Source organism: Cryptomeria japonica, chromosome 6 (assembly GCF_030272615.1).
Source record: "Cryptomeria japonica chromosome 6, Sugi_1.0, whole genome shotgun sequence".
Classification (NCBI taxonomy): Eukaryota; Viridiplantae; Streptophyta; class Pinopsida; order Cupressales; family Cupressaceae; genus Cryptomeria; species Cryptomeria japonica.
This window is the reverse complement of record NC_081410.1, coordinates 340,361,632-340,505,810: the sequence shown is the minus strand read 5'-3', so window position 1 is coordinate 340,505,810 and position 144,179 is coordinate 340,361,632. Positions and strand designations below refer to the sequence as shown.

Sequence of the window (144,179 nt, the reverse complement as noted above, 5' to 3'; positions counted from 1 at the left end):
TGAAAATGTGGGAGTTGAAAGTGAAAATGTCATAATTGACAATGAGGGTGAAAATTTGGGTGTTGACATTGAAGGTAAAAATTTGGGAACCGACATTAGAGGTGAAAATTTGGGAAATTTTGACATTGAAGGTGGAATTGTTCAACCAAGTGAACAATATGTAACACTGAATTACATGAGAAATGAAGACCCTCTCATGGACAAAAGAAAAATTCCAAATTCAAGACCTTCAAGAACCCCAAAATGGTTACTTGAAATTGATGAGAACATTATTGACAATCTTGAAGGCAAGAGGTCAACATGAAGCCTTCGGTTGTGGGCTATACAACTTTTCAACCAATATTCTAGAAATAAGATATTGACTGAGCAATGCCAACTATTTGTTCAATTGCTAAAGATGCATAAGATGAGACCATTTATAGCCAAATTGAAGATTCATATGATCAAAGAAGATGGAGAAAAATTCTATTATTGTCAAAAATCTTTTTAATTCTCTCAATTCTATTGGAAAGAATAGCAAGGAAAAAGATAAGAGAGCTACTCAAAGAGTGATTACAACCTCCTTAGTTAGCCATCAATTGAGGAAGGCTCATTTTATGAGACAAACTTGTGTTGATTTGAACATAAACCATAAAACTTTGGATAGAACACTTGCAAGAAGAGAAAGACTCAATGATCCCCTTCAACATGATACATGGGCTTTTGGTCGGAGGCTTCCACATGTTGATAAAAAGTTGACCGACAATGTGAAGGAGGAAATTCAACAATTTTGGCACTCTAATTCTAGAGTATCACCCAATGTAAAGGATGTTTTGAAGTTAAGAATCAGAAACCGAGACTGCACACCACATCCCAAACATTCTTGGAATCAAGCCAAACAATGTTGTACAATATTTTTTGTGAAACACATCCAACTTTGCAAATATCGCACAGGGCCTTTGAATCTTTGAAGACATTTTATTGTGTAACTTTTAAGATTCGTAATACTTGTTGTTGCAAATACCATGTGGAGTTTTCAATGTACCATGAGATTTTATGCTATATTTATTCTACAATGCATACTAATGATATGTTGTAGGAGCGCGGTGTAATGCAATTTCCGAGATCATCAAGAGACATGCTAGATTTATTTTTTATGTCCTAGAGATAATGGATGATTTTTTTATAGAAATGATTGTTTGAATGAGAAGTGCTCACAATGTGGTGGGTTTTCAAAGTTTATTTCATGAGGGCAGCAAACATGAGTTTGGAAAGAATATTGTTGAGAAAAAAAGATATGAGACAGTGAAATATACTTTGAAAAGTGGAGGTGAAGGTTCTAGATGTGAGTTGGTCTCTAGAGAATTTAGTGTTGCTGATTTTATTTTGGATTTTAAGGAAAATATATTCTACAAGTATGCAAGACACACCCATAGGTCTCAGTAGTTGGATCAATAATTCATGATGTGTAAGAACTCTTTCCCGATTGACACTATTATATCGGTGGTCAATTTTACAAAAAATTATACATTACGACTACAAAATGAGGTACATTCTCAATATTTCAATTGAATTCAGATTTCTATTTTGTACACATAACATATAGAAATTCCCCTGATAGTAGAGAAGAGAACCGGAAGATAATAAGGGAGTATCATTTTTATGTGAGCGATGATAGATCTCGCTCCTCCGAATATGTGCAACATTGTTTTGGGAATTTTTTTGAGTTCTTGCAAGAGAAAGGTATTGCAATAGACCGACTTCTCATATGGTCAGATAAATACATGGGTCAATTCAAGAATGCTCATATGTTTTATTGGTTGAGTAGAATGCATGTAGAGAGGCGTGTACCTCATATTTGGATTTTTTTTGAAACAGGGCATGGGAAGGGGGAGCATCATGGAGCAGGTGCATGTTTGAAGAGAGCTCTAGTAAAGGAGAAATTGAGAATTTTAGGTGCAAAATTCTTTGATGCATGCTCAAAAGTTGATTGGTGTAGTACAACAATGTCACAGGGAGGGACTCTTGATTCAATAGTGTGCAAATTCTTTTGGTTGGTTGAGGAGGGTATAGTGGGCGATAGATTGGATTGTCAAACAATTAAAGATTCTTCAAAGATGCATTCATTTCACAACTCAGATTCATGTACATGGACCATTTGGACAAGAGAATTAGCTTGTTTTGGTCAGAGTTGTGTTAAGTGTGATTGGGGTTAGTGCAGGTCAAGTGAGTGGGTTGATACGTGGGCTCCACAATATCTAACTCCTTTATCTCAAATAATATCCATGTCAAATGATGACATGGAAAGTTCAGTTGAGTATGACCATCTTTCAAATCTTCTACAACCAAGACATGTTTTTGCAGTGGTCACACTGCAAGGGAATGAAGAGAGATCAGACTATTTGTTGGCATGGTGTGTACAGGGAAAGAAAAAGCTAACACAACCACTGACAGAGGATGATGGGTTCACGTATCCTATAGGTTCAGTTGTTGCAAGAACTTGATTATGAACATACATGATTAGAAAGAATGCCATACCTTCATTTGAAGACTATGAGAGACACAAAACCATTCTCATGTATTTGCAACTTATTATAGATACAAATATCAAGTTGTTGAAGCATCAAGCAAGATCGAGGACAAAAGAACTATGAACAATAACTAGTGCTGATCATGAAGCAATACTAGATACTCTTAAGCTAAGATATGACCCTTCTATCACACTTGAGTAGCAGGTCTTTATTATCTCCTATTTTTTTATCATGCATTTCATCTCAAATAATGATCAGAAATCCTTTATGTACAAGTTTTTACATGTATATTAAGGATTCTTAAAAATGTAGGTACTTTTTGATGAACAATACCATTGCATCACAATTTTTGCATCAACATAGTGGGTACACTCGATATAATTATAATCTTACCTCTTCGTTTATTATCATGGTTTTTATTTCAAACAATGATCATAAAACCTTTATGTTCATGTTTTTTAATATGTAGATTAACAATTCTTTAAAATCCAGGTCTTTTTGATGATATACAATACTAATGCATTGACATAGGGTACACTTGATATAATTCAAAGGAAGGTATCTTCACGGTATACAATCCCACCTCTCCATTTATTATCATGCATTTCATTTCAAATGATGATCATAAAACATTTATGTTCATAGTTTTTATGTGTAGATTAACAATTCTTAAACAAAATAGGAGAGGAAGAATAGTGATGGCGCTTAGGGTAGGGTTTCAGGTGATGCTTATGCAGATCCTAGTACGTCCCTTTGGGTTCATAGGGTATTGGATCAAGATCCCCTAGATTTGCTAACACTAAGGAAAACCAGGGAGATGTGGAGATTGAAGATGGTGGGGACCCATCTTCAGGTTTTTAGGTGGACCCAGAGGACGAGCATCCATAGAGGGTTTCCTCTATGGATGTTTCTCATGATATGTCTTCATCACAGGTTTCTCAAGTATTCCAACCTATCACGGGGACCATAGAATGTTCCTTTATAGCTAGTGCCACAAATAATCATTGGGTAGCTTTATTTGGGGTAATACCAACTAGAAATTCTTCCTTTCCCCCTATCTCTATCACTTGTGATAAGGTTAGCGATAAGCTTGCCCTTTCTATTCTTGACCAGGTGATTGACAACAACATTTCTATCATGGTGCTCACCCTTGTTGGAAAGTTCTCCAGGCCTAGACCAAACATTAACTCAGTGAGGATTTTTGTTAGTTAGAGGTGGAAGATCAAAGGGCAAGTTGAGGTGTCGACTCTCCCTTGGGTTTTTTTCTCCTTTGCATTCTCCTGCGCTAAGGATATTTTGATTATTCTCTATGGTGGCCCTTGGATTATAGGGAGGTCTTCCTTAACCCTTAAGAAGTGGAGTTTGAATATGGACTTGTCTGATGCCTTTTTTGAAACTATTCCTATTTGGGTCAATTTTTTGGGGCTTCCTCTGGAATATTGGCATGAAGATATTTTCAAGGGAATTGCTAGAGTGTTTGGGGAACTCCTATCCATTGATCAAATGACGACAACTAGGAAAAGAATGGTCTATGCCAAGATTTGTGTGGGGGTGTCTAGATCTAAGGACCTCCCTTCGCTAGTTGAACGGGTGTCGAAGTTGGGAATGTTAGTTCAAACCATTGAGTTTGAATTGTTACCTTTCGTTTGTTTCTTATGCAAAAAGGCAGGCCACTGGGCAAAGAAATGCCCTCAAAATACTAAGAAAGATTCCAACATAGGACCTATTGTATGGAAACCCAAACATGTGGACACAAAAGATCAGAACAAGAAGGAAGATATTGTACACCAGAAAGGGCCTGATGGGAGTCACAAAATTAATAAGGAAAATAATGTTCGACCAAGCCAGAACAATGAAGTGAAAGAAATGGATTAGGAGGAAGACAATAAAGAGAGTATCCATGAAGATAAAAACCTTGAGGTTAAGGATATGAATCAGGACATTATTCCTAAGGAGGCCCCTATTCAGGATGAAGAAGAGATAGCTAAGAGGAATGTGGTGGCTGTAAATGAAGAAGAAAAGGAATTGGTAGATGAATTGGAGGATGGAGAACTTTCACCCTCTAACCACCGTAGATTCAAGGATATAGAAGAATGTACCTTCAAAGACCAAAAATCTTCTCTGGTTCTTGGGTCATCAGTTGGTAATCTTGGGTTCAATGATTTGAAGAAGATCCTTGAGGATGACTCTTCTTCACAACACACTATTTGTGCCTTCCCTAACTTCGACTAGAATGTTGTTATTTCGGACACCTTGCAGTCCCTGAAGGTTGATGATTCAACAGGTTTGGAGGGAATTGAATTTGATGAAGAAATGGGCTATACTAAGGTAGTGTAAAAGAAAAAGAAGTCACGACAAAAACCTGGAGTTACTACTTGCAATAGAGTAAAGGCAGACTGTGGGCCACCTCGAAGTGCAAGGAGAAAATCTAACAGGTGGCAAAGAGAGCAAGAGTGCATGCAAAACATAGCAGATGGATCACAAAAAATGATCCATGATAGTCTGTTTAATTTTCCTAGTAAGAAATTAAGATCCTTGCTTGTAATATTAGAGGTCTTAACAGTAGTCATACATAGAAAATAATTTGTAATATTGCTAGGGATCATAGACCAGATATTTTATTTATTCAAGAAACTAAAATGTCGAAAGATAAAGTGGAGAAAATTAAGTTTTCTAAATTTTGTGAATCTCAAGGAAGCAGCTCTAATGGGGCCTCTAGGGGGGTTGTTACTCTCTAGGATACTTAGTTCATTCAAGGCACTCCTATCTATCATGATGGTAACCCTATGGCTACTCTATTTAAACATTCAAGGGATGGGTTCTCATGGATCCTATTCAATGTGTATGCTCCCAATAATAAAGTCCGTAGGAGGAAATTTTGGTTAAAGCTCTCTTCTTTTTGAAGCCGTTATTTCAACATTCTTTGGTTGGTGATGGGGAATTTTAATACCCTTCTTATGAAATTTGAGAAATTAGGGGGATCCCAGATACAAAATGATAGCAAACATGACTTAGTTGGCTTCATCAATAGCCAGGGTCTCATTGATTTGGACTTATCTAGAGTTTCCTTCACTAGGTCTGATCTTCGTGTTGGAGCTGAGCTGATTCAAGTTAGACTTGATCAGGCCTTGATTTTAGTTGAGTGGATGTAGCATTATGTTTTTTCTTTGTATTCCATGGTTAGAATTGGATCAGACCACTTTCCTATATGTTTGATGGCTGAGCCTAAGAATGGCCCACAAAGGAGGTTTCCTTATAGATTTGAGAAAATGTGGCTTTCCCACCCTAACCTTTTTAATAGCGTGAAATACTGGTGGAATGTTCAAGTGGATGGCTCTACTATGTTTTGAGCTTCTAAAAAGTGAAGGCATGTTAAGGAGAAGGTTAAAAAGTGGAATATAGAAGTCTTTGGGGACATCTTCATTTAGAAATCTTCACTTCAGGAAGAGTTGAACCTAATCCAGGATAAATTCCAAAATGAAGGTTATTTGAATGAAAATTTTACAAAGTAAAGTGAGGTTTTGTCCAAATACCACAAAATTATAGCCCGGTAAGAGACCTTTTGGAGGTAGAGATCTAGATCCTTATGGCTTAAGGATGGTGATAAAAATACCAGATTTTTCCACATCTCTACCCTTAAACACAAGCTGCAAATAGAATTGGCCACCTTGTGAAGAATGGGAGAAGAATAGATAATGAGGATGAAATAAATGGAGGTGTTGTTGAGTTCTTTGTTGATCTTCTGAAGAAAGATACTTTATTAGACTTGGAGACTCAATATATGTTGGTTGATATCATACCTAAAGTCCTATTTGATAACCAAAATCATAATTTGTCTGCCATTCCTTCAAAGGAGGAAATTAGGTGTGTTGTCTTTTATTTTGATGGAATTAAAGCTCCTAGCTCTGATAACTTTCCTATGTTCTTCTTTCAGCACTTTTGGGAAGTTGTGGAGAAAGATGTGTCCAATGCTGTGAAAGAGTTTTTTGGAGCTAGATCCCTGCTGAAGGAACTAAATGCAACTTCTATTGTCCTCATCCCTAAGAAGTAGGGGGTTGATTCTCTGGATGGTTTTAGGCCTATCAGCTTATGCAATTCTTTCTACAAAATTATCTCCAAGGTCCTTATGTCGAGGATGCTGAAGATTCTTCCTGTTCTGATTTCTCCTCAACAAAATGGCTTTGTGCCAGGGAGACAGATTCTTGACTCTATCATCACTGTTCATGAAAATATCCATTCACTTTTGGAGGCGAAGTCTCAAGGCTTTCTGATGAAATTAGACATTGCTAAGGTTTATGATAGGGTGGATTTGTGCTTCTTAAAAAAAGTTCTTCATGCTTTTGGTTTCTCTGGTAAGGTCATTAGTCTGATTTGGTAGCTTATATCCACCACTTCAACTATAGTTGTTGTCAATGGATCACTCTCTCATTTCTTTAGAGATTTGAGGGGTCTAAGGCAGGGTGATCCTATATCACCTATTTTTTTCACTATAATGACATAAAGTTTGGGAAGATTCATTCATAAAAAAGTTGGTGGAAGGATCTCTGAAGGGCCTCAAGGTGTCCTCCACCAATTTGATTTTCTCTCATCAACAATTTGCTGATGATACCATTTTAATTGGAAGCTCCTTTGTTGGGGAATCCATAGTCATTAGATCGATTCTCTTCCTTTATCAAAAAGGCTTTTGGATAGATGGTTAATAGAACCAAGAGTTTTATCTACTTCATTAATACTCCTAAGCAACGTCAAATAAAGATTGCTAACTTTCTTGGTTGCCTCATAGGTAAGATCCCCTCTACTGGTATCTCTTTGGGATCTAAACCTTCTGATTCCTTTTGGCTCTCTTTAATTGATCAATTTAATAGGAAGTTGGGTGGGTGGAAAGGCACCCTTTTGAGTCAGGCTGGTAAAATTCAGTTTCTAAAAGCTACACTTCAGAACCTCCCAGTGTATGCCCTTAGTTTGTTCAAGATTCCCTCTAAATTTGCTGAAATTATTTATAAAATTCAGAAAAGATTCCTTTGGTCTAGGGTTGAGGAAAAGAAAAGAATCCCTCTGGTTTCCTGGGAGAATGTCTGAAAGCCAAGGAGATATGGTGGATTGGGAATGAGAAGCATTAAAACTTTTAACAATGCTCTTTTGGCTAAACAAGTTTGGAGATCTCATGATTGTAGAAGGGAATGGAACACCTTATGGCATAATAAATACCTCTCTAATGTTCACACTATGCAATATTTTTTGAGTTCTTCTTATATCCCCACTGGGTCTCATCTTTGGAACAATATCCTCAAGGCTAGGGAAGTGACTAGCTGGGGAATGGCAGAAGAATCTGGTTTTGGAATGATTGCTGGATTGAGAATCACTCGCTTCCTCCTGATCCTACATTTGGATCTTTAAGGGATCTTTGTGTGGCATATTTTGGCTGACTATTGGAAGGAGGGTAAGTGGGAAAATCTTTCTATTATTAATCCTCCTTTTACTCACTTGCAACTTTCCCTAAATTCGTTTGGTCTGGAGGATGGTGTGGAAGATGAGCTTAATTGGAAATTCACTCCTAATGAGAAGTTTTCTGTTTCTTCTATGGATTGATGTAAGGAGCCCCATGTCTCTTGGTGTTCTAAGGTGTGGATCAAGGACCTCTCTCCTAAGGTCAATATGATTTTTTGGCTCCTCTTTCTTAATAAAATCTTAACAATGGACAATCTTGTTAAGAGAGGCTTTTCTATCCCATATAGATGCTACTTGTGTATGAGGGATGTTGAATCTATTGATCATCCATTTTTACACTGCTCTTACACTTCTAAGATTTGGGGTCTCGTATTTTAGAAATGGGGTCTTTGCTGGACTCTCCCAGGGGCCATAAAGTAGTTCATTCACCAATGGACCCTGCCCTCAAGAAATCCTCTCTTGAAGAAGCTATGGTCCTTTGTGTTTCCTCACATGACGTGGGGTTTATGGAAAGAACATAATAATCGTATCTTCGAGAATATCCATCTCCCTCCTGACATTGTTTTCAAGAAAATTTCTAGAGCCATCTCTGATAATCTCTCGACTGTTAGCTCCAATATTCTTTTTCAAAGTGGAATCCTTAAAGAGTATGAAGAAAACGATGTCAATGATTGGGATTTTGGTCATCTTCTTCATTTGGTCAAACCTAAGGTCAATTCTAGGGACAACATTAGTTGGAACTTTCCACCCCAAGGATGGGTGAAAATCAATTTTGATGGTGTGGCTAGGGGGAACCCTAGTCAAGCAGGCCGTGGAGGGGTGATACAGGATCACTATGGAAACTTCATTTCTTCTATTGCTCTCCCTCTTGGAAAAAAGACTAATAATGTTGCAGAAGCTATAGGAGCCTATTACAACCTTAAGCTTGTTTAGGTCAAGGGGGACTCAAGGAATATTATCAACTACCTAAAGGGAAAATCTTCTTTGGCTTGGAATGTCACTAATACATTTGGCCTCAAATTCTGGTAGAGGTTTCTGATGAACAAGGCATTTTGTGATCAAATTTGATTTTTTTTTTTTTAAATGCTCGATAATGTCAAAATGCCGATGTCATTTTTTGATGAAGCCCATGTTAGTCAGAATTCCAATGACCACAGACATTATTAAAAAAAATGAAGTGCAAGTTCGTTTGAAAACCATGCATGACAGATTGAATTAACTCTCAACTTCCTCTGCCTTTGCCAATTCCTTTGTTTCTTTTGCCTCTTCCTCTGCCTCTGCCTCTTCCTCTGCCTCTACCTCTACAAATTGGGTTATCTAGCAGGTGATATCGAAGGATTGAGTAGCTAGTTTGGAGGGTATCAAACTATTGGAGATGGCAAAATTCTTGTAGATTTTTGCATGCTTGTAAATTCCTATGGACTTGCAGGTTGTGTGTTTGATTCATGTAAAGTTGGTTGCATACAAGTTCATTTCAGAGTGTGTGTCTCATAAGTTTGGGCTTGTCATCCTACCGATATGTACTCATTTATCTATTTTTCTTTACTTTCCTAATGTTGTAGTTCCTAGTTATTGAAAAGTCTTCCAATTATTGATTATGCTAGATAAAGGCTAAAAGTATTGTATACAAATTAAAAAATAAGTAAACCCTATTTACTATACCAAAATCAGGATATAAGAAACAGTGATGTCCACATATTTATTTAAGTGGTGTTACAAAATAGACTTCAACTTCCAAGTTTTGTCAAATCCATAGAAAAATCTTTTAAAATCAAATAAGGTGATAAGCATTTGAATCTTCCATAGTTCAATTTGGTACTAATTGTAGAGTGTGTTAGGATTCAATCTAACAGTTGGAAATTTTTCTTGAATGCCCCCTTGTGCATATAGCCTTATTTTGCCCATCATATATAACAGATTTGAGAAATCTTTAAATGGATCTCCCTCAGTTAAATTTGTCTTGGTGTTGTTCCTCTTCATTCCACCTACTATTATCATATGTTGAAAGTTGCAAAAGCCCAAAAAATTTCTCTGTGCAGGAAGGTTTTGGTCATTTTTCTCACTTTTTGTTATCTATTGGACTTATTCTAATTGTCTAATATCTAGTTCCAACTATCAGTCCTACATGGAAGTTGTTGGCTCCCAAAACCACAGATTGGAAATCAAAGAGTTTTTCCACTTCTCTTGATGAGTTCTGAATCAGTCTTGGCCAACAAAGGGGAATGATCGTTAGATCAAATTCTCCTGCACTTCAGGCTTCACTAAACCAAGGTAGGTGAACCTATATCTAAAACATAAAACTATACGTTAAAGACTTTTCTATAGCGAATTTAATAAAATAAGTGACTTCGAGATGACAATTGTTCCGAAACCCAATCTTATTATCTAAAAACTATATTTGCTTGCTTGTAAATGAATGTTTATAAAGTAGTGATTGTATGAACTAGAAATGTCATTCCTTAATGAAACTGCTTTGGAAATACCTTATTCAAATATATAAAATCAATAAAAGACCAGTGTCTTTATTCCTTTCTAGTTTCATATCATTTCAAATGAAAAATCCTACGTTTAACCTTAGAGACAGTTTTAATAACTTGTTAATGAAACAAGACCATCATCTCAAAGGCTTCCATATGAATTTCAATTAAAATGTGACATGCAGTTAGTCTTACTGAATTTAAATTTACTTTGAAAGACCAATAAGACAATTCCAAGTTTGCCAACCAATCCTTCAAACTGATATTCAAATTGACAATCAATCTTAATTACAACAACATAAGATTGCACAAAGAAACAACCTATGTAAATAGATTTATCCAAGGAACTGATCAATCCATTGAAAATATAGATACCATCATGAATGAGAAACACTTGAATCTTTATATTAAAAACAAAATACTTAAACCAGTTGACTTTAGTGTATATCCTCCATCAACTTGGTACTTCCAGACAATGAGTTCATAAGAAAATGCATAGAAACCCTACAATTTTTCATCTCTTAGTCAATAAAATAGAGGTTGTGTCAGCCCTCACACTCTACATTTACCTTTTCAACTTTTTATTTTCCAGTTTCACTTCCTCACATTTCTTTTTCCATTGAGACCCATCATGGATTTATGGCACAGGTTGTCCTCCTCCTTTGAGAAATCCTTCATATAGTCCCTTGTACTGATCTATTTCTTTGATCACTTTTACCAATTGTGCTTTATTAAATTTTGAAATATCAATACCCATATCAACAGTAACAATGGGATCTACTTCACCAACTTCCAATTTTATCATGTGACCAAAGGATTTATCCACATCAATGATTTTTGGCCTCTTATTTGGAGGGTAAAGAGCCCATAAAAGAAAAGCCTCTTCATTCTGGTCAAATCTAGAGTCGGCATACACATCATTTGCCCCCTGAATATCCAATTTAAAATCCTTCTTCTCAAAATGTAACATGCTATCAAAAATAAATGACACACTCATGTCCCATCCTAGAAAGATGATGATATCTGCTTCACTAAGAAGTTGTCTTCCCCTTTGAGGGGTTATAGTGGTCAATTCTAAACTGATTACTTCCTTTAGTTTCCCCAATAATTCTAATTATTTTTCTTGGATTACATTTGGGATAGTCTCTTAGTTTTTTCCCTTCGAAATTATATACAAAGGATTTAAATTATTTTGACTTAATAAAAACATCATCAGACACAAAGGTAAAATAATCATCATATCTTGCATCACTATGGATGTTCAACCTAGCAACAATTTGTTGTTGCAAGTCTGGCTCTTCTGATGTGTCTAGTACTTGATGCCTAGATACCACCTCAACTTCTTCGAACTCGCCTTCACTCTCTTCTTCTTCAGTTTCCATTTATTGCAATCTCTTTTTCTTTTCTTCCAATTTCTTGTTTAATTTATCAATGGCCGTCTGGGTCTCTTCCTCCTCCATGTTTCTAAATATGTCCTCTACTTCCAAGTAAACATGAATATAATCTCCCAGATTTTGACTTTTCTTGCAATTGTGAATATATCCCTCAAGGTCATAATTGATCCTAGCAGCATATTTGAACAAATTGTATTCTTCAATCAGTTTCCTATCAATGGATTCATAAGCCTTTGTTGATACAATGGTAAAATCCCCAAAACTAAGAGTCCTAGGAAAGAAAGTATGCTTATGCATACCTCCAAAATGTTTGGCATTTGAAACACTTAATTGTCTCACAATCTCTAGATAAGCAATTATGTCTGATACAAGTTTTGGCAGCAAATATGGGTTCCTTTGAAACAATAAATCCTGAAGCAAGTAAAATCCTTGTGAACAAACCAATCACCCTAGTTGTGATTGACAATACCTCTTTCATCAAAAACAATAGATCTAAGAAATCTTTTAACTTCAGTGGAAATATATCCTTCACACAGGACACCATACATCTAGCATAATGGCTTTACTATTAACTCTTCAAACTTGATGTAGTTTGATTTCACATATCGTGAATCCCAAAATGATGTCCACATCTATACTAGTTGTTCTTTATGTGCTCTGTACATTGTGTTCAATTTTAAATTCATTGGCCACATACCCCTAAATATTCCATAAAATCAAATCAAATGCATTAACAACGAGTAAAACTTGAAAGTGGGCTCCCTATTATCTTCGAGGTTCAAGAAACCTTCATGTAATTTTTCTACAACATAAGTAGCATAATCAAAGGGTCTTGGCTCATACATCTATACATTTTCCACTAACACTAGCGGCCCAATATTAGCTACATCAGGGACCTCTATACCTCCAACCTGTCCGCATGACATATAGGTGTATTGTAAGTAGTGTCTAAAAATTGTCCATGTTGAATGGGGGAACATCCTCTTCAGTTAGAATTCCCTTCTCAACCCCATGGAAATATAAGTTCCACCCTTTATCAGTAGTATCCATTTTAACAAATCCCTCCTCTAGTTCTTCAAACGACAAGGGTACATCAGGGTTAGGGTCTAAGCTAAAAACTTCATCTATGGTGCCATGGATAAATCTGATAAACACTTCGTCATTTGGAAACTGAATGCATCTCTTCATAGAATTGTAATTTTTGATCAAGAATTCCATCAATCTAATATTTACGAAAAAATTTGTAACAACTAGTTTACCTAACCTGGTTATCCACGGGTTACAAATTGGCACTTCTCTGTCCTTTCTCAGAAAATGAAACAGGAAGAGTTCATAACCTCTCACCTTTGTCCACACATCTCCAACCCCTTCAAACCTATCCTCAAGCTAGTTTTTTCTGGGAAAATGTTGTTTCAACCTCCTTGATTTTGGGCCTAGGGACTACAATTGATCAATGATATCTTGAAAGTTTTTCGTGCAGGAGGGACTTCCGCTGTTTTGGATTTTTTTAGACATGGATTTAGAGCCCTTAGCACTCCTCTTTCTTCCTGATGAACTTGCAACCTCCATGATACATGATGAATTGTGAGCAATAATTCTCACCTTGTGTGTTTTTTACTAAGACGCAACTTGCATTTGGTTCTTAATTTGCCTCGTGTGAGCCATCAATGTACTCAATTGCACACATTAAATACAGGCTGCTTTGGTTTCAATTTTGAACTATATCTGTAATGGCTCATCAGTATATGCTTTCCTAACGAATTACTCCCTTGGCGCCATCGGCAATATTTCATTCCTTAAGTTGCTTTTTTTCTATCAGTGTGTGTCTTCCCGAGCCCTCCATCGGGTATCAACATAACCTTGAACAACCTTTGCCGATAGTTACTTTTTCCCCGATGAATCTTCTGCTCTATTGTTTCCATTGGGCATCGGGATAGCTTGAAATGTTACACCTCGATCTCTTTAAGTTGTACCAATGACTAAGGCTTATCTTCCTATCAGTGTAAGTCTTACCAATATCCTTATCGACTATCGACAAGACAACAATTTGCATGTTCCGATAGCGAAAGTCACGTCGATGATACTTTAGTAATGATTCGGTTGGTGTATATCCTCCTGAGGTCTCTATCAGGTATCAGGATAACTCCTATCCCTTTTTAGCGATAGTTAATCACTTCCCGATGACCTTTGGCTTTGCTAGGGTTCTTTCTTCGGGGTAGACTACATAGATGGTTTGATTTGCTTATAAAATGTGCTCCCCTTAATGAAATACACATGTTTATGATTTTTACATATAAACTGAACAAAACCTCACACAAGCTCAACCTCTGAGATATCACATAGATCTTTTCCTATTTGGCTAAATTTTTCAAAGCAAAAGACTTATCTTTACTCAGTGCCACCCCCAATTGCCCGGCAGATGGTTGACTCACTAGAGACATATCACATATGGATGGGAATTGATGTTGTAGGATTACTCCTACACATAAAATTTCAGTAGTAACTATTCTCATGATAAACATACTTGTTTAAAACAATAAGCAAATAGTATCTCAATAGCATAAATAACTTGAAAAATTATGTACTAATAGAAGCTTTGCTAAGTATATTGGGTTTTTTTTCTCTTCATCTACTTTTATTTCCTCCTTTTGTGGGTTTTTAACAAACAACTGGAATTTTGTCTCTTTTTCCCAATATTCCATTCTCTTCTACATCATTGCATTTTCATGCACTCCAAACTTTTCTTTCATTCTCTAACTTTACTTGCTTATGTTACCATTTGATCCATTTTGCATGGTTCCAGGCTTTCGGGGTTCATCCTTCCCTTTCTCATCCCAACCTTTGGTCTTTCTTTGCTCCCAATTTTTGCAAGCCTTTTCTCCTCTTCAATTTTCCCTTTTGTGGAATTTTGAAGGTCATTCAAACTTCTTCCCATCCTTATCTATCTTGCGACCTCCCATCCTTCTCTGTAGCCCTGCAATCTTCAAAAATTTCTACTTTGCAGACTTGTGGAGTTCTAATGGACTTCTTCCATTTCTCTTCCACTTCTAGACATCCATAATTAGAGACATTCATACTCTCTTGTTGATTAAAGAAAATGGAGAACTAAATAGTACTAAGATTAAGAATCTACATACTCATCATGAGTAATGAGAAATAAACAAGATTGTCAAGCTTGAAATCAATGTGTAAGGCTAACTGAGCCATTTTGTCAAAAGTTGTCAAATAGTCCTATTTAGGTCCTGATTGTTCAAATAATGTAAATATGCCCATGGAAGGGTAATAAAGGTTTAATATGTTATTTTGATTCCATTCTAAGGTGTTCAAAGTATCTAAGTAATGTTTAGTGGTCATTCATGTCAAAAGGCAAAAGTTGTCAAGGTGTCACTAAAACGTTGTAATGCAACAATGCATAAAATGTTGTCAAACTATATATTTTGGTCTTAGGGGAAATTGGAATAGTTATAGAACCATGAGAGGCTATAAAATCCATAATTTATTCAGATTAAGTATGTGTGATAGAGTTGGAGGAATGTCTTGTAAGGCTAAATCAAATAAAGCCTCTGACTGTCACTTATTTTGTAGGGTTGTGACAGTTATAGGGTTGTATATCAGTTTGAAAGTAAAAATTCCATGTAATTGTTTTTTGGATAAATAGAAAGGAAGTGTATTTCTATAAAGTATGTATTGGAAAATGTTTTGGATGAAGATTCAATGAGAAAATTGATATTTTGTTCAATACTTTTAACTGTTATTTTTGACAGTCATGATTATTTGCTGCTTTATTTGTTTTTCCTAATAAGATTTGGATTGAATCTAGCCCCTAATAACCTATTTGAGGTTGTATAATGAAGAGTTATCTTTAATTCAAGACAGGTTTGAAGGTCATCCATGGATTATAAATAAATTTCTAATGGTTTTTGTCAAAACTGTCATAAAATCCTTGTTGACAGGGTTGCAACAAAAGAATTGATTATAACTCTTAATGTAATTGCTCAAGTTTCTTCATATTTTGGAATATAATAGTCAATTCAATTCTCTTTCATATGAAGTTGGTTTCATTTTGAATTCTTTGTAAATTCATCATTCCTAAGTTGATTATATTAGATGACACAATAAAAAGGTTTCTCTTTTTTTAAAACTCAAATATTTTTCATCAACTTGCCAAAATCAAGCTTCTTTTTCATCAATATGGAAGATGATGATCATGAGCTAGTACTCGCGTAGCTGATCATGATGATGAAGATGACCTTGATGTTTTTCATGATGTCCCTCTACTTGAGAAGGCATCAGAGGCCCTTTATGAAGGCTCGTAGGCAACTCTTCTCTCCGCTGCATTGTTGTTGATGAACTAGAAGGTTATGAATGGTTTATCCAACATAACAATCTCACGTATGTTAAGGTATGTCATATATTTCATTATAGTTAATAAAGGGAAAATCATGTACCATTAATATTCTTTATATTAACAATTTAATATTCTATAAATTGATAGGTGATTTTTTGTTACCACCATCAAATATTCTACCTCGCTTATACCGAGAATTGACTTCCATTCTGAAAGATATTGGAATGGAGTATCAAGCAATAGATGCTTGTTTCAATGATCATATTATATATCATAAACAACATGAATTTGCAACAGAATACCCTGAATGTCATATTAGTAGATATCAAACATATCAAATAACAAAAAAGGTGCCTCGCAAGGTTCTTCGTTACATTCCCATTATTCCACATATGCAACGATTATTCAAGTGCACTAGCTTGGCACAATTTATGGATTACCATGCACATAATAGAAGTCAAGATGACATTATTCAAATGCCTGTGGATGGTTAAGCATTTATGGACATAGAGGAAAAGTGGCCACACTTTAAAGAAGACCCTCATAATTTCAAGCTTTCATTGGCATCGGATGGTGTCAATCCATTTGGAGAGATGAGACCTGTTTACTTGGTGTGGCTACTTTTTGTTATCAACAATAACATTCCTCCATGGATGTCAATAAAGAGGGGGTACATAATGTTGGTGATGATTGTTCCAGGTATTTTATCATTTAATAGTCATCTACATTTAATTAAAAATATTGTAGTAAAATGGTCATAATAATTATGTAATGTTTTTGTTCATTCAACTAGGTAAGTACCAAGTTAAAGATATGAATGTATATATTGAGCCTCTTATCGACAAGTTGCTGGAGTTATGGAATGGTATCACTATGTATGATGTCTCTAGACCAATAAGACAAAGACAATTTCAATTCCATGTAATGCTTGTATGGATAATACATGATGCCCCAGGGCTAACACATTTTTGTGGTATGTTACAATGTTCAAGTTGTGCATTATAATTATAATTATAAAAATTAACATATTTAATCCAATTATACACTATCTTGTAGGTCTTCAAACAAAGGGAAAATTTGCATGTCCAGTTTGTGGTCTAAAGATGAAATCTCGTCATTCAAAAAGTTTAGGAAAGAAGGTGTTTGATGAATATAGACACTTCCTCCATAGAAATCATAAGTATCGAAATACTGAAAAACATCTTTTCAATGGGAAAGAAGAGACAACATCAAAGCCACGAGGAATGACACCTTGCCTATGGAAGTTGGAATATAATATAATTAATCGTCAAGGTAATGTCATTCCATCTAATGGTTTACGTTTGGAATTTGTATTTTTCTATTGTGTTTTGTTTATTGATGATGTAATTGATGATAATGAAGGTCATCAAGGCATTAATGACCACCTTCCAAAGGGACTAAAAAGTTATCCAAGATAATTTAGTAGGTTTCCCTACTATGAGTAGCTACAAATTGTGCATTTGTTTGATACAATGCATATTGGAAAGAATATAACAAAGAAATTATAGAAAATATTGGAGGGAAGTCGTGACAAAGAAAATATTGTCAAAATTTGTAGTGACATTCAAGAATCAAATCATGCAATGAAAAATGTCATTCAATCTAGAAATGGAGACCAGATTAATATAAGTGCCCTTCCTTGGTTATTAACGGACCAACAAAGCAATGTTATAAAAGAAGTCTTACGAAAAATTTGATTTCCCATAGGATTTGTTGTGAACATAAACAATCTCATATCAAAGAAAAGTGAATTTGTGCCAGGGATGAAAACATATGATTGGCATGCCTTCATTAAGGTAATTCAGGTTCTTGTGTATTTACTAATTATTTGTATACTACGCATGTACTTTTCTTTTTATTATGTTAGAAAACAATGAAAAGATCATTTGATAATTGTTGTAGTATGTTCTACCTCTATCTCTCCCAGAAAACTTTGACAATAATGTCAAGCAAGTCATATATGATCTTGGAAAATACATGAGGTAAGTAGTGATCTTTATTCAATTTGTTGTATAGATAATATATTTGTGATTTGTTTTACTTGTTATGTAATATATTGTATATTATTTTGTAAAGTCTCATTTATATATTTTTGCATCTTGAATCTCTTATAGGTGGTTGTCATCTAAAGAAATCCATAAAGAAGATATAAAATATTGGAAGAGAAAAATTCCTCATTTAATGTGTGAAATGCAAAAGTGTCTACCTTCAACTTTTTTCAATGCACAAGAACACTACCTCATACACCAAGTTGAGGAGATTGAATTGTGTGGACCTGTACACACTAGGTCAACGTGGATTGTTGAGAGGCACTTAAAATTTTTGAAGGCTTTGGTTCGACAAAGAGCACATCTAGAGGGTTCTATGGTGGAGGGATATATGATATACTAGACTATGGTGTACATTGTTGAATATCTTCCTAAGTTTGCAGTAGAGATCCACGTAGATCGTATTTGGGATCCCAACCCCATTAAAAAATTCAAAGGGGAGTACTTGATGGGGAAAGGTAGATTGAGAAAAGTGAGAGGTAATTATAAGATGTTATTGTCGTTAATTAATTCTTAATCTTCTAAATAAATTGATTGTAAGTCATCTATTAATTAGTTGTACAGCTGGTCGGGAGTGGGATGAGCTAAATTTGTATATTACAAACAATCTTGATTGGATGATGGTGTGGATTGAACGATGTCAACATTATGGTCACACATTAACATGGGAAGGTGTGGCTTCATTGGTTAAAGAAGCTCATCGTAATGGAGATTCCAATGTTACGCAAAGGGAAATTGATTTAGCATATGGTTTAAGAGATAAACATGTACGTATAATTTTATTAATCACCCGTATGTTTATCAACTCACGATGCAATAATTTTAACATATTAGACATATTGTAGGTCAAACACCACAAGGCTATGTGCTACAATGGTCATAAATTTTGCATCAAAAAGTTGGATGACACGAAGAAAACTTGCGATTCTGGGATAACTGTAGTCTTTGAGGTGACCAATATTTCATCTAGAAATGGCATACATACTCAAGAGTCTCAATATTGATAGTATGGCATTTTGGATGATATACTTGAGTGTGATTTTAATTCCTTCAAATTAGTTTTGTTTGTCGTCAAATGGTATAGGCTACGACTGAATAAAAATGATCCTAATAGAACTGTTATTGAACATGAAAATGGATTTACAAAGGTTAATACAAGGTCATTTGAGCTAGTTGGGGATGATCCCTATGTTCTTCCAAGCCAATGTGAGAAGGTATTTTACTCAGAAGTTCCACATAAACCGAGTTGGTCATTTGTTGTTAGACATGATCCAAGAGGAAGGCAGATAAAGTATAATGAGATAGAAGAAGAAGATACCAAAGAAGTAGAAGATGATATAGATGATGATGCTCCTATGGCTGCTGCTGATGATGATGGTGGTGATGGTGATGGTGGCGGTGATGATGGCGATGATGAAGACGATGACGATGATGATGATGATGACGATGACGAGGATGATGATGATGATGATGACGATGACGACGACGACGACGACGATGACGATGATGATGATGATGATGATGATGATGATGATGATGATGATGATGATGATGATGATGATGATGATGGTGATGATGATGAGTTGGATGAAGAAGACGATCAATGACATGAATGAAATGTATGACATTTTTTGAACTTTGTGTTTATTTATGGAATTTGGATTTTATATTAGCTATGTGATGGATGATGATTTAAAATACATATGTGATGGATTAGATGTTTATGATGATACATTTGACATTTTTTGAACTTTGTGTTTATTTATGGAATGTGGACTATCTATTAGCTATGTGATGGATGATGATTTATGATACATATGTGATAGATTACATATTTATGATAATACATATGTGATGCCTATTATGCTAAATTATATATATGATGATACATATGTGATTCTTATGATGCTCATGATACATATGTATTTATTGTTTATCAAATTACAAATGTAATGCTTATGATGCTCAATTGTTGGTTCTAATTTCATGTATATATTTTGTGTGATGCTGCCACCCTTAGTGTAAACAGGTAATTGACTATAGACATCGTCAACCCTTTAGTTGAGGATCCTTCATAGTCTACATAAAGTAAAGGTAAGGAATAAAGAATTATACAATGATTTGTTAGGATTCCCAAAGATACTGAGAGGGGGGGTGAATCAGTATCTAACCAATTAATGGATTTTCTGAACTTATTAAATGAATTACATTCCAAAATAGTGTACCGGTAAACCAAAAATAATGCAGTAAATAAGATTAGTAAACACAACATAGAAAGAACACCATAACACAATATTTTTAATGAGGAAACCCGGTGTGGGAAAAACCTCAGTGGGATTTGCGACCCATAATATTCTCTCACTAGCCAATAAGTGAATATTACTGATACAATAGGGGCCTACACATGCAGGAAGGCCAACTGCCTAAAGCTCACTACTTAAATACAAAAAGGGAAGTCTCACTGACTTACAAAAGTGGATTATATAAATCCAATGTCATGTACTGCTTCGGATCAACATCTGCCATGCTAGGCTCAGTACCAGTTTAAGCTCTTGCAATAATCATAAACCTTATTCCACAATCTGCCTTAATATTCACACATAATATCCTTCTCTTCATATTCCTACTTCAAATGTTCTATAAGATCTCATACTTATATATGAGCCTTATTACAATTCGCCTTGTCGGCTTACAAAAAGATTTTACAAATAAATACAAAATACAATAAACAAAATCTTGTCGGCCAAGGTGCTGATGAACATCTTTGTCGGTGCCGGTGTCGGTGTCGGTGTCTGTGCTTGTGGTGGTGTCTATCGGTGCCATAGGATTGTAAGGTTGCCATAAATGAAAATACCTTCAATCACCTACAATTTCTCATTGGAGTTTGCATTTTCCAACAATATCCCCCTTTGGCATTGATGGCAACACTCATGAGAAAAAGCCAAAATGTGTATCCAAAAATGTTGTCCAAAACTATCTTACCAAAATTGTCAAAACGGTGTGCTCCCTCTGAGCAGATGATCTCTTCTGTCATACATTTTTCTTATCCTTATTTCTTTTTCTCATCCTCTACTACTCCCCCTTTGGCATCAATGACAAAGGTTGTCATTCAATGTCAATTGAGTGTAGTTCCTATCTAGATCCTTGTAACCGGTTGGTTACGATCTGATATAAATTTGCTAAGGCAATATTCAGACTGTTGTAGAATCTCTCACTATCTTTTAGTGTTGTTTCAATCCTTTGGATTGTACCGGTGAGAAGGTGCATTTTCTCTTCCGGTGTCTTAAGTCCTAGAACAAGAGCCTCAGAAATCTCTTTTCTCAAAGAGATGAGGATATCCAGTTTGGGACCTAGTCTACACTTCAGTTCCTTTGCCTTAAATTTTAGCCTTTCCTTATATTTTTCAATTTTTTCTATTTTCTCTTCAAATCCTGCAATTTCCTATTCTACTACCGATATTGAATCCGATGAACCTATTAAGTTGTCAGCAATATCATTGATTTCCTTTTGAGCTATGTTGATCTCTTTATCTATATCTTCTATCAAAATGTTTGTTTTACATGTATCTTTGTACAATTTCTTGAAGTCCAAAATTGTCTTGCCTAGTACCGGTAATAATGTATCCATATGTTCCTTATTCTTCTTGATTGTCTCCTCAGAGAATTTTTCCTTCTCTTTATTCATTTTCTCTCTGAAAGTCTCCTCATTGATTTGATCAATTGTTAGAAGATTGCAGGTTATGTGTTTAGACAATGTGTCTAATTTGCCTAAAGAATATTTATTCTCTATGTTACACTTGGGTGCAATCATCTTCAAAATTGGTATGGTGTCATCAATAGCCTTATATGCTAGTGCATTACAATATGTTATTTTCTTAATTGAATATAGCAATGCCTCTGTCACATTAGATGGTCTAAATTCAGTCATGGAGGTTTTGGATGACTATCCAACTACCTTCACAATTTGTAATCTGCCAGTAGTAGTAATAACATTACTTTCCTCTTTCTCTAGAGGGTCAGTTTGTGTTTGCATTTCAGCTACCAAAGGTTTGGGTTTATTAGTTGTAGTCGATGGCACTGTTTGTGAATGATCCTGTTGCTCTACCTGTTTCTCTATACTCTCTATTGATGGTTTCTCTGAAGGTGCCTCTGATGATTTTTCAGTGGTATCCACTATCGGTTTTCCTGTTTGTGACTCTATGTTTTTTACAGGTTTTTCTGTGCTTACTTCTAAAATGTCTACAACCGGTATCTCAACAGATTTTTCATTGTTATCAGTTGATGGTTGCTTAGTAGATACATCATTATGTACATCGGTGCTATCTGCTTTTCCTGTATTTGTTGTCTGTTCAATTTGTTGCTCACTCCCAATTTCAATGTCTCCAACTATATCTTCAACATTTGTCTCAAATGTTGTGTCTTCTACCGATGGCTCAGTTGCCACATCTCTTTTCTCACTTGATTCCTTATCAACCATAATGTTGACTTCCTGTGTGTCGATATTCATTATATATAACACCCCAAAATCAGGATTTGTGTCCTAATGTGTTGTCTCCATACTCTCTGTTACCGGTGGAGTATCAGAAGGAGGTGGGGTAAGTTGTCTATTATCTTTATGCTCAAAGGTCCACCTACTTTACCTTTCCCCTTATCCTTATCCTTTTGATAAACTTTAAAATTCTTTGGTCTCTTAAGTTCTTCTTGTTTCTCCTTTTCAACAAAGAATATATCCCATTTGTCTGCAGTTTCTTCTAAAATCTCATTAACTCTTCCTGCCATTAGTGCTACATGTCGGTGACCGGTTGAAAATACTATCCAGTTAGCCTCACTTATTAATTCATCTATCTCTTACGTTGAGTTCACTGGGTGAACTGCAAGTAGTTTTTCTATCTTGATCTTTTTATCCAATTCAACAATTGCTACCCTTCTTGCTTCTAACCTTATATACAAGTCATTGGGTATATCATCTACAACTTCCATAAAAAATTTCTTGTAGATATCAAGGTGTACGATAACACTATTTTCTATACTTTCTTTTTCATAATTTGAAAGTGTGTTATACAACTTGCTGATATTTGACAATTTGCCATGTTTAGTTATCTCATTCAAAAGTTTGTCCAAAGGAGGGATAACTTGTTTTTCTTTCCTTTTCTTTGGTGTCAACTTCTTTGCCAGAGGCCTAACTCCCTGTTGTTTCTATCTTGTTCTCTTAGGTGTAGGGGCGGGTACCGGTGATGTTTTCCTTTTCCTTACTACCCTTTTAAATTTTGCTAGTATTTCACTGTCAGAGGAGGTAGCAACCGGTGAAAGATGTGTTTCCGTTTGCAGTCCTTTCAAGTCACTCTCCTTAATACCAATTTTATTCAATACATCTTCCTTGATTGCTTTTGCCTGCCTTGTTCCTTTTCTAACTATCTGTTCAGTTTTCTTTATTCTTTTCTGAGATTGAATTTTGCTTTCAATTGTTTTAGCATTACCAAATATTTCTTCCGTTGTTTCTTTAGGGGCTTCTAGAATTTCTTTTGCATAAGTTTCAATTATGTTCTCATCTGCCTCATATCCTATTTCTGTAACCCAAATAGTCCTCAGAACCACTGCCTCCATCCAAATTTCATCTTTCTTTATCACAAAGCATATCTCCTTTTGATATTTATCTACTATAGATTGAGATAGCCTTTCTCCGATTTTCATTCTAGCCTTCAGTGTTTGAAAATGTTGATTGATGTTCTTTTCTCTATCATCTCCCATGTTGTTCAGTGTGTCCAAAAGTTATTTTCCTACCGGTATGTCAAAACCAAAATCTTTTCTACCAATACTGGGTACTTCTTTGGTTATATACAACATTAAACATACAAGTAAGTTGCCAAATCTGAAAGTTCCTTTCTTGTCACCTTTGATTTTCTTTAGGTTGTCTATTAGTTCATCCTTCAACCATTCACATATGTCAATTTTTGCATTGTTGTTTACCAAGTCATAAGCACTTTTGATACATAAGATAGAAACAAATTTTAATCTGTTGGCATGTGTAACTTTGTATCCAAGAATAATGCTAATGAACCTTACATTGGTATCCTTTACATCATTTACTCTCAAGGATCTCTTGTCAAAGGTTGCACCAGTTAGGGTCATTATAGTGTCATTTGGAACCCTTTTTGTCTTTTCAGGCCTGCTACTGGTGGAAGGTAAGCCTATCACTGCCCTAATTGCCTCTTTGGTTATCTTATGAATTGAATCCAACCAAAAGAACTCCCCATGAACTCTTCTTAACACAATCCTTATAACATCCTTTGGAAAATTAGGAATACTAAGAATATCCACAAAATCTAGGGTTTCAACTATCTTATGTTCTGGTTTAACATTTCCATTTTCATCACATATAACAGTCTTGTACATGTTCTTAATTTCATCATCTCCTAGTTCTTCTATATGACAATGTATGTAGATTTTAGGATCCTCAACATAAGCAACTCCTTTAGGTATTTTTGAGAATGCTCCTACGATATCATCTTTCTTCGTAATTTCGGGAATAATCTTAAATACAGGTCTAGGGCACTTAACAACTTTAATTACAGTAGGGTTTGCAATGAATTTAGGTGTAGAGGAGGAAGCCATTGTTATAAATACCTTAATCTGCCTTTAGGTATGAGTGCTTGAATGATTTGCTTCACTTCTCGCTATGGATGCCTTCGCTTAGGATTTTTGCAACCTTACAATCTCCTGCCGATGGAGTGATACTCTATTCTACCAGTGAAGGAATAGCTTCATTAACATTCATATCTGACTTTCTGATCCATTGTTTTGAAAATTCTTGTTTTACTTCTTCAACCTTTTCTTTACCTTTCAAACTGGGTCCTTTGTTATTTGCCGGTGATGCCTTACTTCTACAAAATTATGCAATATGTCCAATCTTGTTACAAGCATAACAAGTCACATTTTTTTTCTAAATAGCTTTTTCATATCCTATGCCGGTATGTGTTCTGCATTGATTAGATAGGTGTCCAAATTTTCCACAAACATAACATCTTACATTCATTCTACAATTTTCTGAGTTATGACCAACTTTGTTGCATTTAGAACATTGACCAGAGGGTGCATTGGTGTTCAATACTAGTTTAAGCTCTTGCAATAATCATAAACCTTATTCCACAATCTGCCTTAATATTCGCACATAATATCCTTCTCTTCACATTCCTACTTCAAATGTTCTATAAGATCTCATACTTATATATGAGACTTATTACAATTCGCCTTGTCGGCTTACAAAAAGATTTTACCAATAAATACAAATACAATAAACAAAATCTTGTCAGCCAGGGTGCTGGTGAACATCTTTGCTGCTGCCGGTGCTGGTGTCTGTGCCTGTGCCGATGTCTGCCGGTGCCATAGGATTGTAAGGTTGCCATCAATGACAATACCTTCAATCACCTACAATTTCTCATTGGAGTGTGCATTTTCCAACATGATTATGATGATTGCATATTGTTCATGTTGTGTACTATGTAATTTTTAGTATACGTATCATGTAATTTTTAGCTAACATAAGATAATTGAATTACATATGCAGGAACCTGAACCCCTTTGACGAGGATCCTGCATAGTCTCATGGATCGACAGGTATAAGTAAATACACCCTATAGAAATAGTTTATTTTAAAACAATTACTAGGAAAAAAAACTTCCTCACTTCTTCAAACCTCGACATTAGTAGCAAATCTAATACAATTATCAACACTTGAGGACCCAATTGGACTTATTTAATTTTTAATCTCAATGTCAACTTTAGGGCCGACTTCTTCATCAACATTACCCTCATTTGCAAAATATCTCTCTCATTACCAACTAACTCTCTCATTTGATGGAGTGCAGGTACCACCAAATTGGTATTTGTCATATGTGTCTTCCTCGAATGAGGGAAATGTAGGAATAGGCAACAAAAGTGAGACATGTAGTAGGTCTAAAATAGGGAGATCAACTAGAGGTCAAAAGATTAGAAGAAAATTCAATAAATGCATGGAATTTTTCCTTGCTCAAGGGGGGTCATGTTCTTATGATGATGAGACCAAAGGCAACATCGAGGTGGCCTTGAGGTACAAACATCTAGAGAAACAATGGGTACCCATTGAACTTCCTCCAATAAACACCAATTTTTGTGTTAATGAGAGGATATATCACATAACACCTTCGTAATTACATGGTTTAGGCCTATTTTCCATGGACGATATAAAGGTTTGTTACAACAAAGTTGCTGAATTGATGGAGTATGTGGGACCTTGTTACAATTACAAAAATTGGATGTAGATTGTTCAATATAAAAAAAGTATGTGTAGGTATGCACTGTCAGCAAATTATATACAACAAAAAGAAAAATGATCAAAGTAAATGAGTGGTTGTATGCATTGATGAAAGGCCAAAAGAAACAGGGAATATTGCAGGTTTAATAATAGTATGTGACCTGGGTCAACTAATAACCAACCCAATTGCATATTTGAGGCACGCGAGGGAAATCATGTATTCGTATGTGCGATAAAATCAATAAGTGCAGGGGAAGAGCTGATAATTGATTACAATTTGAATCATATAGATACAAAAAAAGTTACTAACATGGGGGTGGTACATACTATATACCATTTAAACCAAACTCCAATTAATGACTCCAATATAGCATCTTATTATTAAGTTTTTTTGCTAAGTCTATTGGTTTCATTTCGCTAACGTGTTTATATTTTTTCTTTGTCACAGGCTGACCTGGATCCATCACAAAGCACAGACAGGGATGTAGGTCCCGACATTTCTACCGAGCAGGTAAACCTCATTGTAATTGTACAAATTAGATAGAAGCAAACTGTTTCATTATCATGTTATTTTCTTGAGTGTTTTGGAGTAAATTTGATAGTGTTAATAATATTCTTGCCATAGATGGATGTTCAGGGAAAGGGAAAGGGAAACAAACCTCCCTTACATCAACACCTCAGCACAGTATTAAGCGATGAGGACTACGCAATTTCCACAAACCTTATATAAGTGATAAGAATTTCTATCACAAAAATTAATAAATAGATTGTTGCTTTGGTATGCACGACCCCTCAGACTGGTGAGATAAATGATAAGATGAATCAATTGATTCAAGCAACAGAAAGCATGCGAGTAAGCAGTAATGAAAGCTTTAATTATAACAAAAGTTCAATAATGGTTTATATTTTATACTCTTTTATGTCACTAACTAAAATATGTACATGTTGTTTTTATAGAATTTCATGTGTCATCATCAACTTGGTGGACATGATCAGGGTATTGCAAGTAGTGCAGGTGATGACCATGTTCTATACATTAAACTACTCCTTTGGACTTGTGAACTTGCTTTTTTAATGCTAGTGCTATTTACACAGGCCTTTCCCTATCTATACTATTTCTCTCTCTTTAGAATGAATAATAATAAGTTTTGTGTGTATATATGATTGTAATAATAGTTTATTAAACTATTAATAAAGTATTTAGGTGCACAATTAGAAGTTCTCATTTGATCTGATCTAATCACTTGTATTTTTATTTACTATTATTAAATTATATTTCAAAGTAGGGACATTAAAAAGACCAATAAGATAGTGTGAATTTTGATAACATGAGATAGCACATTGAAGAAATGTAAATAAATAGATTCCATGGACTATCTTTTGTAAGGACTATACTAGTTTATCACTTACACTACCCTCTTGTCACAAATTTCCATACCTTTGGCCTGCATCAAAACCTACCTTCCTTATTCTCCTTCACACTATTGTATCATTAAGATTAGCATCAAACACTTAATAATGGTTAATATTTCTTTACAACTCTTAATAAAGCTTGATCCTTGTTTACAATTCTTGCAGTTTTCATATATTTGATGTATTATTCTTCAGGTGTTGTGAATGTTCCTATGGAAAGGCCGCCTCATTCAAGGTTATCCCCATCTGTATTGTCGACTACAATGTCAGCAATAGGCAACATGCATACATCCTATACTACTCATCATGTTGACCCACTCACTGTTGGTAGATCCCTCTTTCTCTCTCTCTTTTGTTATGTGTTTATTTCTGTTGAAGTGTTCTTTCTTGGGGGCATTTCATAGTGGATTCATTTTTTGCAGTAGGATATGCACATGAGGATGTGCCAGAGGCAAATACTAGTGATAACATGCCATTATTTCCTGGATCTTCCTGTATATCTAGTACAGGAATGTTACAAACCACATTGGTGGTGAGGGATGAAGAATTGATTCCCTTGAATATACAGAAGGTTCCAAGTACTTCAAATTATTATTATATATAATGTAATTGTAATTTACTTACTGATCACTTGTTTTGGACTAATTATCCCTTTTTTTCGCAGGAAATGATATTTTTTATAAAAATCTTAATGACATTGCATTGCAGATGTTTGGGCCCACCATACATAAAAGGTGGAACATCATATGTGAACTAACCCTAATCCACTATTTTTATTTCACATCATTTCTAGAATAGCTTTTTTTTGATCCATTTCTTGAACTATATTAAAGGTAGCTTCAATTCATTTCTAAATCTAATAGGTTTGTTTTTTCTTAAAAGGTGGAATGACCAAGAAAACAGGTTAAAAGATGAACTCACAAACCGTATGGTTGAGTTGTTTGGAAATGACACATTCGAAAAAACCAAGCTCCTTGGAAAAGATGGCACATATCTAAAGTATGTGAGGGACCAGTAAAGGACACATTTAGAGAAGAATGCAAAGTACGAGCATCCCCCATGATTCTAGAGAGGGAGTGGAAGGACCTGATTTTGGATGCGAAGGAGAGAATTCAAAGGAAAAAAGGAAATACACCACTAGATGCCAGGAGAAGGTATGTGATACTATTAAGAATGTAATTATGTACTAATTACTCTTTATATTTATATAATCTAACATATTTCAAACTTTTCATAGACTGAGTGACACGTCAAAGGCAACCAAGGAAAGACAAAAAAAGAATGGGCAACACAAACTCGACTCTAATGATTATATGAAACTTGTCGCATGAATTGTAAGAATCAGTAAATGAAATATCACATCAAAATATTTATAAATTGTAAACAATTTTTTTTTTATCAAACAATACAAGCAAAATTCATGATACTAAGCAAAAATGTAGGGCTCTGAATTCAATAGAGCACCCACAGAAGATGACAAGAGAATTGCCTACCAGAAAGGCTATACAACCGTGGCTGAATGGCTACAAGAATTGAGTGGGCAAACATGAGATTCTGGTGCATCCGTCACACAAGTAAATAAGCTATATGAAAATAATTTCAAATTGAATAACTTATCAATAATCTATTTGATGTTAAGTTCCAACATAAAGTGAATTTATTTGTTTTAATCAAGCAAGCAATTATAACAATGCGCATGACATTGGAATGCAGCCTAATAATTGTGGAACACAACCTCCATATGAAGTTCCAGATGTGCATCCTAGTAGTGGAGGTATTCATTTTCTATTCAAATTTTTTTATGTAATTATTAATACAAATAAATATCTTAAATTGTAATTGTGTAGAAATTATTGTAACCATTTTTGTTAATATTTTAGAGCACGTAGTCGGTGGTGACCAAGTGGAGCATGATTCGGGTAGACAACATCAGGAACGTGATGTTCCCCAGTCAGGTAAAGAGGACCACTGTTATTCCTTTAAACATATTTAATTGCAATTGGTATATTGATTAATGCAACCTTTCGTATTTCAACTCCAGAGGATCTAGAGGGTGTTCAGCATGTTGAGGTTGAGGCTAGACAAAATTATTTTGAAGATGATGTGGCCCCATTAGGTAAAGAGCGCCACGATTATGTTATTTAAATTAATGAAATACTTGTAACAAAAATAAAAAATGATTTGAATTTAACCCCTTTCTTGGTTATTGCAGAGGACCCCCGTTTGCATCGGTGTCCTCGTCCTCAGAAGAGGACTAGGCATACATCGAGATCATGAGCATAGGGCAGAACAACTAAAGAGGGGGGAAATGATGAAGAAAATGATGCTCCACTTAGACTTTTCATAGCTTAAAAAAATTTTAAAAAAAATGATTGTAATCTACATTATTTGATAATGATTGATTTTTATGTCTTAATGAATGTAATTATGGGCTAATGAATGTTCATGAATGATATGTGTTAATTAATATTGATGAATGTTGCATGTTAATGAGTGTTAATGAATGTTATGTGTTATTGAACATTATGTGATAATGAATGAATGTTATATCTTATTAATGGATGAAACAATGAATGAATGTTAGAATTTTAATGGGGGATTTAAGTGATATTAGGGAGGGGGGAGGGGCCAAATGAGCTTCCACCTTCACATGGTTGGCCCTGTTAAGTAGAGAATATTAAACTATTCTTGAAACCAAGCAAAGCTCAATAAGATAACACACTTTTCAATATTTCATTATGTTGCACAATTAATCTTATTGAATAATTTATATTGAATCTTAATTGCAGGGTCCAACAAAGCCAACACGAACAACAACACCACAAGTAAGTGGTTTGTTTTTTAAGTTGTTTTTTTCATGATAATCTGGGAAGGTTCATCTGCAGTGTTATGTATAACTGTAAAGGTGAGAAATTTATATTTTTTGTGTTCTGACATTTATTTTTTGTTCTAGGTGGATGACTTGGAAGAGGTCAATGATTACTATCAAAACAAGGGTCGCTTTGATGAACTCATATTCGTGTTTGTGATGAGCAGCAACACTAGAAGGAACTTACATATTTATATATTCAAGATGATGAATATGATAATGCTACCACTACTACCATGAACCATTCTCCAAATGCATTGGATCATATGCAATTCAAAGATGTTGTAGTTAAAGTGGCCAATGTTGAATTGTACTACAAAGCTATACACTTTTATTTGCAAAAACACCCAGATCTTATTAATGACCTCTTGAATGTCCTTGCCCTTAGGGTAGACCACACACGAGTGGTTGACATCATGTGTACGGTATGACTCTAAACTTTTATTCTGTTACTATTTTTAGGATTATCAAGATGTCTTTCACTTGGGTATTAAGTTTTTCTAGATGTTCTCTTTAGCAGCTATTTGGTTTGAAAAAATTTCATGAGTATCTTTTGTTCTATTGTATTTGTTATCCACACTGGACATCTTCATCTTGTGAAGCCGTACATGGTTGCAGTACAGAGAAACAATGTAGTAGTTGTTAATGAGACTTTGAATGAAATTTATGTAGAAGAGGAATACTATGATAGGATTTGAGAATCTATAGATATGCATGATAACTTTGATCAAATAGTGCTTTTTGAGAGAGTGAGAGGATCTTCTCTATTGGTTCTTTCATTTAAGTTAAAGTGATATATAATTTAGCTTTTGAATAGTTTTCTAATGATCTTCAATTTCAATTAGGTTGAGAAACATGAACTTCTTGAATTTCAGTTAAAGGCTTTTCTATAGTGATTTTTCAAAAAACCAGTGACCCTTCGAGGAGGCAAATGATTCTTGAATTCTGTTTGGTTATATTTATTGCTTGCTGAAAATTATGAAATGCTTACTTATAAATGTTTATGATGTTGGCATATGCATAATCCAATGAGACATTGTATGTGATTGAAGGTTTTGTCATTGATGGCAACCTTGCAATCTTATGGCACCGGCAAAGGCATTATACCGGCATTAGCAGATCACACTCTACAGCAGCACTCAGGACACCGGCACTGACATGGAAGAAAGGAAGTATATCGGCACAGAGGCCGATAGGATTTTGTTATATTATATTTTGTTTATTATTATAAAAATGTGTAAGCCGACTTGGCAAATTGTAAAATGACTCTTATATATAAAAGATATCATTGTAGACATTTAAAATAGGAGATGTAAGTAGTAAGGAAAAATATTAGGTAGACCTATTATGTGATATATAGGTTAAGGGGTTTATGTAAGCAGCAGAGTAGCAACCGGTACTGAATTTGGCATTGAAGATGCTATTGTAAAGCAGTACAAGATATTGGATTTGTATAATCCTCATTGTAAGTCAATGAGACTTCCCATTGAGCAGTGAGCTCTAGGTAGTTGGCCTTCCTACATGTGCAGGCCCCTATTGTAAGTAATATTCTCTTATTGGCCAGTGAGTGAATATTGCGGGTCACAAATCCCACTGAGGTTTTTCCCACACCGGGTTTCCTCATTAAAATCTTGTGTTATGGTGCTCTTTTCATGTGGATGTTCTTGATTTTGTTTATTGCATTATTTCTTGCATACCGGTACACTGTTATATTATGTTTTGCATATTTTAAGTTAAGAAATTTTATATACCAGTCAGATACTGATTCATCCCCCCCTCTTAGTATCTATGGGATTCCTAACAATTGGTATCAGAGCCTAGTCCTCCATTTTCAAAAGCCTAACAGCTTGAGGGAGATCTTGACACCGGTAAAGATGGAAAATCTGATGAAGCAATTGGAAGGAGCTCTTTCAGACTATGATACAGAGAAATTGAAAAATATCAAACTAGAAGATGATTTAAGGGCAGCTCAGGATATCATTCAGGCACTTCAAGAAAATTTTACTGTTGCAAGAAATAAGAGAAGAGAACTTTGCAAAAAAATTACAAAATGAGAATGATGAAAAGGAATCACTTAATGATATGATAAGCAAGTTGAAACAAGAGAACATAACAACAAAGAATGAGATGCAGGATATGACTATGAGATTTTGCAAAGAGATTGAGGATAGGAAGAAGAATGAAGAAGAATTGACCAGAAGACTAAGTGATGCAGCAAATCAGAACACAAGACTTAGCTATGAAAATGACATGTTGAAGACAGATTTGATGCATACTTAGAATGACTCAAATGAACTGATGAGACAAAAAGAAGTCTTAGAAAGAGAACTAGAAACTACAAATCAACATAAAGAAAAATTCAAGAAAAGCTCAAAGGAACTTGGCGCCTTGCTGAAGAATAAAAAATCTAAAGGTGACACTTTTGGAATTGGCTTTGAAGCTGGTGAAAGCTCCGGTACTGCAAATACTCAGGATCATAGCAAACCAGTAAGACAACCTAATGCTTATAAATTTAATGGAATATGCTTTAACTGTAATAAGTATGGTCATAGAGCAAATGAATGTAGATCTAGAAATTATCAGAATATCAACACACCCACCGGTCAATGTTCTAAATGTAACAAAATAGGTCACAACTTTGAAAACTGCAGAATGAATGTGAGATGTTATGTTTTTGGAAGATTTGGACATTTATCTAATCAATGTAGAACACAAACTGGCATAGGTTATGGGAAAGCTATTCAGAAGAATAATGTAACTTGTTATGCATGTAACAAGATTGGGCATATTGCTAAATTCTGTAGAAGTAAAGGAACACCGGTAGACAACAAAAGTTCTAGCTTGGAAGGTAAAGAAAAAGTTGAAGAGGTTAAGCAAGAATTCTCTAAACAATGGATTAGAAAAGTTGATCTAAATATTGGGAATACTCCTCCACCGGTAGAACAAACCAATGCTTCACTGACAGAACAGAGTAATGCTTCACCAGAAGGACAGAGCAGTGCTCCACTAGTAGGAAGTTCTTCATCTAATTGAAGAAAGTTTCCTTAAGGTTTGGCAAACTAATGATGCATATGCTATTATTCCCTCGGTTAGAGATAAGAAGTTGAAAATTACTTATTACTGGCAAACAATGTTAAGTGAATACTTAACTGGCATGCAATTAATGTGGTAGATGGCGAAAAGACACTATAAAATCAAGGTTTTGGCTCGATTTCATTTCACTGAGATTTCAAACTTACGAAGAGCGCGAAGATTTCGAGCAAGAAGCAAAAACACTCCAAGCAATCATCCATCCTAAAGGCAGTAAAAGGTATTTAATCATGGCATCCACCTCTGCAATTGAATATATAGCAAACCCTACTATTGTTGAAGTGATAAAAAGACCTAGTCCTGTATCTCAGTTAGTTCCTGAGGTAGCAAAGAAAGATGATACCTTAGGTGCTTTTTCTCAAATTCCTAAGGGAGTTGTTTATGCTGAAGACCCCAAAATGTACATCCATTGCAACATTGAGGAACTAGGAGATGAACAAATTAAGAATATGTTTAAAACTATGATATGTGATAAAACTGTAAATGTAAAAGATGAACACAAGATCATTGAGACCCTAGGATTTACAAAGATCCTTAGCATTCCTGAATTTCCCAAGGATGTGATTAGGATAGTCTTAAGCAGGGTACATGGTGAGTTTTTCTAGTTAGATGCAGTCCACAAAATCACCAAGGAAGCTGTGAAAGCTGTCACAGGGTTACCAACCACCGGTAAAAGACCAGATAAAACCAAGAAGGTATCCAATGACCTAGTTACAAACCTAACTAGTGCAACATTAGACAAGATGTTGCTAAGAGTTAATGATGTAACAAACATTAATGCGAGATTTATCAACATGATATTAGGGTATAAAGCTACTCATGCAAATAGACTCAATTCAGTTTCAAGTTTATGCATTAAGAGTGCTTATGATATGGTCATAGATAATGCAAAAATTGATGTATGTGAGTGGTTAAAAGATGAATTAATTGACAACCTTGGAAAGATTAAAAAGGACAAGAAAGGAAATTTCAGGTTTGGAAATCTGTTAGTATGTCTAATGCTACATATAACAAAATAGGTTCCCGGTATAGGCTACAAAGAACTTGGATATGATATACCAGTAGGCATACAGTTAACAGAACTATTCAATAACATGGGAGAAAACAAGGAAAACAATATTCATGACTTTTTTCAAGCTTTAAAAGCCAAAATGAAGAAAAGAATCAGGTTATCACAAAAGATTTTTGATAAATACAAAGATGAAATATGCTTTGTAATCAAGAAAGATGAAATCTAGATGGAAGCAGTCATCCCTGGGACAGTTTGGGTAACCAAGATGGGCTATGAAACAGATGATCACATAGTTGAAACATATGCTAAAGCACTTCTGGAAGCCCCTAGAGAACCTAAGGAAGAAGTATTTGGTAGTGCAAAAACCATTGAAAGCCAAATACAATCAAAGAAAAGAGTGAAAAAGGTTGAGGCAATTGTAAGGAAAGGTTCCAAACAAGTAAAAGCCATCAAAGAAGATGTATTGAAGAAAGCTGGTATAACAGAGGATGAGTTAGCAGCTACACAACCTAAAACTCACCTATCACCGATAGGTACTTCTTCAGAGGGTGACATGCTTGCAACTTTCAAAAGAGTTGTAAGGAAAAGAGATCCCTCACTGGCAACCACACCCTCACCTAGGAGGACAAGGCAAAAACAACAAGTAGTGAGATCTCCAGTAAGAAAGGCTACACCAAAGAAGAAACTAACACCCAAGAAGAAGAAGAGGACAAACAAAGACTTGGCCCCTCTTGATATACTACTGAATGAAATCACAGAGGAAGGTAAATTGAAGAATATAGAGAAAATATATGACACTCTAACAATTGATGAAAAAGAGCAAGTTGAAAATAGTGTTATATTACATATGGATATGTACAAGAAGTTTTTGATGGAAGTAGTCAATGAAATTACAGATGAGCTATTTAAAAGACTAGAAGAAAGAAGACAAGGAGTAATAGAACTAGATAAGAAAATAAAGATTGAAAAGCTACTTGTTTTATATCCGGTAAACTCACCCAAAGAAATTGATGACCTAATTGCTCAAGCCAACCGGTCAATATTTTCTACTGCACATTGACACATTGCTTTAATGGTTGGAAGAATTAATGAGGTGACTGAGGAGACAGAAAATGGATGGGACATATTCCTAGTTGAGAAAGAAAAACAAGAAGAGTACAGGAACCCCAAACCCATAAAAGTTTATCAGAAAGATAGAGACAAGGGTAAAGGTAAAGTTGGTGGACCACCTAGTATGAAGGTTAGAGACAACTTACCCCCACGTCCTTTAATTACTCCATTGGTAAAAACAACAACTACAGAAGATCAACCGGTAGCTGAGAGTATGGATGTAGAGGATGATAATCCTAATCCTGAAGTTTTATATACTATGGATATTGATACTCAAAAGATCAACATAGTGGTAGACAAAGATACAACTGATAAGACTGATATGGCTAGTGAGCCTCCGATAGCTGAGGAAACTGATAACACACAGGAGAAATTGACAGAAGACAAAGAGCAAAAGGATCTGGAATAGGATCAATAGCAATAGGAACATGTACATAAGGAAATAGTACCACCGGCAACTAGTGAAGTAGAAAAACCATTGCTTAAAGAAATGCAGACACAAACAGACCTACCAGAGGTCAATACAAGCTTGGTTACTTCCACTGGAACTCAGATTGTTGATTCATCATCAGGCTACAAATAAACTAATGTGACTGAGGTACTATTAGACTCAATCAAGAAAATAACTTACTGCAGCTCACAAGCTTACAAATCAATTGATGATACCATACCAATTTTGAAGGTAATTGCTCCCAACTGTAATATAGACAATAAAGATTCTTTAGGACAACTTGATACACTGTGTAAATATATCTTAGAAAACATTGAGAAAATAAAAGAAGAGTCATTGAAGGATAAAGTAGAAGTTGAAAAACATAAATTCTTTGATGAGCAAATAAAGAAGTGTAACAGATATTTTGACACACTTCTACCGGAATTATGTAATTTATTGAAAGAGTACAAAATCTGTACAAAGATACCTGTAAAACAAACTTTTTGACTATAGATATAGACAAGAAGATGAGCAAGGTACATGATGAGATCAATAAACTTGTAGATAGTTTTGTCAACTCACCTGATACACTATCAATTTTTGAGGAAAAGATAACAAATTTTGAAGAAGAATTACTTAAATTGGAAAGAGAGAAAGAAAGAATAGTGAATAAGGCAAAACATTTGAGATTAAAACTAAGTCCAAGATTGGACCATCTAGCATCACTACGGAAGGAAGTATCTGAGGCACTAATATAGGGAAAGAAAACACCGACAGAGCATTTGCAGCATCTCACCGGTACAGTGAAGAGAACAGAGACAACAATAAAGGATAGCAAGAAGTTTATGGATAGTATAAACATGATTTTGGGAGATCTTTTTCAAATTGTAACCACCCAGTTACAAGGTTGAAACTACAAACTCTACTGACATCTTGACAACCTTTGTCATTGATGCCAAAGGGGGAGTAGTGGGATGATAAAATTCAAATCATAGGAATCATATGCTCAAGGAGAGCTCACACATTTTTGGTAACATTTTTGGACTTCACATTTTTTGGATCATTTTTGAAATTTCTCATGAGTGTTGCCATCAATGCCAAAGGGGGAGATTGTTGGCATATGCACACTCCAATGAGACATTGTATGTGATTGAAGGTTTTTTCATTGATGGAAACCTTGCAATCTTATGGCACCGGCAAAGGAATTATACTGGCATCAACAAATCACACTCTACACCAGCACTCAGGACACCGACACTGACACAGAAGAAATGAAGTATACCGGCACAGAGGCCGACAGGATTTTGTTATATTATATTTTGTTTATTATTATAAAAATGTGTAAGCCGACTTGGCAAATTGTAAAATGACTCTTATATATAAAAGAGATCATTGTAGACATTTAAAATAGGAGATGTAAGTAGTAAGGAAAAATATTAGGCAGACCTATTATGCGAAATATAGGTTAAGGGGTTTATGTAAGCAGCAGAGTAGAAACCGGTACTGAATCTGGCATTGAAGATGCTATTGTAAAGCAGTACAAGATATTGGATTTGTATAATCCTCATTGTAAGTCAGTGAGACTTCCCATTGAGAAGTGAGCTCTAGGCAGTTGGCCTTCCTGCATGTGCAGGCCCCTATTGTAAGTAATATTCTCTTATTGGCCAGTGAGTGAATATTGTGGGTCACAAATCCCACCGAGGTTTTTCCCACACTGGGTTTCCTTGTTAAAATCTTGTGTTATGGTGTGCTTTTCATGTGGATGTTCTTGATTTTGTTTATTGCATTATTTCTTGCATACCAGTACATTGTTATATTATGTTCTGCATGTTTTAAGTTAAGAAATTCTATATACCAGTCAGATACTGATTCACCCCCCCCCTCTTAGTATTTGTGGGATTCCTAACATATGAAGTTGTGCCTGTATAAATTAAAAGTATGATTTATTGATGAAGATTGCTTCTAAAAATACCTGATTTAATTATATCGGATCAACAACAGATCAATGCCTTCATACTATTTCAAATTGAAAGATCCTATGTATAACCATGGAGATAGTTTTAATAACTTGTTTTACCATCACATCAAAAGTATATATATGGATTGTAACTAAAATATACAATGCAGTTAGTCTTATTGAATTTTAACTTTGCTCTGAAAGACCAATAAGACAATTTGAAACTTGCCAACCAACCTTTCAAACTGATGCTCAAATTGGAAATTAGTCTCAATCACAATAGCATAAGATAGCACATTGATGCAATCTAATAAAATAGATTTATCACATGTAACTAATCAATCAATTGAAAATCATATACCATTCAGAATGAAGAACACTTAAAATTTATATTGAAAATAGATAAACAAACCAGTTGATTTCAATATGTATCATCCATCAACTTTGATATTTCCAGAAAATAAACTGCATAAATGTTGTATAAAATTGTCTTGATAAGATCATAAAACTTGAGGTATCTCCCCCACTTATTCTAAAAGATCCTCCATTTATAGATGAGGATTTAGTTTGAAAGTGAAAGGGCATACCCTTTTGAATTAAAACTAAAACTAACTAAAAACTAACTTCCTACAAACCATCTTTACAATATGAACATATTATAAAAACATATAAAAACATGACTCTGGGCTCCAACTTAGACATCAGGTCTGGTCTCCCAACATCTTGCCGCACTTCTAGATATGCTCCAAGTACTTCTCTGACTTATATGTGTCTACACCATGGATGATATCCTTGACAATGACTTCTAGTGTGAAAAAGATTTCCATCTGTTTCATAGTCTCTTTCAATTCAATTCCATCAATTTGGGCAATATCAAGGGTGACATTGAGAAGACTACGGTATTATGAGATCCATACATCTTTATCCTTTATCTCACCCTTATGATCAATTAACTCTGGGAAACCATGTTGAACAGTGTCTTTGCATTCATCATATACAAATTGTAATTCTTCATCAAATTTATTGTGTTTATCCAACAACCTCTTTATTTTTTCAATTTCTTATGTTTCCACTTTGGCCATTGTTTTATCATGCAACCTTGTTCCCAATCTGTTTGAAATTTTATTGTGTGAAACTGCATTGTCCATGTTCTTTTGAAATATTGTCCAGAATTCTTTCAGAAAGCCTTGTAAAACCTCAAATCTTTTAGTTAGTAATACACCAGCAGTATCTGCCCTCACACTTTGCATATGTTTTAATATCCTTTTATTTTCTTGCTACAACTCCTCACATTTTTTCTTCTATTGAGAGTTATTTGAAATAAGAACCATTGGCACCTATTGCCCACTTCTCCTTAGCATTTATTCATACAATGCCTTGTACTAGTTCCTCTCCTTCACTACTCTGACCATCTGTGCTTTATTGAATTTTGAAATATCTACTCCGATATCAGTAGAAACAATTGTATCAATTTCACCAACTTTTAGTTTCATGAAATGGCCAAAGGCCTTGTCAACATCAATGATCTTTGGTCTCTTGCTAGGAGGGTACAGAGCCCATAACCTCAAAGATTCCTCATCCCGATCAAATCTTGAACCAATAAATACATCATTTACACCTTGTATATCCAATTTGAATTCCTTGTTTTCTGAATGCAATAAATTGTTAAAGATAAACAAGCATTGAGGTCCCAAATGGGAAACAAAATCACATCAGCCTTTGTAAGTAATTGCCTCCCCTTTTGAGGGGTCATTGTGGTTATCTCTGCATCAATTTCCTCTTTTAATTTCTTTAACAACTCAGCCTCATTATCAGGCATTATGTTGGGAATAGAGTCCCTCAATTTCTTCCTTTTAAATTATACAAGAATGATTTAAATTCTTTGGAATGAATAAAAACATCATTAGCAACAAAAGTAGAAAAATCCTCTAACTAAGAGTTAGCATGAACTTCTAATATTGTCTCTATTTGTCCCTGCATTTTTGGCTCTTCTTCCTTCTTTGGTACTTGCCATCTAGAGACATCTGCATTCTCATTAGATTCACTTTCTGCCTCCTCCTCCTCGGTTTCAATTTCTTGGAGTCTCTGTCTCTTTTTTGCTAGTTCATTATTCAGTTGATCAATGACCTCTTTGGCCTCTGCATCCTCCATGTTCCTAAAGATATCTTCAGCCTCAATATTGACATGCAAATAACCTCCCAAGTTCTAACTCTTCTTGCAAGACTGAATGTATCCTTTAGGGTCATAGGTTTTCCTGGCATAATGCTCAAACAAATTGTATTCTTCTATCAACTTCTTATCAATTATTTCATAAGATTTGGTTGACACTATGGTGAAATCACCAAAAATTGGTGTCCAAAGTAGGAAGGCTTGCTTACGCATATCTACAAAATGTTTAACATTGGAAACACTCAATTGCCTCACAATCTCTAGATAAGCTATTATGTCTGGTACTAGTTTTTGCAGCATGTAGGGGCTCCCCTCAAATCCATATACTCTAAAACATATAAAATCCTTATTCACAAACCAGTCCCCCCAGTTATGATCAACAATGTGTTTTTCATCACAATCCTTGGGTCTTAGGAACCTCTTGATCTCATTAGAGATAGACCCTTCACATGAAATCCCATACATTTGGTACAATGGCATCATAATAAGTTATTGAAACTTAATATAGTTGGACCTCATATATCAAGAATCCCAAAGAGATTTCCACAATTGGAAAAGATGCTCCTCACCTTCCTTGTTCTTGGTATTTAATTATAGGACCTCAGGCCAAAAACCCTTTATATATCCATAAAATAACACTAGATGCATCAATAGAGAACAAAATTTGAATTTGGGATGAGTATCATCCCTAAGGTTTAAAAAACCTTCGTACAACCTCTCCACCAGATATGCTGCATAGTCAAAAGGACTAGGTTCATACATTTGTATATCAGAGGCTAACACCAGTGGCCTAGTGCTTGCCAAATCAGGAACCTCCACCCCTCCTACTTACCAACATGACATATATGTGTAATGCAAGTAGTGTCTCAACAAATCAATGTTGAATGATGGCCCGTCTTCCTCTGTTAATTTTCCTACCTGCCTCTTGTGAATGGGAAATTTCCTCCAACTCCCCAAAGGATAAGGGCTTATCAGGACTGGGGTCTAAATTGAAAACCTCGTTTATGGTACCCACATAAAATCTAATAAATGCTTCCCCATTTAGGAGCTGAATGCACCTCTTCACCAAATTATAATTCCTCACCAAAACCTCTAGCAATCTTAAATTACAAAAACATTGGGGACTTTTAGCTTACCTAAATTTGTCATCCAAGGATTGCAGAGATACATCTCCTTGCTCCTCCTCAGATAGTGGAACATAGATAGTTCATGTCCCCTTACCTTGGTCCATACATCTCCGACCTCTTTCTACTCGTCTTCTAATTGGTCTCTCCCCAATAGGTGCTACTTTGACCTTCTGGATTTTAGGCCTGGTGCCTACATTTCATCTATCAGGTCTTGGTTTAACCTCTTGACTAGAGGCACCTCTTCAGTTTTTCCTTTCTTCACCTTAGATTTAGGGCTCTTGGCTGCCCTCTTCTTTCCTATTGAACTTGAAGCTTCCATTTCTGCAATTACAATCCTCTGCTCTATTTTTCAAGCACAAGGTGTTCTATCTGTGTATTCTACTTTCACCAATGCACTATTTAGACAAGGCAATTTCTAGTTCTATCGTATTCTTTTGCAATAATGAACTTCTCATAAAATTTTCCTCGTGTGAACCATAGATGCATCTACTACAAGTATTAAATAGAAGATTTTTAAAAAATTTGGTTTTTAATTCTAATATGACAATGGCTCATCGACATATGTCTCCCCGATGAATATTTCCCTTTTGGCACTCTCTGAATAACCCTTTATTTGCTTTGACATCCTAATTTATCTTATCAGGATACCCTAAGTCGATGACTCCTTTTCCTCCTCATCGGTATATCTCAAATGGATTGTCTCATCAGGCAACGGATGAGCTCATTTAGTGTTATTGTGATAGGCATTGTTTCCCCAGTGGGCTTCACCATTGGCATAGCTCTTCCCGATGCAACCAGCTTCATCGCCATGAGTCTTCCCGATAGTGTCTTCACTCCATTCCTTTATTGGGTATTGGGGTAATCCAAAATGAAATGTACCGATAAGAAAAGTCTTCCCAATAGAGTATGTTCCATCGGTATATGTTTCACCGATGATTTCTTTGGGCATCGGGGTGGCTCAAAGTAGCACATACCGATTGCTTTGGTTATACCGATGCAATCGACTTCATTGCGAGGAGTCTTCCCGATAGTATCTTTTCTCTACTCAATCAGTCCTCTCCTTCATCAGGTATCAGGGTAATCTGAAATGAAACATACCAATAAGCAAAGTCTTCCCAATAGAGTATGTTCCATCGGTATATATTTCACCGATGATTTCTTCAGGCTTTAGGGTGGCTCAAAGTAACACATACCAATCGATTTGGTTATACCGATGGACTCTTATTTTCTCCACTCTTATTGGTATAAGTCTTACTGATACCCTCATCGACTATCAGCAAGACAATTCTCCACTGCTACTGCTAGTGTTTACTATGTCGATGGGTCATATCAGTATAGTTTTTGCTGATGCATCAAGTCTCCTCAACTTTTCTCCTTGATCGGTATAACTTTTGTCGATGAGTACAACTCTGGCTTGCTACACACTCTCATCAATATATGATATCCCGATGCAAAATTGGTCTTTGTTAGTTTAAGTTCCCTCATCGGTATAACTTATACCAATAATGTGAAATTTCAATCAGTTTCAACTCCTTCTTTAAGATACAAAAATTGGTAATGGATTTAATACAATCTGAACAAAACACTCTATTCTACATGGGAGCTTTACCCTTTCTGGTAATTACTTGTGCACTTTGATCAATCCCAAGAACCTATTTGCCAGGCCTCCTCACCTCAAAAGGAAACCTAGAGTGCTTCATCTCGTCTTAATGCCACCCTCAATATTCCCACCTGATGGTTTTATCTCTAGAGAGAAGTCACAAATGGATGGAGATTGTCACTACAAGATTGCACCTACACATAAAACCCAGCATGAACTATTCTTATGAAAAAAGTGCTCAATATATAAAAGGAAATTATAGAAAAATAGCATTTTTAAGAGCATAATTAATTTGAAAAATTATGTGCTAACATGTTGCACTGTCTAAAAAAGATAATCTTTACAAGGATGCAATGGAAACTAGTTCTCAATCGGCTGATCGTGAACTTGCAGAGGAATTGCTAGTGTATTTTGTGGAATAGGTATACAATTGGTAAAACATATAGTTGGTTGTTCTCTCTCATAGGCTAAAGTATATTTTAATTCTCATTTTGGATTGGGGCATTGAAATGGGGCTTACTTTTGCATTTGGAACTGCAGGGCAAGAAAGAATGCTTTGCTTCATGCTTGTTCATATGCTATGACTTGATCGGACCATATGTGGCTTTGGAACTTGCATGGATGAATAATATGATTGACTTTGTGTTTCCATTCCTACTTCAATTTCTTGATATACTTTGATGATTCTGTGAATATTTTAAGTTTCTCTTTAATAAATATTTTAAATCTTCTGCATAATTAAATAGCTAATATTCAAAAAAATTATTTTTCAAAGTTCTTTCAAGAATACATGACAAAAGTTGATGAGCTTGTTAAGGATAAGTTAGAGGTTCTCCAAGAAGATAAATCCAAGGAGAAAGAAGAGAAATATCTTGTTGCTCAATAGGTATGCATTTTTCTTAATTAAGCCTTGAGGAGTACTTATTCTACACTACTGACGGTTTTTAAAAATTCAAATAAATATGTGCCTATTTTGTTTACTGAATATGTATGCTCAGCTTCTTCCCCTTGCTTTGCCAGCACCTCCAATAGCATTTTAAGAGCATAATTAAGGAAATTATAGAAAAATTATGTGCTAACATATTGCATTGTCTAAAAAGAATAATCTTTACAAGGATGCAATGGAAACTAGTTCTCAATCAGGTGATCATGAACTTGCAGAGGAATTGCTAGCGTATTTTGTGGAATAGGTATATAGTTGGTAAAACATATAGTTGGTTTTTCTCTCTCACAAGATAAAGTATATTTTGAATTTTCACTTTGGATTGGGGCATTGAAATGGGGCTTACTTTTAAAATTTGGAACTGTAGGGCAAGAAAGAATGCTTTGCTTCATGCTTGTTCATATGCTATGACTTGATCAGACCAGATGTGGCTTTGGAACTTGCCTAGATGAATAATATGATTGACTTTGTGTTTCCATACCTACTTTAGGTTCTTGATATACTCTGATGATTATGTGAATATTTTAAGTTTCTCTTTAATAAACATTTTAAATCTTCTGCAAAGTTAAATAGCTAATATTCAAAAAAATTCTTTTTCAAAGTTCATTCGAGAATACACGAAAAAAGTTGATGAGCTTGTTAAGGACAAGTTAGAGGCTATCTAAGAAGAGAAATCCAAGGAGACAGAAGAGAAAGATCTTGTTGCTCAACAGGTATGCATTTTTCTTAATTGAGCCTCAAGGAGCAATTGTTCTACTCTACTGACGGTTTTTAAAAATTCAAATAAATATGTGCCTATTTTGTTTATAGAATATGTATGCTCAACTTCTTCCCCTTGCTTTTCCAACACCTCCAATAACATTTTTAAGAGAATAATTAAGGAAATTATAGAAAAATAACATTTTTAAGGGCATAATTAAGGAAAATATAGAAAAATAACATTTTTAAGAGCATAGTTAATTTGAAAAAATAGCATTTTAAGAGCATAATTAAGGAGATTACAGATAATAGCATTTTTAAGAACATAATTAAGGAAATTATAGAAAAATAGCATTTTTAAGGAAATTATAGAAAAATTATGTGCTAACATGTTGCATTGTCTAGAACGGATAATCTTTACAAGGATGCAATAGAAACTACTTCTCAATCGGGTGATTGTGAACTTGCAGAGGAATTGCTAGTGTATTTTGTGGAACATATATACAATTGGTAAAACATATAGTTTGTTGTTCTCTCTCACAGGATAAACTATATTTTGAATTTTCATTTTGGATTGGGGCATTGAAATGGGGCTTACTTTTTCATTTGGAACCACAGGGCAAGAAAGAATGCTTTTCTTCATGCTTGTTCATATGCTATGACTTGATCAGACTAGATGCGGCTTTGGAAATTGTCTGGATGAATAATATGATTGAGTTTGTGTTTCCATACCTACTTCAGGTTCTTGATATACTTTGATGATTTTGTGAATATTTAAAGATTCTCTTTAATAAACATTTGAAATCTTCTGCAGAAATAAATATGTGCCTATTTTGTTTATGAAATATGTATGCTCAACTTGTTCCCCTTGTTTTGCTAGCACCTCCAATGTCTGGCATGGGAGTGGGCATGGGAGGTTTCTTTTAGCCAGGTATGAGAGGAATGGGAATGCCTCCCATGCTGGCTTATGGTATGCCACCTATGGGTAGCTATTGATGGGATTAAAGAACTTAACGTGGGATACAATTCTTCAATCATACATGGTTTTTCGAGGCTGGTCTTTGAGTGGAAAGATTAGATTGTCAAATTGTTTTTATTGTCGTTTGGTTGGTTGATACAAAATAATGAATCTTTAGTATTATCGTATTGGTCAATCAGTTCAAATCTTTCCATCCACCAAACATCCGATGCCCCAACCATCACATGCTTAGATTGTCAAATTGTTTTTATTATCGTTTGGTTGACTGATACAAAATAATGAATCTTTAGTATTATTGTATTGGTCAATAAGTGAAAACCTTTCCATCCACCAAGAATCTGACAAGGATGCTATATGTTCGACAACATCCTCGTCGGATAAACAGTGAGGGGGCCATTGGAATTCTGACATCAAACCATCGTACATACACCATCCTCATCAGTGCGGATGCCCTAGTTGTCGTTGAACATTGTCAGACGTCTGACAGATCCCCACAAAAAATTTGATGAGGATGATGTATATCCGATGGCATTCTCGCTAGATGGACGGTCATGTTCACCATCGGAAAATTACCTAGAAGTCATTGGAATTCTGATGACTTATCAAGTTTTATCAATAGCTAAGTAGTGAGGGGGCCATCGGAATACCAACACCAGCCCAATTTATTCTGATGCTTGAACCATCCCACATACAACATCCTCATCAGTGCGGATGCCCTGGTAGTCGTTGAACATCATCGAAAGTCCGACGGACCCCCGCAAAACATCCGACAAGGATGTTGTATATCTGATGACATTCTTTCCAAATGGGCGGTCATGTTCACCGTCAGAACATTACCTGGAAGTCGTTGGAATTCCGATGACTTATCGAGTTTTACCGACAACTAAGTGCAGTCATGGTCATCATTGGAAGAGTTTTCGATGACATCAAAATTCCAATGGTCTTAAGCACCATTGGAATGTTTGACTACAAGTTTTCGATGGTGTTTCTCATTGACAGTCTGATGAATTGTAGTCGGAATTCCGACGAACTGCCATCGGAATTGAACCCCAAATGTACTAGTGTGCTGATATATGGATGAAGAAGGAAAAAGATATTATTAAAATCTTTGATAGATGCATTATTGTTCATGTGTACAAACAAGCCAATGTGGCGGCCGACTTCCTTGCCAACAGAGGAGTGACGTGTAAGGCACAACTTAGTTGGACCCGAGGTGACAGGTTGGACTCAGAATTTGCTATGCATTTGTTCCATGAGCAAAGTCAAGGGAGTAAATTTAATGATAACTTGTGCCATAATGACTTTGAGTGTTTCTAGAGTTATTGATACTTTCCTAATTGAGAAAGGTGTCCAAAGAGGACATGAGAATCAATGCGAGCTTATTTCACATGCTTTGTGGGCGATTTTAAACATTTTCTGGAGTCTAACTTTCACTCTAAAAAATAATTTGTAGATAGTTTTACAGAGAGCAAGTTAGAATGGGTGGTGTGAGAAAAACAATTGAGTTGCCTACTTGTGTGTAGTTTAAGAATGAAAAGAAGCTATGGCGGTTTCTGGAGAAAGGGGAGTTCACTCCCTACATTGAGAGGCTACAAGGGTATAATCAGGATGTCACAAACTATTTTGCTCAAAATTGGAAGGATGGAACGATTGTTCTCCATGGCCGGAAGGTTCTAGTTGATGAATCCCTTATTGTAAATGTCACAGGGCTATCTATGGAGGGTATGAAGTATTATAGAGATAGAGTGTATACTAAGCAAGCTATGCAGAATTTGCCCAAGAAGGAGGCAAAGTAGGCCAAAATTGTTAAAATGATAGCCAATTACTATGACATTGCGATCATTAAGTCTTTCTGGCAGAAGCTTATTAAGGTAATCATGAGTTATCTTACTTTGAATGGTCATTATGCTAGGGTGTATGGTCATCACTATTTTTGAATCATTTCCGCCATGGTGTGAATTTGTCTTTCCCTTTCTATCTCATGTTCGCTCTTAGGGTTAATTTTAGTGACCATCGCAAGAACCCTTCCAAGTTTCCCATCTTGCATGAAGGCCTGTTGGTCCTTATTGATGCCCATTTCTGTACTCTTCCTCCCCTTGATGATTATATCCACATTGTTTCTAAGAATGAAGAGATTAGTGTGGGTGACTCTGACAATGAAGCTTCTGGGTCTGGGTCTGAAGGGAATTCCCCTCCCTTGAAAAAAGCTAAAATTGAAATACCTTCATGTTCAAAACCTAAGTTGAGGAAGGGTATAAAAGGGAAAAAGAACATTGTTATGTCCTCCTCCTCTACTTATACTGACAATGGCTCCCCCTCTTCTAGCAAGAAGGTAGAAGATGGTAAGGACTTTGAATTCCCTAATGTCCCAGACTCTCAACCTCTCCTTCGTCTAATAAGGAGATTGGTAATGTGGGTGCGGATGGAATTGAAGACCTTCATCCCAAAACTGTCAAGCTTAATGATAAGAGGGAGGATTATGATAATGTGTTGGGCATGGCTCATGAACATGCTATTAACACTTTCAGCATATTCAAATGGTTGTTCCATGAACTAAAGGAGGTAAGGATCAACCAAAGAGCCCTGGGAAGAAAAATGGAAGTGATCCCTATCAATTCTACTCAAGGTAATCAAAATAATGAGGGGAATTGGACTTGGGATGAGAAGAAGTCGGTTATGGACTGCATTAAGAAGACGGGTGAAGGGGTTGATCAACTAAAGAAAAGCATGGAGGATTGTATCACCCATGTTGAGGAAGGATATAACAAGATACAAGACACCCTCAAAACTATAATGGCAAGCAGTCACAAAATTGTCAAATAGTCTACAATTGTTATGAACACTATGGTGAATAGTCTAGAGCAGTCAGATAGGGTTGTTGTCATTTTTGGGGATGATGCGGAGGCAACTCAAGATGGAGAAGGACCTTGCAAAAGGAACCGTGGGAATATGAAGAAAAAGGTAGCTATTTTGTTTTCTAGTTGTTGGTTCTGTCTGTATCTGGGTTTGGTCTCCTTGTAGTCTTTTTGTGCTTGACTGGGCTTTTGTTGTCTCTTTGGTTGCTATTTTTTATGCTTATCCATGCAGCCCATTTTGTTTTGGATGTTAATCTCTGATTCTAATCCTCTTAGAATCATTTTGTAAAGGGTTTTGGGGTCCCTTCAAAACCCGTTTTTGTTTGAATCCAAAACAATTCTTAAAAATACAGGTCTTTTTGATGATATACAATATTATTGCATCACAATTTTTGCATCAACATAGTGAGTACACTCAATATTATCACACCTGTCCATTTATTATCATGCTTTTTTATGTGTAGATTATTCTTAAAAATGTAGGTCTTTTTGATGTTGTTCACGTTGCTTATGTTGGTTTTCATTTATATGTAGGCATTTCTCTACGTAAGCTTTGCTCTTAGGACATGAGGATAACTGATGCACATGAAGTGGGATGTTCTATTTTTAGATAAGTACATTGATGCAACTTTGTTACAATGATATATGATATATTTGTACATGAGTACAAATATATACAATGTATTTACACATGAGCACATTGGTGTAGTTGTATTGAATATATATAATGTATTTGTACTCAAGTAAACTGGTTTAGTTGTATTCATGATATACAATGTATTTGTACATGAGTACATTGGTGTAGTTGTATTGATAATGATGAAAAAAGATGCATAGACTAACAAATCTTATTTGTATGGCCCGCTTATGTAAGTCTAATGGTAATAATGTGTCTACAATATATGCAAATATTAATGATCATGATCATTACTGCTTTCCTAAATTCATTACATCTTAATATAGGATTTTTAGTCTATATTTATCCTTTTCATCCTCATTATCATTTAATATAGGCTTGTTTGACAATTTTTTGCACTTAGGGTGCTCAAGGAACGATGTCGGTAGGGTATGGCCTTGAGTGTTTGACCATGTGGAAGGGTAAAAGAGGAACATTACTAGGGTAATAATTCCTAACCAGACATTTTGGGAGTGATGGTTCATGCCCACAATGAGTAGAATAATAAATTGGCTATGTGGCAACTTTTCATTGAATGCCATTGACGATTTTTTCATCAACTGAAAAAACACTAATCTACAAAATTGCTCCAAATCATGAAAATCTGAGACAGCTTGTTGTAGGCATCCCTCATGTGACCCTATAGGTTCAAATGAATCATTCGCAGGTGCCATGGTTGCCAAGATACAACCTGCCAAATTTTGAGAATTTTTTCGCATTTAGGGCGCCCAAGGGATGGTGTCAATAGGGTATGGCCCTGAGTGGGGGGTAAAATAAGAGTATTCCTAGAGTAATAATTCCTAACTAGAGGTGTTGGGACTGACAGTTCACACCCACGATGAGCAGAACAAGAAATTGTCTTTGTGACAACTTTTCATTAAATGAAACTGATGATTTTTTCGTCAATTGAAAAAATGTTGCCCTACAAAAACCACTCCAAATCTTAAAAATCTGAGACAAGATATTGTAGGAATCCCTCATGTGACCCTCTAGGTTCAAAAATATCATTCACAAGTGTCATGGTTTCTGAGATACAACTTGTCATATTTTGACAACTTTTCGCACTTAGGGCGCTCAAGAGATGACGTCGGTAAGGTATGGCCCTGAGTGTTTGACTGAGGGGGAGGGGGGTCAAATAGGAGCATGCCTAGGGTAATAATTCCTAATCGGAGGTGTTGGGATCGACGGTTCATTCCCATGATGAGAAGAATAAGTAATTGGCTTCGTGGCAACTTTTCATGGAATGAAACAAACAATTTTTTCGTCAAGTGAAAAAAATGATGCTCTATGAAAAATGCTCCGAATCTTGAAAATATGAGATAGGCAATTGTAGGTAATCCTAACTTGACCCTATAGGTTCAAATAAATCATTTTTAGATGCCATGGTTCCTGAGATACAACCTATCAAATTTTGAAATTTTTTGGCACTTAGGGCATTCAAGGGATGGCACCAGTAGAGTATGACCTCGAGCATTCGATCGAATGTAAAGATGTAAAATTTTATAAATTCAATAATAAAATGAAATACTCTTTATTCTTAAATAACCTCATAATTCCTATAATAAGTCTATTTTCTTGCATTATTCCATCCTTAAGTTCTAAATGATCCTTCCATTGATATCGTAATAAACATGAGATTTCTAAAAAGAGAAAGATTCTTTATTCAATAGGAATTTGTAAGTAGTATCTCACTCATATCTACATACAATACTTAGAACTTTCCAATGCCTTAAGTTCATATAACAAGAAAAACAAATATAAAGTAAAGGATGAGATGCGTCCATTGATCTACAATCCAAAGCCATCTTCAATGCAATCTTTAGAATGAAGACAAGAACAATATTTAGGTGTTTTTTCCACCCAACCTTGAAGCTTACACTTCCTTGAAATTCTTGGTAAATCAAGAATACTCGACCCTGCACGAATTGCTTAGCAAAAAGAATTCGATAGACAAGATGGAATTTGGTGCGTGCCTAGCTAGAATGATACATGCATTTTCAATTTTCTAATTCCATCAAGAAACAAGCAAGATCAATCAAGGATATGGTAGAGAGCATAAAATATATCCATCTATTTCAATGGTCAATAAGTTACTCGATCGAGTATAATGCCATGCATAGCAATAAAATATAGTTTAGAAAAGTAAACTATTCTCTCTATAATTCCACATTCGGGACCTGTCCCAAAAGGTAACTTTCCCACAAACACAAACATATCTAGATTTTCTAGTATTCATATGAAATCAGGAGAAGTACATAGAAAACAATCTTTCTTTTCTCAATTTTAACTTCTCATTTCTCACATAATAAAATTACAATATTTAAAGAAACAATCTTTCATTTAAGAGATATAGAAGAAACAATCTTTCGTTTACAACCAATTACATCTAATAAGAAAATCAATCTTTTGCTTCCATATTTTCAAGTAACTCAAGAGCAAGAATTAAAAATAAGAAGGTGTAACACATCTATGCATATTTAGCATATAGATAAAAGTAATTTTCAAAAATAAAAATTATGAGTACACATTCTTTTATCTTTTCTCATAAAATCCAAGTAGCGTAATCATACATCTTATGGTTTCAAATTTCTAAGTTTAGAATGCATAAGTTCTCTATCTTTCCACATGTTTTTGACTATCTACTTCTTTTCTCGAATTTGATACTAACAAATGTTTTCGATGATCTAAAATGATAATTCTAAATTACACATACCTATATGGCTTTTTCAAATGAAATGTCACATAATCATTGTGACTTCTAAAGCAATAAACTATTCAAAAATAGAACACTTTTCTTCACTAAAAATATAACACAATCAAATCTCAAGATAATTCTATTCTTATTCTCTATAATAAAATAGATTAATGTTCGTCTAAGAGCCTACCTCTGAAATTTAAGCCAATTTTGATATGATCAATGCTAATCTTCTTCTAATTCTAACTGCAATACTCCTTGATTTCCAATGCTTTTCTTCCTCTATGCTATTCAAATCCTTTGTTCTATCATCACTAATCTCTAATCTCTCTTCTCTATTCACTATCTACTCTTTGTTCTATCATTACCATTCTCTGCATATTTCTTACTGGTTTCTATACTATCGTTCTCTTCTTCCTCTCCTTTTTACCAAAATAACAGTCTATATATATATTGACCTAATCTTTATTTCTTCCTATTTTTGAGCCAATCTCTCTGAGTGGTGGACTATTATTTGAGCTTATATTTGACACCTCTAATTGTTATAGTTATGATAATAGTCCCAACAGAATTTGAACTATGTTATATTGCATGCATGTGGCATAACATTTGAGTTCATTATTATCGTGTGGGCTGGTCATCCATGTAACTGTTTGTTCATGCCACATAACTATTTGTTCATGTCACGTTATATGGCAATTTCAATGCATATGAAAGTGGAGGTTTGAGTGGGTAGTCAATAGCAATACCAACTCCCTTCCTATCATTAAAGGGGTAGTCGATGTTACTATAGACTCCCTTTTGCTCTAAACAAAAGAGCTTGTTACTTTGCATAGTCGATATATTATCGACTCCTCCTTGTAATACGATATGGTTTGATATTAATTACATGCTATTTAATAAGTCTTCCAAATAGAATTCTACATGGAATAGTCAATATCAATATCGACTCCCACTTCGCATAATGATTGCATACAATTTGCAAGACGATATATATATATATATATACTCTCAATTATTTTAATATTCATGAAGTAAAGTAATTCATTTTCATGATAATTAGATATATATGTTATAATTATATACATATATATGTGTATATGATCGAATCGATATTCGAACTAATATACACACACACACACATATATATATATATATAGTTATATAAATATATATGTACTATTATCAAAATACAAAACTGAACACATAAGTACAATATTTCATCCAATTACACATATATGTACACAAAGTATGTACAATGTCAGAATAAATCATACTTTTAAAGAAATATCATTTAATATTATTCATATGAAATTCATCATTTGAATTTGAACAAACACATAAATAAAGTCATTTAAATCATCTTTCTTTGCAAGATGAAATTATGCATTCTAAAGTAGTGTGTGAGATTCCACCTATTCTAGTGAAGTCCATGAGCTAAAGAACTCTACCCGAACCATGTTCTTGCCTTCATCCGCGCTTACCTATTCATGCATTCACTCGCACTCAATTTCAATTTAGAAATGACGATCCCTATTTCATAATAAAAATAATACTGATCATTCAATTGCATTTAAATCATTTCATTGCATTTGAATCTCCTATTTTATTATTATCTTATTTCACTAAAAAATTCATTTCTATTTCATTTCAATTTCATAAATGAAAAAAATAAGCATTATCTTCCTAATAAAATAATTATTGATAAATATGGTTCGTGACATCCTTCTGAAGAGACATCATCTCGATGTCTTACTAAACATCAAAGCTAATAGTATCTCAAACATCATGAAGTAACAACCACACATAATAGTCTCAAATCAAAACATAAACAATAACAGTAGCATCTATGCTATCCAAGTTCACAACATATGAATCAAATTAGAGTATCAAGGTATCTCCTGCAATAAGCAATACTAATCTAAGAAAGAAAATGAGGAAAATGATGGTTAATCATCTAAACTTCCTCCCATGTAGCACTATCCTCAGAGTATTGGTCCCACTGGACCTTATACCGAGTGAAATCTCTGCTACATAGCTTCACGCTATGTTGATCTAGGATTCGAATGGGCTCCACTAGCACCACCCTCAGATCCTATACCTGTAAAGATCGCCAATCAAGAATATGAGATGCATTAGGATGATAAGATTTCAACAAAGAAACATGGAAGATATTATAAATTCAAGCTAGAGCAGGTGGTAAAGCAATTCTATAAGCGACTAGATTAATAACTTCCAGCACATCAAAGGGTCCCACATATCTTGGTGCCAACTTTGATGATTTCCCAAATGCAATAGAGCTCTTATGAGGCTTGACCCTAAAAAAGACTTTATCTCCTATAGCAAACTGTCTGAAAGTCATATTTCTATTAGCATAGCTTTTCTGTCTATCGGCTTCCTCTTTCGATCTTGTCCTAATCAACTTCATTTTCTCATCCATTTCCTTGAGCAAATCAGGACCAATAATGATCCTATCTTCCATTCTATCCCAACTAATGGGTGTGTGACACTTTTGTCCATAGAGTGCCTCAAAAGGTGTCATCCCTAAAGATACGTGAAAAGAGTTATTATATACAAACTCAACCAAAGGCAAATACTCCTCCCACTTGTATTGTTGATCCATGCAGCACATCCGTAGAAGATCTTCCACAACCTGATTAACCCTTTCTCTTTGGCCATTAGTCTGAGGATGATATGTCAAACTAAAGTTTAGTCTAGTTCCCAAAGTTGCATTCAATATTGTCCAAAACCTAGATGTCATCCTGGTATCCCTATATGAGATAATGGTTTCTGGTACACCATGCAATCGGAATATCTCTTGCACAAATTTCTTTGCAAGAATAAATGACCCATCCTTGAGATTTCTAGGTATGAAATGTGCAACTTTTGTCAATTTATCCACTACTACTAAGATGGTATCATGCTTTGTTTTTCTCATTGGTAACCCTTGGATAAAATCCATACTGATTACTTGCCACTTATACTCAGGTATGACATGTTGAAACAAAACTCATGCCAGATGAACATGCTCAGCTTTCACTCACTGGCATTCAAAACACTGCGCCATATACTCAATCACCTCTTTCCTGAGTTTAGGCCTAAAATACAAATTTCTCAATTCAGCTACCATCTTTGTCACTCCACGATGTCCTGAATAAGGTGTATTATTCACCTCATGCAATATTAATTTCCTTAAGTCTCCACCTTTAGGAATATACATCCTTCCTTGTTATCTCAAAATACCATCAAGTTCCAATTCATATCCATCAAATCGGTGATCTGAAGGATCTATTCCCAAGGTTTTCTTAACCCTTAGGTAATGCTCATCTTCAAAAAGATTCTGCAACACTTGCTTCTTCAAGTTTGACCTTATAGTAACTGTAGACACCCAAAATTATCCAGTCTAATTAAATAAATATTTTATTTAATTAATTATTTAAGCTTAATTAATCTATTAATTAAATAAATCTTTATTTATTTAATTAATTCATTTATCCTCTTCTAGCCATATTTCTCATTTAAATAAATACATTTATTTATTTAAATTATCCTTTTCCTAAATTAAATAAATATCTTATTTATTTAATTATCCCACTTCTTCTATTAATTAAATAAATCTTTATTTATTTAATTAATTCATTAACCTTTTCTACCCATGACACATGTCATTCATCTCTTAATTCATACACTACCAACCCCTTTCATTATTTTATTATTTCTTTTACCTGTACCCTCTAATCATAGTTGACCTCCTTTTCACCTCTCAATCTTATCCCTCCATTTCATATAGTGTCTTCTATATAAGGAGATGCTTCCTTCATTATCAAACCCCCCTGTTGACTACTTGACTACACTACGCTTTTGAACATAGACGATCCTACTTGCAACCACATTCCGTTCTTTGTTGAGCTCTTGTGCACATAAAATCTGAGAGCAAATATATCAAGCAAGATCAATGGAGATAGGAAGAATGGAGATCCAAAACCCTATTGGACATGTGATGGTATAATCTTTGTGATTTCATTTGATTTGCATTGTCTTAGGTAATCTTCATATGTTATGGTGGATCTTTGTTGTTGTTAGGCTAGGGTTTGGTGGTTGAAATCATTTAGCCTTTCAATATCGTTATTTTTGTATCCATTTTCACCATATAAATTTTGGCACGCCCCATGGGACATGGATTTTTGTTAGATCTATGTTTTTTTGTAGATTTTTCTAACCCTATATTGCTGTTTTGTAAAACAATTTGGAGAATAACCTTGTGCAGCTAGGGTTTTGGACACAAAATCAAGATCTTGGAGAGATTTGATCATATCTCACAAAAATCTTGAAAATTTTGTACCAAATTTTTTTTGCAGGTTAAAGAAAGTATCAATAGCTCTCAATCCAAAATTTAGAATTTTTGGAGCAAATTTTCATTTTCTATGAAGTTTTTATGATTTTTCATAAAAAATTAATTTTCAGAGCAAATGAGAGAATTTTTTGGATTTTTTCACATTTTTAGAAATCACTCAGAATTATACACAGGATCTATTCTTTGTGATTTTAATTTTGATGCAAAATATTTCCCTAAAAATTGGATCTTTAAAAATTAGGGTTTTTCTTTATTTTGATTAGATCTCACAAACGGCTTCTAATTTTGACATCAAATTTGTTTTGCGGGTTTGGAAGAGCATCAAGACTCTCCAGTAAAAATTTTAGATTTTTTGGATCGATTTTTCATTTTATATGAATTTTTTATGATTTTTCATAAAAAATTAATTTTTGGAGCAAATTAGCAATTTTTTTGGATTTTCTTACATTTCTGGAAATCTCTTGAAATTTTACAGATGGTCCTTTTTTATGATGAATCATATCTTTGAATTGGTCAACAAAATGCATTGTTGAAGGCCCCTATTTCACAAAGTCTTTTGGATCTAAAATTTACCTAACTTGTGTGCTTGCAGGAAGGGGTGATTATTTCAAACAATCCAAACTACTAATAAATCTTTGTTGCAGGTCCTTGGCAAGGTTTTTTGGATTTTTGTTGTGTGCCTTATTTTCATAGACTAGCAAACACTTCAATTGGTGCACTAAAATTGAATCATTGTCTTTTGTGTCTTGAACAATAGGCTCTTTTTGTTTAATCTTTAGAGGGCCTGTCTTCCCGTGTGGTCAATTGGACTACTAGTGAGAAGAGAATGACCCAAGTGGTAGCGAGGAAAACCCACCTCTTCTGAACCACTATAAACAACTATATTCATGGTGAAAACTATGGATAACGTGTGCTGATTAGTTCATACCGACACTATGTCTTCCCATAAACCTGTTTGATCAAATTTATTTGATCAGTTGTAGGGAATAACCCCTACCGACTGGGAGCCTTTTGTATTTACAAAGCTAAAAGTGTCGCATGTATGGCCACACAAGCGGATGCCCTTACTAGCACCTTTTTGTTTTAGAAGCCAAAATCCTTCTAGTTGTTGAGGCAGGAGGTCGGACCTCTGGTAGCGGCCCACACACATACAGTTCTTAGTAGAGATACAAAGTTCACCACGGGGAGTTTTTGTGGGGACTGATGCTTGGCTTCCCTGAGAAGTGAGTGCCGAGGGTGGATCCAGTGAGGTCAAGCATCTAAGTATCCACTCTGAATAGCGTAGCCTCGGGGGTAAAACCTCATGTGGGATCAACAACTATTGTCTTGGCCAGCCATAAGAATTGTGCTTGACTTATTTTAAACATTCAAAACATTCAAGACCAAACAACAAAACATTGTGTCTTTTGTGTCTTCAAGTGTATGCCAAACATTTTTACATCAAACAACACAGTTTTCTTGGAGTCATTTTGAGTCTAAACACTTGAAAACATTGAGTCCTCATCAACATTGTGTCCTCTTGTCACGAAAAACAGCCAAACATTCAGATTTGGTCACAACCAACAACTTCACAAATTGGAAAAATTTTACAGTCCAGCAAACAAGAGCAATCAGTTTCGGAATTCTTGAGCTTCCTAGGTTGTTTCTCTAGGTTTTCATCTAGCATTCAACTTGTCTTTGGGTCTCACAAAGTCCATCATTGCTTTACATCTTGCATTAAATTTACATTTGTCTAAACTTGAGTCAAAAGGTCACTTGCTTGTCCTCATCATACTTTGTCAACACACTACATACAACAACATTTTGCTAACTGGTCCCTCGTCAAGGTCTATCACCTTTGGGTCTCATTTGGTCTTACTTAGAGTCAAGGTCAACTTACCTCATCAAGAGAAACTATCCTCTCTTTGGAATCCACACCTACTCTACTACATACATACTTGGTCTTACACTTTGGACATTGCAAGTACACCTCAGATTCATTTACATTCCATCCAACTCTTAGTCTTCCATACTCTTTCCATTTTCATCTAGTCTCACACATCTCGGTCAATACCTAGTTCATGGTTGAAACCCCTCTTCAAAAATCTAGGAGAGAAACTAAAGAGGCTCAAGAGTCCGCAAACATGAGTTCTTATGAGTATGACAATGATATCTTTTTCAATTCTGATCATACTACATTACCTGACATGGATGCCTATAGAAACATTCCAAATGTTGAGAACATGGACACTACAAACAACAATGATACACACAATGATGATATGGACAACTTTTCAGTACATTCAGCAGATGTGGAAGAATCCATTATGGATCCCCATTTCAATCAATTGGTTGAGGAAATAATGAGGAGGGATAGACAATACTTCTTATAAATGATGGCACAAAGTGGAGCCAAGATACCTCATGATTTTGACATGTCTCAAATAATGGAAAATCGACCTTTGCAACAACCTCACTCCAACATGGATCAAAGTAGGCCTAATAGTGGAGGCAATAGAAGACCACATGTTGTGCCTAAATCACCATCATCTTTGTTTCAAAAACCAGAGGTCTCACATACACATGGTCAAGCATATGATACTCACCTTCACAGACCATTATGGAAGTCTTATGTAGAGAAATATTCTCAATCACATATCAATGCTAAGGATCAACCACCAAAGCAATTGGATATTCAAAGGCATGCTCAAAAGATGGACACAAGGAAACCCCATGTCAAATTTGGGGGCAACACATTAGAACATGACATGCCTGTAGAGTATGGTATACATGGACAAAATAGATATTTCATTCCTCAACATGAATCTATACCAAGTGGTCCATATATGCAACATCACTATAGACCTCCTCCATATGAACATGTGTATGATCAATATCATCCATATATGCAACATGCTTCTCCTCCAATTGGTGCCTCAAGCATGGGGTATGGTCCAAGAAGTCAATCTCCACCTAAGAGCAATTTGGAGCAACAAATCAAGGACTTACAAAAGAAAATGGAGGACGTAAATATATCGTAGCCAACATACACAATGAGAGACATATGTCCTTATCCATTTGAAAAGAGCATTCCAATGCCTCCTTTTCCTACACACTTTGTGACGCCTAAATTTGATAAGTATAGAGGAAAAGGGGATCCTAAGGCACACATAAGACAATTTTTCACAGCTTGCATTTAGGTAGCTTCAGAAGAGACATATTTGATGAGATTATTCCCACAGAGCCTAGGCGATCAAGCTATGGAATGGTTCTCCCAACTTCCACCTGGAATTAAGTCATGGGGTGACTTAGAAAAGGCATTTATTCAACATTTCTCCTACAATATAGAGACAGACATATCAGTCACTATTTTGTGCAACACCAAGCAAAAAGAGGGAGAGTCTTTTGCATCATTTTTACAAAGATGGAGGAATCTAGCCAGCAGATGCTCTTGTGAAATTCCACAAAAACAAATGGTAGAAATGTTCACCCAAAATGTTAACAAAGAGATTGGTTATGACTTAAGGAAAGCTTGTTTGTCCACCTTCAAGGACGTCATTGAAAAAGACTTAGCAATAGAAAAGGTCCTAATTGAACAAGGAGTCATTAAGATATTCAAGGAAAACACAGATGACTTTAAAGGAAAAGATAAGCCAATATTTTGGAATAAAAACAAGAACACAGTCAATGATGGTGTTGTGGATGCCAATACACTACAACCCAAAATCATTTTTTTTGGATCAAGTTCTACAAACAATCAAGTGAATACTCAAACAACTTCAAAATCACGACGGAAGTACACTCCATTGGGAGAACCACTTGAGTCAGTTTTCCAAAAGCTAGTGGCAAACAAAGTAATCACAGTTCCAAATTTTCCTCCATATGAACCAAAGGTTAAACCAAATTGGTGGAATGATGACGAGTATTGTGAGTTTCATAAGAGCAAAGGTCATAAAATAGGAAATTGTCATCAACTGAAGAACATCATACAAGATCTCATTGATAGAGGTGACATTGAGATTGAAGGACATTCATCTAATCAAGAACATGAGATGTTTAAGGAACCATTCCCAAAGCATGACAAGGGAAAAGCCAAAGCCATAGATGACCAAACCAACTATACTAGAGCATCTTATAACTACGATTCGACTATCAATCATATCTCGATGGATAATTATGTCTCTACCATTATCATCAAGGACAAAAACCCTGAGAATTCTACCCAAAGACCCAAGATTGTCCTAAAAGGAATTGGATCTTCTTCCAAACCTACCTCTGAATGTCATGTTACAATTCGTCAAGGTAAATTCACTTTGCAAGGTGCTCCAGCTAAAAACACCGCTTCTTCATCAACCAAACCTGAGTATGACCTTGTAGAACAGTTAGGGAAGAAACCCGCACTTATCTCAATCCTTGAGCTCTTATGCATATCTCCTGCACATAAAGCCATTCTTGACAAAATCTTGAGAGACACTCCTATCCCTACTGATCTGAACATGGACCAGTTTCAAGCCATGGTGAGATACCTTTCCGTTCCACACTCCCTTACATTCATAGATGCTGATGACGCCTCCGTAAGCCAGCCACATAATGCACCTTTACACATTGAAGCCTTCATACACAAACATAGATTCAAATGAGTCCTGATAGATGGAGGAGCAGGTCTAAACATTTGTACATTGAGCACTATTAAACAATTGGGATATTTTGATAAAGCTATGAATTCTACAAACAAAATTACCATCAAGGCATATGATGATGAAGAGCGTTCATCCAAAGGCACAATCACCTTGCCGCTCAGAGTAGGGCCAGTTATAAAGGATGTGGTTTGTCAAGTCCTAGACCTTGATCTCACATACAACATATTGCTAGGATGTCCATGGATTCATGAGATGAGCACAGTACCATCTACATATCATCGATGTATCAAGTTTCCACACAATGGAGTTGAAGTGACCATCAAAGCTGACCCTAATCCATTCATATATTGCAACAATCTGTGACCTAGATCAGAAATAACAATTCCAACCAATCAAGAGGCTATTCCTTCATCAGCATATGTGGATCCAGAATCCTTGAAAGCTTTTACATCAAAACAAGCAGAGATCAAAGAAAAGTTCAAGATTAAAGACTTGGGATGTGGTGAGTATATCTTTCATGTTGATCAACTCCTACTATCTCCTAACACATTCAGTCGACAGGAACAACATACAAAGAATTTGCAATGCCAAGGAATTGGGTGTGAACTACCTAGTGTTGTGGCTACTAAGTCTAAATGCAAATCTCCTCTAGTGGTGCAAGCATCTCTTTATATCAATAGTCCTAAGAGTGGTTCCAACAAAGAATCTATTGAGTGTATCATCAGCCCTCTTGAGAGCTCACATAGCCTTACCATTTCATCCACTCATTCCATTTCCACTCCACTCCTAGACTTGGATCAACAAGAATTACAAAAGACCATACTCATTGGGGATCAAAAATCAAGCTTTGCGAAGAAAAATATAAAATTCAAAACTAAAGAAAAGTCCTTCAGTCCAAATCAAAATCAAAAGCTATTGGACTCTACAAAAATCAAAGTCAAGGATAAAAATCATATGAAGAAAAAAGAACAAGAGTTGATCTCCCCTAATATCAAAATAACTGGGGGCAAAAGTTCTACAATTTCAAATCAAAACACATACTTGTTGATCCTAAGTCTCCATCATGCTATCTTACTTTCACTTCTTTTCACAATCATAAGGCTTCATCACTCATCCACTTGTTCCACACATCATTTCCCTTTTGGTGATACATCATGGATCTTTAATGGAGCTTCCTTGAAGGACTTTGTTATCAGGAATGCCCAAACTTCTTCAGGTGACATGCATACGGGCTTATGTAGTCCACACACTAGTAATTCTATCTCAGTTCCTTCATCAAGGAAGACAGTCACTCGAGCTACACATCGTTCAATCGAGGAACAATGTAGCTACAATCACAAAGTCAAGCCTCGCACATTTGAGGTAGGTGATTTGGTTCTTAGAGAAAACCCCAAAAATCAGCAAGACAAAGAGAAGAAGGGCAAGTTCGAACCAAATTGGCTTGGTCCTTACATCATCACAACAGCATATGGATCTGGGGCATATCAGCTCTCAACTATAGAAGGTGAACCTTTGGAGGATCCTATCAATAGCATGCACCTTCACAGGTTTTACACATAGCTCTTAAGAGTATCCTAATTCAAAAATACAAAAAAAAATCAAAAAAATTCAAAAATACAAAAAAAATTATAAAACAAAAAAATTGTTACTTGGTGAAAACCCGACAAACAGGCGCCTTGTGACAAAAAAAAAAGAAACATTGAAAAATCAAAAAAAGTAAAGAGAAATAATTTTGTCCAATGGTGAAAACCACTTCGGTGGTGCCCTGGGCAAGTACCATGGTGAAAACTGGGTCACCAACACCATGCGTAGAGACATTGCTCCTCCCTCCTTAAGGATTCCATTTCATCCTTTCACTTTGCACACACTCACAACCTATTCGTTCATAATAAACTTACCCATTCCCATCATGGCTTGTTATTGATCTACCCAAGATTGGTTCGCCATTCATAATAAACACTCCCTTTTCACCTCCCTTTCCATCCATAATAAATCAGATCCTATCTGTGGCTAAGGAAAATCCTACATCTAGTGATGGGTGTGGAATTGAGAACATCACATGTTTCGAGGAGTACAGTTTCTTCCAGCTTCCTTCAGTCTATCCGTGCACAATCCGCAATAAAGCAACATTTGCATCACAGATGTACGATAAAGTTTCATCTTCTCTACAATAAAGTATCAGTTTCATGGATTTAGTCAATTTCAGATGAGACACAACAACAACAATGGGCTTCAACAAAATCAAATCTTTCAACAGACTTAGACAACATTATGGTTTAGTGCTATCTATCCTTTTTGTGAAAGTAAACATTGTGACCACAATCAAATAAGACTTATACAAGTGACAAGAGACACTAAATTTGAGGACTATAGTGGATGTTGGTGTCGAGTCTTGGTTTTCTTTTGATTTTATCTTTTGGTGACATGTCTTTTAGCTTTTCCAAGATGTCTCTGACTAGAGATTCTATCTCTAGGATGTCTTTGACTAGAAAGGCGAGGATGGGGTATCGTCACCTATTTGTATTTGTTGTCTGTGGATTGTCTTTTAGTAATGCTATGACTTGTCCACGGATATGAGGACACTGAGAGTCTAGTGTGAATTGGGGCATTCCTTGTTTGCAACTGTCTTATCTCCATGCAAACGGGTACAATGACTTTCTGGGTCGAACATATGCCTTGATTGTCATAACATATTTTGCCATAATAAATCTCAATGATGATAAAGCACAAGAAGCTCTTTCACTTTCATATCTTCTATCTTTCATCCCCCTTTCTTGATTGACTTCCATCATCCTTCTCGAGTCCGCGTAGCCTACTATCACATGACTGAGTATAATGACACACCAAAAACATTTGCATTTCATGTAGTTGCACCTGCATTACCACATATAAGAATTTCATACATACATATAGATATCACAATTGCATCACATCCTGCACACAACACCTGTTAGCATAATTTACATTTGCATTATCATATTCATCTGCATTACATACATTCACATTTGCATCATGCATACACATATAAAACATAAAAGAACAAAAAAAATATATTGCATTGCATCATATACATATTTGCATCCATTTCATAGGCATCACATAAGAACATCTCATCACATAGGTACACATGCATATAGCTGTCGCAAAGATGAATAATCTCATATATATATATAAAGTGTCATGATACAATGATGTCAAAATCATATGGCTACAATCACCCGCAGGTGTCTACATCATCATACAAAATGGTACAAAACTGATACAGAAGAACCCACTGATCACTCCTGTTAGTACTACTGGTAGTGCTAATCCTGTCCATGTCATGGTATCCCATGCCACATGTCCAACCCTAATCTCCAGTCGTGGATCCTGAAACACTCATCTCAGTGTATCCCTATCTCCATCTTGATCATAGGGTACTAACTCCCCATCGATCGATATCCTCAATATCCTGTACATATCCTCCAAGGTGACTATCATCTCACTCATTGGCAAATGAAAACTACAAGTCTCTGAGTGCCATCTCTCAGTCAGTGCAGTCAGCAACCCCATATTCGCCTGAAACTTAGGCACATACAGAATATGTCTCAATCCCATAGCCTCAATCGCAACTCAGTCCTCGACTATCAACTTAGGTTGCAACCTCCGAGTCGATGGGAATCTCTCTCGTGACTCCAGCATAGGCAAATACTCCTGCAGTCACACAAATCAATCATCTTAGCCCTAGTGACACTCACTATTCATCACAAAGTGTTGCTTCTATCCTAGTGGTACTCCCTATTTTGCATTCACTGCTCATCACAAAGTGCTGCTCACATTTGCACTCACTGTTCATCACAAAGTGCTGCTCATATTTTAGTACTCCCTGTTCATCACAAAGTACTATATCTTGGTACTCACTTTTCATCACAAAGTGCCTTGATCTATCTTATCCTAGGGCCTATGCTTGAGTGAATCCTCTTGAGTAGTTTCCTAATTGGCAACGTATGTTCTATCACATAATTGTCAATCCTATCCCTATTTGCTATCCTAGTTTTCCATAGAGGACCTGCTTGAGTGTATCCTCTCAGCAGCTTATCCAATCGACAACATATGTTCATCACAGAACTGCCGATTTGACCTAGAAGACACAAATTCACATTTTTGGACACAAACACATTTTCTTGACATAAACACGCATTTACTACCCTACCTAAGATGCATTTATGACAACATTTATTGCGACAAAGTACAAGGAGGTTTTATGATACTTACTGGCTCTCCTACATCTGCTGGCCTCTGAAATCGGCGAACGCGATCGAATTTGTGAGCCATTGCCATCACTGCTGACTGCTGCTGCTCTATCTTGCTCTGCACTCTGATTTCTTGGATGTGTGGATGACAATGAGGATGTTTTTCCCTCGTGGTCTATCTTATAGACTACCCTAGCCCTAGTCTCTTGTGTCAGTCTTCGTTCTCCCATGACTTTGTCACTTTATCTGGTCAGTCCATTCTAGCCTTTCTTTCTTATCAAGAGATTGTCTGTGGTCTTTTCACACATTTTCATCCAATCTCTCGAGGGGGCATATCATTCCCATCTTGGGGCAACTCTGTATCAGTTCATCTTATCTTCTTTGAAATAACGCGACAAGCCGCATTGTCTCAAAGAGGGGCAAAATGTAGACACCCAAAATTGTCCAGTCTAATTAAATAAATATTAATTTATTTAATTATCTAAGCTTAATTCATCTATTAATTAAATAAATATTTATTTATTTAATTAATTCATTTATCCTCTTCTAGCCTTATTTCTCATTTAAATAAATACATTTATTTATTTAAATTATCCTTTTCCTAAATTAAATAAATATCTTATTTATTTAATTATCCCACTTCTTCTATTAATTAAATAAATATTTATTTATTTAATTAATTCATTAACCTTTTCTACCCATGACACATGTCATTCATCTCTTAATTCATACACTACCTACCCCTTTCATTATTTTATTATTTCTTTTACCTACCCTCTAATCATAGCCGACCTCCTTTTACACCTCTCAATCTTATCCCTCCATTTCATATAGTGTCTTCTATATAAGGAGATGCTTCCTTCATTATCAAACCCCCCCCGTTGACTACTTGACTACACTACGCTTTTGAACATAGGCGATCCTACTTGCAACCACATTCTGTTCCTTGTTGAGTTCTTGTGCACATAAAATCTGAGAACAAATATATCAAGCAAGATCAATGGAGATAGGAAGAATGGAGATCCAAAACCCTATTGGACATGTGATGGTATAATCTTTGTGATTTCATTTTATTTGCATTGTCTTAGGTAATCTTCATATGTTATGGTGGATCTTTGTTGTTGTTAGGCTAGGGTTTCATGGTTGAATTCATTTAGCCTTTCAATATCATTATTATTGTTATCCATTTTGACCATATACAGTAACCATAGTAGTTAGATGTCTTCTTCTGCTAAGAGAATCTCCTACCCTCTTTTCCTTTCTTTTGATATATTCAATACCAAAATCATACTCACTTAGGAATTCAAGCCACCTTCTCTATCTTGCAATAAGGTTAGGTTGTATAAAATATATTTCAGGCCTATGTAGTTTTTTTTCAACTCAAATGGCTTACCTAGAAGGTAATGCCTCCACATTTGTAATGCATGCACAATAGGTAAAATCTCTAAATCATGTGGTGCATAGTTCAACTCATATTATTTCAGTTTTCTTGACTCAAAAGAAATCACTTTTCCTTCTTGCATTAACACTTCTCCTACACCTTCACTTGAGGCATCAGTAGTTACTGTGAAGTGTTCATTTGGATCTGGTATAGTTGTTATTGGTGTTGTTGTCAATTTCTGCTTCAAAAGCTGAAATGTTTCTTCGCACTTCTCAGTCCACTCAAATTTATTTTCCTTCTTTTGAAGAGAAGTAATAGGTGTTTCTATCCTAGAAAAACCTTCCACATACTTCCTATAATATCCTGCACAACCCATAAAACTGCTGACCTTTGTAACACTTTGAGGTGTTGGCCAATCTACAATTGCCTCTATTTTTGTAGGATCAACTAAAATTCCTTCAACAGATATAACATGACCCAAGTAGTGCACCTTTTCTTGAAAGAAAGCACACTTTGAAAACTTTCCAAAAAGATTTCGATCCCTTGGCTGTTATAAAACTATCCTTAAGTGCTTCTTGTGTTCCTCTTCATTCTTGGAGTAGATCAATATGTCATCAATGAATATAAGCACAAAATCATCCAAATAATCTCTAAAAATGTTGTTCATAAGGTTCATGAATACCGCTGGGGCATTGGTTAAACCAAAAGGTATGACCTTGAACTCATAGTGTCCATACTGAGTTCGAAATGCTATCTTAGAAATATCCTCATCCTTAATCCTCAGTTGGTGATAACCTGATCGAAGATCGATCTTAGAAAATACTATAGCACCTTTCATTTGGTCAAATAACTCATCTATCCTAGGCAAAGGATATCTGTTCTTCATGGTTACCTTGTCTAGCATCCTATAATCAATACATAGTCTCAAGGTACCATCCTTCTTTTTCACAAAGATTACTAGTGCACCCCACGGGGATAAACTAGGTCTTATGAAACCTTGCCTAAGCAACTCCTGCAATTGAGCCTTAAGCTCATACAATAATGTGGTAGTCATTCTATATGGAGCCTTGGATTGTGGCTTGTTTCCAGGTAAGAGTTCTATAGAGAAATCAAATTCCCTTTTTGGTGGTAACTTAGTAAGGTCTTCTGGAAAAACATCCAAGAAATCTCTAAGAACTGGATAATCCTTAGGGATCTTCTTGGCATTATCCAAGTCACTTACAATGATGGAAAAAATGGAACATCCTTTCCTATGGGCTTTCTTGAGTTGCATAGTTGAGATGTGTCTGAATTAACAAGCTTTTGAGACCCAAGAATCACAACTGGATTTCCAAAATCATCTATACAACTAACAACCTTATACTCATAGTTTACTATAGCTTTGTGCTTAGTTAACCAATTCATACCTATGATCACATCATATGATCCTAGTGGTGCCAAATATAGATTAACCCAAGTTTGGAAACTGGGAAGCTCTAAATCACTGCAAAATAGACATGAATCTACCCTCTTTTGTGCTCAATTTACATATTGAACCATCCATGCATTTGACATATAACGAAGTCTAATAGATAATATAGAAACTATTTTAGGATCAATAAAGCATTCAATAGCTCATGTATCTATCAAAATAGAAATTGATTGACCAAAAAGCTTACCCGTCATCTGGATAGGTGAAGTCTGAAAATCAGCCTGATGGTTGTCAACCACTGCATGAATTTGATGTTGTGAAGATTCCTTTCTGATTTCCTCCTCTATGAACTGTGGAATATTGTAGATAGTTTGAAGCATAATGATTTCCCCCATAGTTGTAACATCCATCTTTAGGTTTTGGGTGTCAACCTGATCTATTCCTGTCAAAGTTCTGCCTAGTATTGGGATTAGTGAAGTTGGTGTTATTGTTCACTATCTTGTTTGCACCCTAGTTTACTCCTCCTTTCTCCTAAGTATGAGGTCCTCTTTTCAGATTCCTTATTTGTTGGTTGCCCTTCTGATGATCATTGTTTAAAAAATTCATATTCCTAAAACTTGGTTTGGTATTCACATTCTTTTTGAAATTTTCCAACTGCTGCAACTTATGTTCCTGTTTAGTTTCTTTCTCAAAAACTTCATCCATAGTCAATGAATTTTGAATATCCATTGCTGCTCCAATGTGAGTCCTCAAACCCAAGATGAACTTCCACATGCAGAATCATTCATCCATCTGGTACTGTGGAACATACTTTAGGAGATTGGTGAACTTCTCCTAGTATTGAGTAACTATCATACCACCTTGCATTGGATTCTGGAATTTAGTCATCTTCTTATCAAAGAATAAATGAGGAAGTCACCTCTTCCTAAATGATTGCAGTAATAGCTCCCAAGTAATATCACTAGGTTGTAACTTCTTCTTAGATTTGTCAATGTCCCACCATGTCACAACTTCTCTAGTAAGCTGATAAGTAGCCCATACTGCTTTAGTTTCATTGGACATGTTAAGAAGTTCAAAATACTTCTCCATCTCAATTACCCAAGCTTCAACACCATCACCAATGGTCTTACCATCAAACTTAGGTGGGGCTATCCTTTTCAAGTCTTTGGCTATCTCCCCTTCAATCCTAGCTCGATAATCAGGTTGTTCCTCAGCTCTAGGAATTTCATTTCTAGGTTTCTCTTCTTGTCGAGGTTGTTCATTTTGAACCTCACCAACCATTTGAACTTCTTTTTCAATTCCATCCATTCTAGCATTCTGCTGATTCAAAAGATCAAGAATCTAGTCAAGTCTTTCATTTCTGTTGCTTGATTTAGCTCTAGTAGTTCTAGAACCCTTTGCAATCCAACAATTCCTCTGTGTCAAGTAATTCTTCTTTAGCATAATGGTCAAAAGGTCCTAGTGTTATAAACCTAGGGCTCTGATACAAAAATGTAAAGACGTAAAATGTTACAATAAAAAAATAAAATACTCTTTATTCTTAAATAAACTCATAATTCCTTTAATAAGTCTATTTTCTTGCATTATTCCATCCTTAAGTTCTAAATGATCCTTCCATTGATATCATAATAAACATGAGATTTCTAAAAATAGATAAGGATTCTCTATTTAATAGGAATTTGTAAGTAGCATCTCACTCATATCTACATACAATACTTAGGATTTTCCAATGAACGACTTTCCAATGCCTTAAGTTCATATAACAAGAAAAACAAATATAAAGTAAACGATGAGATGCATCCATTGATCTGCAATCCAAATCCATCTTCAATGCAATCTTTAGAGTGAAGACGAGAACAAGATTCAGTTGCTTTTTCCACCCAACCTTGAAGCTTACACTTCCCCATAATTCTTTTCAATCAAGAATACCCGACCCTGCATGAATTGCTTAGCAAAAATAATTAAATAGATAAGATGGAATATTGTGCATGCCTAGAATGATACATGCATTTTCAATTTTCTAATTCCATTAAGAAACAAGCAAGATCAATCAAGGATATGATAGAGATCATAAAATATATCCATCTATTTCAATGGTCAATAAGTTACTAAGCCGAGTATAATACCATGCATAGCAATAAAATATATTTTAGAAAAGAAAACTATTCTCTCTATAATTCCACATTTGGCACCCGTCTTGGAAGGTAACTTTCCCACAAACACAAACATATCTAGCTTTCCTAGTATTCATATGAAATCAAGAGAAGTACATAGAAAACAATCTTTCTTTTTTCAATTTTAAATTCTCATTTCTCGCATAATAAAATTACAATATTTAAAGAAACAATCTTTCATTTAAGAGATATAGAAGAAACAATCTTTCATGTACAACCAATTACATCTAATAAGAAAACAATCTTTTTTTCTATCTTTTCAAGTAATTCAAGGGAAAGAATAAAAAATAAGAAGGTGTAACACATGTATGCATATTTAGCATATAGATAAAAGTAATATTCAGAAAATAGAAATTATGAGTACACATTCTTTTATCTTTTCTCATAAAATCCAAATAGCATAATCATACATCTTATGGTTTCAAATTTATAAGTTTAGAATGCATAAGTTCTCTATATTTCGACATGTTTTTGACTATCTACTTCTTTTCTCGAATTTGATACTAATAGATGTTTTCCATGATCTAAAATGATAACTCTAAATTACACATACCTATATGGATTTTTCAAACAAACTTTCATATAATCATTGTGACTTTGAAAGCAATAAACTATTCAAAAATAGAACTCTTTTCTTCACTTAAGATCTAAAACAATCAAATCTCAAGATAATGCTATTCTTATTCTCTATAATAAAACAAATTTTTGCTCGTTTAAGAGCCTACCTCTAAATTTTAAGCCAATTATAATTGCAATACTCCTTGATTTCCAATGCTTTTCTTCATCTATGTTGTTCAAATCCTTTGTTATATCATCACTAATCTCTAATCTCCGTTCTCTATTCGCTATTCTTCATTTCATTCTCTACTCTTTGTTCTATCATTACTATTCTCTGCATATTTCTTACTATTTTCTATACTATTGTTCTCTAGTTCTCCCTCTCCTTTATATATATATATATATTGATCTAATCTTTATTTCTTCCTATTTTTGAGCCAATCTCTCCAAGTGGTGGACTATTATCTGAGTTTATATTTGAAACCTATAATTGTTATAGTTATGATAATAGTCCCAACAAAATTTGAACTATGTTATATCATGTGCATGTGGCATACCGTTTGAGTTCATTATTATCATGTGGGTTGGTCATCCACATAACTGTTTGTTCATGCCACATAGCTATTTGTTCATGCCACGTTATATGGAAATTTCAATGCATGTGAAAGTGGAGGTTTGAGTGGGTAGTCAGTAGCAATACCGACTCCCTTCCTATCATTAAAGGGGGTGGTCGATGTTACTATTGACTCCCTTTTGTTCTAAACAAAAGAGCTTGTTACTTTGCATAGTTGATATATTATCGAATCCTCTTTGTAATACAATATGCTTTGATATTAATTACATGCTATTTAATAAGTCTTCCAAATAGAATTCTATGTGGAATAGTCAATATCAACATCGACTCCCGCTTCGCATAATGATTGCATACAATTTGTAAGTCGACACACACACACACACACACACACACACACACACACACACACACACATATATATATATATATCTGTGTGTGTGTGTACTCTCAATTATTTTAATATTCATGAAGTAAAGTAATTCATTTTCATGATAATTAGATATATATATATTATAATTATATATATATATACATGTATATGATTGAATAAATATTCGATCTCATACACACACACACACACACACACACACACACACACACACACATATATATATATAGTTATATAAATATAAATGTACTATTATCAAAATACAAAAGTGAACACATAAGTACAATATTTCATCCAATTACACATATATGTACACAAGTATGTACAATGTCAAAATAAATCATAATTTTAAGGAAATATCATTTAATATTAGTCATATGAAATTCATAATTCGAATTTGAACAAACACACAAATAAAGTCATTTAAATCGTCTTTCTTTGCAAGATGTTACACATTCTAAAGTTGTGTGTGAGATTCCATCTATTCTAGCAAAGTCCATGAGCTAAAGAAACTCTACCTGAACCATGTTCTCACCTTCATCCACATTCACCTATTCTTGCATCCACTCACACTCAATTTCTCATTAGCAATGATGATCCCTATTTCATAATAAAAATAATACTGATCATTCAATTGCATTTAAATCATTTCATTGCATTTGAATCTCCTATTTCATTATTATCTTATTTCACTAAAAATTTCATTTCCATTTCATTTCAGTTTTATAAATGAAAAAAATAAGCATTATCTTCCTAATAAAATAATTATAGATAAATATTGTTCGTGACATGGGGGGTAAAACACAAGCAGGCCTAGGGTAAGAATACATGTCTGGAGGTGTTGGGACTGACGGTTCATGTCCACGATGAGCAGAATGATAAATTGGCTCTGTGACAAGTTTTCATTGAATGCAACTACCAATTTTTTCATTAAATGAAAAAATGATGCCCTACGAAAAATCGCTCTGAATATTGGAAATATAAGACAAGATATTGTAGGTAGCCCTCACTTGACCTTGTAGGTTCAAATGGATAATTCACAAGTGCCACAATTTCTAAGATACTTTATACACCTAAAAATGGTCTGCAGATAATTAATTAAATAAGCAATTATTTAATTAATCCCCCTTCCTAATTTAATCGAATTCATTAGGTGATTTGATTAAATTCTCCCTTTCATCTACTTATTAATAAATCTAAGGATTTATTCTTTAAGTTCATTCCATGGTCTCCTTTGATTAATTAATTCAAATTAATTAATCTTCCCCCCATTTCAATCAATTAGTCTAATCCCCTAATTAATTAAAACAAATCAATTTATGAGTTGTTGAAAATTAATTAGTCCTTTCCTATTATTTGAATTTTTAAAATTCAAATTACCCACATGCCTCCTAACTTCTAACCACCTAACCTAACCATCCCTCTAACCTAACCCATTCCACCTAACCTTGGGTTTAACCAACCCTATCCTATCTTACACATTCTAACCTCCTTATCTTAACCTCCTATGGTGTGGATATTCTTCCCTTGAGACACATGATACTTTGGCTACATGTCTCCTCTCTTGGACACTTGCCCTATTATGAGCAAGGCTCCTTGATACTTGTCACCAAAGAGATGACAAGTGTCCCTTCCTCCAACCTCTTCTCCAACCTCCTCCAATTTGACCCTTGATATCTTCAGACTCAATCTTGACCATTGATTCTTGCCACCTCACCCCTAACCTTGGAAATCCCTATAAATATCCCCCATTTTGGAGCACAAAGGATCCCATCTCATTATCAATTTAGGCATTGTTACTATAGGCATATCATTTTGAGCATTATTGTTATAGGCAATTTCATCTTAGATTTAATTTAATTTGATCATTTTCTAGCATAATTGTTGAATCATGTAGCTTAATCAATCTCTTTTCTAGCTTAATTGTATCATCATCATAGCTTAATCATGCATATCATTAGCTTAATTAGTCTCTTGGATCAATCTAGCATAATCAATCTCATCTTTTCATATCATTATCATTTCAAATCATCCATCTAGGTGTAGTCAAGTCACGAGGATTGCTTATCCAGATCTGAAAGAAAATTCATACTCGCATCTCTTAGGAGGTGATAGGCCGCTTTGTCATGGTTCATCTTCATTTTCTTCTTACTTTATAACCATGCTTGTAATGATCTATTGAGTGTTTGTGTTGTAGCTACAGGTATCACACTTCATAGGCATGACATTTTGGCGCCCACCGTGGGGCTAAAAATCTCATTTTTGGCCTCTTAGCATCATCAAATTTTCAATTTTAGCAGGTTTCTAGCTGGGTCTGATTCAGAATTTCGTATGAGTTCCCTTTTTGGCTCGTACTAGTTCCTTTGTGTCCTTGTACGAGTAGGTGAGAATTGTCATACGATCAGGTGAGAATTTTCATACGAAATTATGTTTCCGTGTTTTCAAAACAAATTGCATTTTAGGGTTTTCATGCTTGAATTTGATTATTACTAATGCTAACCCTGGTCTATTTGTGAGTTTGTCGGTAGCCTAACTAGTTTTTGCAAGATGTTTGTCAAAGATTACGCTTGTCAAAGCTTCATTTCATCTAATCATCATGACTACTAACATATCCATTTTGCAGGTTGCCTAGGAGGACTCAACCAAACTTTATGTCTTCTTTAAATTTTCTAGGCACACTTATTTTGCTAAAGGAAATGAATAGACATGTATTATGTATTTTGATGATAGGCGAGTATACTCTCACCTTTCTTAGGTGATCAGAAAGCTAGACTCATCCTTTTCTTTCAATAGTGCATATCTTTAGCGGGCCTACCCTCCTGAGGAGCCTATAAGGCCAAAGCCATTAAGGCCGGTGAGAGGGGAACGACCCAAGTGGGAACGGATAACGCCAAGTACTCCAACCCACTATAAAATAAATGTGATTTGATGAAAATCAAGTCAACGACAGTGCTTAGGAATAACTCTCCTTCGTATCTTAGGGTATATCAAACCTTGGTTTCCAAGGCCGAGAGACCTCTTAATTGAGTTTATACCCCGACATGTTGAACGGATCCCTTACTAGTTCCAATTAAGATTAGAAGCTACCCAATTCACCTCTGAAAGGGGGATAATCTTTGTGCAAGAGAGATAGTAACTCTCCCAAGACACTTGCCATATCGTGCCCCCATTAGTGTTTGGAGTCAGATAATACAACATTGAGAATCCATTGCATGAGACTCAGGGATGGTATTCTGATTAGCTATTGGGTGTGTACCTAAGTTTGAAAGCAAAGGTTTTCTCTCTCAGGAAAATTCCTTAGGTAGAGTATTGTGCTTGAGGTCACTTAACATATCAAGTGTTTGTTGTGTCTTTGTCCCTAAAATAGAAAATCAGACATCTAAAAAACTGGAAAACATAAGCAAAACATAAAACTTCATTAATAAAAAATCTGTCCAAATAAAGTTTTTGTCTCTGTTCTATCTTTTGTCATACGAGTTTGTTAGTTTATCATATGAGGCATCTAGTTTATTGCCTGGTCTAGTGAGAATTGTCGTACGAGCCAGTTTAGCAGAAAATTTTATGTCATCTTTTATCATCTAGCCTAGTGAGAATTGTTGTACGAGTCATCTTAGCAGAGAATTTTGTGTCATCATTTGTCGTCTGGTTCTATGAGAAAGCTCATATGATTTTTTGTCTTTTGTCATGCAAAATTTATAGTTTGTCGTATGAGCCTATCTAAATTGTCGTTCAAGGCTGTATAATCTATCGTACGAATTTATGTCTCTGTCTATCTTGCATGTATTTTTCAGATCTGTCATATTTGCTTGGTTAGTTTACAGTGAGCATAAACACCTATTATCTGTCATTTTGTGCTTAGATTGTCACCTTGGTTCTCTTGGTCAAGTTATCATCTGTCAAATCAGACTCTAGAAATAGACACCTCAATATTTTCAAGTATTCACATTCAACAAGTTCAAGATCTAACATCTCTAAGTGCATTATCACCCTCTTTGATAAACTGATCACTCAAAAACATAGTTTCTCATTAGGATCTATCATCCTCTATCATGAAACTACAATGTTTGGTCAGGATAACCTTGTCCCACATCATAGGATGTATCATTCCTATTGGACTTGGTTTTATCAAAATCATAATCATTGCACTCCAAAACCGAAGATTGAAAAACTTGCAAACTTTTAAACACTTGAATCATCTTTTCATGTCATATCACTTTATCACATTTACATTGATAATTGATCACTTATCAAAACAACTTTTGGAAAATTGAATCCTAGCTCAATATCTAACACATGTGTATGCCTGTTTTAATCAGGGCTTAGAGACAAAAGATTACAGAGATGGAAATCGAAACATTGGAAATAAATGAAGATCATAGAACCATGGAACATGAAGATGAAAAACAAGTTGAAGAGGAAATAATAGAACAACATGTCAAAGACATCAAAAAAGATCCTCAATTCAATAAATTTATGGAGAAAATATTGGAGGGAGACAAAGAAAAATATTTCCTAATAACGAACAATATGTGGATATTCTTGATCTCAAAATTAATGACACGTCAATTCCTAGTAACACCAGAACCAATGAGGAAACTTACATTCCCAAAAGGGATTACATAGAAATTCTAAATAACGTTCAATCCAATGAGGATACAAGAAGGGGTAGAGATGATACAAGAAGAGATCAAGATCCTCCTAGAATGCAAAATCATGGTTATGCAAGAACAAATCATGTTGATTTTCCTATCACAACTCTCACACAACAAATACAAACACTGCAAATGCAAATTCAAGATATGCAAAGAGGAAATGTTAGAAGATACTCACTTCAAGAAATTTGTCCTTATCCATTTGATAGAAATCTAAACATGATACCATTTCCTATAGGTTGTGAAACTCCTAGATACGAAAAAATATGATGGAAGCACTGACCCTCAAGATCATATACGAGGATTTTGCACAATGAGTATGGATTTTGCACATGAGGATACCTACTTGATGAGATTATTTTCGAAAAGCTTAACTAGACTAGCTAGGGGATGGTTCTCCAAACTTCCACCTGGAATCAGATCATTCTTAGAATTGGTGGATAAGTTTGTTTCACAATAATCTTACAACATACAACATGAAGTAACAATGATAGACCTATGTAATGCCAAACAAAAGAGTGGATAACTTTTCATGACATTTTTACAGAGATGGAGACGGTTAGCTTCACGATATCCTCATACAGTACCAGAGTATGAAAAAATGGACATATTCATCGACAACCTTAATGATCAAATGAGTTATCATCTAAAAATGAAAGGACATCAAAGTTTTGGAAAGATGATTGATAATGGAATCCGAATGGAGTAAGCCATGATAAAGAAGGGTGAGTTGAAAATATACAAAGAAGGAGTTCACCCTCCTAAAAACACTAACAACAACAACAATGATAAGCCAAAGTTTTGGAATAGAAATCGTAATGTTTGCAACAATGGAATAGTGGATAAAAACAATGTGAAACCAAAACAACTGGTTTTTAATTTATCCAATCACTCAGTAGTGGCTCAACAAAACAATAATCACCAAAAAGCAACTATCAAAAATTTATTTCGAAGGCAATTTACAAACATTGGTGAACCCCTTGGGTCAGCACTAAAGACACTTCTCGCAAACAAATTGATTACTTTGCCAGAAGAAAGGAACTACGAACCTCAAGACAAACCCCCTTGGTGTAATGATAACCATTATTGCGATTTTCATCGAAACAAGGGACATCACACAGATAATTTTCAGCAGTTGAAATATGTCATCTAAGATTTTATTGATAATGGAGTAAAAACTGTGGATGGACATACAACAAATGAATCTCATATAGCTTTTAAAACTTTGCTTCCAAACTATGAGAAAGGTGAATAATCAACAATAAATAATGGTAAGGGTAAAGTGAAGGTAAACTACGCTCATACATATGATAATGTGGTAAATGTGATTATAGTTAAAGAAAAAATAAAGAACCTGCTCATGCTATCACAAGAAGCAAAGCTAAAGTGGTTTTTCTGGTTCCTACAACAAACATGTCATCCATTACAAAACAATACAATCTAGTGGAGCAATTGCAGAAAATGCCCGCACAAATATCCATCTTAGAACTTTTAAAGCTTTCACCTACACACAAAGAAATTATTGAATGAGCATTAGTAGATATAATAGTGTCTAAAGATATGGATATAGATCAATTCCAAACCATGGTGGGACACCTCACAACCCCTCATTGCTTATCATTCACCGAAGAAGATGACATTTCCTTGCAACATTCCCATTATGCTCCCTTGCATATAGAAGTCATCATTCATAAGACATGAGTTAAACGTGTCCTAATAGATGGAGGAGTTGGCTTAAACATTTACTCTTTGAATCTAGTCTGTGCTCTAGGTTATCCAGAAGATGCAGTTGATCCCCGAAAAAAGATCACCATTAAAGCCTATGATGAAGAAGAGTGTTCCTCTAAAGGAATTGTGATTTTACCCATAAGAGTGGGACCTTTAAAGAAAGACACAACATGCCAAGTTCTAGACTTGGACTTCTCATACAACATACTCTTAGGAAGACCCTGGATACATGACATACAATTTGTTCCATCCACATATCATCAGTGCCTAAAGTTTCTCTACAATGGGCAAGAAATCATGATCTCAGTAGATTCAAATCCATTTCAGTATTGTAGTAATCTCAAATTAGCTCAAGAAGTCATTGTTCCTCATAATAGGGAGGCATCATCTTTGAACACACAATCTAAAGAAAGAAAATTTGCCTCAATTTTGTCAAGTATGGAAAAACAAATGTAGCTAAGAGATCAAGGGAACTGAGAATATTTAATATCCCAATTACCACTTTCTACTAAATCCTATGGAAAACCATCAAACTCTAAGCAACAACCAATTGTGAAACATCTTCCAATATTTGATGGAGCATTTGTTAGTGCTGGGACCTTATCAGAGGAAATAGAAGACAAAGATGTACTACAATGGCTATACAAGGATGAAGAAGTCCAACAAAAGCTCAAAAATGTCTGCATACCTACAGAAAAGTATGGAAAAGGATTTAACATTCTCAGAAAAATGGGATACACTGGAATAGGTCCTATAGGGAAAAGAAAAGAAGGTATATCAGAACCTATCCAACCTCATACTCAACAAGCTATAGACAAAATAGGCTTAGGGTATGGACAAGTTACTCTACCAGAAGACACATCTTTTAGCCAACAACAAGAAGAATATGAAAACAGACAAGAACAACTGGCAATTGAAAGAGAAGAAACATAAGCTAAGCAAAAATCACAACCAAACATGAAATGGGAAAAGAAGCAAGCTTCAAATCAACAGGAAAAACAAACTAAGAGCACCTCCCAAGCAGCCTTAAATCTCAATCAAAACAAGCATGAACCTGGTACTAATCAAGGACAGCTCATAACAAGGTTGACATAACTCAATCTCAGTCCAGAAGAGGTTGAATATAAAAGAAGAAAAGATATAGCAAGAAAAGTTGAAGAAACAAATCAAAATGAAAAAATTTGTAGATTGCAAGCTGCAAGTGAGACTGATTCTAATGAATGGGAATGAGATTCTTATCACTTTGAAGAATCAACTGAAGAAAATTGCTTTGAAGAAGATGTAGGAGTCGATGTAGTTCACATGTGTGCAGGGAAAATGTTAGGAACTAGTTCACTTGAATTAGAATCACATTCGATTGACTTGGACTTAATCGAGGACAATCAGGAGCTCCTCGTGCAAGGTCATTTTGATGAGAGTACCATTCTATACATAGACATACATATCGAAAACTTTGATACATCCATCATGACCCTTGATACTCTTGAAATAACTCAACCTGATGACCCCTACCTCTAATTCACCCTGAACTTATTGATTGGGAAAATGAAGGACATACTACCATTGATACCTTTCCGAATGATCATGCCATATCCGTATATCTTAATGCAATTGAACCCGCAACAAATTTCACCAGGAATTTCAGTAACGCATCTTCTAGTCAAGTGGGTGCCAAATCTCGTAGTCACAAAAAGGAAAATAAAGAAAACAATATCAGGTCTAATGTTGAAAACCATTTCTTGGTAACATTAGATCAGGAAAAAGTAAAAAGAAAGGACACATCTAATGGTGAAAACCTCCTCGAGGCATCAGAAGATGGGAGATTTGACTCTTTACCTACACAATATCAAGAAAGATCATCCATTTTGATCAAACCAATAGAGGCAGTTAACATTGGGACAACAGAGAAACCAAAGATCCTACATCCAACAACTTCTCTATTAGAAGAAGAAATGCAACAATATATGGAATTCTTCAAATGACGACAAATCAATTTTGCTTGGTCATATGCAGACATGCCAGGGTTGTGTCATGCCCAAACTTTTGGGCATGAACGAGATAATTTTTTTTTAAAAATCACAACTTAAAACATTAATTTTGCTTACATGAAAAGCACTAGCAAGTTTGTCCTAACTATGTGTGAGTTAATTCTGACCACTAACTCAAGTAAACGAAAATAATTTAAAATTAAATGTGGAATACTAAAAAGATTATTTATTATCTCATCATTCTTTAATCAACAAATTAATTTAACCAAAAATCTCAAAATTAATTCACAAGGATAATGTTGCTCACAAATAACTATTAATTACTTTTAGGAACTAATTAAATTAGTCCTAGCACTTAGTGCAGGGCAAATTTAACATGCAGCGGCCATGGAAATGGATTGGTTATGGCGGAGGGTTGAGATATAGGCGGCGGTGGTGGGTGCCGCTCACTGTGGGAAACCACAGTGGCGATCGTCCACTATGGTCGCCCATAGTGGCGACCACCGGGCCGTCCACTATGGGAAGCCACAATGGCGACCGACCACTGTGGTCGCCCACAGTGGCGACCTCCCCAGCCGTGCCGACCACTGTGCTAAACACAGTGCTTCGGCCCGAAAACCCTTCTTCTCTTTTTTTTTTTCTTTTTAAATATATTTTTTAATTGCTTAGATTAATTATTATTTTTGTTTATTAAAAATATAATATATATATATATATATATATATATAATATAAATAAGTATGTTTTAGAAAAAAAAAATGAATTCATTTAAACATATACAAATGTATATAAATTTATATATATATATATATATATAATTATATTTTAACTGTGTATTAAATCTAGGGCATATTTTTTTTTTAATGAAAATCTATGCTAATATTTTTTTTTATTTTAATATCATTTTAATAGATAAGTTAAAGTCATCAGTTTTAAAAATCCATGTACATATATTTCCTTTTATTTTAAATGCATTGCAGCTAAAACTAAAATAAGATAGTTCATTTAATCCTTAGATTTAATTTTTGCAAGTAATTAATTTTTGACAAAAGTAAATAAGTTCAAACAACAACTATTTAAATCTAGAAAATATTAAAATGAATTCTTAGAGATGACTATAATATTTTTTTTAGATTTTATTTTCTGCAATTAAATAAATGATAGATTTAAATAAAACTAAATATGCACTTCCATATAAAGATCTAAATTTTAGATTTTATTTCCAGCCTACCACATGCATGCAAATCTATTTCATTCCTTTCCTATTTTAAATGCATAAAAGAATAAATTAAATTTCTTGCTTTTCAAAATATTATATACACAACAAAAGTTATTTTTTTTCAGAACTATAGAAAACTAAAACCAGAAATACTCATTTCTTTTCTATAGTATAGCATAAATAAATATTACATTTCTTTAAAACATATTTCCAAGACACTATCGTCACTTTTACAAATGGGTCTCTAATTTCTAATAAATGACGACTTTCAAAGAATCTCATTTCTAATAAATGAGGACTTTCAAAGAATAATAATTACATTTACAAATATTTTTCTGCAACAAATAACTCTAGCCACTTCTACTTGTCCTATTTCTTTCTTCCAACAACCTGCAAATAAATCATAGGCTATGACCATGGAGTGCTCACCTCCCACCCTAGGCTAACTAGTAGCCACCCCCGAGCTTGGAGAACCAAACCCTAGATAGGTAACACACATGCAAACACAACAAACAAGGGAAAACAATCACAAACATATTCTCAACCAAGGCTACACTACACCACACAATGTGATGTCTTTACAAGGGTGGTAGTGGACCAAATACCTTGAGGAGACTGCAAGTCTGGTAAAACACATAGCTACTTCATGGCAAACAAGATATATCTTAAGTATAATAATCCCCGCATCCTTATGCCCCCCAAGGCATTCATACCTTATTTCCCTCCTTATGGCCCCCAAATGCATAAACAAGCCATGCAACAAGGGTCACATAAATATCCCTTGAGATCACTCTCATAATGAGAGCCTCTCACTCGAGGGTTGTCATACTTCTACCACCCACAAGACCATCCTCTCTCCCAAGAGTAGGAGGCATTGGTTACTCCCAAAACACAGAATGTACACAAGAGTAAAATGTAGAACACAAAATAAATTTTCATAGGAGAAAAATACAAGAAACTAGCCTTTTCACACAAGCAAATCTTTTGAACATAACATGCAATATAAAAACAATACAAAGAGAAATTTAACCAACCTTCAACTACCCAGAGGTATGCTAGTCTAGTTGAGGATGAGCAGCCCAATTCCACAAATTCTTTGCTTCTCTACACTTAGCCAATTTCCTAAAACCAATTCTATCTTTTCAAAATTGCATTGTCTCCAAAAATGGAGAGTGGGTGATTACCTGCAAAATCTCACATTCTTGCCTAAGAAGACCTGAGTGAGAGTTCTCGCAGGTTTCTAAAATTGAAAAAGGAAAAAGTCCGAAAAAGCTCAAAAGAGATCTCTTATTAAAAAGGAAAGTTTAATAACCTAGATGTTGCCTTCTAAATTCAGTTTTCGTACATCTTAGAAAACTCACTTTTTAGGGTGACTAAACAGCCACATGGGAGTTTTCACATGCCTAAAATTACTCCTAACCCTTAGGTATACCTTATGGGCTTTAGGAAACACCTTTAAACTACCCCTAGGTGTCCATTTAACCCCTTTTAAACCCCTCTGAAGTAAATTTTCGGGTCAAACCTAAGTTGACCACCCCAAAGAATCTTTACCCATGGAAAATATAGAACCACATTAAATTGATTGAAAAAGCTATGGTTAAACAACTCCCTCCAAGAGACAATTCAAAAATCAAAACATAAATCAACACGTGTCAAGTGACACAATAAAAATACTTTTACAAAATTACACATGAAATTTTGTCTCTTGTTGGATTTACACAAATTAACAAAATTCAATTTAACACACATGCACATTTACTTTCATAAATAAAATATGATACAAATGGGGTGTTGTCTCTCCAAATAGACAAACCCTGGTTTTATGAACATACATAGGTCTAGGTTTGGTTCTCCATAATATTTCCATGGTCACATGGATAATTTTCTTGTGCATCTCAATTACATATTAGTAATTCCAAATAACCTCATATAATATAAAACACATGAATAAGAATACACATCAAACACTCTGCATACAATATAACATTTAAACAATTCAATACATCTTACATCCAAATAACTCACATATGCAATTATCATAATTCTCATAATTATAATCCATACATAAAACATGCATCCTATTTCTATCATCATAGTAAAGTCCTGCAAATCCAATAATGACATATATCATCTCAAATTTATCCTTTTCTAGAATCATATAGAGTTCTATATCATAAACCATATAAATAAAGCATCCATATATATCAATGTTATCCAAATCATGAAATCATATAAGTTCTAAATCCATAATGTATAAAATAAAGCATCCATAATAGTCTCAACATGAAAAATACTGAAATGCTAGGATGAGTCGGGGTAGGGCCTCACACCCTCCCCCTCTAGGCATGAACTTCCTCCTGGAGTTCATCAAAAAGATGAGGGTACCGTGATCTCATGCCTGCTGCATCCTCCCATGAAGCCGTAACCTCATCATAACAATCCCACTGGACCCTAACCTAGTCTAGCTCTCAACCTCAAAGGGCCAGCGTCCGGCATGCCAAAATGTGAATGGGCTCCAAAGCTAGCTACCCATCCGACTCCACCTACAAGGCATCCCAATCTAAAATATGAGACTCGTCATAGACATACTTCCTCAAAACTGATACATGAAACACATCGTGGATGCGTGATAGGCTAGGTGGCAATTCTAATCGGTAGGCAACTGGTCCTATCCTCTCAAGGATCTCAAATGGTCCTACAAAGTGAGGTATGAGCTTACAACCCTTTCCATAATGGATTGGACTCTTATGCAGTCGCACTCTCAAGAAGACTCTGTCTTCAACCAAGTAGCTACGATCTATCCTCTTCGCATCTACATATTTCTTCTATCTATCTTGTGCCTCTCTAAGATGTTGCCTAATCAAATCCACCTGCTACTTCATATCCTGGACTATCTCAGGACCAATAGCAACTTTGTCCTCTATGCGGTCCCAACTCAACGGTGTCCTGCAAGGCCTGCTGTATAATGCCTGATAGGGTGACATCCCCAAAGAAGTGTGATGCCCATTGTTATAGGAAAACTCCACTAAGGGAAGGTACTCTTCCCATCTGGTTTGATGATCCATGATGTACATGCAAAGCATATCCTCTAACACCTAGTTAACCCTCTCTATCTGACCATCTATTTTCAGATGATAGGTTGTACTGAAGTTGAGCTTAGTGCCCATAGCTGCCTACAATGCCTTCCAAAAGGAAGAAGTGAACAGGGAATCCCTATCAGAGACAATCTTGCATGGAACGCCATGAATTCCGACAATGTCTCGCAAGAACACTTGAGCTACTGCTGGTGCTGTGAAGGTAGTTTGAACTGGTGAAAAGTGGGCCACATTGGTCAACTTGTCAACTTTCACCAAGATGGCATCATGGCGATGAGATGACATAGGAAGACCAATGATGAAATCCATGGATATAGTATCCCACTTCCACTCTGGTATAGCATGAGATTGGAGCAACCCATCTGGATGGTGGTGCTTTTCCTTGACTCTTTGACACTTGAGACATCGGGCTACTAACTCAGCAATGAGCTGCCGCATTCCTGGCCAATGATATAATTGTCTCAAGTCAACATGCATCTTCTTGACTCTAAGATGTGCTGCATAAGGAGCTCTATGAGCCTCCATGATAATGAACTCTCGCAATACCCTGAAAGAAGGTACATAGATGCGCCCTCTATGGCGTAATAGTCCATCGGACTCCAAGGAATAATCCACATATTTCCCTTCTAGAGTATCCTGAGATTGTATTACCTAACAAACCTCCAAATACCATCCATCCTTTGGCAACTGCTATAGTATATGATCTCTCAAATCCGTGCCCATAGATATGGTGTATACCTCATGACGTCTCCTACTCAAAGCATCAGCAACTACGTTTTCTTTCCCTTTGATGTAGTGAATGTCAAAATCATATTCGCACAAGAACTCCATCCATCTCCACTGTCGTGCATTAAGGCTCGGCTGAGTGAATATGTGCTGAAGACTCTGATGGTCTAAATGAAGCTCAAAATGATGACCCAAAAGGAAGTGTCTCCACCTCACAAGTGCATGCACTACTGCTGCAAGCTCAAGGTCATGAGTAGGGTAGTTAAGCTCATGAGTTTTAAGTTTCCTAGACTCAAAAGCTATAGCCCTACCATCCTGCATAAGAACTGCTCCTAAACCCTCTAGGGAAGCATCTGTGCAAACCATGAAGTCAGCTGAGGGATCTGGTACTGCAAGGATAGGTGTGCTAGTAAGTACCTTTTTGAGTTCCTAAAAGGCCCTCTTACACTTCTCTGTCCACTCAAATTTCTTCCCTTTTCACTGAAGAGAAGTAATATGATGTGCGACTCTAGAGAATCACTCAACAAAGCATCGGTAATAACCTGCTAAGCCCATGAAGCTCCCGACCTCTGTCAAATTGGTTGGCACTGACCAATCCATAATAGCTCTGATCTTGGATGGGTCTACTAAGATCCCATCCCCGAAAATAACGTGCCCAAGGTACTTGACCTCTGATTGAAAGAAAGCAAACTTTGACAAACTACCAAACAACTACAAAACTTGTCTCAGGTGCTCCTCATGCTCTTTCTCATTCCGAGAATATATCAATATATCATCAAGGAACACAATCACAAAGCGGTCCAGAAATGTACGGAATACCCCATTCATGAGGCTCATGAAAATAGGTGGAACATTCGTAAGACCGAATGGAACCACGGTGAACTCATAGTGGCCATATCTAGTGTGAAATGCAGTCTTGTGGATATCACTTTCTACTATTCTCAACTAATGGTATCCTGACTTCAGATCAATTTTGGAAACTACTTTGGCACCCTAAAGTTGGTCGAATAAATCATCAATTTTGGGCAAAGGATATCAGTTCTTGATGGTTACTTTGTTCAATTGATGATAATCCATGCATAATCGGAGAGATCTATCCTTCTTCTTCACGAAGATGATTGGTGTACCCTAAGGGGATATGCTAGGATGAATGTGACCCTTCTCTAGGAGTTCCTCAAGCTGCATCTTGAGCTCATTAAGCTCATTTGTGGTCATCCTATAAGGTTCTCTTGAAACTGGCTCAGCTCCTAGTACAAGGTCTATATGAAAGTCAATCTCTCTATGGGGCGGCATCCTAGGTAGCTTTGAAGGAAAAATGTCTGAATATCCCTTAAGGATAGGATGGTTGTCTATCGATGTTTACTTTTCATCCTCTTCCCCTCTATCAAAGATAGTGATGGCAAATAGCTGACATCCCTTTCACATGCTCTGCTTAAGCTGCATTGTAGAAATCATACAAAGAGACATGGGTCTCTGAATCCATGTGATTACTATGGGTGAACCCTGATCATCCTCACACTCGATTTCTTTCCAGTAGCAATCCATCTTGGCTTTGTGGGCATAAAGCCAATCCATGCCAAGTACGATGCCATATGATCCAAGTGGTGTAACTCTAAGGTCTACTAAAGTGGTGGTATTGCAAATCTGAAGCTGACATGCCCTAACCTTTGATTCCACTGACACTCTAGCCCCTGAAGCTAACTCCACTTCCCAACTGACACCCTGTCTAGTTGCCACTAGCCCGCAACGTTCCACAACCAAAGGAGATATAAAGGAGTCAGTAGCTCCTAAATCAAATAATATAGATACATTGTTACCTCTGATCATACCTGCAAGCTCAATGACTATGGCTTGGTGCTCTGCCTGGCAGTTGTCAACTGCTGCAAAGACTCTATGGGACTTGCCCATATCTCCAACTGTAGGCTCTGATGTTGCCATCCTCTAATTCCCTGCAATCTGACCCTGAGGATAATCCCTCACCATGTGCCCTATGGCTCCACATGTGAAGCAAGCACTGCGTGCCTAAAACTGGATGCCCTAAGGCCTAGAAAAAGTGTCCCCCTGTCCTGCTAGAACCACTATACCCACCCCTGGAGGATTGCTGAGTCATCGCCGGAGGTGTGTAAGGAACCTGAGATAGTTGATCTCACCTCTGACCCTGAGACTGCCACTACCTAGGATTTGCACCCTACTGATTCTACGGAGGCCTCTGCCTCTAGTTCTATTGTGACTGTTGCAGAGGAGGGGGTTTGGAGAACCCCTGTGTGTTTTTGTTATTTCCCTTCCAATGGGGTTTCTGAAACCCGTATGTCTAGGGTATAGGGTTTCGGTTCTGGAACTGATCCCTGGTATCTTGTGGCCTGACTTGAATCTCCTCTGCTAGCAGTGCCTTCTCCACGACAACCCGAAGGCTCTCTGGAGTGGACATCCTCACTGGTCCTGCTATGCCAACATTTAGCCCTCTGATAAAATGATTGACGAGAAGCTTCTCATCTTTTAGGTAGTCCATGTAGGGAAAGAGCTTGAAGAATTTTCTCTTGTACTGGGTCACTGAGAGACCCTTCTGCTGGAGGTCATGGAACTCATCTATCCTATGCTGTCTGTAATGCTCTGACAAGTACCTCTCCCTAAACCTCTCTGTAAAAATCTCCCATGTGAGAGTATCAGCAACTAAACCACACTTGTATTCCTCCTATCTCCACCAGGTGGAGGCCGTCCCTCTCAATAGGTGGACTGCTACACGTGCCTCTAGATTGCTCTCATAAGAGCACAATGCAAAGCACCTGTCAAGGCTCAAAAGCCAAGCCTCAGCTTCTACCCCGTCAGTAGATCCCCCAAAAGATGGTGGCTGGAGACGCATAACCTCCCTAATAAGATCTCCTGGCTCTCGATGAGCTCTCCCATAATATACTGGCTCTGCCACTGGAGGTGGTCCTGGTAGGTGCACAGACTCAGGCTCATTCCCACCCTGACTCTCTACGGGATTAGGAGGTGGACTCCTGCTCCGTTCCCTATCTGTCGATCTATGACTCTCTAAGTTCTGATTTCCAACATGATGATCCCCGGCTGGAAACCTATCCTGGACTATACCAATCAGGTTCTAGACTACTTCTAAGATGTTTCAGTTTGGGTCAACTGGTTGTTCAGGAGGAGCCTTTGGTTCACTTCCAGAAAAGATTCCTCCCTATCTACCTCTTCGCGTGCTATGCGTTCACGCCTAGGACCCCTTCCGTACTTGCGAGCTTGTTGCGTAGTCGGAGGCATCCTTATGAGAAAATAAAATAAAATAAATTAAATAACTAATTTTTTCAGAAAAATATTTAATTAATTGAATTTAAATATCATAGAAAATTAATATAATAAAATTAATTAAAGCGAAACGTAATGGAGAAAGGTTCCTAGTGTTGGAAACCTGGCTCTGATACCAAAATGTTGTGCCCAAACTTTTGGGCACGAATGTGATCATTTTTTTTAAAAATCACAACTTAAAACATTAATTTTGCTAACATGAAAAGCACTAGCAAGTTTGTCTTAACTATGTGTGAGTTAATTCTGACCATTAACTCAAGTAAATGAAAATAATTTGAAATTAAATGCGGAATACTAAAAAGATTATTTATTATATCATCATTCTTTAATCAACAAATTAATTTAACCAAAAATCTCAAAATTAATTCACAAGGATAATGTTGCTCACCAATAACTATTAATTACTTTTAGGAACTAATTAAATTAGTCCTAGCACTTAGATTCATTAATGTCTATATTTTTATTTTAACATTTAATTAAAATGTGTCTAGACTAAATCGACTAGAGGGTAATTAAATACATAATGAATATTTTCCTATAAAGTTTTAATCTCCTCATTTACCTATATTAAAAATGTCCCCTTATAGGCAAAATATCTTTAATATTTATATAAGTTCCTAAGTAAATAATCTGCAAAATAAATTACAAATTTAAAAAGAAAACAAACATCATAATAAATTTATACTCATATGTTTATTACAAACATTTCCGTAATATAACATCTAAATAATTAAATTACAATTTACCCTATATGCTCATATTATTTTAACTCTCTCTCTCTCTCTCTCTCTATATATATATATATATATAAATATATATATTTTTTCCCATTATTTATATTGTCCATGAAAACCCTAACTATATAGTAATAAAAACAAAGCCCCTTTTTTTTCTCATTCTTTATTACTTTGTTCATATTACCCTAGCCCTAACCGGCTAGGGTTTTCTTTTCTTTTCTTTGGATTATGCAGGGCAAATTTAACATGCGGCGAACATGGAAGTGGACTGGCTATGGCAGAGGGTTGAGATATAGGCGGCGGCAGTGGGTGTCGCTCATTGTGGGAAACCACAATGGCGGTCGTCCACTGTGGGAAGCCACAGTGGCGACCGACTATTATCGTCACCCATAGTGGCGGCCTCCCAAGCCACGCTGACCACTGTGCTAAACACAGTAGTTTGGCCTGAAAACCCTTCTCTTCTTTTTTTTTCTTTTTTAAATATATTTTTAATTACTTAGATTAATTATTATTTTTGTTTATTAAAAATATTATATATATATATATATAAGTATGTTTTAGAAAAAAAAATGAATTCATTTAAATATATACAAATGTATATAAATTTATTTATATATATATATGTATATAAATATATTTTAACTGTGTATTAAATCTAGGGCATATATTTTTTTTTATGAAAATCTATGCTGATATTTTTTTTTATTTTAATACCATTTTAATAGATAAGTTAAAGTCATCAGTTTTAAAAATCCATGTACATATATTTCCTTTTATTTTAAATGCATTGCAGCTAAAACTAAAATAAGATAGTTCATTTAATCCTTAGATTTAATTTTTGCAAGTAATTAATTTTTGACAGAAGTAAATAAGTTCAAACAACAACTATTTAAATCTAGAAAATATTAAAATGAATCCTTAGAGATGACTATAATATTTTTTTTAGATTTTATTTTCTGCAATTAAATAAATGACAGATTTAAATAAAACTAAATATGCACTTCCATATACAGATCTAAATTTTAGATTTTATTTCCAACCTACTACATGCATGCAAATCTATTTCATTGCTTTACTATTTTAAATGCATAAAAGACTAAATTAAATTTCTTGCTTTTCAAAATATTATATACATAACAAAAGTTATTTTTTTTCAGAACTATAGAAAACTAAAACCAGAAATACTCATTTCCTTTCTGCAGTATAGCATAAATAAATATTACATTTCTTTAAAACATATTTCCAAGACACTATCGTCACTTTTACAAATGGGTCTCTCATTTCTAATAAATGAGGACTTTCAAAGAATAATAATTCCATTTACAAATATTTTTCTGCAACAAATAACTCCACCCACTTCTACTTGTCCTATTTTTTTCTTCCAACAACCTAAAAATAAATCATAGGCTATGACGATGGAGTGCTCACCTCCCAGCCTAGGCTAACTAGTAGCCACCCCCGAGCTTGGAGAACCAAGCCCTAGACAGGTAACACACATGCAAACACAACAAACAAAGGAAAACAATCACAAACATATTCCCAACCAAGGCTACACTGCACCACACAATGTGATGTCTTTACACGGGTGGTAGTGGACCAAATACCCCGAGGAGACTGCAAGTCTGGTAAAACACATAGCCACCTCATTGCAAACAAGATATATCTTAAGTATAATAATCCCCGCATCCTTATGCCCCCCAAGGCATTCATGCCTTATTTTCCTCCTTATGGCTCCCAAATGCATAAACAAGCCATGCAGCAAGGGTCACATAAATATCCCTTGAGATCACTCTCATAACAAGATCCTCTCACTCGAGGGCTGTCATACTTCTACCACCCACAAGACCATCCTCTTTCCCAAGAGTAGGAGGCCTTGGTTACTCCCAAAACACAAAATATACACGAGTAAAATGTAGAACACAAAATAAATTTTCATAGGAGAAAAATACAAGAAACTAGCCTTTTCACACAAGCAAATCTTTTCAACATAACATGTAATATAAAAACAATACAAAGAAAAATTTAACCAACCTTCAACTGTCCAAAGGTATGCTAGTCTAGTTGAGGATGAGCAGCCCAATTCCACAAATTCCTTCCTTCTCTTCACTTAGCCAATTTCCTAAAACCAATTCTATCTTTTCAAAATTGTATTGTCTCCAAAAATGGAGAGTGGGTGATTACTCGCAAAATCTCACATTCTTGCCTAAGAAGAACTAAGTGAGAGTTCTCACAGGTTTCTAAAATTGAAAAAGGAAAAAGTTTGAAAAAGCTCAAAAGAGATCTCTTATTAAAAAGGAAAGTTTACTAACCTAGATGTTGCCTTCTAAATTCAATTTTCGCACATCTTAGAAAACTCACTTTTTAGGGTGACTAAACAGCCACATGGGAGTTGTCACATGCCTAAAATTACTCCTAACCCTTAGGTATACCTTATGGGCTTTAGGAAACACCTTTAAACTACCCCTAGGTGTCCATTTAACCCCTTTTAAACCCCTCTGAAGTTAATTTCGGGTCAAACCCAAGTTGACCACCCCAAAGATTCTTTACCCATGGAAAATATAGAACCACATTAAATTAATTGAAAAAGCTATGGTTAAACAACTCCCTCCAAGAGACAATTCAAAAATCAAAACATAAATCAACTCATGTGTCAAGTGACACAATAAAAATACTTTTACAAAATTACATATGAAATTTTGTCTCTTGTTGGATTTACACAAATTAGCAAAATTCAATTTAACACACATGCACATTTACTTTCACAAATAAAATATGATACAAACGGGGTGTTGTCTCTCCAAATAGACAAACCCTGGTTTTACGAACGTACATAGGTCTAAGTTTGGTTCTCCATTATATTTCCATGGTCACATGGATAATTTTCCTGTGCATCTCAATTACACATTAGTAATTCCAAATAACCTCATATAATATAAAACACATGAATAAGAATACACATCAAACACTCTGCATACAATATAACATTTAAACAATTCAATACATCTTACATCCAAATAACTCACATATGCAATTATCATAATTCTCATAATTTTAATCCATACATAAAACATGCATCCTATTTCTATCATCATAGTAAAGTCCTACAAATCCAATAATGACATATATCATCTCAGATTTATCATATTCTACAATCATATAGAGTTCTATATCATAAAGCATATAAATAAAGCATCCATATATATACTCAAATAAAGCATTCGTAATAGTCTCAACATGAAAATTACTGAAATGCTAGGATGAGTCAGGGTAGGGCCTCACAGGTTGGATCCATAGCTTATTATGCATCACTTAAATGTCAGTCTAGGAGCCAAACCAATTAAACAAAAATTAAGGAAAATGCATTTGCATATTGCTCTTCTAATCAAAGAAGAATTAAAGAAATTATTTGATGTCAGATTCATCAAACTTGTAGCTTATCCTCAATGGGTATCCAACATCATTCTTATTTTCAAACCAGATAAAAGTATCAGAATATGCACAGACTTCAGAGATCTTAATAATTCATGTCCAAAGGATGACTTTCCTTTGCTTAACATTGACATCATTATAGATTTAACTGCTGGACACTCCATGTTTTCTCTAATGGATGGTTTCTCTGGATACAATCAGATTAAAATAGCACCTGAAGATCAAGAAAAGATAACTTTCACATTCCTATGGGGTACTTTATGATGGAACGCCATTCCTTTTGGACTAAAGAATGCAAGTGCTACATATCAGAGAGCTATGACAATGATATTCCATGCCATGATGCATACATTCATGGAAGATTATGTGGATGACATCTTGGCAAAATCATACAACAGGGAAGACAATATAGGAATACTTGAAAATATCTTTGATAGGTTAGAACAGTACAAGCTATGACTAAATCCTAATAAATGCGCCTTCGGTGTCACTTTGTTGGTATTTTGGTATGGTTTTGTCATTGATGTCAACACCTGCTAAACACCTATCAACTTTGGCACTTTGGAGAATCAACAACATTCACCGGCAAGCAAGTGACTTATGCACAGTCACCGGTATCTGGTACACGGGTAGGATATAATGATCATCGACACTTGTAAGGGCATGGAAAACACTTGGTTATGTCTAAGACATCGTGTGGACACCTTGTCTTGGAGTTTTGTTAATTGGCATATTCATATTTACATATGTGCTATTACTGGCAAATAGGTCAAGGTTACATCGGCAAGTTTATCTTTTCCAGATCAGGATGGCATGCTATGGAGATGACTTATTATTGTTGTAAATGCATTAAGCCTACATGTTGAATCGTTTATTGCATCGAGTATTAATTGATTTGTAAATTAATTTTATTGTATTATCCTTTAGAGCTGACCTACTAAAATTGGTCTTAGGGTATGGTATAAATGTAAGATTGAATGTGGAATGCGAAAAAAGATTGTGTGAAGGTATATGTGAGATTAAGCAGAGCTATACATGCAGACATCATTTGAAGGTTGAAGGAGGGTTTTTGTGAAGACAATCAAAACTACACCAGTACTGAATCCAGCATATGAAGATGTTATTTTGAGCAGTACATTCTTATTGGATTTAACCATCCAATTGTAGCTAGTGTGACTCCTATTTTGTCATTGAGCAGTGAGCTCTAGGCGCTTGGCCTTTCTGCATGTGTAGACCCCATTTGTATACACTTACTATCTGCAGTAGTATCATCTGATTGTGGGTAAGGTTTTCTAGCATGGTTTTTCCCCTTACAGGGTTTCCACATACAAATATTGGTGTTATGTATTGTGGATGACTTTGTCCTTTTGTTTCATGCATTAATCCTTACCGGTATTGCAATTAAGTGTTAAAGTTGTCTACCGGCATATTAGATTGGTTTACCAATATTAAGCAGATAATTGATTAAGTTGTTTTTGGTTTGAATTTATTAGACAACTGATTCACCCCCCCCCTCTCAGTTGTCTCCGGGACCTAACACACTTCAGGCAAGCTATTGGGATACATTGTTTCAGCTAGAGGCATCGAAGTAGATCCAGCTAAGGTCAAAGAAATCATGGAAAGGGCATCTCCCAAGAATATCAGTCAACTTAGATCACCAAGGCAGACTACAGTCAATCAGAAGATTTGTTGCTCAACTGGTAGATAAATTTCAACCATTTACTCATCTATTGCACAAAAATGTTCATTTCAAGTGGGACCATCAATGTGAGGACACATTCAAAAAGATAAAGGCATATCTCATGCAACCACCTATCCTAATGTCACTGATTCCAAGAAAACTGTTATTACTCTATGTATCGACCACTGAAGTATCATTAGGAGTTCTACTTGCACAATAGGATAATGAAGAAAAAGAATGAGCCATCTACTACATTAGTAGAACACTAGTGGGATACGAGCTCAACTATTCACCAATAGAAAAAGCATGCTTAGCAGTAGTTTTTGCTTCTAAAAAATTAATACACTATCTACTATCTCACTCCATCAAGTTGATAGCTAAAATCGATCCATTGAAGTATTTACTCAGCAAGGCAACATTAATAGGATGACTAGCAAAATGGATCATGATCTTGAGTGAGTTTGATATTGAGTATGTTGACAGAAAAGCTATAAAGGGGCAAGTCATTGTAGACCAACTAGCCAAGGTACCACTTCAAGATGATCATCCTTTATAGATTGAGTTTCCTGATGTTGATATCCTAACGGTCACAACAAAAATATGGCAATTATACTTTGATGGTTCATATACACAACATGGATTAGGAGCAGATACTCTATTCATCACACCACAAGGTCATACAATTCCAAAAGCATAAAAATTAAGCTTTCCATGCACCAACAATACAACAAAATATGAAGCTTTGGTTATAGGTATCAAAATGGCTATAGAATGGAACATTACACAATTTCAAGTCTTTGGAGACTCTCAGCTCGTCATTAATCAAATCAATGGCGATTATCAAACAAATGACAAAAAGTTAATGCCTTATAAAAGGATGGTTGATGATATCAAGAAATACTTTGTGGAAATAACTTTTCAGAAGATTCCAAGGAATGACAACAAAGTATTAGATGCCATGGCTACACTTGCTTCTCTACTTCAGACACAAGAAAATCAATAGCGTTATGAATTTCTGGTGGAAGAGTTCTTTTACCCTGCTCATAATTGTCCCAACTCCCAAACTATCTGTCACCTTGTTGGGCATGATTCCTCCTACTATGGACCAACTTACACATACCTAAAATATAATACCCTACCTCTTGACTTATCGAAAAATAAAAAAATTAACTTTATTCATCAATCCTCCCATTATACTCTTGTCGTGGATACCCTGTTTAAATGAGGTCTAGACGGTACTCTTTTAAGATGTCTCAAAAAAGAAGAATCTGAGAAGGCCTTAAATGAAGTCCATAATGAAATTTGTGGCACTCATTCAAGTGGTCTTACCCTTTCAAAAAAACTCATACGCTTGGGCTATTATTGGCCAACTATGGAATGGGATTCTTTTTAGATAGCTAGGACATGCAAACAATGTCAGATCCATGGGAATTTGATTCATGCATTAGCACAAGAACTTCATTCTTTGGCAACATCTTGGCCTTTCTACCAATGGGGTCTTGATCTAGTAGGAAAGATAAATCCTTCTTCATCTAATGGTCACAAATTCATCCTTGTAGCTACAAAATATTTCACAAAATAGAGTGAGGCAGTACCTCTCATCAATATCATAGGAAAACAAATTGCTGCATTTATCTTGAATTACATCATTTGTCATTATGGAATACCCATGACCATTATCACTGATAATGGGTGACCGTTCAAGAATCAGGATGTCCAAGAACTCTGTGAGAAATTCAAGATCCAACACAGATTTTACACACCCTACTATCCACAAGGGAATGGGCAAGTAGAAGCATAAAAAATAGCTATTTTGAAAATCCTCAAAAAGATAGTGAATGATGACGACAGAGATTGGCATATTCAATTGAACCTTTCTCTATGGGCCTACCATACTAGTATCCGCACACCAACAGGTGCCACACCTTTCTCTATTGTTTATGGATCAGAAGCCATACTACCAATATAAGTAGAGATACCTTCTCTATGAGTATCATTAAAATGTCTTATCCCAGATGAAGAACAACGAGTGTCTTGATTGCAAGAGTTAGAACTAATCCATGAACGAAGACAAAATGCCTTTGATCATTTAAAGGTATATCAGCAAAGAATGTGCCGAAGTTATAATCACAAGGTCAAACCATGAGTCTTTCAAGTTGGGGAACTAGTACTAAAAGAAAATCCATGGAACTAGTCAGATCAAGAAAAGAAAGGAAAGTTTGAACTAAACTGGTTAGGTCCATTTGTGGTCACAATAGTATTTGGGTCAGAAGCATATCAACTATTAACACAGGACGAGGATCAACTTGAAGAACTCATCAATAGCATGCATCTGAAGAATTTTTATGTCTGAAAAAGAAGAAAAATCCAAAAACAATGAAAAAGAAGAAAATCCAAAAACAGTGAAAAAACCAAAAAACCAAAAACAATGAAAAAGCAGAAAAATCCAAAAACAGTGAAAAAGCAGAAAAATCCAAAAACAGTGAAAAAGCAAAAAATCCAAAAACAGTGAAAAAGCAAAAAAATCCAAAAAAGTGAAAAAGCAGAAAATCAAAAAAAAAATCAAATATGAGAAAACGTGCAATAAAAATAGATGGTGAAAACTTGGCGAATAGGCGCTATCTGTCCGCTAGCTCTTCCATCTATTAGTTCTTGCATCCTTCCACTTGTATTCTTTTCCATCAACGTTGTTCATATCCATAATAAAAGCCTTTGTACATACGTAGGCATCCCAAGTGGGTTCTCACCATGGTTTGGATCATTGGGTATATCATACTGAATTTGTTTCTAGGCTTGGGGCAAAATCCTGCACCTAGCTGGGGGCAAATGTTTTGATCATTTTGAGCTTAATCAAATAGGTAGAACAATAATCGAGCAACTCTTATCAAGCGAAAATTGAGACACATCCAACATCGAACATGAGATCAAATTGTCAACCATCAAACTATCACAAAGTTAGTCTAAGCACATCACACACTTTTCAATGGATGGTATCTTTTAGATAATGATTTTAGCATGATTGTTCAACTTTTCTATCTTGATTTTCACTATCATGATTTCTGAGTGACTCTAGGATGTCTCTAAGTAGAAGAACAAAGAAGGAACATGATATTTTTCTTGTCTGTTGTCTATAACTTAATCATTTATATGTGCAAATTTGTTTCGGGACATGATCATCATAGTATCATCAAAGACATTTTCGATTTGCGTATAGAAATGGTTAATACTTCTTGTTTTACACAAGCAAAACTTAGATCATCTTGGTTCAATTATACCTTGATTCTTGTGCTAACTTGCAATAACAAAATCCAGGAAAGTCATGCTTAGGTCATCATGGTTTAATTATACCATTGATGTTTTCACTCACTTCCCACATTTTAAAAAGGCTCAATGATAAAAAAATGCATTAACCAAGTGACTGGTCTGGTCATAGCTTTGCATTTCATTTGCATTGGCATTTGCATTTAGCTTGCATTTCATTCTTGCATGGGATCCCGCATGCTCATTTTATCCAAGGTTAAATCTATTGTAGGAATCATCAAGGCATCATCATAACTATATATGCAATCAGATTGATGACTCATCTCTCTCCAGATATTGTCGACCCAGTGAAAATTTAATGTCATTCCCTCAACCGAACCAGCATCAACATATTTGAGTCTTCCTGCAACTTGATATCAACAAAACTGTTAGTTCTTTATCCAATCAGCCTTATCAATTATATCAATCGATCACATCTAAATTGATTCTATCATGTCTTATACAGGATATATCTTTCCTGGAGCTAGACATTCTAATCATGTCTTATATAGGATATATCATTCCTGAAACTAGACGCTTTGAACATCTTTGTCTTATAAAAGATGTGTCATTCCTAAAACCAGACTAAATCTTGATCTTACCAATATAATCAATCAAGCTTTATCAATAATCAAGAACCACATCACCGTGATCATAGAAATTGCATTTTCATCAACCACAATTACAGAAATCAAATCATTGCTAATCGGGATATCAATTTCACAATGATCCAAAAACTCCAAAGGTCAATTACCTCAATTTATCTCCCGAGGGGGCATCATCGTATCGCAATTTATCAATCAATGGTTGGGGTATCCTATCGAACTAATATCATCATCAAAATGAGATTATTCTTTGAATCAATGCATCATCACACCTCGCTTCAAAGAAGGGCAAAATGTATACACCTAAAAGTGGTCTGAAGATAATTAATTAAATCAACAATTATTTAATTAATCCCCCTTACTAATTTAATCGAATTCATTAGGCAATTTGATTAAATTCTCCCTTTCATCTACTTATTAATAAATCTAAGGATTTATTCATTAAGTTCATTCCATAGTCTCCTTTGATTAATTAATCTTCCCCCCATTTCAATCAATTCTTCTAATCCCCTAATTAATTAAAACAAATCAATTTATGAGTTGTTGAAAATTAATTAGTCCTTTCCTATTATTTGAATTTTTAAAATTCAAATTACCCACATGCCTCCTAACTTCTAACCACCTAACCAAACCATCCCTCTAACCTAACCCATTCCACCTAACCTTGGGTTTAACCAACCCTATCCTATCTTGCTTATTCTAACCTCCTTATCCTAACCTCCTATGGTGTGGATATTCTTCCCTTGAGACACATGGCACTTTGGGCATATGTCTCCTCTCTTGGACACTTGCCCTTTTATGAGAAAGGCTCCTTGACACTTGTCACCATGGAGATGACAAGTGTCCCTTCCTCCAACCTCTTCTCCAACCTCCAATTTGACCCTTGATATCTTCAGACTCAATCTTGACCATTGATTCATGCCACCTCACCCTTGACCTTGGAAATTCTATAAATATCCCCCATTTTGGAGCATAAAGGATCCCATCTCATTATCAATTTAGGCATTGTTACTATAGGCATATCATTTGAGCATTAGTGTTATAGGCAGTTGCATCTTAGATTTAGTTTAATTTGATCATTTTCTAGCATAATTGTTGAATCATGTAGCTTAATCAATCTCTTTTCTAGCTTAATTGCATCATCATCATAGCTGAATCATGCATATCATTAGCTTAATTAGTCTCTTAGATCAATCTATCATAATCAATCTCAGCTTTGCATATCATTATCATTTCAAATCCTCCATCTAGGTGTAGTCAAGTCATTGGGATTGCTTATCTATATCTGAGAGCAAATCCATACTCGCATCTCTTAGGAGGCGATAGGTCACTTTGTCATGGTACATCTTCATTTTCTTCTTATTTTCTAACCATGCTTGTAATGATCTATTGAGTATTTGTGTTGTAGGTGCAGGTATCACACTTCACAGGCATGACAGATACAACCTATCAAATTTTGGCAATTTTTTCGCACTTAGGGTGCTCAAGGGGCGGCGCCAGTAGGGTATGGCCCTAAGAGTTCGACCAAGGTGGGATAAAATAGGAGTATGCATGGAGTACAAATGCCTAACTAGAGGTGTTGGGACCGATGTTTCATTTCGACGATGAGCAAAATGAGAAATTAGCTCCGTGGCAACATTTCAGTGAATAAAACTGACAATTTTTTTCGTCAACTGGAAAATGATGCCCTATGAAAATCATTCTAAATATTAAAAATACGATACAAAGTATTGTAGGTATCCCTCATGTGACCCTATAGGTTCAAACAAATCATTCGTAGGTGCTATGGTTTCCAAGATATAGCCTGTCAAATTTTGACAATTTTTTGCACTTAGGGTGGTTAAGGGATGATGCTCGTAGGGTATGACCCTAGGAGTTCGCCCAAGGGGATAATAAAATAGGAAAATTCCTAGGTCAAGAATGCCTAATTGGAGGTGTTGGGACCAATGGTTCATTCCCATCAAGAGTAGAACGATAAATTGGCTCTGTGCTAATTTTTCATTGAATGCAACTGGTGATTTTTTTGTCAACTAAAAAAATGTTGCCCTACAAAAACCGCTCTGAATCTTGAAAATATGAGATAGGATATTGTAGCAAGCTCTTACTTGACCTTGTAGGTTCAAATAGATCATTCGCAAGTGCCAAGGTTTCTAAGATGCAATCTATCAAATTTTGACAATTTTTTGCACTTAGGGCGCTCAAGGGACGACGTCAGTAGGGTATGGTCCTGAGTGTTTGACCAAGGGGGGGTAAATCAGGAGCATGTATAGGGTAATAGTTCCTAGCTAGAGGTGTTGGGACCCACGGTTCATTCCCAAGATGAGAAGAACGAGAAATTGGCTTTGTGGCAACTTTTCAGTGAATGAAACTGACGATTTTTTCCTCAACTAAAAAAATGCTGCCCTACAAAAATTGTTTTGAATCTTGAAAATACAAGAAGGCTATTGTAGGTAGCCCTCACATGACCTTGTAGGTTCAAATAGATCATTCATAGGTGTTACAGTTTCCAAGATACAACTTGTCAAATTTTGACAATTTTTCGCACTTAGGGAGCTCAAGGGACAACATCGGTAGGGTATGGTTCTAAGCGTTCGATCGTGGGGGGGGGGTAGTAAAATAGGAGCATGCCTAGGGTAAGATTGCCTAAAAAAAGATGTTGGGACTGAGGGTTCTCACCTACATCGAGAAGAACGATAATTTGGCTTCGTGGAAACTTTTCATTGAATTCAATTGACAATTTTTTCATCAACTGAAAAAAAGTTGCCCTATGAAAACCGATTCAAATATTTAAACTTTGAGGTAGGCTATTGTAGGCAACCCTCATGTGACCCTATAGGTACAAATGGATCATTCACATGTGCCATGGTATCTAAGATATAGCCTATCAAATTTTGTCAATTTTTTGCATGTAGGGTGCTCAAGGGACGACGCTGGTAGGGTATGCCCCTAAGTGTTCGACCGAGGGGAGGGGTAAAATAGGAGAATTCTAAGGGAAATAATTCCTAATTGAAGGTGTTGGGATCTATGATTCATGCCCATGATGAGTAGAATGATAAATTGGCTCGATGGAAACTTTTCATTCAATGCAACTGACGATTTTTTCGTCAACTAAAAAAATGCTACCCTACAAAAACTACTCCAAATCTTGAAAATATGAGATAGGATATTGTAGTCAGCCCTCACATGACCCTGTAGGTAGGAATGGATTATTTTTTAGGTGCCACAATTTATGAGATACAACCAGTCAAATTTTGATAATTTTTCGCACTTAGGGCACTCAAGGGATGACGTCGGTAGGATATGACCTTGAGCATTCAACCGAGGGGGGGTGGGGGTAAAGAAGGAGAATTCCTAGGGTAAGAATGCCTAGCTGGAGGTGTTAGGACTAACGATATATTCCCATGATGAGCAGAATGAGAAATTGGCTCCATGGCAACTTTTCATTGAATGAAATTGACAATTTTTTTGTCAACTGAAAAAACATTGCCCTACAAAAACCACTTTGAATCTTGAAAATATGAGATAGGATATTATAGGTGGCCCTCACATGACCCTGTAGAATCAAATGGATCATTCATAGGTGCCACAATTTTTGAGACACAACCTATCAAATTTTGACAATTTTACGTACTTAGGGCACTCAAGGTACGACACTGGTAGGGTATGGCCTTGAGCCTTCGACCATGTGAGATTTTGCCAAGATCAAGGGCACAATGAAAAGTATTAAAATAGAGACAAAATAATGACAAGAACAAGCTGTATTCTCATCAATATGAAAATGATCAACTGGATTCACCAATACAATGAATATAGGACTTCTTATATAGGCAAGGCCATATGGATGTATGAGCACACAATCATGACATGTGGCTCAATGAGAAACAAGTGTAGGTAAGAAATACTAGGGGTAGGTAGGAGAAATAATATAATATTCCACAAGAGGTGGATGACCCACTGAATGTGGAGTGTAACAATAAAACAAGACCACAAAAGGTGGAATTTCTCCTACAAGCTCTATCCCTATGTGCACACTTCCCTAAGTGTCTCAAATCCAAACTATGAAGAAATGTGTTATCCTAAGTTAACTTAAGTAAAGTGTAATAATATCCATAATGAATATTTATTTACACCAACACCCCCCCTTAAGTGCAACTTAGGGGAATGAAGACTCAAGTCAACAATGCAAGATGGCTGCCGACTACTAGGCCATGATAGGTACCCATGTACAAAATGCAAATCCAAGCAAAACCATACAATGCAATCTCTCACAAATAGAGAAAAGGAGAAAACCCAGTGGGAAAAAACTCTCCCCGAAAAGAGAGATGAATGTACAAAAGACTCTCAAAGAAGATGGACAAAACCTCAAAGAGTAAAAAGTCCCCCCATAAGAGAGGAAGGAGAAGTCAACTGACCCCCCCTAATGACACATCATACAACCCCAAGAGAGCTTGCAACTGCTGGAACTTACTCTCGGTGAAAGGTTTGGTGAATATGTCTGCAACCTGCTCCACTATAGGACAATAATGCAAATCAATGACTTGCTCCTGAATGAGCTCTTGGATATAGTGCATATGGATCTTGATGTTTTTAGTCCACTGATGCTGGACCAGGTTCTTCGAGATTGCAATAGCACTCTGATTTTTGTAATGTAGAACTGTCAGTCATGGAGTGGTGAACCCAAACTCTGTGAGAATCTATTGAAGCCAAATGGTCTCAGTTGCTGCATTAACAATGCCTTGATACTCAGCCTCAGTCAAAGAAAGAGCAATAGCATGCTGCTTCTTGCTCTGCCAACAAATGGGGCCTGAACCAAGGTGAAAATTGTAACCAGAAGTAGACTTATGATCATCAAGATCACCAGCCCAATCAGAGTCTGTGTAACCAACCAAGCGAAGTCCTGTGCCTGCTGCATAGTGAATTCCATAGTGATGTGTACCTTGGAGGTAATGAAGGATAAGTTTGATGGCTTTCCAATGAAGTTCATGTGGTTCCTACATGAAGCAGGAAACCATGCCAACTGCAAATGAAATATCATGGCATGTATGGGTCAAGTAGATGAGACTACCCACAAACTGATGATACAAAGTGGCATCAACTGGTGGAGAAGAACACTAAGCCTCAAGCTTGACTCCGGAAAGAAAGGGAGTCAGTGTAGGCTTACAATTAGCCATATGAAAGTGCACAAGTAGATCAAGAGCATACTTGGGCTGCGATAGTATAATCCTAGAAGGTGACTATGAAATCTCTATCTCGAGAAAGTAGTGCAAAAGACACAAGTCAGTCATAGAAAATTTGTCATGCAAAGTAGATTTGACCCTGCTAATGATGGATGCGGTACTCCCTGTAATGATCAAATCATCAACATAGAGCACAAGTATCAAGTGAGAGTCATCCTATCACAAAGTATAGACATTCAGATCAGAATGACACCTGGTGAACCCTGCTAAGAGAAGAAAGGAATCCATCTTGGCATACCAAGCCCTGGGGGCCTGCTTAAGGTCATAGAGAAATTTCCTTAGTCTGCAAACCAAGGAAGTATCCTGGATGAAACCCTATGGCTACTCCATATAAATCTCCTCATCAAGGTCACCATGAAGAAAAGCACACTTCACATCCATCTGATGTACAACCCAGCCATGAGTTGCAGCAATAGCAAGTGTCAAGTGAATGGAGTTCATCTTGGCTATGGGCGCAAAGGTCTCAGTATAATCAACACGTGCAACCTGAGAGAAACCTTTCGCAACAAGCCGAGCCTTACACTTATCCACACTACCATCCGCAACATACTTGGTCTGATAGATTCACTTACATCAAACCATCTTTCTCCCCTTAGGGAGATGGACTAAATCCTATGTGTTGTTCCTAATCAAGGAACTATACTCTTCCTCCATAGCTTGGTCCCACTCAGGAACCCCTGATGCTTCCTGAAATGTCTGTGGATCGTAAGTAGTAGCAATGAATGCATGTGGAAGATCCTGATGTTGTGATCGAGTTCTCCATGTATCTAAAGGATCCCCAACAAGACAACCCACAAAATCAAGTGTCTGTCAAGCCCAATGAGGTCTAGGTGGAGGTGGAAAATGAGGCTCCTCAACTACAAGTGTACCCTATGGAGGTGTAACCCTATGAGTCAGAGTTGAAGGAGTCTCATCATCTGAATCACTAGCATCACTATCGACAATGGAGGAAGGTGGAGGAGGTAGAGAGGCTAAGCTAGGAGAGGTTTCCTCAAAGTGAACCCTCCTCTCAATGAACACCTCTTGTGTCTTAGGATCCATCAATCTATATGCCTTAAGACCCTCAGGATATCCAACAAATATGCAAGGCCGACTCTGAGGTTCCAATGGCTTGCATTTCTTTGGAGGTATGTGAGCCCATGTTGGACACTAAAAGACTCTAAATGGTCTCACAATCGGTTTCCTACCAGCCCAATCCTCAAAAGTAGTAATACCTTGCAAAGCTATGTGAGGAACTTGATTCTGGATGTGTGTGGCACAACTGATAGCCTCTACCCAAAAGGCAAGATCAAGAGAATGTGCATGTATCATACAGCTAGCCATTTCTTTAAGAGTTCTATTCTTACATTCTACAATCTCATTCTGTTGTAGAGTGTATGCAACATAATGTTGAAGATCAATTCCCTCAAGTGTACAAAAATCCTCAAGCCTATTGTTGACATATTCCCTTCCATTATCTGTACGAAGAATCTTGACCACTTGCCTAGATTGCTTCTCCACATGAGTCTTGATGTCCTGAAACCTATCAAATACTTCACTCTTATGAATGAGAAAGTAGACCCAAGTGAAGTGGGAGTAGTCATCAATGAAGGTGAGGACATAGCGGGCCTTTCTAAATGAAGGTACTGGAAATGGACCTGCTACATCGTTGTGAACAAGTTGAAGAACTTCCAAAGCTCTCCAAGCTTTCCCCTTATCAAACTTCTCCTTAGGATGCTTGCCCATGGAACAACTTGAACATACACCCTCTAAAAAACTGATTCGAGGTAGACGTGTGACCATGTCTTTAGTGCTGAGCTACTAAAGATAGCAGTAGTTGAGGTGACCAAACCGCTCATGCCATAGCTTACTTTCAAAATTTGAATGAGTAAGCAAGGCCCTAGAAGGTGAACTTGGCACAAAGTGGGAGAATGAATAAAGCCTCGAGTTGTCATTGACTTGTCCCACTGCTACCAAGGCATCATCATCAAGTTCCTTTACCACAACTGAATCTGGTGTAAACTCAAGCTTTTTCCCATTCCCATAGTGAGTGATTTGGTAGATAGAGAGAAGGTTGGTAGACAAGTTAGGAACATAGAGAACATTATCAAAAGTTCCATCATCTATGTCAACTAAACCTTTCCCTTCAACCTCTACTTGTGTATCATCATCTATGTAAATGTGAGGTACCTTAGATGGCTCCAATGAAGAGAACTACTCCTTTGTAGAACCCATGTGATATGAGACACCTGAGTCAAGTATCCACTGCTATGAAGAACTTGTTGTAGCCACAAATGCTTGCCCTTTTCCCTTAGACTGTGAGGAAGAGGAAGGAGATGAATCCTTCTTTGTGTAGGTGGATGGCAAGTTGATGTTGTTTTTCTTAAGAAGATTAGTTAACTCATCAACTTGTTTTGTGTGGCATCAATGCTCATCATGACCATACTTCTTGCAATATGCACAAGTTGGCTTATCCTTCTTAGATGGTGTCCCCTTCTTGGAAGAGGATGAAAAATTGCCTTGTGATGGAGAGGATGATTGTCCTTTTTCCTGTTGTGGCTGTGACTTAGATTGCTTCTTCTTCTTGTTGGAATCTTTACCTTGACTTCCTTGATTCCCTTGATTAGCCACCAAAGCCTTGGACTTTGAAGACTTGAGAAGCCCCATGTTCAACAACTTAGATTGTTCCAATATCAAAATTTCTGTGAAAGCATCAAATGAAGGCATAACATAGGAACTCCCCACTATCAAATGATGAGCTTGGAAACTAGACACAAATGCTGCATATTTTGGTGCAAGCTTGTCCAACAAGTTGAATATCAATTGAGCATCCTTTTTGTCAATTCCACAATCCTTAAGCTTTGCTCTTAGCTCATTTGCTTTGGTGACATAATCTTGGATTGTATCAAAACTCTTGGGATCCAAGCTAGTAAGCTCATTTTCAATCTTATAACCTCTGATTTCATCAACTTGACCATACAATTTCTGAAACATATCCCGAGCATCTTTGATTGTAGTACACTTTTCAATATGAAAGATGAGGTTATCTAATACATACTTGCGCAAAGTTCCAAGAGCCATGCAATTCTTAGTGAGCCATTCTAATTGAGCATTAGGATCAGCCTTAGGATCAGATGGTGCTGCTATTGTTCCATCTATGTAATGCATGAGACCTTTTTCCATTAATTTGCTCCATACTTTAATTTTCCATGATGCATAATTATGTGGAGTTAAAGGTGGAAATTTATGAGGACTCATTGCAAAAAAAATGAAAGAGCACAAGGAAAGAGAGGCACAATCACACAAGACACCCCCCCAAATTCACTCAATCAAAGAACCCCCTAAAAGTGATGATTTGGAACTTTATACTTAGTGCATGTACAATGGGCCACTTGCAAAAAATGGCAAAGTGGACTTCTCATTTCAATTTTACAACTACCTCAATAGGGCCAAAAGAGACTCAAACTAATAGTGCAAGAGATCTAAACTAAGATCCAAGCAATTTACAAGTACCAAATAGGCCAAATAAGACCAATATCTAAAAGTACAATTTCTACTTAAAATCTCTGAAATCTGATCATAGATTATGAAAGTAGATGAAAAAACATGCACTTTCAAAAAAATGGCTCTTGAAAAGGAGGTCATATGAGCTCAAATGAGGCCTTTGAAGTTGCAAAATTGAGGATTGGACAGGTATAGCTGAGAGAATCTAAAAAAATTTGAAAACCCTATGCCCCAAAACTAGAAAATAACCACACCACTGTGAAGAGCACAAAAAATTAGCCCAAATAAAAAAAAATTGCACCCAAAAAGGAGCAAAATTGAGCAAGTTATGGGCCTCCAAAGTTGACCCAAAAATCCAAACTGCTCAACGGAGAGGAGTTTAAAAATTTCCAAAAAAAATGCTGACTGGGTGCTATTGACCGGGCATTGACTATGCACTACTGACTGTGCACTGCTGATTGGGCAGAAGGTACAGATCCCAACAATAATTTTCAACAAAAAAAATTTTCAAACTGGAAAATAATTTTCAGAATTTTTTTTTTTGAAAAAAAATCTGAAAATTCTGTACTGTACCGCCCGAATTGGGTAGAAAATTTCCTCCACACCCAAAAATTGATTTTCACCAAAATAGGTTGAATTTATACTCAATTTTTTATGGAAATGGCCTCCCGAACACAATGATGAGGTTGAAAATGCTCTAAGATGCTTCCAAAAAATGCAGTCCCTCAGATCCAAAAATAGAAGCCTTCCACGATGTCTCCAAAAACCAACCAATGAAGCCCCAATGGCTTTGATACCATGTGAGATTTTGCCAAGATCAAGGGCACAATGAAAAGTATTAAAATAGAGACAAAAGAATGACAAGAACAAACTGTATTCTCATCAATATGAAAATGATCAATTGGATTCACCAATACAATGAATATAGGCCTTCTTATATAGGCAAGGCCATATGGATGTATGAGCACACAATCATGACATGTGGCTCAATGAGAAACAAGGGTAGGTAAGAAATACTAGGGGTAGGTAGGAGAAATAATATAATATTCCACAAGAGGTGGATGACCCACCGAATGTGGAGTGTAACAACAAAACAAGACCACAAAAGGTGGAATTTCTCCTACAAGCTCTATCCCTATGTGCACACTTCCCTAAGTGTCTCAAATCCAAACTATGAAGAAATGCATTATCCTAAGTTAACTTAAGTAAAGTGTAATAATATCCATAATGAATATTTATTTACACCAACATATTTAATAACTTTTTCTTATTACTTATTTACCAGGGAATGCAGTAGGGAGGAAATTTTGCATGTGTAGCTAGCAAGAAAGGAAGAAATGGTGGAGGAAGCATGGGGAATGTCTTTGGAGAAGAGGATGTAGATAGTAAAGTCAATGGGGGTGGTAGTGAGACTCTAGATGGAGATACTGTGGGCATTCCTGTGCTACAATGATACTTTGTCTGATAGTATTGATAGCTCGCTGGTTTCTGAGGGTCCCAGTGTTTCTGCTAGTTGTCGGGACTCTTCTTCAACATTTGACTGCAATAAGAAATGGTTAGCTTTGTTTGGTACATGCCCAAAAGGTAATTTAGTTTCTATTGTTTCGCACAATGCACATCCTATTTCTAGTTTGTGCTCCATTTTTATTCGGGACTATATTGTAAATAAAAATCTTGCCAATATGGCATCTATCTTGGTGGGTAAATTTATGGGGCCGAGACCTAATATAGAGATAGTTTGAGCATGAGCTACTTGGAGATGGAAAGGAGATGGCCAAATAGAAGTTATTGCAATAGCAAATGGCTTTTTCTCATCCTCCTTTAGCTATGATGAGGATTTAAAATCAATTTTAGCGGAAGGCCCATGGATGTTGGGTAAGTCCTCTTTGTCTTTGAAGAAGTGGGAACCTAGTTTCAATCCAAAGGACTGGGAGTGCAATGAGGCCCCTATTTTCGTTTTCTTGTTGGGTTTTCCCTTAGAATACTAGGATGAGGAAATCTTGTGTGGATTGGCTACTTGTTTTGGTGAGATGCTATCTTTGGACCCTATGATGACAGCTAAACAAAGACTGGTCTATGCTCGGATTTGTGTAAACATTAAACAATCGGTAGACCTTCCCCAGGAAATCACTTTCAACTCGAAGCTTGTAAAATGGGTTCAAAAATTGGAATCAATTCCTTTTGCTTCTTCCATTGTAAGGTTGGACATTGGGCTAGGGATTTCTATACCAAGCAACTGACTAAAAAATTCAGGAGGAAAAATTCTTCTGAGTTGGCTCCTTCTATGGATATTCCTCCTCTACCTAAGCAAAAGAGTTCTCAGCCTCAAGAATTTTTCGTTCCTAGTATTCAAAGCCAAGACTATTAGCATTTGTAAGGGGATATGATTGTTAATGATCTGAAGGTTGATTCATCTATGGATCCTCTCCCTAAATGTCCTATTTAGGAGGAGGTTGTTAAATCTAGTTCTTCTAAGGAGAAGATGATAATTGTGGGATCCTTTGTTCCCCTTATATCTAGTGAGCCAAATCTGAATTTGATTATGGACACAAGGTCATCTCAAGAAAAGATGGGTCAATTGGATTCTTCCTTTGCTAAAGCTTCATGCCCAAATTCCCCTCCGGATAATGCCCTAGTGGCCAAGGATCCTAATCCTTTTATTGAAGTCAAATATAGGAATTGACATCGTAGTTCTCCTTCTCCTTCAATCATTGGGGCAACTTTGGGGTCTATTGGTGTTAAGACTAGGAATAGACATAAAGTAGATTGTGGCTCAGAACAAAGAGGGGTAGGAAGACCCCTAAATCTCTTCACTAGAGATAAACAAAGGTAGAGATTGTTGATGGCTCTTAGAGGACTCTTCAGGACATGGGGATTGGCTCCCCTTTTCACTCTAAATGAAGATTGTTTCATGGAATATAAGGGGGCTGAATCACCCCCATAAGCATGATCTCCTGTCAAATCTAATTCGAGATCATAGACCAAAATTCTTCCTTATCTAGGAAACAAAAATTCTATCTGAATTTTTTTTAAAAATGAAGTTGGTTGTCTTCAAGGATTGTGGTGTTCACTGTTTTGATGTGGACGGAGCACCTGGAGGAATTGCTACTTTTTGGAATCTAAGGGTGATTCAAGGGTTGACTGTTGTTTCCAATCTGAATCATATTACTACAAGAATCACCAATCTTTTGGATGGGTCATCTTGTATTATCTCCAATATTATGCTTCTAATAGTAGGAATTCCAAGAAGATACTTTAGAATTCTTTGATTAACTCTAGACAACTTTTCTGTAATGAGAAATGGATTTTGATGGGTGATTTAACTACCCCATCTCAAATCTGGAAAAGAAAGGTGGGGCCCCTTTTTTTGAAGAAAGTAAGCAAGTTATTTTAGATCTCATTAATTCTATGGGGTTTCTAGATCTGGAGCTTAGTGGTTCCAAGTTCACATGGTTCAACAAGCATAGTAGTTCGGATCTTATCCAAGTTAGACTTGACAAGGGTTTTGTTGATGGGTGTTTTGACACACTCACCAACACTCAGGTAGTTTATGTGAACACTCACCACCTCTCCTAAAAATAAATAAGTTTTTGGGAACTAACCACTCCAAGGTCTCTATAGTCGATTCTCGATAGTGATGAGCAGCTCAATTATTGATGAGGTCATACCTATTAAAGGAGCCTGCTAGTTGAAACAACTTCTAATAGCTTAACTTATTTATTTTTTTGTATTTTTATGATTTAGATTCTCTTTCAAAATAAACTGTGAAAGATGGATTAGGGAAATAAGAAAATAACAATGAAACCAATACAATAATAATGTAATAAACTACGTAATTAGCACCCTGTAATCTAAATATTATCAATATTATTCAAACCAACATTCAATAATAGAACTCTAATAAAAAAGCATAGTCATGTAACCTCACAAATTGATGGAAATGAATATCACCACAATATTGTTCTATCACATTAATTCTTAGACACCACTTACGTGCACAATATGATACATAAAGCGATAAAACATAAGATCAAAATAAGTTGTTGATTTCAAACAATAGACATTACCAGATTGCAAAGAACAAATTCATAGCACATACGCATAGATCAAGAAATCTATAAGATGCTTCTTGTATTAAATCCAAATAATTTATCATAACATCTACTAAAACTCATAAAAATCTCTAAAAGGATATCTAATTGGGCTTCAAATCATCAATTTGTGGACCCTTACAATGAATCAAAATCTCTAATTTATAGAGTTTCCTGTCCTACTTTCTAGGAAATAAACATATCACTAAAAACGCAAGGAGTCATAGTTGACATGCAAGTCTTTGCGTTGAACTCCAGTTAACTACTACAAAAATGTGACTGGATGAGCATTACGAAAAATGGTGCTACATGAGCCAACACTTCGTAATCATGCAAAACTTTCTCAATAATTTAAGGTACATGTTGGAGCAGCAGTTGAAGTCCCACCCACAGTGACATGCAAAATTATTCAAAAATATATTTCTATCATTAGCAACTATATGTTTATCTTCCACTTATTTTTATAGCTCTTGTAGTTGCTAATGAAGCATGCAACTACCTCAGCAGGAGGATCAACAACATTTTTTATTCTGAACTTGAACTTCTTCAAAATCTCCTCTACATTGTTACTTCTATTCTCTAATTTCTCTATTATTTATTAAGCATGTTGACACTAAGCTATCAAGTATGTATATCTATCCATTAACTCAACATAAGTTGTAAAATAACATGTCACATATGCATCTCACTGACAGAGTACATTGTCCTCCTCCAAATGTCCAACACTGAGAATACCAAGCCCAAAAATGCCTAACAACTTCTATACAAACTTTTCATAATTATTTACCGACCCAAGGAGAGGAAGACGAGTATCTGTTATGTCCTTTCCATACTGCTACATCATCTCAATCTTCAATTCTAAAATATATATAGAAGACTGCAAATTTTCAATACTATCTCCTCCCAAGAGATCTTCCTCCATTATGATTTCTTCCCCAAGATTCAAAATATTAATCAAAATCTCACATTGCTTAGCAAAAATGTTGAGCTTTTTCTCGCACTGTTGAGAACTTGAAGCCAAAACTCCTCCTATCTATGTGGCTTTCCTATATACCTCCATAGTATTATGCAAAAACATCTAAATTTAGAAGCATTATTTTGTGCCCATGTTTTTGCAATTGCGGCCACCTTTCTCACTTCAATGAGCATCTTCACATCACCTTTTGGAAGTGATGAAATTGAAGGAAAATTATTGTCTAGACACACATCCAATGGCTTGCTCATTTCTACACGTAACTATTTGTATATTTCTAATTGTTCCTTAACCTCTGAGTGAGAAATGTGTTCTTTCTTGATCTTGCTCCTTACTGCACTGGTGGCAAACTCCAAAGTATCTAGCTCTCCCCACTTGGTCTATTTACACAATCTAACTTGTGAAACTTGGTATTTTGGAGAGTTTTCCCCTTCAACTTGCATAGGAGCTGCAATATCGACAATCACCTCACCAAAACTGGTTCTAGAAAAATGATGTATGGTCTTTGCCTTCTTTGTTTTTCTTGGGTCTTCAATGATATCTTGTTGCAAGGTGATTTTTGGCAATATTCTTTTCTTCTTCTCAAAGGTGAAGCTTAACCACTGTGGCATGTCTTCATCCTTATCACCTTCATATGGTACAATCCTTTTAGTCACCTTGTGTACCTTTTGTAACTGCTCTTCTCCTTCATCTTTCCCTTCCTCTTCTTGTTCAAGAATTTGAATATCTTGGGCTGAAGTGCCTTATTGAACCTGGCTTGTTTGGAGAGCAATATCAATATTCAACTACTAATGTTTGTGCAATTCTCCTAACCTATCACTTACTTCTTCTTCAAAATCTTTATCAACTTTATCTGTTTCTTTCAATTCTCCTTCAGCTGCTATTTCATTTAACCTAACATTGTAATATTATGGACAAAGAAGTGGAACTCCTTTCCAAATTGCATGATATTATCTCTAAAGAGGAGGAATATTAGAAACAAAGATATAGAGTCATTTGGCTTAAGAATGGTGTTAGAAATACTAAATTTTTCCATATGACCACTCTCAAGCATAGAGCTTCAAACAAAATAAAGAGGATCTCTATCAATAATCAATGGATTGATAAGCAGGAGGAGATGTGTTCTAAAGCTATTTGATACTTATCTGACCTATTGTCTATTGATGGTCCTCTTGACTTGGCAGCTTAGAAAGAGATCCTTAATGAAATCCAGCCTAGTATCTCTCAAGACATGAATAATGAGCTCTCTAGCATCCCCTTCATTGATGAGGTTAGGATAGCGGTTTGTCCCTTTGAGGGGAATAAAATTCCAAGTCCATATGGGTTTCTTATGTTATTTTTCCATCATTTTGAGAATGTTGTGGGGGAGGATGTTGTGAATGCTACTCAGGAATTCTTTGGGCTCTGGTCCCTCCTTAAAGAGCTCAATGCTAATTTCATTGTGTTAATTCCTAAGAAACCAGATGCTTGTTGCTTTCAGGAATTTAGACCTATTAGTCAATGCAATTCTATCTATAAGATTTTCTCCAAGATTTTGCTTCTTAGACTGAAGAAGTTTCTTCCTCTTCTGATTTTGAAGAAACAAAATGGTTTTGTGTCGAGGTGAAAATTTTTGGATTTCATTGTTTCGGTTCATGAAAATATTCATTCCCTCTCTGTCAATAAAAACCTCATTTTAAAAAAAATAGATTTACTAAAGGCCTACGAAAAGGTGGGCTGGAGATTCCTGATCAGGCTACTTCATGCCTTTGGTTTTGATGACTATTCTATTCAATTAATTAGTCAATGCATCTCTACTCCAAACGTTTTGGTGTTGATCAATGGCTCTCCTTCTGGGTTTTTTTTGGCTTTCAGAGGTCTCAAACAAGGGATCCCATTTTGTCATTTTTTTTCATGATAATGGGAGAAGAACTCAACAAGATCATTCATAGAGAAGTCTATATTGGTAGGCTCAAAGGTTTCTAACCTTCTTCACAATTAAAAATTTTCTCACACCAATAGTTTGTGTATGATACTTTGCTGATGGGGGAAAGCTAGATTTTGGAGGCTAATTCCTTGAAGAGGCTCCTCTCTCTTTATGAAAAAGGCTTTGGTCAAAGGATTAGTCTCCCCAAAAGTTCTATCTTCTTCCTGAATACCCCTAATCATAGACATATAAATATTGCTAAAACTTTGGGGTGTAAGCTAACCTCCCTCCCAGATACTTATTTGAGGCTCCCTCTCTACTCAGGTCTTGCTCCAGATGTTTTTTGGGCTAATCTAATTGATCTCTTCTAGAACAAACTTTCTAGTTGGAAGGGCTCTCTACTAAGCCAAGCTGGTAAGATCCACTTGATTAAAGCTTCTTTGCAAAATCTCTTGGTTTATGCCACGAGTCTTTTAAAAATCCTTGCCAAACTTGCTGATTGGATGGAGAAAATCTCGATATTTTTTTGTGGACAGGTACTGAGTCTAAAAAATGCCTTCATCTTGTTTCTTGGGATCAAATCTTCCTTTTGAAGAAGTTTGGTGGTCTTACCATCAGGCATATCTATGATTTCAATGTTGCCTTGTTGGCCAAACAGTTGTGGAGAGTTCTTAAGGAGTCTAATGAATGGACTTCAATTATCCACAACAAGTACCTTTGTCCTGTTCGCTCTTCTCAAGATGTTTTGGAAGGTCTGTGTCTTCCTCAGAATGCTTCTATCCTTTGGATGAATATTCTCAACACTAGATCCTTAATTTTTAAAGGATCCATGTGGTCCATTGGTAATGGTCAGAAAATTTGGTTTTGGGAAGATTGGTGGGTTGGTGATTGTCCTTTAAGGGACTATAACTGGGCGGCTCATGCTATGAAGAAGTGTAAAGATCAAGTTGACCACTAGGTTGTTGATTATATTTGGAATGGCAAGTGGATCGACCTATCTAGATTGGATCTGATGCTCCTCCCTCTCCAAAAGTGGCTCTTGAATGTCCACATTCCTTCCTTTCCTGTCGAGGATTCCCTGGTTTGGGTGGGCTCTTCTTTAAGAGGCTTTTTTGTTTCCTAGGATTTTTCTCTGCTCTATAGATCCTTTTCTCCAACCCCTTTCTGGTCTTGTCTTTGGAACAAATTTTTAATCCCTAAAGTTAGCATTTTTTATGGCTCTTTATGTAGAATAATGTGCTTTCTATTGATAATTTGTGTAGAAGAGGGATGTCTTTGCCTAACCGATGTTATCTTTGCAAGGAAGCTACCGAAGATTTTGCCCATTTGTTATCACATTGTTCCTTTGTCCAGGAGATTTGGGCTCACTTCTTTGATCTTTGGGGTGTCAGTCGGTGTTTCCCCTACATTTTGCTAGATAATTGGTACAAATGGTTATGTCCTTCGAATAACCAATCTCTTATAATTTTATGGAATTTTATGCTCCCACATGTTTCCTGGGGCATTTTGGAAGGAAAGGGATAATTTCATTTTTAGAGACAAAGATTCTCCTATTGTTCTAGTTGCTTATCATATTCAGACCACTATTAAGGAGATTTTCATTTCTTCCTTCCCTTTCCGTAAGCTTGACCCTGTCATTCAATCATCCAAGTTGGACTATGATATAATCAATAGATGACACATTAGTCGGGATATTTCAAGACCAATTGTAAAAACAAAGCACACCAAACCCAACATTGCCTGGATTTCTCCTCCCAGAGGATGGATCAAAATTAATGTTGACGGGGCGGCAAAAGGAAATCCTGGGCCGACAGGTTGTGGGGAATTTTCTTGTGATTACAATGGTAGGATTGTCTCAGTAGTGGCACTCCCACTGGGTAGCCAGACAAACCATTATTCTAAGGAAAATGTGACCTACAATGGGCTTAAAACAGCTCTTCATGGAGGGTTCAAAAAGGTTTGGCTGGAAAGTGATTCACTAAACATAATCATCTGTTTGATTAAAAGGACAACCCTCAACTGAACGATTAATCATACAATGCATGAGTGCATTGAAATGATTGCCAAACTTGAAGAAATTCAAATCTTGCACATTTTAAGGGAGGGCAATATATGTGCAGACCACATGGAAAATCTTGGCATTGATAGGGATGATGAAAAATGGTGGGGGGAAGGGGAATCCTTTCCATTTCATTTATGCGAACTAGCATGGAGACACCACAAATATTTCTCCAATAGATCATTAATGATGAAAACTTTTCACATGTGTAAAGCCATTCCTAGAAAGAAGTGGCAGTGACCTTCCAGATTTTTCTTGTGGGTCTAGTTTTTTATTACTTGTTTGAAGCCTGGTTTTAGTGTAAATGCTAAAAATTACAGAGGTAACAATTATATGGGGGGAGAGAAAAATAGAATGGAACCATCCTCATGTGAGATATGGGAGAAAAATAAAGAGGTATGGAGGGAATTTGTGGACAATGGTCTAGAACCATAAATTAGAAAACTCCATGGCCAAAACCACAAGCTCACAAAAATGTTTGTTAAGAACTGGAACAATGGGGTGCTAAGTGTCTATGGTGTTGAATTCAGGGTAGACAAACCCTTCATAGGTAATATTACTGGGATAAGTATGGAGGGTAAAAAATTCTATAGGGAAAGGAAAAACTCAGAAGAAGCCCTTTCGATTTTCTATAAAAAAAAGAGCAAAAGAAGATGAGTCGGGAAGAACCCAAATGGAGGCTACAACCGAAAGGACCTTTTGAATCTTTGGGTGGATATGGCAGAGTTCTTTATGAGGTACATAACCCTAGATGGTTGATTTGCTAGTATTTTTACTTATCATTTAACTAATCTGAATCACTTTAGGCATGACAAGAGAATTTCGATGTCGTTTTATTTACTGTCTTCTCTCGAGCATTCTATTCATAAGTATTGTGAACATGAGAAAAAATTGGTTTTTCATGAGGGTTTAATCCTCTTTATTATGGAGTATGCTAAGTCTCATGAGGTTAAACCCTCTCCTATTTTGAGAAACCCTACACCCTTAGACAACTAGGATATGCATGATGTTTCAAATATGTATTTTGGTGAGGAGGAGGGCAGGATTGCCATGAATGGGAATGGCATCCATGTATCAGATGACTCTGAATATAAACCCTCAGAGAATGAGGCCCCCCCATAGAAGCCCACTCCTAGCACTACTAGTAGCAGGAAAAGAAGAAATCCACCTAGATGGGCAGTGAAAAAGTTGAAAACCCTTGTTTCTCAATCCCAAAATTTGGGTCCGCAAAATCTTAAAAAGTAGAAGACTAGGCAAAGGACAGAGACTCAAGAAAAATGGGAGGATAAAATTAAACTCGATATTCTCCTTATTGTGGATACCAATGAGCTTAAAAGCTATGAAATGGATGTTGATAGTCTCCTGGGTAATTCATTTTCCAACCACAAGAAATATTTTCGTTGGGTTTTTGGTGCAACTAATCTTCTGAAACAGGGGATCAAGGACATTATAGACTCTTTCACTGAAAATCTGCCACTTGATAAAACTTATAAACTCTTAAAGTTGACCCAAAATATTATGGAAGATATCAGGGTCATGAAAATAGACTAGGAGGCTAGGATCGATAGGCCGAAGAATGATTTTCAGGATTTAAAGTGTAAACTCAAGGGTTTGGTGGAGATCAGTAAGGGGGCAATGTATAATAGTGCAGAAGGACTCAAAAGAGTGAACGAGAAAATTTCCATTTAGAAAGCTCAACTGATAAGATCCAACATGTCCTCTGACATCAACTTGGACAAGAAGAACCAAGATGTGCAAACCTCCACGAGGCCCTCTACCAGAAGCAGGAGTAAAAAACATGAAAGGGGTAGTTCAAGATTTATCATGGAAGAAGTCTAGGAGATCAACAATAGGATGATCCAGAAGAATGCCGAACTCATGAAAAATCTTAGTTAGTTGTTTTTGGATTGTTGTTTTTGCTTGCATTGTGTTTTTTTTTGTTAATCTCTTTGGGGTGCTTCCCTTGTTTCTGTTGTTGTTTTGCAGATGTTTACACTCTGGTTTAACTCTGTTTATTTTTTATGGATTTGGGTTTTGGGTCCCTGTAAAACCCGTTTATCTTAATCAAAAACAACATTCTAATGTTCATTATTTATCCATTGTTAATTATTGGAGTGAAGATTAAATTTTGAAATAATGATGCCATGCACATGAGGAACAAATTATATCAAATCTCAAATTTTATATATCAAAATGTCGAGTAATTACAAGTGTATGTCCATATACAAAAATGGCATAAATGCCAATTCAAACAAAATATGTCAATATATGTAAATGGATGTCCATATACAAAATATACATGCCAACTAGACATGAAAGTATCCCAAAATATTCTATCACATCCTAAAGTACTAGCAGATCATCAAAATTGATCCTCTTCACAACACCACTCGTCTTTGAAGGATCCTACACAAGAAAAATCAAACAACAATTAAGATTACCTATTTTATATAATTTAAATTCAAAAAGTTAACATAAAAATCAATATACATTGAACTATAATTTAACTCTAAAATTGAATTCTTCATTACCTCATCTCCACGTTTCCTCTTCATCTTTGGAGGAGTCTTGGAATATGTCATAGGGAGAGATGGTATGTCATCAGGATTTTCATAGACAACCTACATATGTTCACAAACATAGTATTTCAATACAAGTTAGCATATAATTGTGGATGATAGGAACAAATTATATCTTCTACACACAAAATAAAATAAACACATGTACCTAAGGCATTTCTTCTATTTCTTTAGGTATAGTGGTTGCAGTCAACAATGACGTGAAGCCAAGAATTCCATGTACATAAAGACGACAAGTATGTGAAACTATCAATCTATTTAAACATGTATAATCATTATAAGTTATTTAAACTCTTAATTCAATCATGTTTGCATTCAATTATCTTTACCTTGTCTTAGACTGCACTACCATTTTCCAAATTGCGTAGCACCGCACTCATACTACTTGTGTCCTACAAGAGTAAAATAAGATAAACACGCAAGTTACTATATAATTTAATTAATGATAATTTAAATGACAGGCATGTATGTACAATTAAAAATGTAAATGACTATGTGCAATAATATATATTGTATAGTTGTCAAGGCCAAATGAAATGGTCGTCAAGATGCCATCATGGACCTATGTTAACTCCTCCTCAATCAATGACTATTAAATAGACCATGTATATAAACATTAGTACTTAATACTATCTCTTATAAATATTCATTTAAAATAAAATGCACTATGAAATTACAAGTCTTACCACTGCATCATCAATGTATGATGAAGGTACCTCATCACCTCTAGCATGCGAGAACTCTCAAGGGTATCCTCCAGTCCCTATCATCACATCTGGTGCATCAGGCATATCAAGCACCTCATAATCAATAGTGTCCATGGGAGGATCAACAGGCTCTCTAATAGTACCTAAGCATGGATGCCAACACATAACATAAGTATGTGGCATGCATATATGTGGAGCTGAAGAGGATGTTTCACACCATCAGATACACCACTAGCAACACTAAAAGGTTGAGCTAGTGCCCCAGCCTGAGAAACCAAAAGGCTACTCAAAGAGTGAATAGTCGAAATAGTCTCTGACGCTACCTCGGCAATGATATCTGGATATTGTACTGGAGGTGGGGTTCAACAAGAGGAGGCGGAACATATGGGCCCTATAATACTCGAACTGCCCAAGGTCTATCTTGAGGCCGCATACCTAAACCCACACCCTGGAAAGGCTTCATGTCAAAGTAGTTGACATGCTTGCCCAAAACAAACTCAACATACAATTTTTTAATGAAATAAAATGGGACATCAAGATTGTTGTTGGGTGGTCTATCAAAAACCATCCACCAATGATCCTAAAATTTATTTACAATATCATTGTTTGTACACCATTTGATGGAAAGTTTTGTAATTTACACATTTTAGGGTTGTCTAGTGTGGGGATTGACAAATAATGCAACAATATAAACTTTCAAAATCTCAAGCTCCTTGACTTGATCATAGGTCAATCCATTCACATATCTAGCCCTCATGGGGTCTCGCCACAAAAGAGTGGCATTGTGCTCCATGGTCATGGTTTCTACATTGTTTATAATGACATTCAGAGCATCTAACATTGGGGTTCGACGAGGGATTATATTGTAGAAATTTGCAATGCCTCTCAATTGGTTCAAATTTTGACCAATTAAATCTTTAATTGAGAGGGGGTTTGGTAATGGAGGGTTTGCTAACATAGGGTTTGGTGGTTGTTCAGGATTATCATTGTTATCCCCTATTTAACCTGATTGAATTTGAAAATTTGAATTTAATCAATAAATTTGAAAGAACAATGTATTTCAAATGAAAAAAACTAGTTTCTATCAAAAAATTAAAAAAACAAATACAAAATGCAAATTTTTTGACAAAAAACAACAAAAGTGCAATCAAATCATACCTTAGATGACAAATTCACAAAAAATTCGTGCCCAAATCAGATATCCGCTCAAATCCGATATTAGATTTCTATCTTTCACGTAGCCCGTGGGTGAAAAAAAACCCGCATGCTGTCACAGTGGGTATAAAAATACCCATAGGAATCAGATATCTAATTCCTAAAAATTAATAGATAATATATTAGATATTATATAATATATAATATATTATATATATATATAATATATTATATTATAGATAATATATTATATTATATATAATATATTATATTATATATTATATAATATAATATATATATTTTTAATATAATATTTTATTAATATCGGACATTCGATTTGGTTGGGTTTTTTTCATGGCCAGATGTACTAACATCTAAGCCAAGCAAAAAGTCAACACAATTTTTTGTGTTTTTAGGCAAGTGGAGAAGGCCATTTTTTTCACATTGCCACTTTTTGGCCCCTTATGGTCCTACACAAACCCATTTTATTGGGCCTATTGAGCTAGCATAAAATGGCAAGTCATAAATATTGGTTTGTATCAACTAATTAACTAAATGGATTGAAGTGAAATCTCTTAGAAATGCTAGAGATGTCAAAGTAGCACAGTTTTTGTATGAAGAAATATTTTGCAGATATGGGGTACCTAGAGAATTGATTACAGATCAAGGACCATAATTCACCTTTGATCTGATTGCCAAATTGGTTAAAGAATATGAGATATGACATAGGAATACCACCACCTATCACCCACATGAAAATGGTAAGGTAGAGGTTACTAATAGGGAGTTGGAAGCAATCCTAATAAAGACTATGCAGGTATTGGGAATCCAAACTCTTAGAAGTAGTATGGGTGTATAGGATTACATGGGAATCGACTACAAGGTTTACACTCTATGAGTTGATCTATGGAACGAAGGAACTCATCCCTATTGAATTTGAATATAAAACCTTAACAACAACTATAGAACTTGGGTGCATCTTGATCAAGCGTAGCAGGATAGATTGCACCAACTCAACGCACTGGATGAGCTGAGGCTAGAAGCCTTGCAACATACTAAACCGGTAAATAAACAATAGATAAAATGGCATGATCAATACATAAAAACCAAACTAATTCAATGAGGGTGATTGGCCCTTATTATATGATTCACAATACAAGGATATCAAGGGTAAATTGCAGACACATTGGATGAGACCTTTTGAAATTCAAAAGTTGACCCTAATTGTGTTGTTCAACTGATCACCATTGACCCTATTAGATTTAAATTAATGGTAAATGGAAACAAACTAAAATTATATAAGAAGCATATAGACAAATTCAAATTCATGTCAACTAGCTCTTCACCATCAATTTATAGCACCTGATTCACCCACTGCTCTAGCATTTCCATCTACCCTAAATTGTGCATCATCTTCCACACCATCCATTCCATCAATACTAGAGGATCATTTTTTATCTTCCGATGAACCATCTGGTTCACCAACAGCCACTCCCTCTACATAATAATTTCTCAATCTTACATGCACACATTGCACTCATTTATTTTCAGTTCACTTTTCACTTTTTGGTTATAACAAACCTTTTAGCGGGACCTGATTTATTTTTTCAATATAAATATTATTTACATGTAACAATTTTCGCATGCAACCATTCCATTTACACCAACCGTATTGTTGTCTTCTCATTCAAAATTCATATTTTTCACATTCTCTCACATCATTCACATGCACCATAATTGCCAATACGTCTACATGTGCCTTGGAAACATTATAGGTATGTATTGCATTAACCAAACATTTACTTTATTTAGTGTACTTTAAGTGTATTATTTCTCACATTTTATATAAATATTTAATTTTACCATTATTATATATTATTTATGATTCTTTGCATGGAGGACACATGTAAAATTAATTTTGGGGGTGATGTGACTATATGGTTATAACACATTCTATGTGATTGTTATGTCATTGTTATCCTTCCTATGCCATTATTATCTATAGCTTGTCCTATTATCATTCTGAAAAAATTGATTGCTATTATTATTTAGTATGGCTTCTTATAATGCAACAAGTGATATGACTAGTCACATGAGTTTGATTTCTTGAAAGAGGGTGTTATCATCTGGTAGAAGAGAACTAAGTGTTAGTTTCACATACACTTTCTTTTACTATAGTCATTTAGCCATTTTTGGAAAGCCGTTCCTAGAATTTGTAGAGGATTGCAGTCATTTTCAGTCTTGAATATTAGCCTTGAAAAGTAGAAGTGGACAGAATTGTTGGTAATGGTGCCAAAGGGCAAGAATTTTTGTAATTTTCTTTACATCTATTCAATGTAACCAATTTTTCTAGGTGAAGGAAACAATGGGAGGCAATCCTATTAGGCATACACCAAGGAACCACACCTTGTTACTCTGGGATGTGGATTCTCTTTCATTCTTTGAGCGATCGGGATGGATTCATTATTGTCTATGCCTTACTAAATTAAATGAAGAAATGGAAAAGGAATTCACCTCTACACTGATAAATGATGAAGCAATGGTCAGGGGATTAAGAGTTGATGCTTTTGAAGCTACAATTGCATAAGTGAGTGTTTTGCCAAGAATAAGGGAAAATTTTCCAGTTTCCATTGATCCTAGATCAACAAGGGATGGATTTGCCTTCCTGAATGAAGTTTCTTAGTCCACTTCACAAGGTAGGAAACTTTTGTCCCTTCTTGAATTATGGCAAATGATTGTGCTTTCTATCATAAGATATTTCACTTGTGATGGCTGCATTCTATGATATATACTATCAATTTTAAGTTGTTAAGCCACTTGGGACATAACAAATTGGTGAATGTTCCAAATTAATTACATAATATACTTACTGTTATGTCTGTTAAAGATAAGGAAAAGAGGAAACCCACCTCTCTATCATATTATTGCTTGGTTGTGCTTTTGCTAAAAAGGATTTTGTCATCTCAGTTTCCTAATGTGACATAGGAGGAATTCAAAGAGTGTGACAATATTCACAATAGACTATTAAGGCATTATCCAGAACATGTGGAGGATGAAGAATAAGAAGACTTTAGGGGGAATGTTTATATCAATGAACTACAAAACCCTTCCTTTAATACGAGAAGTGCATACAGCATCACAGGAAACCAAACCCTCACCATCAAAATAGAAAACCTCTGTGAAGAAAAGGAAAGAACCTGTCTCTTCTTCCACCCTAAGACAAAAGAAGAAATCAGTTGCACATACAAGGAGGGGATGCTTGATTGCAATTAAAAAAGTAGTGAGGCAATCTCAAAATGCATCGTTGATGGAGAAGGGAAATAAGGCAAAGGAGGAAACAAGGGAATTGGAAACAAAGAAGAAAACAACTAAAGAATGTGGGTCTTCAAAATTTAAAAGACAACCTCGACCACATAAAGAGGTTAAAGGTGCCAAGACAAAATAAAGCTCTTAAAGGTAGTATCCTCACCCCCAAAACAAAAAACCTTCAACAAAACAAGCAAATAAGGTGGAGATAGTTCAATTAGAGGATACTGATTGTGAAAGAAGTTACATGTTTTGTGATAAAGGAAAAGGAAAAGAACAAGTAGAAGATATTCATGAAGGGACTGATAAAAGAAAAAATTTCAATTTTATCATCTGGATGATTTTGATAAGGACAATGAAGAATAGGATCCCTATATTGCTAGGAAACTCCCCAAGAATCCAATCAGTCCTATACATCAAGATACCATTTTACTTGCAAAAGGACATGATGTTGACCTTGGGAGGAAGAAGAAGGGTCTAGCATTTATATTTTTCTTGAACATGTCATTGAAAGTAAGGAAAGGATAGAGCTACATGCATCTCTTGAGAAAATCAAATTTTTAGAACAACAACTAAATGAGTATAAAGCCAGGGGAACTAAAATTGAAAGAACAAGTGCTAGAGTTGGAAAAAAACTACAAGCAGGTAGTGTTGGACTCAAGTATTTGGCTAGAATGACCATTATTGAATCACAAAGAAGGGAATGCAACAATACTGGTAAAAAGAATACACATGCACCATTATATTAAAAATTGGCTATGAACTATGGAATCAACAAGAGAAATGTGCAAAGCATAATGTACAATGGACTGAAGAAAAGAAGAAGCTTCAACAATAGTATGAAGTTGACACAAACAAAAAGGACACTTAGATAAGGAAATTGACCAATCAACTGGTACAAATGGTCGAGTTGGCTAATCGGTTGAGGAATTGTAGGCCTCCAACTAGAGTGTATGCTTGTACTTATAGGAAAAATCTCTCTATTTTCAAATTACTTGGCTACTGAATGACCACCCTATATCAGTTGTTGACCCTCAATTATTTTTGCAATCTTATTCTAGAGCCGACACCAAATTGCGAGATCAACTATGTGAGTTTTACTTACATAACTTAGTTGTCTCTTATAACCCAACTTGGAATCCTTTATATTATGTGGGGGATTTATAGCTAAGGGCACTCACCCCATACCTAAAAATGAGCAAGAAAGGGGAGAATTTATTCAACAATACAAAGAGAAAGAAAAGATATATCCCTTAAACATAAGGCTTGGATGTGATGATCTAATTGTCATTGTAGATGAATGGATTGATATAATTCAAAGTCTTGGTTTGTATGCAAAAGTTCATGATATTAGAAGGAAGAATTATCAGAGAATCCAAGTGTTCATGAGAAATACGGTAAAGGAGTAGACTTTGGCACACATGCAGCAATGATGGAGTGAATTAACTCCAAAAAATGAAATAAAGAGAGCCGCATTCCCTATATCACTTCATTGTGTTGGAATTAAGGGCCAACAAATACATCAGAGTAGAAAAGTTGTGTGGTATTGAATGGTTGGCTCTGTAGTTCCATCCTCCATTGCTTCTACATCCAATACCCCATTAGAACAGACATAATGAGAAAATTTGGGTGAAGAAAAAGACTATTGGGAATAGATTGCCAAAGATAGGGGATTCTACTTACACAAGACATTATGAGTAACTCAAACAATTGATTATAGGCTAAGTGTCTTAGGCAGTAATGCTTAGGATTTGAGTTACTTGAGGATAAGTAAATGATAAAGTTGGGGGTATGATGAGTTTGTTTGATGTCCTGGGTTTTATAGTTTGATGTCTCCAGTTTATACCACTTTTAGACTTTATTTAAGACTTATTTATACTTTATGCATTTAAAAGACTACAATTGTTGTTAATTATAATATATATACATATTGGCAAGAGACACTGTACTAGTTAAGTTAAGTGCATGAGGAATGTTTTGGGGTTGTCATTGATGGCTATAGACACTAAAAAATGGTTCACCCATGTGTCTCCTATTTTTAACATATCATGTGCATAGTGCCTCTTAGGTTTAATTAATTAATTAAACCCCCTTTTACTAACAATTCTTCTAAGTCCTAAATAAATAAATTAAATAATTTATTTATTTGTCTCCTTTGTCCATCAATTAAATAAATTCATTTTATTTAATTAACTATTTCATAAATATGAGCAATAAATTAATAAATCATTTTTATTAATTTATCATATTTATCTTCCTTCAAAATAAAGATAATTAATATTTATTAATTCATCTTTATTTCCTTCTTTTCTTATTTTTTTAATTCTTCCGTTTTATCCTCTTATGTGGAGATATTTAATAATTTTTAATTATTAAATCTTTTCATAAAATCCTCCTAATTTTCAAATTTGGAAACTAATATCTTTTCTTGATTTTCAAATATCAATCTTTTTGGCAATATCTCATTAATCTTAATTTTCAATTCCAAAATGAGGTATACATCTTCAAATATCTGCTTTTTTGTGAGGAGATAATTAATAAATCTTGTTTATTAATTATCTTATAAGAGGATATTTTATTTCTTTATTTTTCTTCTATTTATCTTTTCAAATGAAGATATATAATAATTTTTAATTATTAAAATCTTCCTGATATTTTCAACTTGCTAATTTGGTATTTATGAGAAGATAATTAAAGATTTTATTATTTATTCTTATAGTATCTTTTCATTTGCTTTCTTCTATCTTCATCCTTCCCCGAATGACAACTTTGTTGTGCACTCAATTTCATCCGATTATTATTGTCAGTCTCAAATCAATCTTGGTCATTCAATCAATCCTAGTTTTTCTATAAATTGAGCTCTCATTGCTCATTTTCAACAAAACATCTCAAGTATCCTTACGCTGACAATTTTGCTATCATCTTGCTTCTATCACACTTGCATTTTGTAGGTGAGATCCATAACACCTTTGGAGGAAAAAGAGAAACAATGGAGGTCAATTGAAAGAGATTTTGTTTGGTTTGCATTTCTTGCTTACATCTTATCTTCAATTCTTTCGTTGAATGTGATAGGAATTGATTTCATTTGCAATTAGGTTTGTGGTTGCCTAATATCATATTGCTTTTGATGTTTTTCCATTTTCCTACCGCACATTTTTTGGTGAACTCAACGTGAACATGCAAAAACTAATAATTCTATGAATCTATTTGCATGCAGGTTTTATGTGCTAATCCATTATTTCATGTAGCTTTTTGAACTAATTTGTTGTTGCATGCAGGTTTTATTTGTGGATTTGTTGTTGCATGCAGGTTTTTTGAACTAATATGTTGTTACATGCAGGTTTCAAGTGTTGACTTGTTGTTGCATGTGTTTTTTTTGCACTAATTCATTGTTGCATGCAGGTTTTTTAAACTAATTTGTTGTTGCATGCAGGTTTTACGTTAGGATTTATTATTGCATATGGTTTTTATGGACTTTAAACAATGCTTCATGCAGGATTTCTTAACATGCAATTAACAACAATTTCTCACATAGCCTAATTAGGAGGTTTTAATGAACAAATTTTTTTCACATAGCCTAATTAGGAGGTTTTAATGAACAACAATTTCTCACATAGCCTAATTAGGAGATTTTAATGAACAAATTTTTTTTACATAGCCTAATTAGGAGGTTTGAATGAATCCTAGAATTCTCACATAGTCATAATTAGGATTTGGATCAAAGACCAACAAATTTCATATTTCATGCATGCAAAGGGTTTAAAATGAACAACAAATTGCATTTGATAATGGTTTAAATTGATCAAATCATTTTAAAATTCAGGTGCAATTGACCTCATCTAGTCTTAATTAGGATACAAATGGTTCAATGAACATTTCATTTTCTAAAGGTTAAACAATCAATTTATGTTATTTTTTCTTTCATTTTGCTTGTGTGTTTTTACCCTTAGAAGTGGGCCTACCTCTTGATTTTCCTGACACTTCGCACATGCATTGGTGAGAGGGAATGACCCAAATTGGTGACGGGCTAAGGTCAAGCTCTTCCAGACCACTCTAAATAGCTATGTTTGCAACGAAAGTTGTAAGCAACGGGTGGTGGAATGGCATAGCGATGATTAAATTTTTTGGATCTATGCCCACCCGAACGGATGCCCTGACTAAAACCTCTCATGTTTAGAGACCAAAATCCCTCTATTTGTTGACTCAAAAGTTGTGATACGCGCATGCCGAAGAAACCTCTCATGTACCCCTCAATTAGAGATAGAAAATTCTTGGGAAGTGATGCCTCTTGAATTTGAAGCTTGGTATTCCCATAGAAGTGAGTATCATGGAGGGGATCCAATGCTACCAAGCTTCTAACTATCTAGGTTAATGTGGTATTTTATGGTAAGAGGATTCAACAGATATTGTCCTTGCCAGCCTTAGGAAATTTTGTGAAGGTGAATGATTGTTTTGGGTCAAAGTCCAACAAACATTTTGTCTTCTATGTTTTCCAAAAGTTGAATAAAAAACACAAGTGTCACAAAAAGTCATTTTCAAGAAAGTCCAAACATTCTCCACACCAAATTCAAAATAAGGGTCAAACAAAGGTCTAAAATCTTATCCAAGTATTCATCCAACATTCAAACATGTCTTGTAAAAACATTGGAAATCCTTGTCTCAAAATACATGTCACTTAAGGTTAGACTTTGCATAGTCCAAACTTAGGTTTTAGGACAACATATTGTCATTGCTCTTCATTTTAGTCCATTTCATTTGTAGTGTCCTCATTTTGCACTTAGGTTTAAAATAATTTTCCTAAGTCTTTATTGCATTATCATCATCCCAAAATTAGATCTTTGCTTAGGTTGCACTTTGCATTTTCAATTTCATTGGTCCTCACATATCCATATCATATTGGTTTTATCATTGCATACTTCAAACCCTAGGTCTTTTCTTAGGTTGACATTGTCAAAAATTTCTAGTCATATCCTTGGTTCATATCATTTTGTCATATCATATCATATCTTGAGACCAAATCATATTCATATCATATCCTTAGGTCCTTGTCACAATCATTGTCCTTTTGCATAATAATCTCAAAATTTGGTTTTGTCAAACTTGAAAAATCAAAACTTTAGATTAAACCCTAAGTCATTGTTAGGGAGTCTTGACCTTGTCCAACACTTGTCCTCTTATCAATATCATTTTGTCAAACCTATCTTAGTATCCAAGCATATAAGTGAGGCATTGTCAATTTGTCCTATCGTCATTTGGTCCTTTGTCCTTTTAAGGTGTAGACTTCATTTTAATTTCCCAAGGTTGCGTCTTTAGGGTTGCATTTCAAAGTTTGTCCAAATCTTGAAAAGTTCAAAAACATAGATTGCATTCTCATATCCCAAAGTTTCACTTAGTTATATAACATTATCAAAATCCTAAAAAATTTAAAAAGTCTAAAGCAAGGTCGTATTTGCATTCCTTAAGACAACATTTAGTTGCATATCATTGTCATTCCAAAAATTCAAAAAGACCAAAAAAATTTAGTTGCATTGTCAATCTCCTAGGTTGAATTAGTTGCATACATCATTCCTAAATTCAAAAATCCCAAAAATATTGCATTTCATAGTGACATGTCTATTGAACCAAGATTCCAAGCTCCTATGATGCAACAAAGTTTGACATATCAACCGATGATTTGATCAATGAATAACACAATGCAATCAAGTTTTAATCCAAGGCAATCATAATTATATCCAAGCCAACAAGGCAATATCAGTTAAACATTTTATGACAAAACAATTATCCAAATACAAAAACTAGAGGAGAAACTAACTCGAGAAATAGAGATCTTGGAACAAAAAGTGAAAAACCATGAAAAGAATAGATCACAAATGTTCAAAATGTTTCAAAAATTTCCAGGTCCAAATCCAAATATTGAGCCAATTGATGTAAAGGCTCTCATCGAATGCTTAGACATACCATCTCTCATCTCACAAACAAAGATGATGAAACAATTTCAAGCAACAAGCACAAATTTTAACCAAATCCCAAACCAAATCTCATTTGACCAAAACCCAAGACAAACCTCAAATCAAATATTGAATCAACAACCAATGATCTCATATACGCAACCTGTGGTCCAACATATCCCACATCAACAACTAATGATCCAACAACAACCAATCATCCAACATTTAAAATTAGCACAACCAATGATCCTATATACATAGCCAATGGTCCAACATATCCAACCAACACAATCAATGATGCAATTTCAACAATATGCTCAGCCAAATACACAATGTCAATAATTTGTTCAACCAATAGTCAAGTACCAACAACAACAATATCATTCAACAAGTCAATATCAACGTCTACAACCACAAATTCAGAAATATAAGTTACAACTCACACCAAGACAAATTTCAAACATGTCAGACGAATTCAACCAAAACCCAATTCAAAATCAAAATTTAACATCAAACCAAAACCAAATCACCTTCAAACAAGTCCAAAATCAAAACCCAATCATGGCAAAACCTCGCAAGGATTCAAATGAATCACCAAAGAAAGGTGGCTTTATTAGACAAATCTTAAAGAGAGTCCTAAGTGATTTTCCTGAGAAAGATCAAAATTGTGTACCTATGTCTAGCAATGGCTCATCCCCCCATAAACAAATTGACTCTCCAGTGGCATCTATCCCTATGCATTTCAAAGTTTCACAAGAACCTTCCATAACACCCTCATCACACAATGCACCCAAGGATGAAATTCCCCAACGGATATCCATAATTGATTTCCAAGCTAATCCAATTCATGATGCACATCCTTGCTATGCTTCAAAAATACTAGACCTAATGTCACCATGAGCTTCATTACCCATCAAACTTGTTTCAGAGGATTCCATTCAAAGTCACTCTCCTTCATGTCAAAGCATTGATTCCTTTCTATAATACCCCACACATGTTCAAAGTCCAAACCCATGTCAAGAGGATGATTTAGATCATGAAGAAATGAGTCCTAAAACAAATCAAGATCAAGATCCTGAAACCTTATCATCCCACACAATTGCTGTCCAGGATCCCATCTTCCCTGACACTCATGATGATTCCCTTATTCCTATCCATCCTGTCCAAATTCCTATTGGCATTCCACCCCCTAAGAAAGATCAAGATATCCCAGTCCATCCTATCCCAAATGATCCCCTTCCATTTCATGAACAAAATATCCTTTCAAATCCTATTGACATTCCACTTCCTAAGAAAGATCAAGACATATTTCCCAATGATCATGTTGAAAGCCAAGAGCAGAGCACCTTTAATGAGGAATCCAATGATATTCCTCCTTCTCAAGATCAAATTATTCCTTTAAATCCTCCACAAGATCCTTTTGTTCCTCCATCTCCATGTGCTAATCCTCCATATACACTCCAAGATCTCATTTCTTTTGATGATACCATTATTTCTACCATTCCATCTCTTGAAGAGCCTATCATTGATCCATGTCCACTACACAATCGTAGTCCCCCTCATGATCCTAATCCCCTTCATGATTTTAACATGTCGGTGCAAGATGTTCAGGAACCCCCAACATTCACAATGGGTTCTTCCACTTTGGTCCACTCCGATCCACTTCATGATCTCATTATTTCTCTCATATCATATCCACCTCATAATAAACAAACACCATCTTCCCAAAGAAAACAGTATCCTACAAGTCAAGATATTCATAAAGGCAAAGGGGTAGACCTCCAAAAGCAATAACCCCTCCATGTTAAAGAAAATATTAATGGTCATGGCCTCAGTGACATTCCTCAAGATGTTGGTACCCCTGCAAAGTCAAAATCTAAACATACGCCTAGCCCTTCATCTCTTCCATCCATTTTAGGTCCTTATATCCCTTCATCCCCTATGAAAGATCAGCAAAGGCACACATCCTTGAGAACCTTAATCCATTTAAAAGACCTCCATTTATTTCCTATCCATCCATACATTCATTTCTCTCTCCAAGCAATTTGGATGCCAATAATAAAAGTCATAAGTCCAACAATCCACATACAATCAAGGATCAACATTTCCCATCTAATCAACATGTCAAAACAAAGCAAAATATGATCCAAAAGAGATAGAATGGAAAAATTCAAGATTCGGCTAAATCCTAAAAAAGTATGTGTTTTGAGTAATATCAGGGAAATTAATTTTATTTTAACTCTTGCTTTGTATATTGATTCCTCTTTTGTAATCAATTAATTCCTTTTTTATGATTAAATGGAAAATTTATTAATTAATTAAATATGCTAGGATATTTAATAAATTAAATAGGATAATTGATCAAAGTCTAAGAGCTGTGTACCCTGAAAATTTTATTTTTATATATCATATAAACTATCATCTACAATCTCCCATCTCATTTCTCAAACTATTTAGTGATTGTTTTTAGTAATGTTGTTTTTCTTGGTTACTCAGTGATAAAACTCTTCAGTAGTTAGGAGATTGGTGACTAACTCAGAATGGATGACCGGGTATCATTGACAGAAAGATGACTTGGTTGATACTTCTTAGGACACGTAAATTGCTCAGTCAATTACCCTAAGACTAGGACATTGATCCGTTTCAAGCCATGAGGGTTCTAAAAGAACCAGGATGTCACAAAAGCGACTAAAAGATATGTACAAGCGAAATCAAAGATGCAGTAAAGCGAAAAATGCCAATGTTGCGTTGATAGATGGAGTGCTTGAGTACAATAGGTGCATGTTTGCCAGGTTTTCACCTTCTTGGAAAAGATTCTTTTTTTCTCTCTTTTTTTTTTTTTCCAGGACATTTTATGATTTTTTCAAGACTTTTCTAGCTGTACAGGTTGCTGGAGCAGAGAACACTAAGTGAAGAATTTCTTCAAGTGGATGGTGTTGATCGGTTCATGGATATGTTCTCCTTCTGATGTTGAGATTTGATAGGCACCAGAGCTAAAGACTGCAGTAACAATGTAGGGACCCAGCCAGTTGGGTTCAAACTTCCCTTTGTTGTCTCGAAACTATTGATTTTTAGGATTTCTCTCAGAACAAGGTCACCAACCTAAAATTCTCATTGTCGAACCTTCTTGATATATCATTTAGACATTCTCTTTTGATACTCTCAGATGATCAAATGCCACTTGCAGACATTCATCTAACAACTCAAGCTCTTGGAATCTAGATATTCTATAGTCTTCATCAGTAACAAGACCTTGCAAAGAAACTCTCAAAGACAGTATTTCCACCTCAATAGGTAATACTGCTTCAGATCCATACACCAAAGAAAAAGGTGTAGCCCCAGTAGGTTTTCTAATACTTGATCTATAAGACCATAGTGCACGATTGAGCTACAGATGCCAATCCCTCCTAGATTTGTTTACTGTTCTGTGTAAGATAGTCAGTAGATTTTTGTTAGATGGTTCAGCTTGTCCATTACCTTGAGGGTAATATATGGATGACCACTGTTGTTTGATTTTGAAAATTTCACAGAGCTCGTCTAGATCTTTATTCTTGAATTGCCCTCCATTGTCAGTCATAATTGATGAAGGTATCCCATACCTATAGATGATTTAGTTAAGGATGAATAGAGCTGCTTGTTTACTGGTTGCTTTGAGATTGTAGATGACAGTTGATATCATTTGTACCCTGAAACTTTTATTTGTACTCTGAGATATTTATGATGATATATACGAGATCTTGGTTTGATGTCATCGTACTTGTGTTGATTGATTTTGAGATGTTTTTCTATATGCTTTACTCTATATGTATGCACATTTCTGTTCAAGCTACACAACTCTCAGATTTTGATCAATTATCCTATTTAATTTATTAAATATCCTAGCATATTTAATTAATTAATAAATTTTCCATTTAATCATAAAAAAAGGAATTAATTTATTACAAAAGAGGAATCAATATGCAAAGCAAGAATTAAAAACCAAGTAATTTCCCTGATGTTACTCTGAATGCACACTTTTTAGGATTTAGCCAGAGCTTGAATTTTTCCATTCTATCTAGTATGAATGTATCCCATACCTGTAGATGATATAGTTAAGGATGAACAGTGTTGTTTGATTTTGAATTTTTGTTAGATGCTTTAGCTTGTCCATTACCTTGAGGGTAATATATGGATGACCAGTGCTGTTTGATTTTGAATTTTTCACAAAGCTCATCTAGATCTTTATTCTTGAATTGCCCTCCATTGTTAGTCACAATGGATGAAGGTATCCCATACCTGCAGATGATATAGTTAAGGATGAACATAGCTACTTGTTTACCAGTTGCTTTGAGATTGTAGATGATAGTTGATATCATTTGTACCCTGAAACATTTATTTGTACTTCGAGATATTTATGATGATATATACGAGATCTTGGTTTGATGTCATCGTACTTGTGTTGATTGATTTTCAGATGTTTTTCTATATGCTTTACTCTATATGTATGCACATTTTTGTTCAGGGTACACAACTCTCAGATGTTGATCAATTATCCTATTTAATTTATTAAATATCCTAGCATGTTTAATTAATTAATAAATTTTCCATTTAATCATAAAAAAAGGAATTAATTTATTACAAAAGAGGAATCAATATGCAAAGCAAGATTTAAAAACCAAGTAATTTCCTTGATGTTACTCTGAATGCACACTTTTTAGGATTTAGCTAGAGCTTGAATTTTTCCATATACAATAATTTATACCCTAAAACTTTTATTTTTTACTCCAAGATATTTATGATGATATATACGAGATCTTTCCATGTAGATGATAGTTGATATCATTTGTACCCTGAAACTTTTATTTGTACTCTATTGTCAATCACAATGGATGAAGGTATCCCATACCTGCAGATGATATAATTAAGGATGAACAGAGCTACTTGTTTACCGATGGTCCTCCATTGTCAGTCATAATGGATGAAGGTATCCATATGTTATCCACATTTCTATTCAGGGTACACAACTCTCAGATTTTGATCAATTATCCTATTTAATTTATTAAATATCTAGCATATTTAATTAATTAATTAATTTGCCATTTAATCATAAAAAAGGAATTAATTTATTACAAAAGAGGAATCAATATGCGAAGCAAGAGTTAAAAACAAAGTAATTTCCCTAATGTTACTCCGAATGCACACTTTTTAGGATTTAGTCAGAGCTTGAATATCCTTTTTCTATATGCTTTACTCTATATGTATGCACATTTCTGTTCAGGGTACACAACTCTCAGATTTTGATCAATTATCCTATTTAATTTATTAAATATCCAAGCATATTTAATTAATTAATAAATTTGCCATTTAATCATAAAAAGAAGGAATTAATTTATTACAAAAGAGGAATCAATATGCAAAGCAAGAGTTAAAAACCAAGTAATTTCCCTGATGTTACTCCAAATGCACACTTTTTTAGGATTTAGATGGAGCTTGAATTTTTCCATATAGAGTAATTTATACCCTGAAACTTTTATTTGTACTCCGAGATATTTATGATGATATATACGAGATCCTTCCATGTAGATGACAGTTGATATAGTTTGTACCTTGAAACTTTTATTTGTAATTCATTGTTAGTCACAATGGATGAAGGTGTCCCATACCTGCAGATGATATAGTTAAGGATGAATAGAGCTACTTGTTTACCGGTTTCCGTCCATTGTCAGTTATATATATTTATTGTTGAATTTCCCTCCATTGTCAGTCACAATGGATGAAGGTATCCCATACCTGCAGATTATATAGTTAAGGATGAATAGAGCTACTTGTTTACCAGTTGCTTTGAGATTGTAGATGATATTTGATATCATTTATACCTTGAAACTTTTATTTATACTCTGAGATATTTATGATGATATATATGAGATCTTGGTTTGATGTCATCATACTTATGTTGATTGATTTTGAGGGTAATATATATGAGATCTTGGTTTGATTTTGAATTGCCCTCCATTGTCAGTCACAATGGATGAAGGTATCCCATACTTGAAAATGATATAGGTAAGGAAGAATAGAGCTACTTGCTTACCGGTTGCTTTGAGATTGTAGATGATAATTAATATCATTTGTACCGTGAAACTTTTATTTGTACTCCGAGATATTTATGATGATATATACAAGATCTTGGTTTGATGTCATCGTACTTGTGTTGATTGATTTTGAGATGTTTTTGATGAATCAATGATGAACAATTAGTACCAAACCGGTACTGAGAGGGGGGGGGGAATCAATATTGAGAAAAACACTTTTCCTTGAACTGGTTTGACTAAGAACACTGCACTTGACTGGCAAGCAATAACACCGGTCTAAAACAGATTACTACCAGTTAAACATAGTGAAAGACATAGACCGGTAACTTAGCTTTCCACACAATCTAACATCTTATTTCCACTTCACCCATATGCATACACTAGTAATACTTCAACAGAAATGTAAAGACTTACTAGTTCAACATGCTTTACCGCTTAACAGAGAATAACAAAGTATCACATGAAAAGCATCACACATAACACACATATTTTTCATGTGGAAACCCAACTGGGAAAAACCATGGTGGGGATGAATACCCACAAGCTGTTCTTTGAACCCTTTTGAAGTCCGCTCTGTTAGGAGACTAGTTTGGTTAAAGACTTTACAATAGGTTTTTTTAGGAACCGATCCTGCTAGGGATCACCCAGTTAAGGGATGGCTAAAATACTCGGTTAAGGGTTAAACCCTATTAAAGGTTACCTTGTTAGAGGATTTTAAGAACTCAATGATTTTGAGTCATCTTGTTAAAGGTTTTATAGCAAGCCGGTTAAAGCTACCCTGTTAAGGGATTTTCCAACTGTTGGAGTGGTTACAGGTCAACAGGTATTACAATGATCTGGTAACAACACTCAATGCCAATGCAGATCCGCTTTAGTTCCTTCCTTCTACAATCACACTCTGCAGGTATCTATTCTCTTATCTGGTCCGACAAGAATCATGAATCTCTATACTTGGATACACACACAACATTTGCCAACAACCTCAACATGAAAAATAACATCGACCTTATAGGAAACAGATAGGTCGAGAGCATAAACCCTAAACATTTAGGTTAAGCAATTTAGTTAGTTCAATCCTAATCGTTGATCATATTGCATTGATTACAATAGTCTTGAATAGATCTCAAGACATTCTCCAACGTTCGTTCTTCACCGCTTCTTGGAGGTTGATAACCCATCACGCGTTCTCCACTGATTACAGAGACTTCACACATTCCTGAGGTAGATAGGATCAATCTCCTTCATGCAAGATCCTTCACGTGCACAAGGCTAATGTGGCAACACAATCTGTTCTTCATTACAATGCTAACTCATCACATGATGTCATTGGTTGAATCACATAGGCATATAACACTTCAACCGGAAACCCTGAAGCTAAGACTACCAACCAGTAGTAATCCCATATGAAACATTGATACAAAACATTTCATATATCGGTTCACATTCCAACATACCGGTTCACTTGGACAAACATGCCACTTCACTTTTTCACATATATCGGTTCACTTGGATAGACATACCGCTTCACTTTTTCACATATATCGGTTCACAACATCATACCAGTACTCTTGCAAGTACTTACTTCAATATATCGATTCACTCTTCATCATATTGATATCAATGACAACATACAATATTATCATGTCAACATACTCTGCACATATGTCAACAATCTCCCCCTTTGGCATTGATGGCAATATACAAAGATATCTCTAAGCTTCACATCTTCTCCTGCAATACTACAGATATATTCTCCGCTTCACATCTTCTCCCCCTTTGACAACAATGCCAAAGTGAAGGCATAAACATCTATGTTCTACTATGTTGCTCCCCCTAAGGAGTAGCATCCTTCAACACACCAATCCTGAGAAAAATATATCAATGTAAGCCATGACTGATGTGGAGCACACACCTTTAGTTCACCTCTTGAAGGGGCAACACCCCTAATTCACCTCTCAAATAGGTAGAGGTAGCCTTCGGTAGAGGCTTGGTGAATATGTATGCTAACTACTCCTTACTAGAAACATGATCCAGTACAACTTCTTTGTTCTGAACCTTTTCCCTTAAGAAATGATACTTAAGCTCAAAGTGCTTGGTTCTAGAATGTAAAACCGGATTCTTGGAGATGTTAATCGCACTTGTGTTGTCACAAAATATACTTACCGATTTGGATACAGGAACTTTGAAGCCATTTAATACATGCTTCATCCAAATTATCTGGGTGTAGTTCATAAATGTTGCAACATACTCTACTTCTACTATACACTGAGAGATACAACTTTGTTTCTTACTCATCCATGAGACTAGTCTTCCACAAAGAAAGAATGCACCACTGGTTGTGCTCTTCCGGTCATCCACATTACCAGCCTAGTTAGCATATGTAAACACTTTCAGGTTGAAATCATTACTATATGGATACCATAATCCATAATCAATAGTTCCCTTCAGATATCTCAGAATCCGCTTGACTGCTACCAAGTGGGATTCTCTTGGGCATTTCTGGAACTATGTAGCAATTCCCACTACATGTGCAATGCCCGGTCTGCTATGTACTACATAGTGCAATTTACCAATCATTGATCGGTATTCCTTCTCATTTACCAACCCTGAGTCATCCTCTTTGGATAATTTACAACCGGTCACCATCGATGTACCAACTGGTTTGTTGTCTTCCATGCCAAAGGTCTTCAACACCTCTTTGACATATTTGGACTGAGTGATAAAGATTCCATTTTTCACTTGTTGAATCTATAGTCCAATGAAGAACTTAATCTCCCCTATAAGTGACATCTCAAACTCCTTTATCATTTCATTTGCAAAATCATGACTCATCTTGTCATCTCCTCCAAAGATTATGTCATCAAAAAATACCTCACAGATCATAATCTGATCTCCTTCTGACTTCAGGTAGATATTACTATCCTCACTTGTTCTCTCAAATCCAATCTTCACAAGATGGGAGTGCAAGAATTCATACCATGCTCTAGGTGCCTGCTTTAGTCCATACAAGGCCTTATGTAGCCTACACACCATGTCACTATCTTTTGATAGGGAAAACCCATTTGGTTTCTCTATATACACCTCCTCTTCTAGTATTCCATTCAGGAATGCAGACTTTATATCCATTTGATATACTTTGAATCCCTTTAATGATGCATTTGCAAGAAGCATACAAACTCCTTCCAATTTGGCTACTAGAGAAAATGTTTCTCCATAGTCTTCTCCTTCTTCTTGGGCATATCCTTTACACACCAATCTTGCTTTGTTTCTAACCACTGAGCCATCTTCATTCAGCTTATTTCTGAAAACCCATTTGGTGCCAATGACATTTTTATGCTCCGGTCTAGGTACCAAAGACCATATACCATTATTTTCTATCTGGTCAAGTTCCTCTTCCATTGCCTTGATCCAGTCTTCATCTTTATGTGCCTCTTTGAATGTTTTAGGCTCAAATTCAGAGATCATGCAAGAGTTTTCTCTGATCTTTCTTCTTGTAAGAATTCTTGCATCCTTGTCTCCTATGATCTGCTTTGGATCATGATTCAGCTTTACATAACTAGGAATGATCTTAGTTGTTTCCTCTTGCTTTTCTTCTTCATCAGCATCATCATCTACCGGTGTAGGAGAACTGTTACTAGTGCTTGGTTGTTTTGCAACTGGTTCTGAGAAGGTTACTACCAGTTCATCTCCTACTTACACACTATCGGTTTCCTCAGATTTCCCAAAGGTTTCATCAACTCTAACATTGATGCTTTCAACAATTCTCTGAGTCCTATTGTTGAAACATTTGATAGCTTTTCTCTTTGTGGAATACTCTAGGAATATTCCCTCATCACATTTAGCATCAAACTTGCTCTGATGTTCACTCCTCTTGATATAACATCTACTACCAAACACTCTTAAGTAGCTTACCACTGATGTCTTACCGGTCCAATACTCATAAGGTGTTTTATCCTTACCCTTTTTGATGAGTACCTAGTTCATTGTGTAGACTGCAGTGCTCACGACTTCTCTCCAAAAGGTGTGAGTAACCTTTCCTTGGATCAACATAGTTCTAGCTACTTCAACCACAGTCTGATTGTTTCTCTCTGCTAGGCCATTCTACTATGGAGTCTGGGGGACAGATAGTTGCCTCTTGATTCCATTCTCTTCACAATATTTGTTGAATTCACCGGAAGTGAATTCTCCTCCTTGATCAGTTCTTAAGCACTTAATCCTCTTACTGTTTTCTTTTTCTACAAGTGCTCTGAAGGCTTTCAACTTTCCAAAAGCTTCAGATTTTTCCTTCAAGAATGTGACCTGCATCATTGTTGAGCAATCATCAATAAGAATCATAAAATACCTATCTCCCTGCACACTCTTAGTTTTCATAGGACCACACAAATCAGTGTGCACAAGATCAAGTAAATTGTATGCAGTGAAAGGTTTACCTTTAAAGGTTGAGGAAGATATTTTCCCCAGTTGACACTCTCTGCACAAAGGATTCTCCGGTTTGCTCAGCATAGGAAATCCTCTAACTTCCTTGATCTTACTGGCCTTCACAATATTGTCAAAGTTTACATGGCAGAGTCTCCTATGCCATATCCAGCTATCCTTAAACTTAGCCATTAGACATGTACTGACATTAGCATTAGCTGAAATAGGTTACCTTTGTTCTGCATATCGGTAGCCATCAGTTCACCATTCTTTCCTTTGATTTTGTACACTCCATTTTTGAATCCCAGAGTGAGTCCATTATCATTCAATTGAGCAACACTCAAAAGGTTGTGTCTGAGACCTTCTACCCAATACACATTGTCAGCACTACTTCTTCCATTCAGAGAGATGGACTCTCTACCTTTTACCATACATGGTGCATCATTACCAAAACGAACTACACCACCATCATACTCTTCCAGAGATAGAAACTTACTCCGATCACCAGTCATATGGTGAGAACAACCACTATAAATAATCCACTCATTGTAATTATCAAAGTGGGAGACAAGATCCTTCTTGTCTAACACATCTTCCTTGACCGCTACAAACACAATATCTTCATTTTCTTCATCTTCTGATTCCTCATCAGTGACACCTTCATCAACTACTACAAAACAATTTCTCTAGTTTCCTCCTTTGAACTTCTTGAACCTCTCCAATTTATCCTTGTTGTCACCATTAGGGCAGTTTACAGCAATGTGTCCTATTCGATTATAAGAAAAGCATTTCAAAGGAAGCTTACCTCTGTATTTATCAGTTCCCTTGGGAAGTCTCTTGGCAAGAAGAGCTTCAAATTCCATCAGGATCTCCTCATCATCCATTTCTCTACTTTGTCTTGGTTCACCACTAGTACTAGCTTCTTTGCCTTTTCTAGATGGTGCAACAGATGCCCTGAAGGCTGATTCAGTCTTCTGAATACTGCCATCACAATTATTTAGCTCATAAGTTGTTAACTTTGCAATGATGGAGTCCAGGGATACCTTTGTCTTGTCTACAAACCTCAACTTCTGAATGCCAACAACCCTTATTGCATAGACCGGTAATAAGGATCTCAAAACTTTGCTAACAATAGTGGAATCTTCATTTTACCACCTGCACTCTTGATATCTCCAACAACAGTTTTGATTCTTATTCCATATTGTTGTATGGTCTCTCCTTCAACCATCTGCATATCTTCAAACTTTCCCCTAAGGCTTTCTTCCTTAGCTTGTTTCACATGCTCATCACCGCCATAGATATTCTCAAGGGCATCCCATACTTCTTTGGGATTCTCTTTGTCCTCAACATCAATAAACTTAATGTTAGATAAACTATTGATTAGGGCTTCCATGACTTGCCCATTCTCCTAAATCTCTCTCTTTTGATCATTGGTGAGAGTACCAGTAGGGATAACATAAGCATTCTCAACATAACTCCAGTGTTGAGCACCCATTCTTCTGATGTATATCTTCATTCTGTCCTTCCATATTTTAAACTTGTCTCTGTTGAACTTTGGACCTTCCCTCTTCATCATTAGAGTAGGATCTTTACCTCAAGCGGTTAAGCTTACAACACTGAGGACCTAGAGGATGCTCTAATACCAATTGATGAATCAATGATGAACAGTTAGTACCAAATTGGTACTAAGAGGGGGGGGGAATCAGTACTAAGAAAAACATTTTTCCTTGAACCGATTTGACTGAGAACACTGCACTTGACTGGGAAGCAATAACACTAGTCAAAACTTGATTACTACTGGTTAAACACAGTGAAAGACATAAACCAGTAACTCAGCTTTCCACATAATCTAACATCTTATTTCCACTTCACCCATATGCATACACTAGTAATAATTCAACAAAAATGTAAAGACTTACTGGTTCAACATGCTTTACCACTTAACAGAGAATAACAAAGCATCACATGAAAATCATCATGCATAACACACATATTTTTCACGTGGAAACCCAACTGGGAAAAACCACGGTGGGGATGAATACCCACAAGTTGTTCTTTGAACCCTTTTGAAGTCTACTCTATTAGGATCCTAGTACGGTTAAAGACTTTACAATAGGTTCTGTTAGGAACCGATCCTGCTAGGGATCACCCGGTTAAGGGATGGCTAAAATACGCGGTTAAGGGTTAAACCCTGTTAAAGGTTACCTTGTTAGAGGATTTTAAGAACTCAATGATTTTGAGTCACCTTGTTAAAGGATCTACAGCAAGCCGATTAAAGCTACCCTGTTAAGGGATTTTCCAACTATTGGAGTGGTTAGAGGTCAACAGGTATTACAATGATCTGGTAACAACATTCAATGCCAATGCAAATCTACTTTAGTTCCTTCCTTCTGCAATCACACTCCGCAGGTATCTATTCTCTTATCTGATCTGGCAAGAATCGTGTATCTCTATACTTGGATACACACACAACATTTGCCAACAACCTCAACATGAAAAACAACATTGACCTTATAGGAAACAGATAGGTCGGTAGCATAAACCCTAAACCCTAAACATTTAGGTTAAGCAATTCAGTCGGTTCAATCCTAACTATTGATCATATTGCATTGATTACAACAGTCTTGAACAGATCTCAAGACGTTCTCCAACGTTCATTCTTCACCGCTTCTTGGAGGCTGATAACCCATCACGCATTCTCCACCGATTACAGAGACTTCACACATTCTTGAGGTAGATAGGATCAATCTACTTCATGCAAGATCCTTCATGTGCACAAGGCTAACGTGGCAATACAATCTATTCTTCCTTACAATGCTAACTCATCACACGATGTCATCATTTGAATCATATAGGCATAGAACACTTCAACCAGAAACCCTGAAGCTAAGACTACCAACCGGTAGTCATCCCATATGAAACCTTGATACAAAACATTCCATATACCGGTTCACATTCCAACATACCGGTTCACTTGGACAAACATACCGCTTCACTTTTTCACATATACCGGTTCACATTTCAACATACCGGTTCACTTGGAAAGACATACCGCTTCACTTTTTCACATATACCGGTTCTCTTGCAAGTGCTTACTTCAATATACCGGTTCACTCTTCATCATATTGACATCAATAATAACATACAATATCATCATGTCAACATACTCTGCACATATGCCAATAGTTTTTCTATATGCTTTGCTCTATATGTATGCACATTTCTGTTTAGTCTGATTTTTTTCTATATACTTTACTCTGAATGGGAATCAATATATGGATGACCAGTGCTGTTTGATTTTGATTTTTTCACAGAGCTTGTCTAGATCTTTATTCTTGAATTTCCCTCCATTGTTAGTCACAATGGATGAAGGTATCCTATACCTACAGATGATATAGTAAAGGATGAAAAGAGCTACTTGTTTACCGATTGCTTTGAGATTGTAGATGACAATTGATATCATTTGTACCCTAAAACTTTTATTGGTGCTCTGAGATATTTATGATGATATATATGAGATCTTGGTTTGATGTCACCATACTTGTGTTGATTAATTTTGAGGGTAATATATATGAGATCTTGGTTTGATTTTGAATTTTCCTCCATTGTTAGTCACAATGGATGAAGGTATCCCATACCTGCAGGTGATATAGTTAAGGATGAACATAGCTACTTGTTTACTGGTTCTTTTAAGATTGTAGATGATAGTTGATATCATTTGTACCTTGAAACTTTTATTTGTACTCTGATATATTTATGATGATATATACGAGTCTTGGTTTGATGTCATCGTACTTGTGTGTGAGGCCCTACCCTGACCCATCCTATCTCTTTAGTTATTTTCATATTGGAACTATTATGGATGCTAGTTTTGACACACTATGGATATAGAACTTTATATGGTCCCATGATTTTGGTAATATTAATAT

General features: G+C 35.6%; 1 protein-coding gene across 1 annotated transcript; it reads left to right on the top strand.

Moving 5' to 3' along the window:
* Positions 1 to 3,878: 3,878 nt before the first annotated feature.
* LOC131876598 (uncharacterized) lies at positions 3,879 to 4,385 on the top strand. The gene has a single exon (XM_059222038.1). The coding sequence runs from the start codon at positions 3,879 to 3,881 to the stop codon at positions 4,383 to 4,385; it is 507 nt and encodes a 168-aa protein (XP_059078021.1).
* Positions 4,386 to 144,179: the final 139,794 nt, after the last annotated feature.

Coding starts and splice junctions, on each gene's coding strand:
- LOC131876598 (XM_059222038.1), top strand. CDS start 3,879: ATGGACTTGTCTGATGCCTTTTTTGAAACTATTCCTATTTGGGTCAAT.